At 44.6% G+C, this 144,179-nt stretch overlaps 1 protein-coding gene across 4 annotated transcripts; it reads left to right on the top strand.

The window, feature by feature from the left end:
- Positions 1-33,207: 33,207 nt before the first annotated feature.
- On the top strand, positions 33,208-135,871 carry PNOC (prepronociceptin). Of its 4 annotated transcripts, XM_069975778.1 has the most exons (4): positions 63,312-63,344; positions 71,999-72,142; positions 83,880-84,020; positions 135,022-135,871. In XM_069975778.1, exons 3-4 carry the CDS (start codon positions 83,898-83,900, stop codon positions 135,616-135,618), a joined length of 720 nt encoding a protein of 239 aa, XP_069831879.1. In that variant the 5' UTR covers positions 63,312-63,344; positions 71,999-72,142; positions 83,880-83,897; the 3' UTR covers positions 135,619-135,871. The 4 variants fall into 4 exon arrangements, with proteins under 4 accessions (XP_069831882.1, XP_069831881.1, XP_069831878.1 ...); XM_069975781.1 differs by lacking the exons at positions 63,312-63,344; positions 71,999-72,142 and adding an exon at positions 33,208-33,276; XM_069975780.1 differs by lacking the exons at positions 63,312-63,344; positions 71,999-72,142 and adding an exon at positions 40,888-40,966.
- The last annotated feature ends 8,308 nt before the right edge of the window (positions 135,872-144,179 follow it).

Here is a 144,179-nt window from a genome sequence, read left to right as displayed (position 1 = left end):
TTACCTTTCTTCTATTAACCCCTTAAACAGGTTGTATCGCGAAAATCTTTTCCACCGGCGGAAATGCCTCAGTTTTACATCTGCAAGGGCATAGCATGGAGCTGGAGCCTTGGTGGGGGGTTTCCAGACTGCCTTGGTTAGGGTATTTACACCCAGTGCTAGGGCAAGGAAATGAATCTTTGCCCAATGTAAAAGAAAGCCTATGTACAACTCTATGGTTCCGCCCAGGACACGCCCTGTAAGATGCCTGATCTTGACAAGACTCCAGACTTGGTAGATGCTTGAACCTTCTATCTCCTTGACACCTCCACTTTAAGCTAAACTAACTTAAAAAAAAAATCTATCTATTTTACCTTTTTTCTAAAGGGTATGTCTGAGAATTAAAAAAAAAATTTTTAATCAACTGGTGTCACATAGCTATACAGATTTGCCAATTATTTGTCTGTAAAAACATCAAGTCTTCCAATACTTATCAGCTGCTGTATGTGCTGCAGGAAGTGGTGTATTTTTTTCCAGTTTGACACAGTGCTCTTTAACTGCAACATATGTCTGTTTCAGGAACTGTCCGAGCAGCAGCAAATCTCCATAGAAAACCTCCTCTACTATGGACAGTTTCTGACATGGACAGAGGTGGCAGCAGAGAGCACTGTGTCAGACTGGAAAGAATACACCACTCCCTGCAGGACATACAGCAGCTGATAAACACTAGAAACACTAGGGCTGTAGATACGGGATTGGTGCCTGAGGGGAAAAAGCAATTGGCCAAAGCAATGGTACTGGTGTCCAAGGGCAGCGCAGTGCTAATCCATAGGCTGCCAGGATCATGAAGGCATCGGTGTGGGACGTTCTACACTAATTTTGTGACACTCACCAGAAGTAAATGGGAGTTGTGGAAATAGCGAAGCATAACAACTGCAAATATTCTTTTTTTTGCCTTCCTGCATTTTAAAAGCCATAATTATTTAATTTGCTATCTTATTTATTTTCCCATTAGCAGAAGAGTAGTATTGTTTAAAGACAAAAGAAATGTGTATAAACATATAAACAGGAATAAGGGTTATACAGCGGTCACATCACTGTGACTATCACTACCATGGCTACTAGAAATACATTGTGAGTGGATGACTAATTACCATCTATAATAGAAATCCAACAGATATGATGATATTACTGAGATGTAATGGGAGAATATACAAATAATTGTTACGGAGGACTTACCAACACTTACCAACAGCAATTGGGGGGGGGGGTAATGCAAGTGCCAAGTGCAAGTGCAAATAAAGTAATAAAGGTCCCACCCTACATATGAATCAGTTAAGACGCCCCACACATCAAGGAAACTGTTCTGTTGTGTCCCACAGTATGAGTATATATGACAAAAATCATTAAAAATGCTCTTATAGGCAGGGTCCCCTCTCCTGTAGAGTGTAAGCTCTTATGGGCAGGGTCCTCTCTCCTGTAGAGTGTAAGCTTTTATGGGCAGGTACTTCTCTCATGTAGAGTGTAAGCTCTTATGGGCAGGGTCCTCTCTCCTGTAGAGTGTAAGCTCTTATGGGCGGTGTCCTCTCTCCTGTAGGGTGTAAGCTCTTATGGGTAGTGACCTCTCTCCTGTAGAGTGTAAGCTCTTATGGGCAGGGTCCTCTCTCCTGTAGAGTGTAAGCTGTTATGGGCAGGGTCCTCTCTCCTGTACAGTGTAAGCTCTTATGGGCAGGGTCCTCTCTCCTGTACAGTGTAAGCTCTTATGGGTAGTGACCTCTCTCCTGTAGAGTGTAAGCTCTTATGGGCAGGGTCCTCTCTCCTGTAGAGTGTAAGCTGTTATGGGTAGTGACCTCTCTGCTGTAGAGTGTAAGCTCTTATGGGCAGGGACCGCTCTCCTGTAGAGTGTAAGCTCTCATGGGCAGGGTCCTCTTTTCTGTAGAGTGTAAGCTCTTATGGGCAGGGTTCTCTCTCCTGTAGAGTGTAACCTCTTATAGGCAGGGTTCTCTCTCCTGTAGAGTGTAAGCTCTTATGGGCAGGATCCTCTCTCCTGTAGAGTGTAAGCTCTTATGGGCAGGGTCCTCTCTCCTGTAGAGTGTAAGCTCTTATGGGCAGGGTCCTCTCTCCTGTAGAGTGTAAGCTCTTATGGGCAGAGTCCTCTCTCCTGTAGAGTGTAAGCTTTTATAGGCAGGGACCTGTCTCCTGTAGAGTGTAACCTCTTATAGGCAGGGTTCTCTCTCCTGTAGAGTGTAAGCTCTTATGGGCAGGGTCCTTTCTCCTGTAGAGTGTAAGCTCTTATGGGCAGGGTCCTCTCTCCTGTAGAGTGTAAGCTCTTATGGGCAGAGTCCTCTCTCCTGTAGAGTATAAGCTTTTATAGGCAGGGACCTGTCTCCTGTAGAGTGTAACCTCTTATAGGCAGGGTTCTCTCTCCTGTAGAGTGTAAGCTCTTATGGGCAGGGTCCTCTCTCCCGTAGAGTGTAAGCTCTTTTGGGCAGGGTCATCTCTCCTCCAGAGTGTAAGCTCTTTTGGGCAGGGTCATCTCTCCTGCAGAGTGTAAAATCTTATCGGCATGGTCCTCTCTTCTGTAGGGTGTAAGCTCTTATGGGCAGGGTCCTCTCTCCTGTAGAGTATAAGCTCTTATAGGCAGGGACCTCTCTCCTGTAGTGTAAGCTCTTATGGGCAGGGTCCTTTCTCCTGTAGAGTGTAAGCTCTTATAGGTAGGGACCTCTCTCCTGTAGAGTGTAAGCTCTTTCGGGCAGGGTCCTCTCTCCTGTAGAGTGTAAGCTCTTATGGGCAGTGACCGCTCTCCTGTAGAGTGTAAGCTCTTATGGGCAGGGTCCTCTCTCCTGTAGAGTGTAAGCTCTTATGGGCAGGTACTTCTCTCATGTAGAGTGTAAGCTCTTATGGGCAGGGTCCTCTCTCCTGTAGAGTGTAAGCTCTTATGGGCAGGGTCCTCTCTCCTGTAGAGTGTAAGCTCTTATGGGCAGGGTCCTCTGTCCTGTAGAGTGTAAGCTCTTATGGGCAGGGTCCTCTCTCCTGTAGAGTGTAAGCTCTTATGGGCAGGGTCCTCTCTCCTGTAGAGTGTAAGCTCTTATGGGCAGGGACCTCTTTCCTGTAGAGTGTAAGCTCTTATGGGCAGGGTCCTCTCTCTACAAGTTGGTAAAACACATGAAAAAAAGGTTAACAGGAAACACATACTTTGCAGGTAGAAACATTTTCTCTTTTTATACCACTCTTCTCCTCCTATCCTTCCTCCTTAACACTTACCTATATATTCTTATCTGCATTTTTTGGATTTTTGTGAGGTGCAGCCCATTTTTTCCAACTCAGGTGTTGTGATGTTTTACACATAGTGGGTGCAGCATGAGAGAAGCCCTGCAGACGGGTATGAGGTTGAAATGGTCTCTAGCAATGTTGTAGGAATGAGGTTCCTTTATAGAGATGAAGCTTTTATACCTGTAGAAAGATAGAACAGTTTTTACACCTATATATTCATTACAGGTACTACCAAGTACATTGAGTCGTGTAGAATATAACTTGCACTTGTAAATCTGCAGGACAGATTTCTGCTTCTTGTTACATTTGACCTGTGTCATCGGAGAAGGGAACCTAATGACTGATGCTGATTTCATAGGAGAAAAGCGATAAATACTGGAGAGGGAGCTCTGAGCGGCTGGAGCGCACACAGTGACAGCAAACGTGATCAAATCTGAGCTGTAACATTTCTCCAGAGTAATAAAGAGCCTAATAGGGAGAACAACAATGTTCTATCCCTGGACGGCTGCTCGGATGTTCTCCACAATGTAACACTGAAGACCATGTATTAATAAGATTGAACCGAAAGCCATGCTAAAGAATAGCATGACTCAGAACATGATGTGGTTTTACTGCTACCAACTGAGACATTCATTCAATAGAATTATGGAGAAAAATAAAATCTATGTACCCAGTGAACACAAGAATAACAGCCAATGGTACATCTTCTATACAGTCACCCTATCATTGTCCAGCCCATGAACAGGGATGATCTTGCATTTTTTCTTAGTCGGTTGTAATTGAGCGGATAAACTTTAATATGAGAGTAATACTTTGTTTAAGCATATATTTATTAGAATACTGCCTCTATATACAAGAATATAACTACTATAATACTGCCTCTATATACAAGAATATAACTACTATAATACTGCCCCCTATATACAAGAATATAACTACTATAATACTGCTCCTATATACAAGTATATAACTACTATAATACTGCTCCTATATACAAGAATATAATTACTATAATACTGCCTCCTATATACAAGAATATTACTACTATAATACTGCTCCTATATACAAGAATATAATTACTATAATACTGCCTCCTATATACAAGAATATAACTACTATAATACTGCCTCTATATACAGGAATATAACTACTATAATACGGCCCCTATATACAAGAATATAACTGCTATAATACTGCTCCTATATACAAGAATATAACTACTATAATGCGGTTCAGGGAAGAAACAGAGTGCTGCACCTCACACCTATGGCTGATACTAGTGCCCCTAGGCTAAATAAAAAAGACATCAGAATTTTGTGTATGAATTGATCAAGCCATACTGCCCCATGTACCGTGTGCAGGTATCTGATACACATGGGTCCCTACACTAAGTCCACACCGTGCCAGTCAGTGGCTACCAACCCCGCAGGCGTGCAGTCAGTGAACGGGGGCCATGAGACGGCCCTGCGACCCCCATGCCACAGGACCAGACCCAAAAACCCCACACCAGAACCCGGCCAGCACCGCCGGCGGAGAAGGTCGCCCCCAAACAGCACAAGTCTGGATGAGGTATTGCGCTCACCATAGCTGCTGCAGACAGAATGGGAAAAGACAGGAGGGATTAAAACCATGAGCACTCAGGTGTCTCCTGCTAGTTGCGGTCATGTGGGTGCTCATGGTTTTATCCCTCCTGTCTGTCCCATTCTATCTTTGATAGCTATGGTGAGTGCAATACCTTATCCAGACTTGTGCTGTTTGGGGGCAGCTTCCTCCGCCGGTGGTGCTGGCTGGGTTTTGGTGTGGCATTTTTTGGTCTGGTCCTGTGGCATGGGGGTTGCAGGGCCGTTCCATGGCCTCTCTTCCCTGACTGTGCACGCCTGCGGGGGTGGTGGTCGCTGACTGGCACAGTGTGGACTTAGTGTAGGGACCCATGTGTATCAGATACCTGCACGAGGTACATGGGGCAGTGTGGCTTGATCAATTCCCAGCCGAGAGGTACTAGTATCAGCCATAGGTGTGAGGTGCAGCACTCTTTTTCTTCCCTGAACCATAACTACTATTATACTGCTCCTATGTACAAGAATATAACCACCATAATACTGTCCGTTAGGCACAAGACCTTGCTTTCTCTGAATGGTGGATCTGCTAGTTCAGAGCTCTGGGTGTTTTCTGCTTGTAAAGCTCTAGTTTCAGAGCTCAGTGTTTGTTGTCTATGAAGATGTTCTTCACCCCCTTCTCTTACTGTCTATTTACTACTTGTGCCATTATCTTCAATCTTTTACACTGACATGGCTATACAACCTATAAAGTTGAAACTATAGTGGAGATGTGTGTGCATAAAAAACAATCTTTACTGACCTCAGATGTCTTTAGTTCTCAGGAGAAGGCTGGCAAAAAGCAGGAGGCTAACACAAAATAGCAGGATGAAACTACACAATACGTGTGTTGTCAACAAAACATAAGGAAGCCACATGCGGTTTGCTTGAGTTTTCACTGATGCTGAATAGATAAAACTGTGGGAGATTTTTAATCAAGGGTATTTATAAGTGTCCTATGAGTTCCTGAGCAATCTCTGGACAAGGGTCCCCTACGTGTATTATGTATAGTCTATAATATAAGCATTGTATTTGCATACACAGTGCAGCTCTTGCATGGATGAGGAGAATGTGCTCTGTTTGGTAGGGATGTGAGAAAAGTGTGAATGCAGCTGTAGGGCCCAGTCATCCTCAGGGCCCGTTCCCAGCTGCACCATCTGCGACCATGGCCCCCTTATTCTTCCAGTTTTTATATCAAATGTACTGAAACAAACGAAAATATGATTGCTCAGGTTTACGATTGTCAACATCAAATGAGCAATTTTACGGAGAGGTAAACAAACAATTTTTTTTAAGAAAGCAACATTTAAAATTCTTAATGTCGCCGAGCTTTTCCCGGAAAATTTATCTGTCCGCCTGAGCTAATATCTTCTGGATTTTTGATGGCTGGAAATGAAGCGGATGACAGCAGAAGTAAATGAAGTTTTCCAATAAATTTCAGGTGCCTTGAGAATCTTAGTTGATGTGTTTAGGAGAGAAAATTGCTCAGGGAGAAATGAAAATTGCTTTTTTTTTTTTCTCCACCTTCTCTAAATCTGAATTCCCAGCGTGATGGAATGAGTGAGCCGATCAATGCCGGAGAGTATTCACAGTATTCTAATAAATGAGTTCAGCCGAGTGCGTTGAGGCAAAGCTCCACCTTTGATTACATGGGTTGTGGAGTCTCAGAATGTGAAGTTTACAAAATTTAATAAATATTTACACTAGCTGTTGGCTGTTTTCAGCTGTTTTTTTTTCCAGTTTACTTTGCCTGGAAATCATTAAGAAGCCGCTATTGACGGATCTCCAGGTTTGGCTATGTGCCTTCTTTTCTGAGCATCTAACCGTCTTTTAAATGGCCCAACTAGCACTGAAAGCGCGGATTGTGAGATCTTTACAAGGCTCACTTAATCTGTGATCTCTGGATTATTAATTAACTTCATTCCTGTTTAAACAGGAAGATGTTAGAGCATTTACTCATGATTTTAAGGGAGAACTCCCGCGAATGTTTGTTTTTTTTTCTTTCAGATTTGTAATTTGCTTCTATTTAAAAATCCCAAGTCTTCCAGTACTTATCAGCTTTTGTATGTCCTGCAGGAAGTGGTGTATTCTTACCAGTCTGACTAAGTGATCTCTGCTGCCACCTCTGTCCATGTCAGGAACAGTCCAGAGCAGTATCAAATCCCCATAGAAAACCTCTACTGAGCACTGTGTCAGACAGAAAAGGTGGCAGTAGAGAGCACTGTGTCAAGCTGGAAAGAATACACCATTTCCTGCAGGACATACAGCAGCCGATAAGTAATTAAAGACTTGAGATTTTTAAATAGAAGTAATTTACAAATCTTTATAACTTTATGACTCCGGTTGATTTGAAAAGTAACAAAAATTATTTAATGCCCGCACTAAAGCACTATTAGCTGATTAATAAGAGATTTTCCATTTGTCAGCTGATCGCTGGCTTTCTTAGACAGGCTACTGCCCTTTGACTATATCAATGTGTGATCATTCTGTGTGATTAGTCAGGGTCCGACCCTACTAATCAATACATCCAGGAATAAGCCCTCAATATTCTATCCCTTCTAAAAAAAAAAAAAAAAATTCTAGGGATTCTAAAGTTTTTCCGCAAGATCAAGGGTGCATGAGGGTGTTCTGATTTTTTTGTGTAATGGCAGAGGTTGGGGCAAAGAAGAGTCAAGCTGGAAGACCTCAACAAGTGTGATCCTAAGTTGAGACTCGCCAGATAGATATTGTGACTCGGCCGTGATTACTATGAAACTTACGTAGTGCTGCCTTCTAAGGAATCCCGGCCAGAGTGTATACACATAGTATACACTCCGACCAGGTACCCTAGCTGCGCCGCAAGAAACTGACATTTCCGTTTTCTGTGTTAGCTATTCACTGAATCACACACTCCATTGTGAGCAGCGGGGAATTTGGATGCGGGCGTGCACAGATGCACCCACATCAAAATTCAGCCGCAGTGAAGATCACAGAACAGCCAGTGTCATACAAAGTGGTAACATAGCCTTAAAGTGTAACTGTCTTTTCATTGTGGCGGCAGGATACTATGTCAAAATCCTGCTGCTACAGTGCCTGTGCAGGTAAGTGTCAGAGACAGAGTACACCCAGAAGTGCCGTCAACTGCATTGTGTACAACATCACTTTAGGAAAAACCCTGTCTTTAGCGTGCACAGACGCTATAGCGGCAGGATTTTGACAGTTTATCCTGCCACCACGATGAAATGATCATTACACTTTAACCCCTTTAGGACCGGACTAATTTTCATTTTTGCACTTTTATTTTTTCCTCTTCATGTTTAAAAGGCCATAGTGATTGCCCTCATCTTCTCGCGACGCCTCTCTGAAGCCCCCCACCTGCAGCAGGACGTACAGTTACCTTCTGGTGCGGGAAGGGGTTAAAGGGAATATATCACCTAGACTTCTTTTTACTAGAACATATTATGTTTTTCTAATATTTCTATTTTCTGGTTAATTTTTTCATTTAAGTTTTTTTTTTGTATATTATTATGGTGGCAGCCATCTTGCCTGAGCTGTTTTTAACAGAGTGATGAGCTCCATTGCAGGGCTTATGGACGTAAACACAATTAAACATCTGTTCTTTGTATGGGACACATTTATGAGCACGCTCTGTGGCCTGTGCAGGGAGGGGTAGGCTGTGAGCTTTATCTATTGTGAGCTTTATCTATTGTCTTCTTTACTAGAGTCACCTGTTGCTGTAAAGCTGTACAGATCACTTTTTCAACAGCCTCTTTCTTATCACAGACAGTGATCAGCTTAGTTTTAAGCATAGTGGCCAGAAAATGGCAAGATTTCAGGTTTATTTTATAAAACAGAAAGTAAAATGGAAAATTTGAAAAAATGTCCCCAAAAAAATTCTTTAAAAATATTTCAACATTAAGGCTATGTTCACACTACGTAAAATAACGGCCGTTATTTTTAACGGTCGTTATTTTGAGGCCAAAACAACGGCCGTAGAATTACGAACGTACGGGCTAGTCGTGAAACTACAGCCGTTGTTTAATTTTGATTCCTAGCATGTGTATAAACGGGATGAAACAGGTCATTTATTTTAAATACTGTGCCCAGCCCGAGAAACCACTCAGAAATTTTTTTACATCAAAATCAAGTTTAATTCGGCAGATATAAGTTTTACGTTCGCGGCCGCATTGAAATCCACGGCTGTTGTTGCAGTATTACCCGCCGGAAATAATTGATATGTTCATTTTTCCCGGGGCCGTATAAACAATGGTCGTAATCTGATACGTAGTGTGAATTCAACGGCCGTAGTTAAATTGCATTACAGTCATTATAGGGAACCTCAAAACAACGGCCGTAGTTTTGCGCCGCGGACAACGACCGTTATTTTACGTTATTATAGTGTGAACATAGCCTAAAACTTGATTTAAACAACAGGTGAGTTTTTAATGACAAATTTTCCCTAAGTTGAGTCAAATTGGATATGTTACCGCATTGTTGATTGTTAATTCTGGTAGGACTTTCTTTGCTTCTGCAAAATCCATATCTTCTTCTAAGGTCAAAAGTCGATCTGTCCACCTGTCATGCTACCTGTGTCACGTACAACATGTTATGGGTCCCTATCATAAAGACTACAGCTGACTCATTCATTAATGTAGTGCTTACCATGTCTCTTTTGCTTGGTATACATGGAGATCCTCAGAAGTCATCAGTCACTGCTGAAAGGGTCAGAAGGTCCTCATAACTAGAAGTCTATGCTCATCTGTAATAATAATGATGCAGCAGACCTGGACCCTTTTTATGGTGCCCTTAAACACAAGAACGTAATATAACATCCTCTTGAGCAAGAAATGATCCTTTTGAGCCTTCACGCCCATCTTAACCTAGGTTACATCAAATAGCAAAACATTGGGTCTACCATTTTGTTTTTACAACAAACATAAAACAGGATATAATTGATTGATTCACATTGTCTCTGGAGAGCTTATCCCTCTTCATTAGATGGGCTGCATTCAGATGCCCTTTAAGAAAATATACGACAAGTAATGGATATCATCTGCCGCTCTGTGAGTCTTTTTGTCTCTGCTTACACTATACCATCGTTAAGTAACTGGAGCCATCTCTGGTCAAGTGGGTTGATTATTAGCATTTCCAATTTTCCAAAATACTTTAAAAAATAGTCCCGATGGATGACAAAAAGAAGGACTGGAGGAAGCTGTGTTTAGTTATACATTTTTGCTACACGGAGATGTCCATGAATTGTATGGCTATCTCAGGTTCACCAGGCCACAGGCTATATGGACAAGGGTGGTCCTCATGAAGCAATCCCTTTCATTCTTACATGTCAGCTCTCATGATTGTTCTTAAGGAAAATCTTTGTGACCTACAGTATATGAATTTGGGTCGCTTTCTATAATAAGACATTCTACGTATTTCTTTCTTTCTTTTTTTTTTTTCTTCCACCAAGATCGTGATATTTTTTATTCAAAACCAAATGGATACCTACATGGGAAAAGAATGTCCATCTGAACATACCTCCAGGCCAGCCATTATAAACCAATACGGACATGAATATTTAAATTGTTCTCGAGGACGTAAAATCGCAGTTGCCTTGACGTGGAGAACAGAAACTCCTTTGAGAATAGTGACGACTTTAATGAAAAAGCTAAAAATAAGAGACACATAGGCTTTATGTGGAGTGCTGGAGTTATGAGGAATGACATTGGACCCAGAAGAACAAGATCCGCATCTTAAGACTTTGAATGCTGTTTGTAGATGAGGTTCCATGCCAGTTCTAGCTAAATGTACTGCCAGGGAGGACAATGAACCATATGACATCTACATTACATATCTACTAAAACAGATGTCTTACACTATACGCCAAGAAAAGTTCCACATCCTCCTCTAGGTTCATTACTTCATTACGGCAGAATGGGTTATTTTGCTTATAGGAGGCATCACGTTCTATTCACAAATTATCTCGAACTTCCTTCCTGCTGTTCACTCCTTAGTGTGTTACTGAGGTCAAGCCGTGGTAAACGCCACCATCTTATTTTATGCTTACTGAGTTTGTTCTTCTGAATCCCGGATATTAACATTTTAACCCTGACTTATTTTAATGTAGAGAAGTTTGTAATTTTTTCTGTAATTCCCTTCATAATAAGTTCTGAAGACAAGAAATGATGATTAAAAAAGGTTTTCCGTATGTGCGGTTTCTTGGTACACCTTCATTTCTGTGTTTTGTTGGTACATGAATAACCCAGCTAAATCATACATGTGGCATGTTAGTTTGTACCTAACTAGGACTGCCTAGCTGGTTGAGGGGAGAAGAATAGAGTGAAGTAGAGGAATAATGAGTAGAAAATGAGCATGAGCAGCTTGTGAGAAGTTAGGGCCCTATTACACGGGACGATTATCGTTCGAAAAATTGTTAAGATTGTTCGGATTTGAACAATAATCGTTTAGCGTAATAGCAGACAGAGATTAAACGACCAAAGAGAAATCGTTAGTCGTTTGATAGAATTTGGACCTATTTTTATGATTGATTGTTCGCAAAACGTTCGCATGGAATAAGATGTCGTTCAGTCGTTCGTAGTAGCGGTGAACGCAATAGCGACGACAAGACGACTGATCATAAGTAACGATCATCGTTCTGTTTAATTGGGAGGACGATTTCAGGTTGCTCGCCATAGCTGTCATTTGAGACTGTTTAGCGTTAATTGTTGATCGTGGATAAATCGATTCGTGTAGTAGTAGCCTTAGTTGTCAAAGCCTTTCCTGGGTCCTAACTAACTCCTTACTCATCCTTTACTGTATAGTGCCCCACCACTCCAGCATTGTAAAGGATGTGAGATGGTTGTGCACTTACTGTACTACTACTGTACTGTATATGCACTACAGTACAGGATGGGAGAGGGTGATGCACTGACTGTACTCCTACTGTACTGTATATGCACTCCAGCAGTCTTATAGTATAAGTAAGTGTATTCAAATTACTTACTGACAGCAGCTCCCTGTGTACCTCATAGAGCTAATATCAGACTCCCCTCCCCCAGGCTGTGCTGTCCTGCTCTGTGGTAAGGCCATAAGATGTCCATAGGATGGCTGACATGGAAGAGCATGTGACCATGTCCTGCTGCCAGTGTCCTCCATAGGCATATACAGGCTCAGTGGTGTACACTGGGGGTGGGGCAAGGTCACATGCTTCTCCATGTCAGCCATCTTATGGACATACTCACCACAGAGCAGGGCACCACAGCCTGGAGGAGAGAAGTCTGATTTCAGCACTATGAGATACACAGGGAGCTGCTGTCAGTATATACAGTGAGTACAGTTACTAATACTGTACATTGAACTATTTTACTATACCAACCCCTTTCAGTAGTAAACTTATGGTTGGCAATCCAGCTAATCGTTGTGATGCATGAGAGCAGATAATCTATTAGAGAAAGGAATCCTAGTACTTACTTGTAGTTCACAACTTGAAGTTTATGTAATTGTCAATAATGCTGAACATGTTCCAGCTGTCACCTGAGCCTTTTTCCAATAGCCTATTGGCTGTTGACAGTGGCTGGAGTGAGAGCCGGAATGCGAGCAGCGTTATTGCCAATTCAATAAATTGCAGGTTGTAAACTACAAGTGAGTGGTGAGATTTATTACTCTTACGTATCATTGAAAGAAAGGTCCTGGATGATCCTAAAGTATCTGTAGACATGGACAGATCATATATGTTTGGGATTGTTGACTTATAATGGGGTTTGTTACGCTCCATCATGGTGCCCATTGTTTTCATAGAAAGAATATTACTGTCAAATCTGAGAAACTACAACAGAGGCTAGAAATGGAGCGAGTTAGTGATAAGTGAGTACTAAAATGCTCTTGTGCTCGGTACTCGAGACGAATATTTCCCGATGCTCAGGTGCTCGTTTCGAGTAACGAACCCCATTGAAGTCAATGGGAAACTGGAGCATTTTTGCAGGGAACCCAAGGTTGGCCCAGGACAGGTTGCGTGAAAACCTGTCAACCTCAGAAAATGATGGAAAAACCACGGAAATGGGCAGAAAACAGCAGGGGCAGGGCCGTATTTACCACTAGGCACCCGTGCAGCACCAGGGAGCAGGGGGGAAGGAAACTACTTTTTATTTTTTAAAATGTTTTTAGTCTCCCACCTTCCAGCCAGACTTGCCAGTAAATCGAGTATTTTTTCCAAGGGGGGGGGGGTAAATGGTGGTATTGGTCAGGTCGGGTATGGTGGTGTTACCCAGTCACAGTATGGCGGTACTGTTTCGGTCTGGTATGGCGGTGTTAAATGTGATGCCTGGAGCTATTACCTACCAATCTACCAATCCTGTGGTGAGAATTCCTTCAGACAAAATGCAGACGGCGCTAATCATTAATTCAATATGGAAATTTGTTTATGTTTTAAGCAGTTAAAAACCATGAACCACTCTCCCCCACGCTCCCCAAGATGGGGCGTCTTAAAGTTTAGTGCCTAGGGCAGCAGCAGAAGCTGTTAATACGGCCTTGAGCAGGGGCAGCATGTATGGATGCCTCTGAGGCTGCCTAATCGCACAATGAGCAGCGATGTTCTATGCAGCTGTACTACAAATCACAGCAATACAATGTACAACAGCAGCAGCACCAGCCACAAAAAAAAAAATAAAAGTACTGAGCAGGGGCGTAGCTAAAGGCTGATGGGCCCTGGTGCAAAATTTTAGCTTGGGGCCCCCCCATCTCCCCCCGATCAGGCAAAGTCATATCTAACGTTATATCCAATTACTCTAATGTGCCACCATGTTCTAATGCCGTCACTGCCTCCACCTCATGTACTGCACTACTGCCCCCTATAATTAATGGACTGTACTGTGTCATTGTCTAATCATTGTATTCCAATCTTTGACTCTACAGCTGAAAAACTACAACTCTCATCATGAACTGCCAGTTGGAAACGATGGGGGTTGTAGTGCTGCAACCTGAAGAGCCAAATGCTGCAAAACTACAACTCCCATAATAAACTGTCAGCAGGGCATGATGAAGTTTGAACTTCTGCAACCTGGAGAAGTCACCTGATATCACCTGCAGTCCTATGTAACACCACAGATAACAGTGATATCCCTCTGAGTACAGATAATGTAGTAGTCATCTGCAGTCCTATGTAACACCACAGATAACAGTGATATCTCTGAGTACAGATCATATAGTAGATGTCACCTGCAGTCCTATGTAACACCACAGATAACGCAGTGATATCTCTGAGTACAGATAATGTAGTAGATGTCCCCTGCAGTCCTATGTAACACCACAGATAACACAGTGATATCTCTGAGTACAGATCATGTAGTAGATGTCCCCTGCAGTCCTATGTAACACCACAGATAACACAGTGATAACTCTCTGAGTACAGATAATGTAGATGCAGCACAAGCTGGAGCTCAACGCGGTAAAGATACGGCCATAGGACATAGCTTGGGCAGATGTCTGGAGGAGGGGGGCGCTGGTACTTGCTGTCATCTGATTAGGTAAGAGGCCCAATCAGATGACAGCATGTGCCAGCGGGCGCAGCGGGACAGATTAGCGCAGTGCTTCCCAACCTTTTCCACCTCGGGGCGCCCCTACTAAATGATGTTCTACAAAATAAGAAAACCGTCATACAGTGACTCACCGGTGATGTCTTCTTTGATCTGAGGCGTCACTTTCCCTTTTCCTCTCCATCCGGCTCAGTCCTCCATGATGAGTCCTTCCAGATCGTTTCATCTATTCAGAACCTGCGAGACAAACAATTTAGGCTCCGCACATTTCTAGCAACTTCCTTCCCTTCCTCCCTCTTGTAGGCTCCCATAGTAACTGCACTGTTTGGTGTAATGTGCAGTAAAGTGAGTAGGAATGTGGGATGCCCCCTGTATGTAGGATCCCCTGCTGTGCCCCCATGAGCTAATAATGCCCCCAGAGGTGCCCCCATCAACTAATAATGCCCCCATAGGTGCCCCCATGAGCTAATAATGCCCCCAAAGGTGTCCCCATGAGCTAATAATGCCCCCAGAGGTGGCCCCCATGAGCTAAAAATGCCCCCAGAGGTGCCCCCATGAACTAATAATGCCTCCAGAGGTGCCCCCATGAACTAATAATGCCCCCAGAGTTGCCCCCTATGAACTAATATCGCCCCCAGAGGTGCCCCCATGAACTAATAATGCCCCCAGAGGTGGCCCCATGAGCTAATAATGCCCCCATGAGCTAATAATGCCCCCAGAGGTGCCCCCCATATGCTAATAATGCCCCCAGAGGTGCCCCCATGAACTAATAACGCCCACAGAGTTGCCCCCATGAACTAATAATGCCCCCAGAGGTGCCCCCATACAATAATAATGCCCCCAGAGGTGCCCCCATATACTAATAATGCCCCCAGAGGTGCCCCCATACAATAATGATGCCCCCAGAGGTGCCCCCATGAGCTAATAGTGCCCCCAGAGGTGCCCCCAAGAACTAATAATGCCCCCAGAGGTGCCCCCATACAATAATAATGCCCCCAGTGGTGCCCCCAAGACTTAATAATGCCCTCAGAGGTGCCCCCATATACTAATAATGCCCCCAGAGGTGCCCCTAAAAAACCAAACATCCTACTCACCTAATCGGCGCTGTGTAGCTGCAGGCAGCAGCTCTCCTCCTCCTCTTCGGGCTCCATCTTGTGAGCCGCAGGGACGGGACTTCCGGCAGACGTGATGACGTCACATCCTCACGCCTGCCGGAGAGGTCACGGCCCGGCCTCCCATAGGCTGCTGGTATGAAGTCCCGGCAGCCTATGGAAGAGAATACAGGAGAAGGACGCTGACAGGTCCTTCTCCTGTATTCTGATCGCTTTAATGTTCCGCCCGCTCACTGTGCAGGCGGAACATCAAAGCGATCTGTGCATCCCGAGAAGCTGCGCGGCCGCAGCTTCTCGGGATGCTTAAAGTGACAGTGTCACAAGTGGCAAGGGGGGCCGTGCGGGCCCCCCTAGCGTAGGGGCCCGGTCGCCATGGCGACCCCGGCGACCCCTATAGCTACGCCACTGGTACTGAGGACTTCTTTGGGGTCTGTATGCACCACCTGCTGTCTCCTTTCTGCCAGCAGTCAGATTCCACCTTTCATTTTCCAAAGATTCTATGAGGAATGAAAGGGGGAATCTGATTGGTTGCTAGGGGCAACTGAGCCAGTTTCACTTTACACCATGTTTGATAAATCTCCCCCATGGCGACTAATTCTCTTATATATACTTTAGTAGTAGTAGTAGTAGTAGTAGTGTTCTTTGACTTTTTAGTACTTATAATAATGCTAGAGTGTCAATTGTATTTCCTTGTAGTGACACATAGAAGCAGGTATCAGTCCTTTTGGTACCGATTGAGAGTGTTTTTTCATCTGAGAACACTTACTTCTATCTAACGTGAGAGAATATTGATATTTTCCTAGACTGCACATAGACCCAAAGCAACCAAAAACCATAATTAATAAGCACAGCTGCCAGGAATAAAGACACAGACACCGATATAACTTTTGCTGGGTGGTGATCGGCCACAGCTTTTAATTATTTCTCAAACCAAACCAATAACCGGGCACGTAGTGCCGAACTCTTAGACCGAGGGGTGTAAAGGGGTATGCCGGACGACAGACTCCTGCCGTGCAAGTCCGCCTTACTAACCCAACACGCCTGCTTAGCAGGTAATTTCCGCCAGCTGTGACTTATGTATAATTACAAAAAGAAAGCACAAAAAGAAACAAAACACCATGACAAACCAAGATCAAAAGGGAGGGCGGGTGGGCAAACCGGCTTCAGGTCAGTCCTGTGGAGACTGAGGGCAGGAAGAGGAAGTTCAGGTTCCTAAAGGCAGAGGGAGGGGTTAGAGCAAGGAGGGAATCCGGCCTATTGGCCACAGAGCTCATAGGAAACATACAGGAGCTGTGTCTGAGAGGGGTGTGGGGAGGAGTTACAACCTTACAGGAACTGTTAACCCTTTCCTGGCAGCTGCTGACGATCAGGTCTTAGGAGGAAATAGAGAAGAGTGCATGTGCAGTCAGTATGCACCCTCCATATCCAGTCAGGTGCCTTCCATTCATGCCACATTACCTACTCTTAAGGACTAATTTTAATAATGTGAGTAACCAGTGACAATACTTCAACTATCTGAAAAGAACATTGCAGCCCTATGTCTGAGATCACTTCTGTCCTGCAAGTAAAGAGCTCACGGAAAATAACACACAGTGTATGTGTGTGTGTGTGTGTATATATATATATATATATATATATATATATATATATATATATATATATATATATATATATATATATACACTACCGTTCAAAAGTTTGGGGTCACCCAAACAATTTTGTGTTTTCCATGAAAAGTCACACTTATTCACCACCATACGTTGTGAAATGAATAGAAAATAGAGTCAAGACATTGACAAGGTTAGAAATAATGATTTGTATTTGAAATAACATTGTTTTTACATCACACTTTGCTTTCGTCAAAGAATCCCCCTTTTGCAGCCATTCCAGCATTGCACACCTTTGGCATTCTAGCTATTAATCTGTTGAGGTAAGCTGGAGAAATTGCACCCCATGCTTCTAGAAGCAGCTCCCACAAGTTGGATTGGTTGGATGGGCACTTCTGGCGTACCATACGGTCAAGCTGCTCCCACAACAGCTCAATGGGGTTCAGATCTGGTGACTGCGCTGGCCACTCCATTACCTATGATAGAATACCAGCTGCTGCTTGTGCTGTAAATAGTTCTTGCACAATTTGGAGGTGTGTTTAGGGTCATTGTCCTGTTGTAGGATGAAATTGGCTCCAATCAAGCGCTGTCCACTGGGTATGGCATGGCGGTGCAGAGTGATAGCCTTCCTTATTCAGAATCCCTTTTACCCTGTACAAATCTCCCACCTTACCAGCACCAAAGCAACCCCAGACCATCACATTACCTCCACCATGCTTAACAGATGGCAAACGTTCTTCTTTGTGATCCAAACACCTCAAACTTGGATTCATCCGTCCACAACACTTTTTTCCAGTCTTCCTCTGTCCAATGTCTGTGTTCTTTTGCCCATCTTAATCTTTTTCTTTTATTGGCCAGTCTCAGACATGGCTTTTTCTTTTCCACTCTGCCCTGAAGGCCAAAATCCTGCAGCCGCCTCTTCACTGTAGATGTTGACACTGGTGTTTTGCGGGTTCTATTTAATGAAGATGCCAGTTGGGGACCTGTGAGGCGTCTGTTTCTCAAACTAGAGACTCTAATGTGCTTATCTTCTTGCTTAGTTGTGCAACGCGGCCTCCCACTTCTTTTTCTACTCTGGTTAGAGCCTGTTTGTGCTGTCCTCTGAAGGGAGTAGTACACACCGTTGTAGGAAATCTTCAATTCCTTAGCAATTTCTCGCATGGAATAACCTTCATTTCTAAGAACAAGAATAGACTGTCGAGTTTCAGATGAAAGTTCTCTTTTTCTGGCCATTTTGAGCGTTTAATTGACCCCACAAATGTGATGATCCAGAAACTCAATCTGCTCAAAGGAATGTCAGTTTTGTAGCTTCTGTAACAAGCTAGACTGTGTTCAGATGTGTGAACATGATTGCACAAAGGTTTTCTAATCATCAATTAGCCTTCTGAGCCAATGAGCAAACACATTGTACCATTAGAACACTGGAGTGATAGTTGCTGGAAATGGGCCTCTATACACTGTAGGGATCTTCCCTGGGGATGGTGTGTTTGGACACAGTTCACAGCAGACTTGGCGTTATAAAATAACAGCTTGGCATTTATTTGCAGCATAAACAGTCCAGCAAACAGAAATACAGCAACACCGTGCTTTTAAAAAAAACAAAAAGATCTTGCCCGTCTGGGCGCTTACTAACAGGTTTCTCACCTATCTGCCACTATAACAATTCAAACAATAAAAATTCAAACCATTGTTAACAAACATACGTTCCTTAAAATCGCTCTATTCCCAGGCTTATAACGCTTTTATCCTTTGGTCTATGGGGCTGTATGAGGTGTAATTTTTTGCGCCATGATGTGTTCTTTCTATCTGTACCTTGATTGCGCATATACGACTTTTTGATCACTTTTTATTACATTTTTTCTGGATTTAAATGGCCGTAAATTGCGCAATTTTGCACTTTGGAATTTTTGGGCGCTTACGCCATTTACCGTGCGAGATCAGGAATGTGATAAATTAATAGTTCAAGCGATTACGTGCGCAGCGATAGCAGACATGTTTATTTATTTGTTTATTTAATAATTTATATTTATAAAATGGGAAAAGGGGGGTGATTTTGACTTTTATGAGGGGATTTTTGTATTAATAAAAACACTTTTTTACTTTTATTTTTACATAAACTAGAAGCCCCCCTGGGGCACTTGTATATACACAGCAATGATCTCTCATAGAGATCATTGCTGTGTATATACACAGCAATGATCCATCATATTGGTGATAGATTGCTATGGCCTGCTGCAGGCCATAGCAATCTATTGCCGAGCCGGGATCAGCGTTATTCCGACGCTGAGGCCCGGGCCGGCCAGAAGAACGGATCTCCCCCCCGCGATCGCATTGCGGGGGGGAGATCCGTGCCACTAGACACCAGGGATGTGCAATACAAAGCACTTCAATGCAGCTGTCAAGTTTGACAGCTGCATTGAAGTGCTTAATTAGCCGGCGCGGCAACGGGACCCGCGCCGGCTAATAGAGGCACTGCCCAGATTGCAGCCGGGATCGGTGCCGTTCAGAGCAGGATCCCGGCGGGACTCCGCTCTGAACACCCCCCGCGGCACCATGACGTACCAGGTACGTCATGGGTCGCTAAGGGGTTAAAGTTATCTTCATTGAAAAGTACAGTGCTTTTCCTTCAAAAATAAGGACATTTCAATGTGACCCTAAACTTTGAACAGTAGTTTATATATATATATATATATATATATATATATATATATATATATATATATATACAGTATATCTATCTATATATCTATCTCTATATATATATATATATATATATATATATATATATATATTTTAAAGCTAGAGTAACAATCTAAACGTGATCACAACTGGGTTGGGGCTACACCAGCAATTCTAAACGTAAAAGTTTTTGTTGTTTTTAAATATTTTTATGAAAAGTCATTAATATGATCGCAATTGCATCCGTACATATACTATGCTCATTATTGCATCCATATCTATATACTATGGAAGATGAGTGTTTATACTAAATGACTTGAAAACCATTTACACTGATTTACAAATAATGCGATCAACGACATATGAACAGATTTTCATTTGGAGTTTGATCATTGCCCCAGGTACACCAGAGGATTATGAAGTAAATTCTATTTTTTTGCACAATAATCAACCCGTGTAAAAGACTCTTTAGATAACAACACCTCTTAAAATAAAGGGTTTGTTCAGCAAAGTGATGACCTGTCGTCAGTATAGGGGATAACAAACTGATCGCAAGGGATCTAACAACTTGGTGATCTCAAAGGTGGGTAGCTGTCAGGCTCAGTTTATTAGCCAAACAAGCCAACTCCTAAGGGAGGGGGAAAATTCAATTCGACTGGTGTCCGAAAGTTACATAGATTTTTTTTTTTCTCATTTTCATAGTCAAGAGTCTCGAAACACAGGACCACCTAGACATCCATCTGGGAAGGACCCAGCCAATGGGCGGCTCCCGTAGGGCAACCACCAAAACCACCACACCAAGTGGCCCCACAAGTCAATGCAATGACAAGTGAAAAACCAAGGCCAGGCATCCATCCACAGACAGCTGTCCCAGGGCTCTGCCCCTCCCTAGTGTGGAGCAGGATCCCGGATTCTGGCTTGAGATTAGTGATCGGTTTCCCATATGGCTCTACTAGGCATTGCTCCCACCTAGCCAGAATTCTACTCCACACTGACGAGGGGAAACACCCGAAACAGCCGCACACGGAAGGACACTCAGCCCCGGGTCCCCCCCCCCCCCTCACCACACCAACCCACAGGGCCACCCAAAATGGCGATCCTATGTTGCATAGATTTATAAATTACTTCTATCTCAAGCCTTCCAGTACTAATGAGCTGCTGTATGTCCTGCAGGAAGTGGTGTATTCTTATCAGTCTGACACAGTGCTTTCTGTCCAAAGCAGAACTGTTGACTGGAATTACCAGTGGAGTGTGGTAGGCAATATGAAGCATTGATAGATTTTATTTTAAAGAGGTTATCCGGTGTGTGTGTGTGTGTGTGTATATATTATACTCTACTATGTTATTTTGATACAATATAGAGGTGTTCTGGTCACAGTCCTCATCTCTTGGTCAGGGATGGGAGGCTTGCATGGTCTGTCTCTTTCTGAAGGACCTGTCCTCCATTACACAGACAACCTATTTACACAAAATTGCACTGTGCAATGCTCACTTTTCCCTATAGGGGAAACAGGAGAAGAATTTTTCAGGATCTTGAAATTTGACTCCATATTTTCCTTAGATTACAGCTGATGGAATGATCTTGGTGTTCAAAATCGAACTGAAAGGGGTTGTCAACTTATTTTTTTTTTTTTGTCTTAACACAAAAAAATGGCCGTTCTGTTAATCACCGGCTGAAGTGGTTCCCACCACTGATTGGCTGAGCAGACACTTCCTTGTGTTAAGAACAAGACTAGGAAGCATTGAGAAGTGGGGATGGGGTATGTGAATGGCAGCAGCAGGGGATTGGAAGAATTTTTCCCTAGGAGGTGACCACTTATTTGCTGAATAAAGAGGCTGGGCCACTTCATTGTGTTGGGACTAAGACCAGGAAGTGATGAGCACTGGGGACCGGGCTTCATCAGAACAGTTGGGGATTGGAGAAGATATGTACAAAATTTCCATCCAACATATCCTTGTAGCCCAGTCTGGCCACATTTATAAAAAATTGCCGTAGACAATTTCTTCAGTGAATATGTTGCCCCAGATTAATACTCAAGACCTTAGGGTTCAATGCTATTGTGTTTCCCTGAAAATAACACACCCTCCTAAAATACACCCTAACTAGCCTACCAAGTAGCCTAAAGTAAGGCATCTCCCCAAAAATAAGGCAACCCCACTGTAAATTAGGGCGCCCCCGATAGTAAGGCTGCCTGTTGCCATCCAGGACTTGCCTATTGCCCTCGTGAACTTTACAGCTGACGCCGCAGGTATAGTGGTCCATGGCCCCCATGTCCTACGCACGTCCCGGCGTATGCTCTTGCGTCTTTCAGCAAGGATGTTGGTAAGTATTCCGGTGAGGTCCGGGGGGAGATGAGTAAGACATCTCCCTAAATTAAAACATAGTACCTGTTTTTGAGCAAAAATTAATATAAGGCACTGTTTTATTTTCAGGGAAAATAGGACAGAACCCAAAGAGTCCCAATTATGGTTTTGTCAGTAATGACACAGATGGAAGATCCTTATTTGTCCAATTATGATATAAGAAACTTGTCTCGATTAACATGTACTATGAAGGGATGACGGGATAGTTTTTTAATATCCTTCGTATCACGTTTCTCCTGTAACAATTACTATAATACAATAAGAATAATTAAAAATGGTGCAAAGAAATATGGAGGAATGACGGATAAAGTCCACCTGACACAGTATCATCGACTTATCTAACTCCTAATTAAAGTCTCCTTCGTTACAAGCAAGCCTGGGATTAAAGAGTTAATACTTGATGATGACATTAGCAGCAATTTGATGCTCGTAGATACGGTCGGAGGCTCACGATGATGAGCCTGTTATGAATACTACCGGGATAATTCGCCGTCTTTATCCAGATTTCGTGTGAGCTATAGATCCCCTTCTCTCCATGGGGGCTGAAATCTATCTGCAATTAATTATTATTACAATGTGTCACAGCTTCTTGTTAATGAGAACAAGGACTGTACACGATTCACGGATCAGCTCTCAAGTTTCTTTGTTCATTGTTACATTTCATCAAAGCAAGGAAGTACATAGAGGTAATAGAGCCCAAAGTTATAATGGGGTTCGTCTTTGGTTCTAGGTAACCACCTTCAATTGCTCGTTTAAAATCATTGCGGGATCAATGAAGAGGGGTTTCTTAAGGTGGTCGGGGGGTTGAGCTGCCTAGCAACATTCCCAGCCCCCAAACCAAATTACTAATGCCCATCCCCAGCAAGTGATCTCAAATGGCGTCTCGGTCATGATAGAACAGAAAGTGTCCTTCTGAATCCTCATCATTTATTATACTGTAATATATTTCTTTATTAATATCTATATCTATCTATCTATCTATCTATCTATCTATCTATCTATATATATATTGTAGGGATCTTCCCGGGGGATGGTGTGTTTGGACACAGTTCAGGCAGCAAACTTGGGCTCATAAAACAGCTTTGGGTGTTTATTTGTAGCATAAACAGTCCAGTAACATAAATACAGCAACACTGTGCAGTGAGAATAAACAAAACAAAAAGTCCTGCCCGTCTGGGCGCTTACTAATACAGCAGGTTACCTCTCTGGCACTTCAGTGATCAGTATTGCGGGGTGTGAACAGGCCCCAGCAGCGGCTGTCTTCCCAGCTCTCACCAAACAGCATGCAGGCTGTTCACTCCTGGCTGAGAGAGAGACCTGTACACTGAGCACAGCTTTTGCCTTCTCAGGCTGATTGGGATCAGAGCTCACCTGATCCCAAAACCCACACTGGATCGAGGGGGAGGGAATGGCAAGTCCCACTACCAAAACCTACCTGCCATTCCATGTAAGTCCAGGCCCGGCAATAATAAATAATAGCTCAGCAGCATAACACTGCTGAGCACAGATGCCTCCTGGACTCACCATCTCACACTGTGTATCAACCTGGGTGAGATGTACATCCCCTCGAGCACTTTACCAGTGACATGTCCACATATCCCCCCCCTCTTCTTCAGACCGGAGGGCTGAGCGTATTGTCCCCACAGACAGTGTACCCTTGATAGGGCGTCAGCATTTGCCTGTAATTTCCCTGGCCGGTGTTCCACAGTGAAATTAAAGTTTTGTAGGGACAGAAACCACCTAGTCACCCTTGCATTCTTCTCCTTGTTTATTTTCATCCATGTTAGGGGGGCATGGTCTGTCACTAACTTAAACCTCCTGCCTAGTAGGTAGTACCTCAGGGATTCTAGGGCCCACTTCACTGCCAGACATTCTCGCTCAACTATGGCGTAGTTTTTCTCGGCCGGGGATAGTTTCCTGCTTAAGTACATCACCGGGTGCTCCTCGCCATTCACGACCTGTGAGAGGACGGCACCTAACCCTGTGTTAGAGGCGTCTGTCTGTACCAAAAACTCTCGCCTAAAGTCAGGGGTAACTAGCACAGGCTGTTGGCACAGGGCAGACTTGAGGCTTTGAAAAGCCTTCTCGGCCTCTGGAGTCCATGTCACCATTGCGGACTTCGCACCCTTTGTCAGGTCAGTTAGTGGGGCTGCAACTGAGGCAAAATTTGGCACAAACCTACGGTAATAGCCCGTAATACCCAGGAAAGCTCTGACCTGTTTCTTTGTGAGGGGTTGAGGCCAATTCTGTATTGCCTCGATTTTATTTAGTTGTGGTTTCACTAACCCCCTCCCAATAATGTAGCCCAAGTATTTGGCCTCCTCTAAGGCTAGTGCACACTTCTCTGCATTGATGGTTAAACCCGCATCACTTATGGCATCTAACACCGCCTGGACCTTACAGAGGTGACTTTCCCAATCCGTGCTAAAAATGACCACATCATCGAGGTAGGCAGCGGAGTAATCACGATGTGGTCGCAGAATCAAGTCCATCAACCTCTGAAAAGTGGCAGGGGCTCCATGTAACCCGAATGGCATCACTACATATTGGAAGAGCCCATCAGGGGTGGAGAATGCAGTCTTCTCTCTAGCCTTAGGAGTGAGTGGGATCTGCCAGTAGCCCTTAGTGAGATCGAGGGTAGTTATGTACCTGGCATTACCCATCCTTTCTATCAACTCATCTACCCTGGGCATGGGGTAGGCATCGAACTTGGAGATCTCATTTAACTTTCTAAAATCATTACAGAACCTCCAAGTTCCATTGGGCTTTGGGATTAACACAATCGGGCTGGACCACTCGCTCTGGGACACCTCAATGACTCCTAGGTCAAGCATACGTTTTACCTCGGATGATACCGCCTCCCTCCGGGCTTCTGGTATCCTATAGGGCTTAAGGTTTACTCTGCTTCTAGGCTCAGTTTCAATATGATGACTAATGAGATGCGTACGCCCTGGTAGGTCAGAAAACTTGTCTTTATTTCTCTGCAGGAACTCCTTAGCTTCCTGCTTCTGGGATACTGATAGGGTGTCACCAATCCTGACCGGAGGGATTGGTGGTGACAGATGACCAACAGGCTTTGTCGCCACCAAGGATTCCCTGTCTTTCCAGGGCTTGATCAAGTTTATGTGATAAACTTGGAAAGGCTTCCTTCTACCTGGTTGGTGTACCTTGTAGTTGACCTCACTGATCTTCTCTACAATTTCATAGGGACCCTGCCACTTTGCTAAGAATTTGCTTTCTACCGTGGGAACAAGTATGAGTACCCGGTCACCTGGGCTAAATGTCCTGATTCTTGCAGAACGATTGTAAATTCTGCTTTGGCCCTCTTGCGCCCTCTGGAGGTGTTCCCTTACTAGGGGCATTACAGTGGCTATACGGTCCTGCATTTGTGCTACATGCTCTATAACACTCTTGTATGGGGTGGACTCACTTTCCCATGTCTCTTTCGCTATATCCAATAAACCCCTAGGGTGACGACCATAGACTAATTCGAAGGGAGAGAACCCTGTGGACGCTTGGGGTACTTCCCTAATAGAAAACATCAGATAAGGTAGTAAGTGATCCCAATCACGACCATCCTTTTCCACCACTTTTTTTAACATATGTTTCAGGGTTTTATTAAACCTCTCCACTAACCCGTCTGTCTGTGGGTGATATACAGAGGTACGTAGGTGTGAGATTTTAAACAGTTTGCATAGCTCTTTCATCACCTTTGACACAAATGGTGTACCTTGGTCAGTCAAGATTTCCTTGGGGATCCCCACCCTGGAAAACATATAAAACAATTCCCGTGCAATTGTTTTAGAGGTAGTGTTTCTTAGGGGTACAGCCTCAGGATAGCGGGTCGCGTAGTCCAACACCACTAGAATGTACTGGTGTCCCCTAGCCGACTTTACAATGGGACCCACCAAGTCCATTGCGATCCGGTCAAAAGGTACCTCTATGATGGGGAGTGGGACCAAAGGACTGCGAAAATGCGACACTGGAGCGCTAAGCTGACATGTGGGGCACGACTCACAGTATTTTTTTATGTCAGCATAAATCGCAGGCCAATAAAACCTCTGGAGGACTCTCTCCTGTGTTTTATCTGTCCCCAAGTGTCCCCCAAGGACATGATTATGGGCCATGTCGAGTACCTGACGCCGGTACGACTTAGGCACCAGAAGCTGTTCCACCACCTCATCATTAATTTTAGTGACTCTGTAGTAGAGATCATTAGTCATAGAAAAATGTGGAAATTTTTTCTCAGCTTCTGGTTCCTGAGGTACCCCATTCATAACAGTGACCTGCTCTCTCGCATTTTTGAGAGTGGGGTCCTGTAATTGTGCAGTACCAAAATTATCCCTAGACACCTCTAAGTCTGGAACATTTTGCACAGTGGGAGGAGCCTCTTCCTCACCAGCCAGGACCTGCAAAGGAAAAGCATCATATTCCTCCTGTACATTTTTATCATTTACCGTGGGTAATGCAATAGACTTAGGGGTCTCCTCACTCCTTTCAGGGGATTGTTGTTTTCCCCATAGAGCCCAGAACAAAGGAAAATCACGCCCCAATATAACATTATGCATAAGGTTTTTAACCACACCCACTTCATATTGTACAGCACCTAGTTCAGTCCCGACATTAGCCCGTACTATAGGGTAAACCTTTGTATCGCCATGTATGCATACCACACTCATATGTCTTGCTGGCACAAAGTCCCCAGTCACCAGGCTGGCATGCACCAGGGTGACAAGGCTTCCTGAGTCCAGCAACGCCTTAACAGGAAAGTCATTTACAGTAATGTTGCAGACTTGTGGTTCAGTCTCTAGTCCAGTGACTGCAACAAAAGACGGCTCCGCAAATAGCGACTGACGCCGGCTAGCGTCACACTCCATGGGCTCAGAGGTAAGAGGGCAATGGGCAGACATATGTCCCGTCTCGTGGCATCTCCAGCACTGGATAGGGCCTGGTCTCCTTGGCAGGGAGTCCTTTTTAGGGCCACTTAGCCACCGGGGTCCCCCACCAGTCTTTTGCCCCTGAGACACCTCCTGAGCGCTCTTCCCTCTATCAGCACCCCTCCACACTCCCCCAATAGATGGAAGTCTCTTACCAGATGATGGCACAGATCTGGCACTCCGGGGAGGTGACGGTGCTGCAGGAACATCACGGAGGTAGTCCTCGGTCGCCTGGAACCTCTCCACAAGGCTGACGAGTTCGTCGGCACTCCTAGGGTCGCCTTGTCCCACCCAGCGTTGTAGATCAGCAGGAAGGGCACGGAGGTAGCGATCCATCACGACCCTCTCTAGGATCTGGGCAGGAGTAGAGGTGTCTGGCTCCAACCATTTTCTTGCCAGATGAATCAGGTCGTACATCTGGGACCTCGCTGACTTGTCCAGACTGTAGCTCCAGTTGCGGACCCTCCGGGCACGGACAGCAGCAGTAACTCCTAGTCGGGCGAGTATCTCTGCTCTTAGCCGAGGATAGTCCTTGACCTCTTGCTCACTGAGGTCATAATAGGCCTTTTGAGGTTCGCCTGTTAAATAGGGAGCAATGACCTCTGCCCACTCAGTGGAGGGTAACTTTTCTCGCTCAGCCACCCGCTCAAAGACAGTTAAGTAGGCCTCAACATCGTCATCAGCAGTCATCTTTTGCAGCGCACGCTGCACAGCTCTTCTCACAGACAAAGTCTCTGGCGCGGCTGCTGCCACCAGCTGGGGATTAGCACCTGCAGACGCCTCTTGCTTTGCTATCAGGTGCTCAATAAGTCTCTGTTGTTGAGCCATCGCTTGTTCGTGGCGCAGATTAGCATCTGCCAGAGCCTGTTGTTGCTGCCGATTAGCCTGCTGGTGTGCAGCCAATGCCTGTTCATGGCGCAGGTTAGCAGCCTCCTGATCCTGCTTAGCGGCTGCCTGAGCCTGTTGTTGTGCGACCAACGCCTGTTGCTGTTGCAGACTCACTTGCATTAGCTGCTTCATCATTTCCTCCATGTTGCTTGTCTGTTTTTGGAGTGAAGCAACAGCCTTCACCCAGGACATACGCAGCTGTAGCCAAGTTGATGCACACCGTTGCCCCTAGCAACCGCTTTGCCCGCTCCGCAGCACCAATTGTAGGGATCTTCCCGGGGGATGGTGTGTTTGGACACAGTTCAGGCAGCAAACTTGGGCTCATAAAACAGCTTTGGGTGTTTATTTGTAGCATAAACAGTCCAGTAACATAAATACAGCAACACTGTGCAGTGAGAATAAACAAAACAAAAAGTCCTGCCCGTCTGGGCGCTTACTAATACAGCAGGTTACCTCTCTGGCACTTCAGTGATCAGTATTGCGGGGTGTGAACAGGCCCCAGCAGCGGCTGTCTTCCCAGCTCTCACCAAACAGCATGCAGGCTGTTCACTCCTGGCTGAGAGAGAGACCTGTACACTGAGCACAGCTTTTGCCTTCTCAGGCTGATTGGGATCAGAGCTCACCTGATCCCAAAACCCACACTGGATCGAGGGGGAGGGAATGGCAAGTCCCACTACCAAAACCTACCTGCCATTCCATGTAAGTCCAGGCCCGGCAATAATAAATAATAGCTCAGCAGCATAACACTGCTGAGCACAGATGCCTCCTGGACTCACCATCTCACACTGTGTATCAACCTGGGTGAGATGTACATCCCCTCGAGCACTTTACCAGTGACATGTCCACAATATATACACACACATATATATATATATATATATATATATATATATATATATATGATTCCCATATAAGTTAGGAATAAGCTTGAAATGTCTCTAGAAGATAATAAATCAATCGTGCAGTAAATACCATAAAGACTTGTCTGGCCTTTCATGGATTCTCAATGACTGAACTTCAGAATCTCCTTTGTGACTGGATCTATAGAGTTAACATTGTTGTGGTGCTGAGACATAATGGATGAATAGGTGGTAAATTATTTGACATTGTTTGTGCCCCTTCCCCATCTATTTCAGACTTTCTTTTAATTTCCAGCTCCCTCGTTTAAGTGAGAACCATTTACCTTATATAGCATCACAGAAATTACTATATCCGATGTGTGCGTATTAAGAGCTCGATAAGTAAGCTCGATAAGTAATCTAAATAAACAGTAGATGTGATATAAAGCAAGTTTGCAACATACTGTATATTCATTATTTTTGTTATCATGCTGTAGAACAAAGCTGAACTTACCAGAAATCCAGGTCCAGTCTCCTGAAGACAGATTTTCTGACTTGTGCTAGTTGTAAAAAAACAGACTAAACCCAGAAATTCCGGCCAGTACAGAGAGTCACGGCTCAAAGTGTCCATCAATCACATGACTGCCTTTTCTCTGTAAGCGCTCAGATGGCCTGGGATACACAGGACTTCCTGTTTTCAGATTTTTTTTTTCTAAAAAAACGGAAACAGTCAGAAAACAGGAACAGTTTTCCATGATAACTAAAAAAAAATAATGACTGTAAATTGCAAACTTGCTTTATATCACATCTACTGTTGAATTAGAGTTTGAAAGTTATTATGACAGTGACACTTTAAGTAATGTTAGGACTTCTGTCTATGATTCTGTTCTTGTAGAGGGTGTTGTCCAGGCAGGAGAGTGTTCATGTATATGCTCATGGAGGAGGTAATAAAAACAAAAAATTACCCGACAGTCAGTGGCTTCATTGTTGTCCTGCCTCAGCCACTGATTTGGTGAGGATCCCAGCAATTTCACAACCCTGAAAGAGGGCGCACAGTAGGGAAGTGTGTGCAGTGTACTGTGTTTAAATCACCCCCTCCCCAGACAATTCCTTTAAAGGGGTAGTGCGGCGTTTCAAAATTATTTACTAAATAACACACATTACAAAGTTATACAACTTTGTAATGTATGTTATGTTAGTGAATGTCCCCCTTCCCTGTGTCCACCCCCCACCCACCCCCCCACGCTAGACCCAGAAGTGTGATGCACTATACTCGCCTGATTCGTGTCGACCCCCAACCGCCATCTTGGGACAATGATGTCATCTTTGGGAGGCCAGCCGAACCGCTCCACCCGTCCCTCATGCCGGCCCCCCTCTGCCACGTCATCAGCTGCTCAGCCGCGATTGGCTGAACATTACTGTGCTGAGCAGCTGATGACGCGGCAGAGGGGGGCCGGCATTCACTAACATAACATAGATTACAAAGTTGTATAACTTTGTAATGTGTGTTCTTTAGTGAATAATTTTGAAACGCCGCACTACCCCTTTAAGGGAATACTATCACTAATAATACAGCATAGAGAGTTAGAGCGGGCATGGCCATTCCCACCTGGTCAAAGAAAAATAGAGGGACTGATTGTATCCAGTGTAGGATATAATGAAAATAAGCTACATACATTGATGCTAAGCTTATTAAAGAACACGCCTAATACTGCAGAAACCGAAGAGAGTAAAGGATAAAACAGTACTCACCACTCGCAATTCAAGTATTACATTTTTTTATTCCAAATTGTCATTATGCAGAGACAAACCAGCATAGAGTGGAGGCGGGACAGCTGTTTAGTAGGGAGTGTCCTTTTTCCAATTTTTGGTTTGTACTGTCACACAGATAGTACAAGGCGCAGATTCTCCCCTTCTCCCTGGTGTACGCTTGCCGTATCCCCCATTTGCCTGATGGCATAAATCATGGCAGAAATTTACACCTGCCCAGGAGCAGATGTAGATTTCTGTGCCCACCATACGGCAGACGCAGGTCAGGCCTGATTTACTATGAGAAATCCAGCAGGCCAATTGGGGGCGGGGACTAATTTAAGCCCGGAGTATGAGTATGCCGGTCTTCAGAAATGTCCCTTAAAGAGTCCAATGAACACGCCAAGAGTCAAAACCAAGAGAGCAACAACAATAACTAAATCAGAACCAGAGATGAACCAGAAAACAAGCCGAAGTTAAACTACCAAACCACCACAGTCAACAATGAGACATAGTTGCCCATTTAAATCTCCTGCTGGATGTCACTTTAGAGTGCTGGGCAGTCTGTGAATGACCTGACGCTTAGGTGTTCCTGATAGGCCGCAGCATCGCCCAGCCAGCCTAGAACCCCCCAAGATTGGATGCCTGGCCGCCACTTGTGATGGCCGGGTATCCATGATGAAAGTAAATCTGTGACAATCAGGTGATAAAACTTTGTCTGCGTAGCAGATTTAATAGTAGCCATAGACGATCAGACTGAGCAGCCAAGAGATCATTTCCATGGAATACGAATCATTCGTTATCCTTCAGGGAATTAGCAGATGGGTTGTTGATTAGGTGAGACTGCAGAAGACCATCATGACGTTATGTGATGATAGCAGTACAGGGATTCCTGCCGTTTTACAAGCAATGGGAAGGTAACAACACCACAAAGCTAATGAGAAAAAAAAAGTTAAAATACTTTTATTCACACTACAGTACAGGTATAACACATTTCACATGAATTAATCAGCGCTTCTTCAGATTCCAGTGATCTAATGAAGCCCTGATTAATAGGTGCGATGTGCGTTATTCCCATAGTGTCAAACCTGAAAAAAGAAGAAAAAAAGAAAGCTCCATATATGGTGGAATGGAAGAAATAGTATCCTATAAGGCAAATCCTTCGTTGCCCTATCCAGTGGGGACCTTAAGTAGCTTTACTTTCATTACAGTTAGATTCACTACCCCTACCCCGCCTTACCATATTTTTCCACATACTTACTCTTTGGGCTGCAGCGGTGGCATCCTGTGCTCCAGGCCGCTGCTGCACCCACTCTCCCGTCTCCACTCCTCCTGCTGACGCCAGAGCCCACGTGTCCGGGCCCGACGCTGCCTCCTCTTTTTCCTCCTGGGGCGCCTTACCACTCCTCGCTTTCATATGGTGTCGTTTCTGTCGGCACGCGTATTCCTGGCTCCTAGCGTGTGCATGTGCCGCCTTCCACAGTTTAAGGGACAGTACGTCCCTAATTGGTGCTGCACCCAAAACATTCTCCTATAAACTTCTGCACCTCCCTGACCCCTCTGTTGGAACCTCTGCATGCTTCCATAGTGTGTGGTCCCAGCTCTCCCGTGACTCAGTCCTGCTGTGCCTCAGTCTGCCTGCCTATCTGTCCCCAGCTGCACCTCATCTACCGCTGCTAGCAAGCCAAGCCAGGGGTAGCGGCTTAGGGGTTGCCTGCCACAGCAAGTCCATCAGCCCCTTAGACTCTGCTCCCTGGTGCAGCTAACGCCATTGCTAGCGGTGGTACAGCGGATCCACGACTCCAGTCGTTACATTTACCACTACTCACACAGCGATAGCAAGAAATTGGAAATTCGCACATAGCTACTGTAAACACACAATGGAAGGATTGGTCCAACACCAGGGCAATTATAGTGTTGCTATGAACAAATTGGCAGACTGGACTGTATACAAGTAAATCCTACTGGTTGGTCTATGTATAGTAGTTGGAGGTATGTAGTTTATTAAACTTCACATTACTTAGATAATAATGCATAAAATATGCAAGGGTTTCATCTGGATCGCTTCCGTTTTGTGTTATTAGTAGAGATGAGCGAACCTGGAGCATGCTCGAGTCGATCTGAACCCAAACGTTCGGCATTTGATTAGCGGTGGCTGCTGAACTTGGATAAAGCCCTAAGGCTATGTGGAAATCATGGATATAGTCATTGGCTGTATCCATGTTTTCCAGACAACCTTAGAGCTTTATCCAAGTTCAGCAGGCCCAGCTAATCAAATACCGAACGTTCGGGTTCGATTGACTCGAACCCAAACCCGGTTCGCTCATCTCTAGTTATTAGTTATTACTGGCACTGTATGCATATTACGACATGGCATAGGTACATGTGGTACATGTTTAACGTGTTTTAAGATCAGAACAGCGAAGGTCAGGATGAAAAGATCTGTCTGATCCTGCTCTTGTTTAAAATCTAAATCAACAGTAGATGAGATATAAAGCAAGTTTGCAATTTACATTCATTTTTTTTTTTTAGTTTTCATGGAGAACACGGCACTTCCTGTTTTCTGACTCTTTTTTTTTTCTCAAAAAACAGGAAACAGTAAGAAAACAGGAAGTCCAGTGTATCCTAGGCCATCTGAGTGTTCACAGAGAGAAGGCAGTCATGTGATTGATGGACACATTGAGACGTGACTCTCTGTACTGGCCGGAATTCAAAAAAATCTGCCTTCAGGAGACTGGACCTGGATTTCTGGTAAGTACAGCTTTGTTTTACAGCATGATAACAAGAAACAAATAATGAATGTATATTGCTTTGTATCACATGTACTGTTGATTTAGATTTTGAAAGTTATAACAACAGGTACACTTTAAGGCTATGTTCACACAACGTATGAGACCGGCCGTTCCGTGACCTCTGGCCGGATCATCTCTGGCTGGGTGATCTTTCCGGCCGCTGAGCTCTGAAGCCGCTTGCTTCACTGTGTGAACTGACAGGTCTTTCTGCGGCCGCAATTCACTGAATGTCAGTTATGTCATGTCAGTTATTTGCGGGGCCGCACAGATCCCGGCCGGAGCGTATACGATGTGTGTACACTCCGGCTGGGATCCCATTGCTTAATAGGCTGTGTTCCGCTGCACAAAAACTACGGCCGTTGTTGCCATCGGCAACAATGGCCTTGGTTTTACGTAGTGTGAACATAGTCTAAGTGTCCACCTCTGATTTATAGACTGGAATTCCCTAGTGATCGGTTGAGATGATTGTCATCCCTGACAGATTCGGAGACCATCAGTCTCAGTAATTACATGTGCAGGAACTTTTCCTAGCTATTTACCCTGTGGCTCCCCGAGTGCTTCTTGCACTACATCCAAGTTATCTGCCTTTCTCTGTGAATTCTGCTAGTTTACACAGTGTCTCAGAATGAGCTCTATGATACTTATTTTCCCCGTAAGGGTTTATATCAGGAATATATTATGACTGAAGTGCAAAACATCAAAACTAATTAATACGAGGGAGGTCTTTTCCTGAGAGATCTGCTAACATGAAGTAATATGTAATGAATACAGTATTATGTTTCCTGATCTGTTATACTGAAAAATACTTGTAGGGAGAGGGAAGTCACCTCTGGCAGTCCATGTGCATGGCTCATAGAGGTGGATTGGGGCAGGGCTCCATAATGTTCTGGAAATGGCGATTCCAGTTTCTAGAGTTATACTTAAAGCAAATGTACCATCAGTACATTCGCTTTAAGGGTTGCCCATGGATACAATGGCACTTGCACGGGGAAGCCGTTGCCCCAGTCCCAGCCAAAAAATGGCGCCATTTTATTCCCAGGCATCGACCGGGGGTGAAGCACTGGAGGCGGGTATCCTGCACCCATTGGGAGGAAACCACCGCCCCTCTATGATGCGGTTCCAGCCCACTTCCAGTGCTTGACCCCCTGCAGGTGCCCGGGAATAGAACGGCGCCGTACATAGGAACCGGGCCGTGGTTCAAAAAAGAACCACAGCACCAGCTTCCCCACGCTGGCGCCATTCTATTCATGTGCAAAACTTAAAGCAAATGCACTGATGGTACATTTGCTTTAAAGGGATATTACTATCTGGAAATGATATGCGTGATTATGTCTGATACTATATATGCAGCTCATATCAGCCCCGTCCAGCCTGTTTGTTGTGGTTGGAGGTAGTTGGGAAGGGGCTGTTATACACAGTTTGCAGAAGTTTTATTATTGACTTTAATGGGAGTTATATCATTCGCATAGCACCACTGTTTAATTTAAGATACCTCCTTTAAGAAAAACAACATGATCCCTCCCTGTACAGGTGGCCATAGGCCACTCCTGCTGCGTGAAAAAAGAACACAGGCAGATACATAGTACATAGGTGGTCTGGATTCTGTAATTACTGGGGGAGCTGGAAACTGTGGCTTCTTTGGGACAGGCTGCTGTGACTACTGGGGGTCTGACTACTCTGGCTACTACGGGGTTGGCTGATTTAACTCCTGGGAGAAATTCCGCTGTGACTACTGGAGTCTGGTTGTTGTAACTATTAGATCTCTGGCTGCTGTGACTACTGGGATGGTCTGACTACTGATGGAGCCTCGGACGGCTGTGACTATGTGGAGACTGGGTGCTGTGAACACCGGGGATGTGGGAAGTTGCTGTTTGTTTTTCTTTTAAGTACCTTTTATATTTATATCCATGTGGAGGAGTTTAACCAGCATTAGCATAGTCATAGTCATATAATAGCATTGTACAGGCGGACTGTAAAACACTCAATAAGAGCTCCCATGTGATGAGCGCTAACAATGCTCTACAGTCACAATTACCCATCACAGCCATTTAAACAAGAGGCTGATACTCTAATCCTGATTTATTTCCCTATGTTTAATATCAATTAACCTGAGCTCGATTAGTGTCCCCAATGTCTTCTGCGTCGACTGGCTAAGGTGATATTGTAACCACAGCAAAATCTTTAATTACACTGCAGCCGAAAATGCAAAATGCAGACGTTCCAGGCAAACCTTCTGTTCAATGTTTAAAAGAGTAAAAACAATAGCTATCTATCTATCTATCTATCTATCTATCTATCTATCTATCTATCTATCTATCTATCTCCTATCTATCTATCTATCTATCTATCTATCTCCTATCTATCTATCTATATATTGTTGTGGATGGTACTCAACCCGTACCAGACTGTTGTCTATCTGCTCCAAATTAGGTATGCTTATATATATATGCATATGCGTATGAAGAACCACTTGACGCCATGTCAAGGTAGAACTAGTTTATTATAAGCGTTACAGAAGGTTATATAGCAGAAAGAAGTCAGAACAAAGAGGGCAGTTATATAGATAAGATGGCAGGCTATTATTTGCCATGGACAGGTTCCTTATTTGCATAGTGGGTTGTATTACATAGCTCATGGATTACGTAGTCATACACAGAGTTTCTCCTTTAGGCATTGTCCAGGATATGGGGGCCATCTTTAACAATAGAATGAACAGAATTGTCTTTATTTCCACAACAGTCCCCCCTATGAAGACTATTCTGTCCCTATAAAAGAACCTCACTCATCTGTCCCAATGCACAGATTCCTCTTCACCAGTTACTTGACAAATCATTCCTAGTGAATGACCCCCCAACTAGTGGACTAGTGCATAGGAAATTCAGATGTATTGACCCTCATCTTACTTCACTTATGGGGGTTATCTTTGGAACTATATAGTGTAGATTGTCTCAGAGGTGTGTAGATCTTCTTGTAGTTCAGGTTTCCATAGGTTGCAGTTGCAGGTTCCAGTGCCAACATCTGTGGGCTGAGATCTTTGGTCGATGTAGTAAACCGTCTCCTGGCACGCGGTATGATAAAACATGCTATAAAAACAAGGAAAAATAAAACACACACAACGGCTATCCCAAAGCTCTCTGCCAACCCTTTAATCCAACTAAAGTATGTGTCCCAAGGGTCATCTGTGCATGAATATCCTTTTAGTTCTGTTGACATGTCAGTCAGTCCTTTTAGCGCCGTGGTCATACTACCATCCGGTCCCAATTACCAACAATGTATTTGCAACAAATGTCTCCTATCGTTTTACAGACTCCTTCTTTTTAAATCAGGAGTGTCAAGGGCCAGATGGTTCTAAAAGACCATAATACAGTTGGGACCTAGCTGTTCTACTACACCTTTAAATGCCTCTCGGGTGTAGTTTATAAATTGTTGATGATTGTAATATATGTAGTTTATCCAATCTACATTCTTGTTTACCGTTATGATAGGGGTCAGTGATTTAAATCTGCCTTTTACCAGGTCCTGGCCTTAAAGTCATCGAGCACCCCCCTTGGCGCCCCATGGCATCAATATAAACATCAGTGGGTCAAAAACTGCCAGGGGCACTGTAGTTTAGTGTTTCCAAATATAAACTAATGCACTTGGTGAGAAGGCTTTTTCTATCTTAGTATCATATCAGCAGTTCTGCTCTAGCAAAGACTTCAGCAGAGAAGGGTCTAGGGGCAGTCATCCCTGACAGCCTGAAAATGAGTCACCAATGATGCCAGGCAGTAGGGAAAGCTATGTTGGGCTGTATAGCTAGAGGTATAACCAGTAAGAAGAGGAAGAGGGTGTTAATAATAAGAGACTGAATACAAGAACGAGGGGACATAAGCTGAGGTTAGTTGAGGGAAAAGGTCAGAAACACAAGAAAATAGGTAACTCTACAATGACTGAAAAGAAATATTAATAGGGCAGACTAGATGGACTAAATGGTCTTTTACTGCCCACAATATTCTATATTTATGCCTATTAACAGAAAAACAATGTATAACTCTGTACAGTATACATCAATATACAACTTAGTTACAGCAAAACAAATAAAAGCTTATTATCCAAACTAATATCTGTATGATTCCTGAAAACCATCTTCCAATGAGATGTAAAATCCCAGAGTTTAATTATGAAAAGAAAAAAAAGTAACCCTCATCAGATGCCGCCGATGCTTTACACTATTCTTCTCATCTGCTCCACTTTACCTACTGTCATTATTACTCAGAGATTCCAGTTGTATCTACATAGTGGCAGCATATCCGTCCAATCAGCTGACAGATACCAACATAACCAAACTTTATTGTCTCATCACTCCTGTCCCTAATCCTGACTACAGGTGTAGCAAATCTCCTTGCTTCCACTTTGCCATCATGAGGGTATGGGAAATACACAGTAACTAACTTTAAAAAGTTTCTGAAAAGTAAAAGTTAAGATGTGAGCACATGTTATCTAATGGCGAAAACACAAAGTTGATTGACACATAAACAAAAAAACAAAACAGCACAACAGATAAATGTAACAAAATCTCTACAATGTGACCTACTATGTAACCATTAGATTCACTTATAATACCCAGTCAGTGAATTCACAATCTTCAGTACGGGATTCTCTGAATTTTTACGTCTTTTTAGTCTTTTTTGTCTTTTTTTTTATTTTACTTTATTTTGTACCTAGAAACATCTTTATGATCAGATTGAACAGGTCTAATGACTGGTCACATCTCTTCTTGTAAATAATCATATACTATATTATACTAATAACATACATTACATAACATACAGTTCAATTAATACTGATGTGTTTGGATCTTACTGGATTGTCTCTTGTGTCACTGAGATCATCACATAACATAAAATAACCACCATAGAAATAAAAACAAGGTGTAAACTATACATCACTTAAGGTTTCAAAGCCTTTTCATGACAATCATATATCACATGATCCTTTTTGTCACAGTTAGCGGCATTGCTATGGATCCTTAAACCTGTCTTTTGACTGATAAAGCCGCTCAGACTCCTGGCCTCTTTTCCTGGTATGAGGCCACTAGTATCACCACAGACATTGCCTCTTGGCTTTGTCCTCTCACATAGCTGTGGTTGACATTCAGCTAACCTGTAAGAACGACATCAATACAGACAAGGACATACCTATATAGGCCACCTGTGGCCGGTGGATGAAGTCCACTTACATTCCCTGAAACAGGCAAGATGGTCACAGACTATGCAGACAGGCACCTTTATTGTGTTACCTACAGTAGGTTATGACAGGTGTAGATAATACAGCCGTACACAACCCTCTTTGCTATATTTGTTGTCCCCTGGGCCGCCCAATGTGAGGATACTACACCACATTACACATGGCTTCCTTCTGCTGGTTTTATCAGATAGCTTACAGTGAGATACAAGGCAGGCGGCAAACACAGTTACTTACTGTCCGCTTTCCATCTTTACCCTGTACCTCCTCTCCATCCGCTGGTCTCACAGCTTGCTGCTGATTGTCTCTGGAAAAGACTTAAAAACAAACAGATCCACATCTCCCCCTCCACCTGTACACTATGTACGGTTACCTCAGGAAGAGACCGGAAACTACAGCATCGGCAGCTTCGTCCATCATCCGTCACCCTTTTTTGCCTCATGGTTTGTCTGCGTGAACGTTGCGTCAGCCGCTCTATGGCAGCTCTTCTTCTTCTTCCTCGAACAGTTTTTACACATTGATTTGCCCAGGGATCCAACAAATCTCAAACTCGCCAATTGACCCATTATGGTGGGTGATCAAAAAGTGTACCTGGAGTTCACATAGACATCTGTAAAGTTACCTGTAACCATCTTACATGTCCCAGTGACTGTCCTCACACCTCGGATAGGGTGGTTGCTTTTAGTGGTACGTCATTCTGCATGGAGGTCACTGTATATCCTTGTGTCATCCATCTTTGTAAAATCTGGGATTATCTATAATGATAACTTAAAACTTCATTAATATTTGGGTTTTCAATTACATTTTCATCTTTCAGATTTGAAATTTCAAACACAATAGTAACAAAAACACAATAAACATTTCAATAAACATCTTTAGTCACAAAAATAAAAGATTGTGCAGTGTTTAAACTCATCCGCTTAATTCCCTTCTCTCCCCCCTTTTTAAACTTGGCCTATAGGTATATAATAACATAGCCAAGTATAACACTATGTACCTTTTATATAGGTATAAAATAACAACAGTAGAAAACAGTGGAAAACAGTAATAAAATCACTTCATAATATAAAGGTGTTCTAGGTAGATTCCTCTATAAATTTCCCAGTTACTAATATTGAAAAGTTTCCTGATCAATAATTTTGTTAATTTATTTTGTCTCCTATGGGCGTAGTATATTTTAATAGTTTGCAATAATCATCACAAAATTGTTATCGCCAAAAAGAAAAGTAATATTACATCATATCTCCTGCTACTCTCAGATAGAAATAATACAAAGCATTAGAGACGCGGCTGGTCGTAACAGGGTAATAACTTTCTTTTGTTAAAAAACAATTAGAACACACACTGAAAACATAAATGTTTATAAAAAAATTATTCTTGTATGGGATAAAGAAATACAAATATATATATCTATCTATCTCTGTCTAATTTGTAGTGTAATTTATCCTTGTGTTAAAAATCTCGTAGCGTAATGTAAGTTCTCCAAGTCCTCTCCTACACATTCCACTGACGGAAAACTCCTTGTTACATATTACTTGCTCACAGCTTTCCTCACAGTAGTGTCTTTTATCAGCAAGCTGCACAGAGCACCTCATCAAGGCCATACATTGGAGGGAGAAATGAATCTTTGAAGACGCGTAGACTTGTGCCCCAACCTTCATGTGGGTGGAGCTGGGGAGACGTGAAAAATCCGATCAGGGTTAATTACAGAATATAGGGGTGTGGTGTACTGTGCCAGCCCCCATGGGGGGAACTGCTTCTGGAGACACCTTTTTTTTCCTCTGGGGGGGAACAGGGTGATGGAATGTGATCCACAATTGTAACAAATATGATGGGAGTTAGGATTTTTTCGCACAAGACCAGTAATCGACGCCATTTTAGAGCGGTGGCCCCCCACCTGCTAGTATTGTCTGATACACATATATAATATAGTTATGAAAACGTTTCTGTTCCACCACTCTGATGGAAGTCTCTCGCTAAATCTGCATCAGTAAGCTATTTCCTCTTATCTTTACAAGGTTTTTTTATTTTTTTTATTTATTTATTTTTTTCGCTTCCACCTTATTTTCATGGTTTCTTTCTAATTCACAACATTTTTTTTTTTCTCTCTGACACCAGTTGGGAGGCTGTGTACTCCCCCAGTCCAAGTGATATGCGCTTTCCCATGTTAGACACACAAAACAAAACAACCTGAGAGAGTTACGAATCACCTTTTTCCGTCCAGTCTACACAAAGAGTCCACACAACAGGAGCAAACTTTACCGCTTGCTCTAATGGCGGAGACAGACCCACCGGTTCCCGTCTGCCTCCAGAACGTGTCCCCTCCTCCATACCCTGAGACGCCTACACCGACATACTCAGTAAGAGGTTCAGATCCACGTCTGTCAACTCCCAAGTACCCTGAGACGTCTACACCAACATAATCAGTAAGAGGTTAAGACTACCGTCTGTTAGTGAACACTCTACACAGACCAATTCTCCGCTGCCCTGACTCCAACTCTCTCAGACACATAACATAACCACAGATAGACAAGAGGTTTTACCATATTCTTGACCACAGGCTTTTGTAGTGACCAACTGCCAGCCGACAGACCACATCCAAACAGACAGCGGGCTAGGAATATTTCGGGCAAGATTACAGAATTTTCTTACCGTACTCAATGGAGGCGCGCTCTCCCATTCCCCGGCCGCCGTCTGGAAAGGTGTGGTGGTTATTTTCGGCTGACCAAGGTCAGTTTCGCCCGTGGTCCCACCTGGGTCGCCAAATTGTTGTGGATGGTACTCAACCCGTACCAGACTGTTGTCTATCTGCTCCAAATTAGGTATGCTTATATGTATATGCATATGCGTATGAAGAACCACTTGACGCCATGTCAAGGTAGAACTAGTTTATTATAAGCGTTACAGAAGGTTATATAGCAGAAAGAAGTCAGAACAAAGAGGGCAGTTATATAGATAAGATGGCAGGCTATTATTTGCCATGGACAGGTTCCTTATTTGCATAGTGGGTTGTATTACATAGCTCATGGATTACGTAGTCATACACAGAGTTTCTCCTTTAGGCATTGTCCAGGATATGGGGGCCATCTTTAACAATAGAATGAACAGAATTGTCTTTATTTCCACAACAATATATATATATATATATATATATATATATATATATATATATAAAATCGTTTGTCCGATGTCCTTGCAGCCCTGGTTTAAACTGTATACATACCTATCCAGGCTGCAGGGCTCCTCTTTCTCGGTGCTTCTCCCTGGGTCCCGCGCGCTCCAGCTTCACAGTGGCCTGTCTATTACAAGTAGCTGTGCGCGGTCAGCGCCCGACGATTATAGGTCAGAACCTATATCAACGATCAGCCGATGACTACGATCATCGGCTGATCGTTGTCTTTATTACACGGAGCGATAATTGGCCGGATAGGGCCGATTCTGCCGATTATCGTTCCGTGTAATAGTACCCTTAGTCTACAAAACTGGGCATTCAGGACCCAACTAAACTCTGTTTAAAATCCCACAGGAGATGGGGGGAGTGCAAGCCAAAAAGAGGTAGCTGCACCCTGACAAATAACACAATAAAAATTAACACCAATAACACTGTTCACACTATGTAGGTTCACACTGCTGTGCTCAATAAACAGGCAAAACAGAAAAGTGCAACAGCATCCTGTAAGTGCCAGGTACCATGTATATTCCCCCCATATAGAGCAGTTTTTTTATAGTGTGTGTGACGGGGGGAGTATACACAAGAATACTTGGTACTTGTAGATTGCTGTTGCACTTTTCTGTTTTGTCTTTAAGGGATTTTATCAAATTGAAAATGCAGTCGTGTCTGCGGGACAGCATTTAAAGCAAAGTTAGTTGAGCAGATTGATATAGATTTGTGAGAAAAGGTTCAACAGAACTAAATAAACTAGTAATTTATTCACTTGTCAAGGATGAGCAGAACATGGCTGCTTTCTTCAAGAAAAAGCACCACTCTTGCCTTCGGTTTGTTTCTGGTATTGTAGCTCAGTTTGACTGAAGTTAATGGTGATAATTTGTAATAACTCATGCAACCTGAGGACAGCTCAGTGGGCACTTCTACTCAGAGATCTCTCATAGCGATTGGTGGCCACTGAGTATCACCTTCCACTGGATTCCTAAATGTCAAACAAACAAAGGTTTAACTGAATAAATTACAAGTTCTACCCCTGCAGTGTCCCAGAACATGCAGACTACTACTCCTATTATGGCCATTTCTCTTGCTGTGTCCATGCCTGTTCTGGTAAGTGCTTGCACTGCAACTGCTGCTGGTTTTCCCCTAGTATTCTCTGGTAATGTGCATTCTCATGTGTATTCTCATGTATTCCTGTGTATTATTGCATTGTACAGTGGTATGCAAGGCTGTTGATCACGTGACCTGTAACCATGGTTCCTCCAATGGCCGACTAGCTCTGGCCAGGAGCAACCATGTGACCTGCCACTTCCTCCTAACAAGTTAGTCTTCCCCCTGCTTCCAAGCAAGGAGGATGTGTGTCGTCCCTCTCCTGCCTCAGAGGAGTTGGACTTCTTCTCTGCAGCTCCCACTTCACCACTAGAAGTGTGGATCAGGTGCTCTGCTATATTCAAGTCTTCGGCTGTATCTGCCTGCTCAAGTGTCCGGAGTCTTCTCTCTCATCTGGGTGTCATTCCGTTATCTCTCCTCATCGCTGCAAGGATTCACAGCAAGTATTATTCTCAAGCTAATCCACCCAGCAATGCTATTTCTCTCATACTCCTACTCCCATCATCCGGCACGTGTTCTCCCAGCTTATGCAGCACCACTCCTGCTTTATTTGTCAAAGCCTGCTATAGACCCGGTTGCATCCGGACAGAACTGTTGCTACTAGTTACCTCATCTATAATAAAGCCGCTGTTACTGAACCCTGGCATTGGTGTCCACTAACTGGTGCCCTGACTAGGTGCAGCGAAGAATCGCATGCCCATCATCACCCGCAGATTCCACAGACCGGCCCTACAGCTGTGCTGCCCTCAGGCCTATACCGTGACAAGTATAACCCCTGCAGCTGCCCTGGTCATTGCCCGCTCATAACACCAGCACTGCGGACGTGGCCCCCAGGGGCCAGGGCATCGCACCCCCCCCCCCCCCACACACACACACACAGTATTGTAATGTTAGTGGTTGGCACCAGCTGGTATACACTCTCTGCCAGCACTCTCCCCCATGATCTAAAGACCGTCTTACATGCCCATCCCACACTGTAAGCAAGCACTGATCTTCTAGATAGACACTCGCTTTCCGAGTCTGTTTAAAAAAAGTCTTTTTAAAAACTCTTGTGGTCGGGGCAACATGAACGTCAGTATCAATGTCCATGGAGGCCTTAACATTCATCAGCTGGCGGCAATTTGCATATGAAAATGTACGCTACTGGGACAAAAGTATAGGCAATAGAGATGAACGTTGCTGGAGAATGCTGGATTCCGATCGTTTGCCATTTGGATACCGGTTGCTGAAGAAATTGGATGCAGCCATTGGGAATCCTTGAAATTACTTCTTTAGTCACCAGTATTCAAATGCCGAACAATTAAGACTCCACGATCCAGTTGCTCCAGTCGCATTCATCCTAATAGGGACAGGTGTAGGGATGGTCCGAACCCGCCGAGGTTCAGTTTGGCTGAACCCGAACGCTCGGCATCGGATTCCCACTGTCTGCCCGCTCCATGCAGTGGGCGTATACAGAGGGAGGACCGCCTGGAAAACTGGGATACAGCCTATGGCTATGGCTGTATCCCAGTTTTCCAGGCGTTCCTCCCACTGGATCCGCCCGCTGCATGGAGCGGGCAGACAGCGGTAATCATTGCGGATGGTTCGGGTTCGTACGAACCCCGCCCGAACCAGGTTCGGACCATCCCTAGACAGGTGCTTTTAGGACATCCTTTTCTATATCCCTAGGCATTAATATGGAGTTGCTCCCTGTTTGCATGTTTGCAGGATCTTCTGGGAAGACTACAAAATTTTGGAGGTGTCTGTGGAAATTTTCACCCATTCATTTATAAGGGCCCTTGCGCACAACGGAAATTATGGCTCACAGTCTCCATGGATGGGGTCGAGGTCAGGGCTTGGGTTCCTCCACACCAGACTCCACCTTGCAGTGTGCATTGGGAGGGTAGCCATGCAAGAACAGAAAAGTCAGGAACCATAAACCAATTCCACAAAGATGGAAGTGACAATTATTCATTGTCTTGATATACTGAAGAATGAAAGATTTTCTTTCATTGGAACTAAAAGACCTCGGTCGACCCCTGAAGAGCCCCCCATAGCATTATCCTCCTTCACCAAGCTCTACAGCTGGCAGAATACAGTCAGGCAGGTAAAATTTTTTCTGGCATTCACCAAACCAAGACTTTTCCATCAGACAGAACAAGTGTCCTCTGAGTCCATTGGTGATGATTTTACTCCACTCCATCTAACACTTGGCCATAAAGCTCCAAAAGTCACCATATGAAGTTAGATTATAAAATTATGTACATAATAGCAGGTATTAAACGTAAAAATTTGGTGGGCTCAAATATATATTTTTTCTATGGGACCCCAAGTTGAAATCTCATCCAATAAGCCATGATGCATTTTAGCAAAGTTTCCCCTGTACCCTGCGTCACGTAGCCGATGCACATAGGAACACCGCCGCCTCAGTCCTACCTGTGAAACCATAGATTAGAATAGAAGAAAAAGTACATTTTAATAGATCACTTGACAAACACACAAAAACAAACAATTTGCATAATGAGCCATTAAAATGAAAGCTTGGCTCCAAACTGTAACCTAATTAGCATATGAAATAATTACGACTGCCAATAAATGGAGGCATAAAAGCAGAAAATTAAGTGCAGCGCCTGAAAGGATCAATGCAAGTCAGTGCAAGTTCTTTACTGAAAGACATGTTCATGTCTCTAATAAACAGGTGCATTGCTTTCAGTGCATAAAAATTGTGGGGGAAATGTAAAACTTCTTGTCAGATTCTGAAAATGACAGCCATTCAGTATTGTATCAGTAATAATAGTAACAACATAACACCCACATATGTCACAGCGGGGGTGGAACTATCATATGTGCAACCTGTGCAGTTCCACACAAACCCAGTATTTAAGAGGGTCCATTCCCACCTTTATAGCTTTCCATTATATACAAGATTGCTTCAAATTATAACTTTTATACTCAATAACTACTAGTGCTCGTATGGCTTACATTGACTACATTCTACAGTACAGACGGCCATGCCCATAAGAGCTTACACTCTACAGGAGAGAGGTCCCTGCCCATAAGAGCTTACACTCTACAGGAGAGAGGACCCTGCCCATAAGAGCTTACACTCTACAGGATAGAGGACCCTGCCCATAAGAGCTTACACTCTACAGGAGAGAGGACGCTGCCCATAAGAGCTTACACTCTACAGGAGAGAGGACCCTGCCCATAAGAGCTTACACTCTACAGGAGAGAGAACCCTGCCCATAAGAGCTTACACTCTACAGGAGAAAGGACCCTGCCCATAAGAGCTTACACTCTACAGGAGAAAGCACCCTGCCCATAAGAGATTACACTCTAGAGGAGAAAGGACCCTGCCTATAAGAGCTTGAATTCTACAGGAGAGAGGACCCTGCCTATAAGAGCTTACACTCTACAGGAGAGAGGACCCTGCCCATAAGAGCTTACACTCTACAGGAGAGAGGACCCTGCCCATAAGAGCTTACACTCTACAGGAGAGAGAACCCTGCCCATAAGAGCTTACACTCTACAGGAGAAAGGACCCTGCCCATAAGAGCTTACACTCTACAGGAGAAAGGACCCTGCCCATAAGAGATTACACTCTAGAGGAGAAAGGACCCTGCCTATAAGAGCTTACACTCTACAGGAGAGAGGACCCTGCCCATAAGAGCTTACACTCTACAGGAGAGAGGACGCTGCCCATAAGAGCTTACACTCTACAGGAGAGAGGACCCTGCCCATAAGAGCTTACACTCTACAGGAGAGAGAACCCTGCCCATAAGAGCTTACACTCTACAGGAGAAAGGACCCTGCCCATAAGAGCTTACACTCTACAGGAGAAAGGACCCTGCCCATAAGAGCTTGAATTCTACAGGAGAGAGGACCCTGCCTATAAGAGCTTACACTCTACAGGAGGGAGGACCCTGCCCATAAGAACTTACACTCTACTGGAGAGGGGACCATGCCCATAAGAGCTTACACTCTTCAGGAGAGAGTACCCTGCCTATAAGAGCTTACACTCTACAGGAGAGAGGACCCTGCCCATAAGAGCTTACACTCTTCAGGAGAGATTACCCTGCCCATAAGAGCTTACACTCTACAGGAGTGGAGACCCTGCAGAATAAGACCTTACACTTTACAGGGGAAAGAACCCTGCCCATAAGAGCTTACACTCTACAGGAGAGGGGACCCTGCCCATAACAGCTTACACTCTACAGGAGGGAGGTCACTGCCCATAAGAACCTACACTCTACAGGAGAGAGGTCACTGCCCATAAGAGCTTACACTCTACAGGAGAGAGGTCACTGCCCATAAGAGGTTACACTCTACAGGAGAGAGGACCCTGCCCATAAGAGCTTACACTCTACAGGAGAGAGGTCACTGCCCATAAGAGGTTACACTCTACAGGAGAGAGGACCCTGCCCATAAGAACCTACACTCTACAGGAGAGAGGACCCTGCCCATAAGAGCTTACACTCTACAGGAGAGAGGTCACTGCCCATAAGAGCTTACACTCTACAGGAGAGAGGTCACTGCCCATAAGAGATTACACTCTAGAGGAGAAAGGACCCTGCCCATAAGAGGTTACACTCTACAGGAGAGAGGACCCTGCCCATAACAGCTTACACTCTACAGGAGAGAGGACCCTGCCCATAAGAGCTTACACTCTACAGGAGAGGGGACCCTGCCCATGAGAGCTTACACTCTAGAGAATGACTATCTAGCAGCTGACGTGCATAATTGAGGCTAGGAATGCAAACTCCTTTTCTTCCGTGTCTGGGATATAGATTGATAAGCTGTCAATACTTTACTCCTGAAAGACGTCTCTCTAAGAATCATCTCAAATCTCCTTCCCTGCAGCATGCTTCTGCCATTTACAATGTGAATACCTTCTATCTCGGTATCCATGGGATCATTGACTACCCGTCTGTTCAGACAGCAGCTAATTATAAGTGAGCATTGCTACCAATGGCGGCAACTACAGACACAACAATCCGCACTAGAGACGAAGAAGCAAAAACACATCTGTTATATTAATATGTCATATTTTATTATACTACAGTCATTAAAGTATACACAAATCAGCTATACTATTAAGAACGCTAGCCTAGTATTGTATCAGACCTCCTACTGATCTATTGCGGACTGTATTCTATAACATTAAGATGTGTCCCTTCCTAGACCCCATATCCCTGTGATGTCTCCTGTAGTATCAGCAGATCCTGTAAGGTGTGAGGTGCGGACCCCATATTCCTGTGATGTCCCCTGTGGTATCAGCAGCAGATTCTGTAAGGTGTGAGGTGCGGACCCCATATCCCTGTGATGTCCCCTGTGGTATCAACATCCTGTAAGGTGTGAGGTGCGGACCCCATATCCCTGTGATTTCCCCTGTGGTATCAGCAGCAGATCCTGTAAGGTGTGAGGTGCGGACCCCATATCCCTGTGTAGTCTCCTGTGGTATCAGCAGATCCTGTAAGGTGTGAGGTGCGGACCCCATATCCCTGTTATGTCCCCTGTGGTATCAGCAGCAGATCCTGTAAGGTGTGAGGTGCGGACCCCATATCCCTGTGATGTCCCCTGCGGTATCAGCAGCAGATCCTGTAAGGTGTGAGGTGCGGACCCCATATCCCTGTGATGTCACCTGTGGTATCAGCAGCATCCTGTAAGGTGTGAGGTGCGGACCCCATATCCCTGTGATGTCCCCTGTGGTATCAACATCCTGTAAGGTGTGAGGTGCGGACCCCATATCCCTGTGATATCCCCTGTGATATCAGCATCCTGTAAGGTGTGAGGACCCCGTATCCCTGTGATATCCCCTTCGGTATCAGCAGCAGATCCTGTATGGTGGGAGGACCCCATATCCCTGTGATGTCTCCTGTGGTATCAGTATCCTGTAAGGTGTGAGGACCCCATATCCCTGTGATGTCTCCTGTGGTATCAGCAGCAGATCCTGTAAGGTGCGGACCCCATATCCCTGTGATATCCCCTGTGGTATCAGCATCCTGTAAGGTGTGAGGACCCCATATTCCTGTGATGTCTCCTGTGGTATCAGCATCCTGTAAGGTGTGAGGTGCGGACCCCATATCCCTGTGATGTCCCCTGTGGTATCAGCATCCTGTAAGGTGTGAGGACCCCATATCCCTGTGATGTCTCCTGTGGTATCAGCATCCTGTAAGGTGTGAGGACCCCATATCCCTGTGATGTCTCCTGTGGTATCAGCATCCTGTAAGGTGTGAGGACCCCATATCCCTGTGATGTCCCCTGTGATATCAGCAGCAGATCCTGTAAGGTGTGAGGACCCCATATCCCTGTGATGTCTCCTGTGGTATCAGCAGCAGATCCTGTAAGGTGTGAGGTGCGGACCCCATATCCCTGTGATGTCTCCTGTGGTATCAGCTGCAGGTCCTGTAAGGTGTGAGGACCCCATATCCCTGTGATGTCTCCTATGGTATCAGCATCCTGTAAGGTGTGAGGACCCCATATCCCTGTGATGTCACCTGTGGTATCAGCATCCTGTAAGGTGTGAGGACCCCATATCCCTGTGATGTCTCCTGTGGTATCAGCATCCTGTAAGGTGTGAGGACCCCATATTCCTGTGATGTCTCCTGTGGTATCAGCAGCAGATCCTGTAAGGTGTGAGGTGCAGACAGTAGCGGATTATAATAGGTCCGTTTCGGGCGGCAGCCCAGGGCCCTGAGCTCTTGGGGGGCACATGGCCACCCAAACAGACTTATACTTTCAGTGGTGTATTATCTCCAGGCTCCAGTTCTGCCATGATTTGCATAAAAATTGCTGCTTTTTACCACAATTTTTCACAAATCAGGGCAAAGCTGCAGCCAGGAGACAATGCAGTAACATAAGAGAACTTACTGAAGGACCTTATCATGTAACAATGATGTCACCACAGGTCCTTTACAGGCTGCATTATGGAGGAAAAAGACTAAAGCTAGTGCCGCCATAGTTACAGTGGGTTGGGGGGCCCAAGCTTGGTAAACAGCCCGGGGCCCATGGTAAAGTTAATCCGCCGCTGGGTGTAGACCCCATATCCCTGTGGTGTCTCCTGGGATACCAGCAGCAGATCCTGTAAGGTTTGAGGACCCCATATCCCTGTGATGTCTCATGTGGTATCAGCAGCAGATCCTGTAAGATGTGAGGACCCCATATCCCTGTGATGTCTCCTGTGGTATCAGCATCCTGTAAGGTGTGAGGACCCCATATTCCTGTGATGTCTCCTGTGGTATCAGCATCCTGTAAGGTGTGAGGACCCCATATCCCTGTGATGTCTCCTGTGGTATCAGCAGATCCTGTAAGGTGTGAGGACCCCATATCCCTGTGATGTCTCCTGTGGTATCAGCATCCTGTAAGGTGTGAGGACCCCATATTCCTGTGATGTCTCCTGTGGTATCAGCAGATCCTGTAAGGTGTGAGGACCCCATATCCCTGTGATGTCTCCTGTGGTATCAGCAGCAGATCCTGTAAGGTGTGAGGACCCCATATCCCTGTGATGTCTCCTGTGGTATCAGCAGATCCTGTAAGGTGTGAGGACCCCATATCCCTGTGATGTCTCCTGTGGTATCAGCATCCTGTAAGGTGTGAGGACCCCATATCCCTGTGATGTCTCCTGTGGTATCAGCAGCAGATCCTGTACGGTGCGGACCCCATATCCCTGTGATGTCTCCTGTGGTATCAGCAGCAGATCCTGTAAGGTGTGAGGACCCCATATCCCTGTGATGTCCCCTGTGGTATCAGCAGCAGATCCTGTAAGGTGTGAGGACCCCATATCCCTGTGATGTCTCCTGTGGTATCAGCATCCTGTAAGGTGTGAGGACCCCATATCCCTGTGATGTCTCCTGTGGTATCAGCATCCTGTAAGGTGTGAGGACCCCATATCCCTGTGATGTCTCCTGTGGTATCAGCATCCTGTAAGGTGTGTGGACCCCATATCCCTGTGATGTCTCCTGTGGTATCAGCATCCTGTAACGTGTGAGGTGCGGACCCCATATCCCTGTGATATCCCCTGTGGTATCAGCAACAGATCCGTGGAAATGTCCCAAGGTTGCGGTGTAAGTGCTGTGCAGGTGGTAGCAAGTAAATCACAGACTGAGGTGTTAACGTTGACTTGGTTTACTCTTTGTAAATGTGCAGCAGGTAATACAACGAATCTTGAAAATACACTTAAAGGACAACTCCGGCGAAAAAATTTTTTGGCTTATTTAACACACATTACAAAGTTATATAACTTTATAATGTGGTTAAATACCCGGTCTGGCCCCCTTCCCCCACTTTCCGACCCCCGACCCCCCACCCCGGAAGTTAAAGAATGTATACATTACCTATTACGGTCGTCACGGTCCTCTTCTCTGGTGTCGGGTGACGTCAGAGCTGGGGGGCGGTCCGAATCTTCTTCCTATTCGGCGTCTTCATTGAGAGTGAATGGGGGAGAAAAGGCTGCTGGTGCACATGCGCACCAGCAGCCTTTTCATTGGCTGGAGCGCATCACATGGCTTCCAGCGTGCTCAGCCCTGATTGGCTGAGCTTGCTGGAAGCCATGTGATGCGCTCCAGCCAATGAAAAGGCTGCCGGTGCGCAAGCGCACTGGCAGCCTTTTCTCTCTCTTGGACCCGGAAGCAAGAGACATCGCTGGACGGCGGAGGCAGGTGACGGGGAGGCGGACGGCGGGCGAATGGAGTGGCGATCGTCACCGGAGGGATGGTGAGTATGGTGTCTGTGTGTGTCTGTGTTTTTTTTTTTTGGGGGGGGGGTCCCGTCGGAGTGGTCCTTTAATACAGTTCCAATAAATACACGTACATAGAACCACCAAATCTGTGGGATAAGTGCTGAGTAGGATGTAGTAGAGTTGATAAGGTTGTACTAAGGCAGTAGAGAGGAGAGTGCCGTAAGAGTCTTAACCCAATTAGTAATGTGCTCTGCCGGGAGGTTGGAGTGCATAGAAGAATACTTATAGAAGAAAAAGAAGAATTTGTGCCTGTGTTTTGACCTTTCACACCACCTGATGCCCACTAGCTTTGGCTGAACCGTACTGATGGGTGACAGGGGCCCCAGACCCTGTTACCTGGGATGAGCGGAATGGTTAGGATTTCCCGCGCTGCAAGATAGAGTTCATCGACTTTTAGTAACTTTGCTCCACCCAGATTAGTTCATAGCTCTTTGGCTCATTTGCGGATATTGTCCTGCACTGTAGTGACTCCTAGTCCTCGGCGTGGGTTGAGCTGATCTGTAGGCTAGACCTCTCTTGAAGGGCTTAACTGCTTAGCAGCAGATCCTGTAAGGTGTGAGGTGTGGACCCCATATCCCTGTGATGTCTCCTGTGGTATAAGCAGCAGATCCTGTAAGGTGTGAGGTGCGGACCCCATATCCCTGTGATGTCCCCTGTGGTATCACCAGCAGATCCTGTAAGGTGTGAGGACCCCATATCCCTGTGATGTACCCTGTGGTATCAGTAGCAGAACCTGTAAGGGGTGAGGTGCGGACCCCATATCCCTGTGATGACCGGATAAGAAAAACGTGTTTTCTATTAAATGTACATTAAGGCTATGTTCACACTACGTAAAAGTACGGCCGTTGTTGCCATCGGCAACAATGGCCATACTTTCTACGGGTGAACATTACTTATTATTCTATGGGATCCCGGCCGGAGCGTACACACATCATATACACTCCGACCGGGATCCTGCAAGGGGCCACAAATAACTGATTCTGCGGCCACAATTCAATGAAACCCTGTAAATTCACACAGTAAAGCGAGTGGCTCCGGCCGTTCACTTCACTGTGTGCTACAGTATGTGAGATTCTGATGCGGGCGCACGCTGATGCGCCCACATCAGAACCCTGCGGCCAAAAGATCATCCGGCCAGTACTTAAGTATCCGTATCTTTGCGGTTCTGACACACTGGTAGCTGATAGAAATCCAGGAAGGGGAAAAAAAATGGCCCCTGTGCCAATTCACATTGTCTCCTGCTCCTTCTGCTCTCCAACCTTAGGAGACAAATCTTCCATGCCTTTGTCTCACATTGTGTGTGTTTGCTGAGCACAGGCTGATGATGCAGACACGGGGCAGGGCATGATCTCACATGAGGCTTGGCTGGATCCCCCAATTCCCTGAGTGATCAAGCATCATTGAATTACCAGAAGCAGGCGCAGCACAAATTTTACTGATTGTGATGGGTGGGGGACTGTGATGATCAGCTGAGGGAAAGCATTGCATTCTGGGAACTGCTCAACCAGGAAGGACAGAAACACAATACAGAACACCCCCTCCCCCCCCCCCCCCCAAAAAAATGGATTTTTGATAGTTTTAAAACTGGGATAGACAGGTAAGTAATGCTATAGGCTTCTCCGGAGGTTTATTTTTTTTAACCTCTACCTTGAGGTCCCCTTTAAGAAACTTTGCAATTGGGTTTATTATCTGCATTCAAAAAGACTTTCCCCCAGCCCCCCCCCCCCTCTTCCCTCTTTTCCATTCATTGGTCATTATCAGGAAATTATGTGATGTAAAAAATAAGGGCTCATGTGGGTTTCTAGGTGGAAAAATGCAAGTCCTATGGCCTTTTAAACACAAGAAGGAAAAAACGAAAACGCAAAAACGAAAATTGGCTCCGTCCTTAAGGGGTTAAAAACAAAAAACAATGTGAGGTAAAAATAGAAGAACCTAAAACCATACATTTAATTAGTATGGGAACACATTGTGACTCGCCTGTGTTAAATCACAAATGAAAATCACCTGTTATAAACTGTCGGTGTCCATGTGACATAGATTAGCCATTAAATGATGACTTAAAGGGGTATTCCCCCCCCCCACGCTCGGAGTCGGCATCACGTGTCCTCCGTCCTCCGTCTCTTCAATGGGCTGGTTTCTAACCCGGCTCACTAAAATGAGGGAGGACACTGAGACAGTGACAGCTGCTGATCACTGTCTCCCTCCGACACTGTTTGGCCCCCAACACTAAACCCCGTCTCACCCGCGTCTCTCCCGGCCTCCCCCCTCCCCTCCCTGGTGAAGTCCACTGTGCGGCCGGATTCCCCCCCCCCCTGGTCCAGTGCACAGTGGGCTGGTTTCTAACCCGGCTCACTAAAATGAGGGAGGACACTGAGACAGTGACAGCTGCTGATCACTGTCTCCCTCCGACACTGTTTGGCCCCCAACACTAAACCCCTTCTCACCCGCGTCTCTCCCGGCCACCCCCCCCCCCCCCCGTGAATTCCACTGTGCGTCCGGATTCCCCCCCACGGCGCTCTGCCACGTCCAGTGCACATTGTGGCCTGCCTGTCCCCTCTCACCCGTGGCCCAGTGCGGCCGGATCCCTCCCCCCTCCTCACCGACGGCGCTCCGCACCACCCATTCCCCCCCCCCCCGTGAAGTCTGCAGTGCGGCCGGCTATCCCGCCCCCGTTCAAACCCCAGCACAGTCCACGGTGCGGCCTGCCATCCTGCCCCCGTTCTCACCCCAGCACAGTGCACCCCCCTTGTCCAGCGCACAGTGCGCCCCCCCTGTCCAGCGCACAGTGCGCCCCCCCCGTCCAGCGCACAGTGCGGCCCCCTCTACTACCTCAACTCTGCTATTCCGCTGCCTCAACTCAACTCTGCTACCTCAACTCTGCTATTCCGCTGCCTCAACTCTGCTACTCCGCTGCCTCAACTCTGCTACTCTGCTACCTCAACTCTGCTACTCTGCTGCCTCACCTCTTCTATTCCGCTGCCTCAACTCTGCTACCTCAACTCTGCTATTCCGCTGCCTCAACTCTCCTATTCCGCTGTCTCAACTCTGCTACTCCGCTGCCTCAACTCTGCTTCTCCGCTGCCTTAACTCTGCTACTCCGCTGCCTTACCTCTGCTATTCCGCTGCCTCAACTCTGCTTTTCCACTGCCTCAACTCTGCTACCTCAACTCTGCTATTCCACTTCCTCAACTCTGCTATTTTGCTGCCTCACCTCAACTCTGCTACCTCAACTCTGCCACTCCGTGTCACAGCCGCGGCGGCGTCCCGCGTTCCGGGCCGCCGCCGCGACCGCTTCCTGCCCCATGCAGCAGCCGGTGTCCATAGTCGGGGACCCGGCGCTGCTATCACCTCGGCCCCGGGGGGCGCCTCACCTCTCCACGCTCCTGTCTCCCGCTGTGCCGGCCGGCGCGCGCGTCCCCGCCTCCTCGGGCGCGCGCGCGCCGGCTGTCTCAGATTTAAAGGGGCAGTGCGCTCCTAATTGGTAGTTGCACCTAATCACTCCCCTATAAATCCCAGCTTGCCCTGTCCCCTGGGTTGGAGCCTCTACATGCTTCCCATAGCGTTTGGCCCAGCTCCCTGTTGTTCCTGTGTCCTGTCCGTTACCTGGTCCCAAGTCCCTGTTCCTGAGTCCTGTCCGTTACCTGGTCCCAAGTCCCTGTTCCTGGTTCCTGTTCCCCTGTCACTCCACCTGTTCCCGTGTCCAGCCTGTCACGTGCTCTCTCATCTGCAGACTATTGCCTGTGCCATCTCCTGCCACGCCTCGCCTGCCGACACCAGCAACCAAGCCAGGGGTAGCGACCTGGGGGTCGCCTGCAGCAGCAAGTCCATCCCGCCTTGCGGCGGGCTCTGGTGAAAACCAGCGGCCCCTTAGACTCCGCCCCCTGGTGAGGTTTGTGCCATCGCTGGTGCCGGTCCAGTGGATCCACTACTCCAGGCGTTACAGTAGGCTCCAACCATGGATCCCGGCGAGGTGCCCGATCTCCGTGACGTTGCCAGAGTGGTCACTCAGCAGGCGCAACAAATCCAGAAACAGTCACAGCAGATCCAGCAACTCACTGCCGCCTTACAGCAGCAGACTACTGCCCAGCGCACACCACCTCCTGACGCTTCTTCTTCACTCCGACTGGCCCTCCCAAGCAAGTACTCTGGGGACTCTAAGTTGTGCAGAGGATTCTTGACTCAGTGCACCATGCACATTGAACTTTTGAGTAGTCAGTTTTCCACCGAGCGCTCTAAAGTGGCTTTCATCATCAGCCTATTAGAAGGTAGAGCCCTGGCCTGGGCCACGCCACTGTGGGACCGTGATGATCCAGTTGCTGCCAATCTCCGGGCCTTCCTATTCGAGTTTCGCTCCGTCTTTGAGGAACCTGCCCGTGCTTCTTCAGCCGAGACTGCTCTCCTCAACCTCTCTCAAGGCAGCTCCTCTGTTGGTGACTACGCCATCCAGTTCCGCACCCTGGCAGCCGAATTGGACTGGAACGAGGCCGCCCTATTGGCCACCTTCAAGAAGGGCCTGTCTAGTCGAGTGAGAGACGTGCTCGCTGCCCGAGACCTGCCTACCTCCCTGAACGAACTCATTCTACTGGCCACCCGAGTTGATACTCGTTTTTCGGAGAGGGAGGAGGAGGTTCGGCATGAACATTTACTAACCCGTTCCCGTCGCCATCCCCAGCTGGCGCCGGTTTTCCAGAATCCTGACCTTTCGATGTCCCAACCCTCTCCTGAGATTCCTATGCAGGTGGAACGGGCTCACCTGACGCCTGATGAAAGAATCCGGCGCCTGGAGCTGAATCTCTGTCTCTATTGCGGTGGTTCCGATCACTTCCGGCTGGGATGTCCCCTACGTCCCCAAACATCCGGAAAATGCTCGCACCTAGGTCCGGTGGGACAGGTGTCCCTAGGTGTGAATGCCACCATTCCAAGTCTGTCTATGCCAGTTTCCATCCGGACTCTCTCAGGACGAAATCATCAGACTACTGCCTTCCTCGATTCTGGGTCAGCAGGCAGTTTTATTGCGGCAACATTGGTCCAAAGATGGCGGCTACCCGTGACCCGACTAGCCAGGCCCCTGACTATCTCCTCGGTCACAGGCGAAATTCTTACCGACCGTGTGTACTACCAGACCGCACCTTTAGTCCTCCAGGTGGGTCCTTTACATCAAGAAGAGATATCCTTCTACGTCCTGCCCCATTCTTCCCCCGCGGTCCTCCTGGGACTCCCGTGGCTGCAAGAACATGCCCCTCAACTGGACTGGAGAACCGGGGAGATTCTCAGTTGGGGTCAGGACTGTTCCAACCAGTGTCTCAGGTCACCTCAGACCAAGTGTACTATGTCGTTTCCTGTCCCAGCCAAGCCTCTATCCGACCTACCGGCAGAAGACCAAGACTCGGCGGATGCCTTCTCTGCCGAGGTGTACCCTCTCTCCGTACCCATGACTAAGGTCGGGTCCTCTCACCACCGGGAGAACTTACAGAAGGTCCTCGTCCACAGACCCACAGTCCCTTGCCATGTTTTCCCGCCCGATCGCCTAGCACCAGTCGTCACCTCTTCGCTTCGGAGAGTACCCCCCGGAAAGACTCATGTTCACCCTGCGCTTCGAAGAGGTATTTTGAAGTGGGGTCATTCCTCGTTGGAGGCCGGGCACCCTGGAGTTCGTAAGACCGGCCAACGGATCTCTCGCCACTACTGGTGGCCCAGTCTGTTTCAAGATGTCAAAGACTTTGTGGCTTCCTGTGCCATCTGCAGGCAAGAAAGAGGGGGAGGCCAAAGGGGGGGGGGCTACTGTCACAGCCGCGGCGGCGTCCCGCGTTCCGGGCCGCCGCCGCGACCGCTTCCTGCCCCATGCAGCAGCCGGTGTCCATAGTCGGGGACCCGGCGCTGCTATCACCTCGGCCCCGGGGGGCGCCTCACCTCTCCACGCTCCTGTCTCCCGCTGTGCCGGCCGGCGCGCGCGGCCCCGCCCCCTAGGGCGCGCGCGCGCCGGCTGTCTCAGATTTAAAGGGGCAGTGCGCTCCTAATTGGTAGTTGCACCTAATCACTCCCCTATAAATCCCAGCTTGCCCTGTCCCCTGGGTTGGAGCCTCTACATGCTTCCCATAGCGTTTGGCCCAGCTCCCTGTTGTTCCTGTGTCCTGTCCGTTACCTGGTCCCAAGTCCCTGTTCCTGAGTCCTGTCCGTTACCTGGTCCCAAGTCCCTGTTCCTGGTTCCTGTTCCCCTGTCACTCCACCTGTTCCCGTGTCCAGCCTGTCACGTGCTCTCTCATCTGCAGACTATTGCCTGTGCCATCTCCTGCCACGCCTCGCCTGCCGACACCAGCAACCAAGCCAGGGGTAGCGACCTGGGGGTCGCCTGCCGCAGCAAGTCCATCCCGCCTTGCGGCGGGCTCTGGTGAAAACCAGCGGCCCCTTAGACTCCGCCCCCTGGTGAGGTTTGTGCCATCGCTGGTGCCGGTCCAGTGGATCCACTACTCCAGGCGTTACACTCCGCTGTCTCAACTCCTCTACTCCGCTGCCTCAACTCTGCTACTACGCTGCCTCAATTCTGCTACCTCAACTCTGTTATTCTGCTGCCTCAACTCTGTTATTCTGCTGCCTCAACTCTGCTATTCCGCTGCCTCACCTCTGCTATTCCGCTGCCTCAACTCTGCTATATCTGTGGATATCAGCTCTGCTACATCATGGACCAATCAGGCATAAGCATTGCATGATGAGAGATGTAGTTTTCTGGCCGGCGCCATGTTGGATATAGTTTGTCTTTTCAAAAAACGTGTAACTATGGAACAGAAGCAGCTAGAAAGACGGGAGATGGCTGCCTCAACTCTGCTACCTCAACTCTGCTTTTCCGCTTCCTCAACTCTGCTATTTTGCTGCCTCACCTCAACTCTGCTACCTCAACTCTGCCACTCCGCTGTCTCAACTCCGCTACACCGCTGCCTCAACTCTGCTACTACGCTGCCTCAATTCTGCTACCTCAACTCTGTTATTCTGCTGCCTCAACTCTGCTATTCCGCTGCCTCACCTCTGCTATTCCGCTGCCTCAACTCTGCTATATCTGTGGATATCAGCTCTGCTACATCATGGACCAATCAGGCATAAGCATTGCATGATGAGAGATGTAGTTTTCTGGCCGGCGCCATGTTGGATATAGTTTGTCTTTTCAAAAAACGTGTAACTATGGAACAGAAACAGCTAGAAAGACGGGAGATGGCTCAAAATACTCAGGGGGACTTGGTGAGTAAGACCAGCTAGGTTTGGGAGCATTTTTCTTTTATAGCTCTTGGGAGGGAATAAAAAAGTCACATGTTGGGGTCTGTTCCTGTACCACAACGGTGAAGAGAAACGATCTCTTTGTGGACATCAGAACTGCTATAATTGGCAAACACAATCTGGGGTCATGGTTTCAACAAGTACCATATGCCGCACACTAAACCAAGCAGAGCTTTATGGGCGAAGGCCAAGGAAGAAACCATTACTGAAGAAAAGTTATAAAAAAGAACTGATCTTTGTCAAAGAGTACCCTGACAAACCGTAATCCTTCTGGGTGAAACTGAAAGCTTTTTGGCAATGCAACAGTTTGTTAACAGACGGAGTAATGAAGGACACCCTATCAACTATTAGGCATAGATCAACTGTTAGGGAGGATCCATAATGCTGGGGTGTTGCTTTGCTGTGTCTGGTACTGGAGGCCTTGACTGCATCACAGGAATCATGAAATCAGAGAATTATCAATTTTAGAGTCGAAGATCATGGGTCCTCCAACAAGACAATGACAAAGTGCAAAGTGCACATCCAAAAGTACACAGGAATGGTTGAAAACGAAATTTTTTTCTTCTTGTATTTCATTGGACACTGTATAAAACACTTTGAGGATATAACATTAGTACATTTGCTTGTGAAGATATTGTCTATGGGGGAAAAAAAAAAAGCAATGCCAATAATGGGGAGCAGCACTGTACATACGCATATGCCATCCTGGAGGAGCTGGACTATGTGTAACGTCAATGTACTAATGGTACCACCTCATTCCACCAGTAGTGACTAGGACGCTAGCAGTTCATGAAACTAGAGAAGAATCGGACATGATAAGGACAGAGTGCTTGTCTTTTTGGGGGTTCTCTTGCAGATGCCTCTCCAGTACACCTGTTGCTGCACCAAAGCAGCTGATGGATTCCCAATTACTTATACTTCCTAGCCAGACAGATTGAAAGTGATGAAGTTTAATGGACTCGGTGTTATACTGTGAGGCTTAAGTGTTCCCTTCATTTTTATTGGCAGTGTATTTTATCTATCGTGTAGAAATGTGATTAATAGTATGGAAAATTTCCAGGACAAATGCAATAACAATTTACTTGTCACTTACCTGGAGCCGCTTGTCATTCTTTTACTTAGAGATGTTTCTGAAAAATGTTCTTACGAAATCGATAAAAATGATTGATATCAAAAAGACAACTGCACCTAAAACACTTAAAGGGGATGTATCTATAAGACTTTGCTGGCGTAGTGGCAGGGCTATGCAGGAAGGTCATGTGGTAGCCAAATGGCCAGGAGAGAGAGAGAGAGGTGGTGTAGCCACTGCAAAGTGGAGTCCTACACTTGGGGACACAGGAAAGAGAGGCGTAAGAACCCACCAGCTGACTGTGGAGCAGGGACCAAAATCCTGCTGCCGATAGCAATGGTCTGCTGGCCATAGGAAATAGGAGCAATGGTCTGCTGGCCATAGGAAATAGGAGCATCAGCAGCAGACCGCTGCTATCTCCTATGGGCTCCCCGGTCGTGTAATAGGGGCGATAGCGAGAGGGGAAAGAGAAGCAAGCAAGCACTGACCTGACAGGTCGGTGCTCCTATGCTCCTCCAAAATGGGCCTTGTAGTAGGACCCTTAGAGTCCTAGGAGTTACCCAGTGAGTAGAGGTTGCTGGGACTTTTTATTTTGAGGTTAGGGAGTTAGTGTAAGTGCCTCTATTACACTGGCCGATTATCGTGCGAAAAATCATTATATCGTTCGAATTTAAACGATAATCGTTCTGTGTAATTGCAGGCAACGATCGAAAAATCGTTCGTATGTCGTTGATTGTGGATTTATATCTGAACCTAAAATCATTGTTAATTGTTCGCTGTAATTTCACATTCGTTTGCTGTAGTTCCGCATTTTTTTTTTTGTACTAATCGTTCAGTGTAATTGCACACTGTTCATTGTTTTGATGGGATCAGATGGACTAAATGATCATAGTAACGATTGTAACTAACGACTATCGTTCTGTGTAATATGGTGAACGATTTAAGGCTAATGATCTCGTTTGAGATCGTTTATTGTCAGTCGCTAATTGTTAAAAAGCGCTTTGTGTAATAGGGATAAACTTCACTGACACCGCCCGTTCTGTGACCCGGCCATGTCACAGAACGGCCGGTGTCAGTGAAGTTTATCCCGGCCAGTACTGTAGTACCGGACGGATAAACTTAATTTCTATTGAAATGGGATGCTGGCGCATCCTTGTCATACAGTGTGTGAACGTGGCCTACCAGTAGCAATACCTTTGCTAATGGGGGGTTATCTACCTACTGGGAGAGACCAACCTGCCTACTGTAGAGACATACCTATCAGGGGCCCTACTTACTGGAAGAAACTACCTACCTTATGGGAGGAGTTATCTGTCACCTACCTACTGGGGGCACCTGCATGCCGCCTGGGGGACTTACCTTTGGGACCCTATCCATCTAATGCGGGAACACACCAATCTACGGAAGAAGACTACCTACCTACTTAATGAGGGGCTGTACAGGCATAATTTTTTTTATATATGGCTCAGGGTGGGATATGTAATAACAATTTTACATCAATAGTGAGTTACTGTTATATTTGGCCAGCTAGGCCTGTATTATAGCCCGATTCTTTACTACTAGAAATAAAATGCTTACCACTGCGGATCTAATGCTGTAGGATATGTTGCACTTCCCAATATGTATTTTCTGGAGCCTTCAGTATTAAGACCCACAGGGTTGTCTATAATGGCAGAAAGTGGGTTAGCTTGACTTTGTTATCCGCATTTACCCTTCTACCTGCCTTGTGGGACTTTCTAGTATTGGCTATGATTTGGCTTTTACCCCATACTTTTGCTAAGTTACTAGTATTGATCCTTGGCTGTCTTGACCTGCTCCTTTGTATTACCACCACCTCCCTGCCTGACAACCCTAGCAATGCATGTTAAAGGTGGTATGAGCGTTTAATAGTCATTGCAGAATTTAACAGTCGACCAGAAGACTTAATTTTCTTTCACAACTGTAGCACAGATGCTTGATGGTTACAAACACCTGGAGGAGCACAATATGCTTAATGGTTGCATATCCCACTTGGTCACTCAAAACTCTTAAAAGTTGTAAAGTTTTATTCTTTTGTTCCTCTTTGAATGATTTGGAGGACTGCGAGATGCACAACAAGTCCACATAGAGTTAGAGGCTTTTTACACCAGCAAGGAGCATTGCTAGAAAAACTCCTTCAAGCGATAGTCGCCCCATGTAAAAGTGTCAGCGATCAGCCAAGAAGCGTTAGAACCTCTAAAAGGACCTTTATGTTGCACCCAAAGTGACTGCTGACTTTACGGGCAGATTCCCGTCATGGGTAATGCTTCCTTCTGCAAGCTGACACACAAAACTATTATTTCTGCTGCCCAACTACTCTGATAGAGCACAAACTACTGTGCGGCCCACCGTACCACTGAACCCAATACACGCATAACATACACAGAACTTTTGTTTATCCCCTCACGCACCTGTTCTCAAATGGTGACTACTTCGGGAACTGCCACCTATGGATTAGGCCAAGAAAGTCTATGTCTTCCTATTGGTGTAGAACAGATGTTTTCTGTGGACCAGTTGAAATACTAATGATTAGAGATGAGCGAACCTGGAGCATGCTCGAGTCCATCCGAACCCGAACTTTCGGCATTTGATTAGCGGTGGCTGCTGAAGTTGGATAAAGCCCTAAGGCTATGTGGAAGTCATGGATATAGTCATTGGCTGTATCCATGTTTTCCAGACAACCTTAGAGCTTTATCCAAGTTCAGCAGCCACCGCTAATCAAATACCGAACGTTCAGGTTCGGATCGACTCGAACCCGAACCCGGTTTGCTCACCTCTACTAAAGATTCCAGTAACTGGTGAATTTATGGAAAATAGCACAAAATATACTAAACCATGGAGATGACCATATTTTAGATGCACGTCTTCCCTACCTCTATTAATCTTTCACCAAAACTATAACTAGAACTCGCGGTTCTCTCAGGCCCAGTTCCTTATCCGTCTATAGTATCACATGTCTATAACGTCTAAGTCTTCACTCATCAAGGTTCCTCTTCTCCAATCCTATATCCCTTCTTGCCAATCCATCCTTTTTAGTGTCTTGTCTGTTCGTCCGGGTAATAGTGCATGGAGAATGGAGGCATATTCCCCCTCATGGGAAAGAAGACTAGTTCATTTCCTAATGCACAGAATGACATCTCTGATTGCTAAGACAATCCATGTGGTGCCATGGACAAAGGCGGGCGCTGCGCCACTCTGTAGTGAGGGGATGGCTGACCATGCCAGAGATGTCCTGTAAGGAGTCGCAGTGACGTTGTTTCTTACTCAAAGATAGGGAAGAGGTAGGTGGAATAGTGTTGGTGTTCCTCTGCAAGACAGGCAGGAAGCATGAGGGGGTGGATACGCACACTAGCAATGTGAGTGCCTGAGAGGTGGGGGAGCCTATGTGTATAAATATACCACAGTGAACGGTGAAGCAGTCACATATCAATAGAGGTCCGGAGACTGGAATCACTCACAGAGGTAAGACTGACTTCAATCTATAAGCATGTTGGTGTCTTAGGTCTTGTCTTATAACAGGTTGCATGATGAATATATACTGTATATATATTTATATATATATATATATATATATATATATGGTCTCTTACTATTACTCCAGATCCTGCCTGTTTGCATCTAGGCAATGAGATGTCTTGCTTATATGTGTCTGGTGAATTTCTTGGTTGAAACTCTTAAAAACTTTTTGATATTTTTGCAATTTTTTAAAAAATTAATTCCTACTCGTGACCGATTGCTTCGCTATAAGTTTTTGCTATGCCGGAGAGATACCTTTCGTGCATTGTCTGCAGGGTTGTTATATGGGGTCATGAGGAGGTTTTTACTGCAATGACAAGAACAGTAAGATCAAAGGCTTAGGATGTCAATGTTTCCTATGTGCCGTGTAGAATTCTGCTAAAATAAGTGAACAAAGGGAAAAAAATGAGAATCCAGGAGGACAGGTAAAAAGCGCCGGGCTCTATCGGTGGTGATCCCCTGTCTGTGCACACACAGATAACACCTTGATTCCTTTCATCCATTGAGGGCAGATTACAGAGGTTTGCAGATTAATGCTCAGCACCGCTCTGCCACTCCAAACTCCTGGTGACAGGAGGCGATAAAGTGGCTGCAGAGAAAGGACAAGCACGTGGCTGCCAGAAACAGTCTCTTGTCATGCTAATTCTTCTATGCAAAGGATAGATATGAGATTGTGCGGCTGCCGGGAGGAAAGAGCTGTCGCCTGCAGGGAGGAGGGTGGTGGTCTGCAACTGGAGCAGCAGCACATGCAGCCAAAGCCGGGGCTTTGTGCAGCAAACTTCACAGTGATCTATGGAGCAACCACTACACATGTAGGATATGGACAGAAAACACCACAACAACTAGACTGATGGCAGAGAAGAGCTGATTATTATATGTATATAGGAAATCTTAAAAATTCCTTCCTTTTATTAAATTTAAAAAATAACCTTATTTTATATATGCATTATTATTGATACTAGTCTAAATTGTTATTATTTTTTTTATTATTATTCAATTTATAACATATTATTTACTTTATATTATTATTTATTCTATTTTTGTAATTTTTCCTTTTTAATGCATTATTTTACATTTCAAATAATCATTATCAGTCCTAATATTAATTACTTTATATCTTCCATGACTTAATATCGTACATTTTTTTTACCTTTTAAAGTATTATTTTCCTAATTAGATTGTTTTCTATTTCTATAGAATTATAATAAAATTATCGAATTTATTAATTGATTTATTTATTTATTTATAATTTTATGTAATAGATTTTTTTTTATTTCTGTTGAGATATATATATATATAGTATTTTATTATGTTTTTACTCATGATTATTAGCATTAATTATTTAATTTTTATTATTGTATCTGTCGTTTATTCATGACGTTTAATTTTCTTATATCTGTAATTTTATTATTGTGTAATATTATCATTAGCAATAATCTTATATTAATTATTATTATATTATTATTTTTATTATTATTTTGCTTTTAATTCTCGTAGTATAATAGTACTGTAAATATATTTTTTTATTTATGTTCTATTGTTTTATTATTTTATTTTTATTTGATCACCGGTCATCATATGAGCAGTGTCTCCACATCGCCTTATGTCTGTTTCTCAACGACTTGATCATGATTTACATGATTTGCAATCCTTCTTGTTCCCTTTGAACATAATGCAAGTATTGCCAAAAAGCCCCACCCCCGCATTAATACCATCATACATGTCAACATCAAGTCCCTCAATATTCCCCATGAAACATGCTTCCTATGGTGGGAAGTATCTTGTAGTTGCTCCACATGTGGAAATGTGGTAGGAACCATTGCTAGAATTATTGACATGATGATAGTGGGATTACTAGGATCCTATCTATGGGAAACTTTATTGTCTTAAAGTGTCTTGTCTAGAACCTTCTTTATTGTCTTGGATGCAAGATAACTGTGGATATGGGAAGGTGCAGATGAACCAACTCCTCTGTAGGTCCAAAATTTTACAAGACATGAGGTATCATCCCTGCCTCCATGGTGGTCCTCACTACATTTATGGAGGTGATACAAGAAGCAAGGATGTAGTAAAGATGAAGAGATGACTTGGATGTAGTGGTTATCAGTCACCTAGACAGGGATGATGATGGTGTTATATCTGCATGGGGTGATCAGGGTAGGTTTAGCAAACATCTACCTTGTGTATCTGTCCAGCTTTAAGGAGGCCTAGTTAGTAACATTTCCCTAGTACTTTGGTCCTCGCTGTATCAACCCTGCTGGGCTTATTTCCATCACCAGGAGGTCTTCAAAGAAGTCTCCTGCTTTGGACAATTACTCTTAGTAGTTTTCCTACCAATAAGCTGGTCAATGAGATCTCTAGTGGTTAGCTGTACTCTGGGGAAGAATCTAGCAGCAATTATTCCAGTTCTCTATAGCACCCCCACAGGAAAAAAGGATGTATTACACAGGTCTAATGGAAAGAGTTGACTGTGTAATGCATAGATATACTGGGTCCTCCACAGATGGAGATCTCACTGCTTTAGCTAACAGGCATGGATCCTGAATAGGGGAGCCCCTCCAAGAATCTCCTAACTGTGTGTAAAGAGGATTTATAAAAGAGAAACACTAACAAAGAAGTGTTTCATATCTATCTATCTATCTATCTATCAATCAATCTGCTATCTATATATTCATCTATCTATCTATCTATCTATCTACACAAAAGACTTCGCGGCACCTCCATTAGGTGAAAAAACTGTGATTTATTGTTTCAAAAAAACTTTAGCCAGGCAGCACTGGCTAAAGTTTTTTTGAAACAATAAATCACAGTTTTTTCACCTAACGGAGGTGCCGCGAAGTCTTTTGTGTATGAAGAAGGGGACGTGGTTCCAGTCTCCATTGCTGGCACTCCAAAAACGATTTTCTGTGAGTGCACTCCACTCTGTTGTTTATCTATCTATCTATCTCCTATCTATATATTCATCTATCTATCTATTTCCTATCTATCTATCTATCTATCTATCTATCTATCTGTCTGTCTGTCAATCTGCTATCTATATATTCATCTATCTATCTTCTATCTATCATCTATCTATCTATCTATCTATCTATCTAAGCGCTGCAGAATCTGTTGGTGCTATACAAGTAAATATAATTATCATTATCTATCATCTATCTATCGTGCAAATAGTCCGCAGCACTCCACGTTCAGTGAACTTGGAGTGCTGCAGACTGTTTGCACTATATATTTAATCCGTGGCTGGGTCATCTGCTGGCACCAATTTATTATTGGAAGTAGTGCTGCTTCACTATTCTTTGCATCTATCTATCTATCTATCTATCTCCTATCTATCTATTATCTATCTATCTCTCTATCTATCTATTTATATATCTAGGTACTCTGCACAAAGAAGTTTATTGTGAACAGTGATAAGGTTTTATTTATGAAGGCAATCAAACACAATGAAGTGCAACGTTTCGGTTTTCAGACCTTCATCAGACACTGATTGCTGGTGAAGCAGCAGTGAGGTACTTCACCAGCAATCAGTGTCTGATGAAGGTCTGAAAACCGAAATGTTGCACTCAATTGTGTTTGATTGCCTTCATAAATAAAACCTTATCACTGTTCACAATAAACTTTTTGTTCCAGGTTCCCTTTGTACTTCTTATGAGATGAACTCTGACACAGCTTAATGGGCTAAGTTTTTGGGCATTCATAATCTATCTATCTATCTATCTATCTCCTATTATCTATCTATCTATCTATCTATCTATCTATTTATCCATCTATCTCCTATCTATCTATCTAATACACACTTGCTTCCCATGTACCTGCTTTGCAGCTCAAATCCCAGCAGGTGAACTAGGTGTAGTGTCTGTCAGAACACAGAGAACAGAAAAGCCTCCATATGACTGAATGACCCTTATATCTATTGCCTCTTCCCTGGCTTAACACAAAGTGGGGTCCTAGGCGCTAGATGCCACATTTCAGATCCCACAATGCTGCAGGTAGGCCATCACTGATCTAGACAGCAATGGCTACTGATAACAGGCTATATAGATTATGTTCAGGATCTCTAATAATATAGAACTGTGATCTTTAATCTGTGGTGTTTTATACAATTTCCATCACACCCAGATGTCAGAAAGTTGTAGTTAGTAATAGTTGGAGAGTCACAGGTACAAGTTTAAAATTTAAATAAAAGCAAAGAATGGAAGGAGAGAGCAGGGCCTGTGCATGTCTATGAAGTTTGGGTGACTCTGTGACAAGATCCCAGATCCAAAGCTTCCCCCCCCAAACATCAGTCGTCTTTAGCTGATCTCCCTGAGATCAGTGATCGTTTTGCTGTGGTGGTCTATCAGACATTGCTCCTGGCTAGCCAGAATCCTGCTTCACACTGATGAGGGGCAACAACCTGAAACAGCTGTCTGCTGATGGATACTTGGTGGCTTTGGCATTTCCCTTGTCATAATCTTAGACTTGTAATAGAGTTGGATATTGACTGAAAGGACCACTTTATATGGTGGTATTGTTGGTCTCCTTACAGGAGCCCTCCCTGGAGGGATATCTGGCTAGTCCCATATTCAAGACTCCTAATTGAGGCACCATGGACTCTTTTGCAAACATCTGTTTTGGGGAACATGTGCAAAGTAAATTGATCTTGGCTGATTGGTAGATGGGGGATCAACATTCAGATACAATAGCTGCCCATACACATATGATGTCATCTGTTGACAGCTATACACATGCAAACTTGGCTTGGCTGAATGTGTATGCATTCTAAATGAGAAAAGGCAAGGAAGCCACTGGCAGGTTCCGCTGAACCCTCCAGACTCCTTCATTAACTCCAGTAACTTATTTCCCTCAGTCCCAATTCTTCTCCAATATTTGTTGTTGGGAGTGTCAGGAGGCACCCATATCCTTTCGATTGTTGGCTGGTGCTGTCAAAATCTGAAGGTTTGGATGACTATAAAGGATTATTTTGGTAACAGAAAAAAAAAGAAAAAAAAAAAAAAGAGGTACAATGTACTAATATAGTGTTCTTCTATTTTGCATGTTTTTGCTTGAAATACCCCTGACAGAAAGTTAGTTCTTTTTCAGTTTGGTGTTGTCTCAGCAGCTCCCTGTCATCTTCCTCTCTTCTAAAACAATATATCATACTGTGTGGTCTCAGATGGTTTGGCTGGATTATGACTCTAAGCAAAAGCCTCACCCTCTCATTGATGTCACCACCCATGACCAGCCCCTACAACTACATCACCATGCACCTGTCACACACACATACGTATCTATCTTTATTGGAACATTTAATGAAGAAGGTGTTTAGAGAATGTTTCTTTGTGCTAAATGATGCTACAGGCAGAGGAGCAGACAGGGAATGAATGCAGCAGGTGTAGGCCAAGAGTCTGCTGTGTACTGAAATTTTCTACAGTAGTTCTGGGAGGGGAACTAGTAGGAGTGCTGTATAAGGAGGCACGCAGGGTGGGAGGGCTGTCAGGGAGTGCTTAGGAAAAACAATGCATTCTGGGGATTGTGGTGCTAAACAACTGCTCCACCAGTATGTATTGAGAGAACATTGTAGGGGAGAAAATTACAGATCCACAAAACAAATGAATTTTTGATAATTTTAGAACTGAGACAGACGAGAGCAATTTTTATTTATGTATTTTTTTTTTTACCTGAGGTTGGAGTCCCCATTTATTAAAATGGTTATTACAAGATTCAGATAAAAAAAATTCCAAAGGCTATACTGTCAATAGCCGAACAACCACCAATGCTGATCCCCCATAAACTTAGATTTGCCAATTGTTCATGTGTTCTCAGCAGCAGCTTATTTCTCTGAGAACAAAAAGATTACTAATCATATTAGTCAGTTGACCGATTGTCAAGTTGCTTGGTTTTTCCATCTTTCACTATGGCTAAGTATTCCGTTGACAACCAGCCAAGTGGGTGTGCTGTCTATCAGGTATATTTTGTAATCTAGGGTATAACATTTTTGTAATACAGGAAGGATGTAATGATGCTGATTTTTTTTCTATCCCCTTTGGACAAGATTCAGGATAGACAATCTCTAATCATATTTTAAAAGTCGGACATTAACATTGGGAAATGTTAGGTTCCATCGAACACGAACCTTCTCGAACCTTCAGCATTTGATTCCTGATGCCTTCCTGTTCCGTGGGGAAGGTGGAGCAAGCCTGAGTACTGCCTGGAAAACAGGGATACAGTCTATTACCTAGGCTGTATCCCTGTTTTCCAGGCGGTACTCGGGCTTGCTCCACCTTCGCCACGGAATGGGAAGGCATCGGGAATCAAATGCTGAAGGTTCGAGTTCGATCGAACCTAACATATACCGATGTTCGATCATCTCTACTGAAGAGCAAGTCCTTTATGATTCGCTTCTGGTCTGCCTTCACACCAGGGAATAGATTATTTTCTTTGGTAAAACCACAGTAAGGGTCCTATTACATGGGCCGTCTACAGCCCAATCATTTTAGTAAACGAGCGCTGATCTGCAAGACCTATTGGACCTATTAGAACTATGTCCCAATAATCTGGAGGAAAGGGCTGCATGGACATCGTTAGCGCAAACACCTGACACCTTACCTCTCCCCGCTCTTGGGGAGCAGAGAGAGGAAAGGTATTAGGCTTTTGGGGAATCGTCAGCTGTCGGCCAAGCATCGCTACAAACCTAAATCAACGATCAGCCAATGATCGTTGTCATCGGCTGATTGTTGTCTGTAACATGGAGTGATCGTCCCGATTCAGACGATAATCATTCAATGTAATAGGGCCCTTAGACAATCCATTTCATGGCAGCCATTCAGAAGAGTGATGTTCCATTGTGGTTTAAATAGTGGAATTTTCTTATAGGTCATATGGAAATGCTTTGTCTTTAAAGGGTTGTTCAGCAGCTTACTTTTCCTTTTAACAATGGACAGGTTAGACAGAAAAGATATAAAATGTGTAGTCACCTCTACTCATTCTGACAGTTCCCGATCGTGCTGATCGACGCTTTGCTTAGCCAATCAGTGTTCGCAGCAGAGACCCATCAGTTGGTTATTGGCTAAGCAGGAACCTCCTTCTGTTGAAATAGAAATCGGGGAAGTGCTGAGTACCTAAACCAGACACTTATGAAATGGGGGCAGGTGAGTACAGCGTTCTTTTTAATCTTCCTACTAATAATAAAGTGCTGGACAACGCCTTTTAAAGGTCTTGACCCACTAACAGAATCTGTCACCCACCCTCAGATCACTGGGGTCAAACGGCCCCTTGAGAATAGAGCATTACTTGTCTGACTTAACTCTTTATTTCCCCAACCCCATTCACTGCTCTTTGACTGATGAAGATAATGATCCACTATCACTATCGGCCAATATACAGTCAATCTTATAGCGATTATAAATGCATACTAACATTCTATTCATAATGGGCTCTAAGGGACCACCATCCCTGCTTAGTAGGGGTCCATGCAGACAGATCCCCCCGATCCTATTCTCCGCATAGGTGAGGAATGCCGTTAATATGCAGGAACATGGAGAAATGTGAGCTACATAACAAAAGACAAGCGAAATGAACCAGAATTTGCGAAGACCCATAACACCCTCCTGAACGTGTCTTCCTCCAGCTTTTCTCTGTGCACAACACCGAGTTAGTCCCATAATTGGGAAATTAATCTCTGCCACCATAGACGTCGCCTTCCTCTCCCTTTTGGTGACCCCTGTTGCCCCCATCTTGCCGAGCCTCGGCTGATTTGCGTTATGACGTCCAGAGCTAATGTCCTGAGACATTTACATTATTCTCCCTGTGATTAACATTCACTCCCCTCTACGTGAGTCCTCCCGAGATAATGGCCGACATGAAGAGTCAGCCATGAGGAGCATCCTGGGACCGGTAAACTCCATCGGTCACCGCGCAGCTAAGAGAATTACAGACGTGACATCTTTCATCCAGTTGCAAATTATTTAAGTTTTTTTTTTTTTTCACAATTACAAGATGAAGTTAAACGAAACCTTTTTCTCTGAATCCATCACGATCTCATGTGTGCGACTACATTATCCCGAGAAGGAGACTCGGCTGGATCTGCCAACAAAAGCGTCCAGTTCTTTCATACGCCGCAGCGGCAGATAGGAAAGGTTATAGATGTCTGCCCAGCGGTAGATAATGAAATAATAGTAGAAAGAGAATGGAGCCGCCACCTCCATTCATTTCTCAGTTTCTGAACATTTCCTTCGAAGTAATACTAAGGGCAGCTGAGAAGTCCAGGCTCCATGCTTCATGAACATCGCCTTTGTAATGTGTCGTTCTTTACCTTCTTTCCATTTAATTTTTTTTTTCCAGTTTGTTATGCCTTGTAGTAAAAGGAAATCTTATGTTGAAACCTGGAAACTGTCAGGAAGCTGCTGTTATGTGTTGTTCAGTTATCTAGGTACTGGTGATGGTATCCTATGCTTACACTCAGTTTGGAAGGACTGATTAACTAACTTAAAGGGGGTGTTCACCAAAAAAATGTTTTCTTTCAAATCAACTAGTGCCAGAAAGTGACAGAAATTTGTAATTTACTTCTATTAAAAATTCTCAAGTCGTCCAGTACTTATCAGCTGCTGTATGTTTTGCAGGAAGTGTTGTATTCTCTGACACAGTGCTCTCTGCTGCCACCTCTGTCCATGTCAGGAAGCAAATCCCCATAGAAAACCTCTCCTGCTCTCCAGACTGGAAAGAATACACCCTTCCTGCAGGACATACAGCAGCTGATAATAGAGGTAAATTACAAATGTCTGGCACTTTCTGGCAACATTTTTTGGTGAACAACCCCTTTAAAGGAGTTTTCTAGACAAAATAGACTGACATCTGGCACCGAACCGATCAGCTGTTCTGTATCTGCTCTACGCAGTAAACTAATACAGTTATTTCCTGCACTTTTGACAATGGGTGTTGGTAACCCGCTGATCAGTCTATTTTGGCTACAAAACCCCTTTAACTCAACGAGGATATCCCGAATATTGCCTGACAGATGTAAGGGATTGGGAGGATCAGGCAAGTCAGATTTCAATACCTGAATAGTACTAACCACTGGGGAAATCAAGAACATATTAAATGCCTATGCCCATATATGTTACCACAATGATGCCATCACCAAGTACAGACCCTCAATATATTTCCATCTGGTGTTATTGTTATTTTAACTGAAGTTTCTATTGGTTTGTCTCAGTTTGAAAAACTTTTTAGTTAGATGGAGTCACAAACCACATAGCTCCACAAATGAGAATGGCTTTATTACTTAGAAAGAGTTGGGGGAGATAATCAAAACTGCCTTACATGACTTCAGAGCTGAACTCTGATTATTATTCTGCTGGTGAGGTCACTGTGTACATACATTACATTACTTATCCTGTACTGATCCTGAGTTACATCCTGTAATTCTTTTTATTAGAAAAATATAAAAATTAACAAACAAGGCATATCTGGCCATAACTTAAACATAACAGTAAATTACATAAATAACAAATAATAATGATAAACCATTATAATAGTATAAAGCAAAAATGAAATCTTTAACCTTTTGCCACCAAGCCAGCCCAGCATTCCTACTTACCTACCTACAAAAAAAAAAAAAAAAAAAAAAAGAAATTAAATAAAAAATAAATTAAATAAATAAATAAATAAAAATGTTTTCAATCCAGGCAAAATAAGCCATAAAACTTAAACTACAAAGCCATCCTCGGCTGTAATCATAACTAAAGAGAAGCCACCCTGGCTAAAAAAAACTAAAACAAACAAAAAATAAAAAAACTCCCAAACCTGGGTTATAGTAAATAAACAAAACCTAAACACAGACATCCTTAATACAACCACCTTTAGACCAACACACGACCACCTGATACTACAAACAATAACTATACATGAACTGAAAATGAAAGCCATCCAGGCGTAACCAAAAGAAAGCATATAATATATCAGTATAAAAATAAAATACTAACTAACTGGTTATTCCAGTACAACACTCGAGCCCGGATGCCCTGAAAAACTAAAAAAGGTACCTAAACACCAGTAACAGCGAAACAAAACACACAACAATTCTATCTATTACCCATGTGCCCCTCCACCTTCCCCTAGACCCCAGTGTGAGCTCAGTTCATGGAGTCAAAGTTCAGTCCATTTTTGGTGTCAGCTCCATTCAGCCCTCACCTTCCCACAGACCCCGCCCCCCATATCCCCCCTCCCAACCTATTCTGTATCCCCTCATATATACAATGACTATAATGTCCATAAAGTTCATATGGCTTATTCAGCCATAACCCTGCCAACACTTATAACATATATTAACATAAACATAGCACACCATAATAACATAACACAATATTATACAATATTATAATAAGGCCCAAGTTCGGTAGCCTGTAAGCCCTTTATACCTACTGCTGACCAGAAAAACAAAACAAAAATCTAAAGTGGCATGCACCAGCCCTCCACCAGGATCGGAGGATGCCAGACCGGGCACAAGAAATTTATAAACTATCCCTTACTATCTTACCCTACTCTCCCCCTATCTCTAACCCTAAGTTTAAACTGACCCTACGCGCTTTCCCTACTGCTGTCCCTACCTGCTCTGTCCCTAACCAGAATTATGGTCCCTCACCCAGTGGGCTCAGTACCTAGGGCACAGCAAAAGAAAACCCTCTCCACAGGAGAGAAGCCCTACTTGTACCCAGCCTGCCATACTCCAAAGACCTGATCTTCCCAAAGTCACCAGTGATATTCCTACAGACCTCCACCTCGGAGAGGACTCTACGCTGTGTAGATACTAGACACCGTGCGTTCCATGTGTGGTACCTAACCACTAAGCTGACTAAGAATAACGTGCATCGATCTCGGCCACCCAGGTTCCTGAATGCCTCATAAGCCCACTCCGGATAGGTGAAGCTGACTAACTGACTCCAACCTATGGAGGCGCCCACCCTGGTGTTAACCCCTATATTGAAGGGACAATGAAGCAGGAAATGATCCATGCTTTCCAGCGTATTACCACACTCCTCACGGGGACACCCCCGATCATCGGAGCTCCTGCACTTCAAATTGTCCCTTACATATAGCTTCCCCTGGAAGCAGTGCCAGGCCAAATCCCAAAACTTCTGAGGGATCCGTTTCGAGTTTAAAAGACTAAGCCCAACCTCTAGATCCTGGCCTGGGCAGTCCCTGAGCGCCAAGGGCTTCTGGAAATGGGTCAACAGAACCCTTTGGTCAAGGAATTTCCTCGACTGAGTCCTGATCTCCCACATTCCCAGACCCCATCGGCGTATCATCTTCAGAGTCGGGGTAGCGTAAGCCGGAAGATACCCATGGGGTGTATGAAGGTCCTTCACTCGCCCTCCTGTCTCCCATTCCTGGAAGAAAGGGCGAAACCATTCCCTGCAGGAGAGTACCCACGGAGGAGCCCTCTCTTTCAAAGGTTTGCAATGTTGGCTTTTAAGAAGGTGTTCACTAAGAACACCACAGGGTTCACCATAGACAAACCCCCAAGTCTCCTCGTGCGGTACGTAACCTCTCTTGACCAGGTTCAGCCTATTCCCCCATAACAGCTGGAAGAACAGGCTGTAGATCCTAGTATAGGAAGCCTCTGGCAAGATACATACACTGCCCAGGTAGATGAACAAAGGGAGCAGGTACGATTTGATCAGGTGTACCCTTTCCCTTAAGGTTAAGGACCAACCCTTCCACTGGTCCACCTTCTGAGCGGCATTCTGGAGCCTACCATCCCAGTTTTTAGTGGGGTAATCACCCTGGCCGAATGTAATGCCTAGGATTTTTGCCGAGTCTTGGGGCCCTGGAAGGGTGCCCGGGAGATCAATCTTGGGATCTCCCCCTCCCAGCCAGAGACTTTTACACTTATCCGGGTTGATGCTGCACCCAGATGCCTCTGAGTAGCGGTCCACCTCCGACATCACCATATTGACCTCCTCTCTCGAGGACACGAAGAGAGTGACATCATCAGCGTATGCTACCACTCTCAGGGTGGCTTCTGGCTCCTCCAGGCTCATCCCGACCACTGCCAATGATCCACAACCAACCCTCCTAAGGAAAGGGTCGATCGCGAACACATAAAACAGTGGGCTCAAAGGACAGCCCTGGCGAACACCAGACCCAACCTCAAAAGAGCGGCCAGACCAACCGTTCACCAGCGGGAAACTCTCTGCCCCTGCATACAAGATCTTAAGCCAATTGACAAAAGTATCTGGTAGGCCATATCTCAGAAGGACGGACCAGAGGTACTCATGGTTCACCCGATCAAATGCTTTGGCCTGATCCAGGGACAGCAAGTACCCCTTCCAAAGACCCGCACTACTCCGCTCCACTGCCTCCCTGACACTAAGGACAGCACTTAAGGTGCTTCGGCCTGGAACAGAGCAGTGCTGAGCCTCCGAAAGGAGCCGGGGTGCAAACTTCACCAGCCGATTAAACAGTATCTTTGCCAGAATCTTCCTGTCCACATTGAGAAGAGCTATGGGCCTCCAATTCTCAATACGGCTCGAATCTTTACCCTTTGACAAAAGAATCAGGGCTGACCTCCTCATTGACCTCGGCAGAGTGCCCGAGGAAAGACACTCATTGAAGACCTCGGTCAAGAGGGGAACCAAGAGGTCCCTGAAGGTCTTATACCACTCAGATGTTAAGCCATCTGGACCTGGCGACTTTTTCAGGGCAAGCCCTTCAATCGCCAGTCTAACTTCCTCTTCCCTGATCTCTTCTGCCAAAACATCAAGAGAGGGGTCTACCCCTGGCTCAGGAATGGTTTCAGCCAGGAAACCCGACATCACGTCTCGATCTAGATCCTTCCTCCCCAAGAGGTGTGAGTAAAAGGATCTGACAACCTCCAGGATCCCTGATCTGGACCGGTTCAGAGATCCCGTACTATCAACCAGTCCAGTCACGATCTTACTATTCACTGACATCTTACAGTTTCTGTAGGGGTCGGGCGAGCGGTACCTCCTGAAATCCCTCTCAAAAACTAAAGATGCGTGCCTATCATACTGACACCTCATGAGCAAGGCTTTCACTCTGGAGATCTCCTCTCTACTACCTCCAGTCGAGACGAAATGCTCAAGTTTCCTCCTCAGGCCCTGATACACACGATACCTATTCAGGGACCTGAGGCTCGAGAGCTGGCGGAAGAACCTCGCAACCCGCTTCTTGAATATCTCCCACCACTCTGACTTACTACTACATAGGCCCAGTAGAGGTACCTGACTCTGAAAAAAATCCTCAAAGGACTGTCTTACCTCTGCTTCTTCCAGGAGGGACAAATTCAGCCTCCAGTAGCCTCTACCCATCCAGGGGGTCTCTGAAACATTCACGGAAAACAAAATTAAATAGTGATCGGAGAACTCCACCTCAACCACGGACACTGCGAAAGAGACAGCTTCCTCCTTTAAATAAAACCTGTCTAATCTAGACCTGCAGCTACCTCGATGATAGGTGAAACCCGCGTGGCCCGAGGGGGTCCGGATGTGGGCATCCTCTAGGCGAGCATCCCTAACTATGCTGATCAGGGCCATGCTATCATAAGCCAGCTTGTCTTTGGCGCCTCTCCTGTCCTGAGACCTCGTGATAGTGTTGAAGTCTCCACCAAAGAGCACCTGCCGACTCGTAAAAAGAAAGGGCTTAATCCTCATAAAAAGGCTTTTACGGTCCCACTTAGTTTGTGGGGCATAGATGTTAATGAGCCGGAGCTCTTGCCCGTTCATGAGGACATCCAAGATCAGGCACCTCCCCATTTCCAACTCGATAACCCGTCTGCATTCTACAGGAGCGGTAAAAAGGACCGCCACCCCACTATACGGCTCAGCCGCAAGAGACCAGTGTGAAGGTCCATGCCTCCAATCTCTCTTGGCTTTTATTAGAGAGGCTAGATCTGTCAACCTGGTCTCCTGCAAAAACAAAATGTCAGCGTTAATACGACCGAGAAAATCAAAGGCTGCAAATCTAGCCGTATAAGACTTAATGCTGGCACAGTTAATGGATGCCAGCGTCAATAGGGTGAGTGCCGCCATCATGGGTAATCAAGTTGGACGGCCTTAAACCCCTACTTACTTGTTTTCTTTCCTTTTTTCTTTCCAGCCCCTTCAACATCAGAGGAAGACCCCTTAGATGGTTCCTTAGACCGTTTTAGAGAGGTGGACATATCCATCTCTTGATCTTCACTTCCCCCACCTGAGGCCACCTGACCCCCTGAGGAAACTACCTCTGGGGGAGCAGGCTCGGCACCTCCTGGAGGTTCCTCTGCCCTAGACACCAGTCCCTCAACCTCTCCCTCTAAAAATGGAGAGGTTCCTTCACTGAGGGACTGATATCTGTTAGATAGACCGATCAGAGGGGGGTCAGTCAGAGCTTCCTTTGACATCTGGCCTTTAATAATTTTTTGGGAAGATGAAGAAGTCGCCTTAGATTTTTTAGGCATCTTCTTAACATTCTTCCTTCTTCTGCGCTTAGGTTTTTCCTCTTGCCATCTCCCTCCATCCTCATCCAGACTTTCATACTGGGAAGAACCTGAGGAGATGGCTATAGCCTCGCTTTCCTCTTTGCGCAGTCTCCCCATCTCTTCATCTAGTTCAGCGTCCCCCAAAGCCTCAGCCTGACCATCTGAGCCAACGCCAGGAGCAGGACCCTGGACTACCCCGACATCTTGGAACTTCCAAGGTCCCTGCTCCTTCTGCGCCTTTCCTCTAGCCTAAGCTGAGTGGGGCTCTTACGCTTTTCCTTGTCAGTTCTCTTCCTTGGCTCTGGTGCTCCCTCTCCTCTGCTGGTCCCCTCCCCCGCTGAGGCAACCTCAGGGCTCTCCCCAGCTCGGGTGGCTGCAGCATAAGAGAAAAAATGGGGACACCTACTAAATGGGTGACCAAGGTCACCACACAGGTGGCACCTAATCCGGCCACAGGATGCAGCCAGATGACCCTCCGCACCACACAGAGCGCACATCAGCTTAGAGCAGTTTGCGCTGAAGTGGGTGGGATCACCGCACCTGTGGCACAGCTTCGGTTGCCCCTGGTAAAAGACCTGGATTCTGTCGCGACCAAGGAAAGCGGCTGATGGTATGTGCGCAACAGTATTGCCTGAACGTTTTAGACGGACTGAGAACGTCCAGGCCCCAGACCAGATGCCATGCTGATCTAAGTTCTTCCGGGGAACGTCCGTCACTTCCCCGTACCTGCCCAACCAAGTCATGATGTCATAACAAGAAAGTGATATGTTACGTGTCAAAACGGTCACTTTCTTTACCATGCTCTGGTGAGATATCGCTTTAACAACGAAATCTCGCCATCCGGGCTCGTCCTTCACCAGCTCATAATTAGACCAGAAACGTTCAAGCCCCTCTGGTCTTACAAAGCTGATGTCGAACTCAGAGGAGCCGTAGGGGTGGATCAAGGCAAAGATGTCACTGGCCTTGAACCTCATCTGGAAGAGAAGCTCCACCACCTTCCCTCTCTGTGGGCACGCATCACTGCCTCTCCATACCAGACGGGCCACGTTCCTACGGCCCACCTCCTGCCCGGGTGTTGGAAGCGCCCAGACCACTTCCCCATTATACTCTCGGAAGGCTCCAAGTCCATGTCTTTCTATGTAGAAGGACAAGTCGACCTCCCTCCCCTCTACCTGGAGCGTTCTATCTCCTTTCCTAAGTGCCTCCAGAAGGCGTTGTTGCAAGTGACCCTCCCCAGGGGGTGGAAGTAAAGATCTCCCTGGACCTCCGGCTGCCGCAACAGTAGCGTAACTACTAACGGCAGCCGGAGGGGCAGCCGGACCCGGCCCTGACTGATTAATAACAGCATTACGAGAATATACCCCAGCAAAATCTGCCCTGAGAATTGCCACTTCTCCAGTGGCACCTGAAGGGTTAACTTCACCACCCCTAGCATTCAAACCACTCACATCCCATCAATAACACCACTCCCTCCCCCAGTCTGCACAACATTCATACTACTACTACTCCCCCCATCCGTCACCTCCATACACTCAGTAGCTGGGCTGGCTTTATGGATCAGTGTGGCAGGTTTTAGCACTGTTTTTCGTGCCTCAGTCCCAACAGTCTCTTTAGCTGCGGATGCCATGACAGGTGACGCACATGGCCCCGCATCAGTACAAACTCTCCCACTGGAACCCAGTATAGGCTCCAATGTTCTTGACCTGGGGGAGTTGCTTACTGCGTTCCCAGAAGATGCGCCTTCCCACTGCGACCCCGCAGAGCCAACAGCAGGAGACACGGCAACCGGAAACGCTGTCACTCCAGGTGGATATGACATACTGGAACTTTCCACACCAGTCCCTGATGCCCGGGCACCCCCCACAGAGGAGCGTCCTGCAGCACCCGAGACTCCCAAGTGGCCCTGAACCTTCCTGTCCGGCCCTTCTTTACCTTTACTATGGCCGCCCCCACTACTGACACAAGCAGGAGCGGGTTTCTCCGCCATCTTGCCATCTATCTCTCCTCCTTGCTGGCCCCATTCCACATCAGAAATGGGGACTGGCAGTGTAGAGGAGTCACCAGCCACCCGGACTGACTTCTCAGCCGCCCCGGACTGCTGGAATGGAGTGAATACAAGACTCACACTCTCTTGCTTTTTTGCTGCTTTTCTTTTTACAGGAAAATCATCACCGAGCTCTTCTCCAAATGTGAAGGCCTCCATCCTCAGGGGGGACTCCTGCCTGATTATGGCCTGTAGTAGTCCTCCATCTGAAAGACCATCATCATCATCCTCATCAGTGTCTGGCAGAGCCACCTGCGCTGCCATAATGCTGTAGCTCTCTTGCATGCTTTGGGGGTTACTTTGGGTGACATCAGAGGGGTCTTCATTCACCACACAGTCCTCCTCCTTACACTCCACCAAGTCCTCAGCTTTCACAGCCTCCTCAGCCTTTATTTCTTCCTCCTCACCACTACTACTCTCCCCATCTCCTGCAGCATCACCCCCATCATCCGCTCTGCTGCTAGGATATTTCATAGTGCCAAAACGATCCTCATTGTGTAATTTCTCCCTGAACAGGTCGCTCCCTTCCAGGATGGCCGCCCTCCTCTCCTCTATCCCCTTTACCTGGGCACTCAGGGACTTTATCCTGGGAGAGAACTCGGGCTTCTTCCTCTTGGGAGCTGTATTAGCCTGGTACTTCAGAAAGCGCAGATCTTCTCTTGCTGCCTTCAGTGCCTTCCCAAGCTGTTCGTACTCCACAAACTTAGCGGTGATGCGGGAGCAGTATGTGCTGGCAGACTCCTTGGGGCCTCGCTCACCCCACATCTCCACCGGCTGACTCCTGGACACTGCTGGAGTTTTCTTAGCTGCAGCTTTCTTTCCTCCATCACTAGAAGCCATTGCCTGGGGGCTAGGGGCCACATTGCTGCGGACCCTTCCAGATCTCCTCAGTCCACAGGCTGGAGCGCTGGCCGGTAGCTTCTCCTCTCCACCCCCCGCCGGCCTGGTTCGGGATATGGAGGCCCGGGATTCCCGGGGATCCATGCTTAAAGCCTCCCCCAGGAGCCTGCCACACTCCTGGGAAAGGCAGGTGGAAAATCAGCCTCTCTCTCTGGAGCTCAGGAGCACAGACAGACACACCTAGACACACTGAGAGTGACCACACCCGCCTATCCTCCAGTCTACTCCAGAGCTGCACTCACTATTCTGCTGGTGGGGTCACTGTGTACATTACATTACTTATCCTGTACTGATCCTGAGTTACATCCTGTATTATACTCCAGAGCTGCACTCACTATTCTGCTGGTGGGTTCATTGTGTACATACATTATATTACTTATCCTGTACTGATCCTGAGTTACATCTTGTATTATACTCCAGAGCTGCACTCACTATTCTGCTGGTGGGGTCACTGTGTACATACATTACATTACTTCCCCTGTACTGATCCTGAGTTACATCCTGTATTATACCCCAGAGCTGCACTCACTATTCTGCTGGTGGGGGTCACTGTGTACATACATTACATTACTTATCCTGTACTGATCCTGAGTTACATCCTGTATTATACTCCAGAGCTGCACTCACTATTGAGCTGTATTTTGTGATACAGGCTGTAACATACACAACATATTGGTGAGAAATGCTTGGGATCAGGGAGGTCAAGTTTCCTGGCTGTGGTTAATATCCCACATCAGGGCTTCATAGCAGTTTCCATGCTGTAATACAGAGAACACAGCGTGGCCTCCATTTATCACAGGCCGGCCTGATGTCGTACAGCAGAGATTCTCAGAGTGACAGCTTCATTTCAGTCTATGCAAATTAACTTTAATGACCTCATTTAGAATTCATAGAAGCAATATGTCTCTTCTGTATATGTTATTTCTATGGAAATTAGCCACTTGTTTCAATCACTTATGTCCCCTTGAAGGCAAAATGTTGTGTTTAGTGGTCGATCTCCAGACCTGTACAGTCATTGCTGCAGCTCTCTAACAATCCTCCATCTGCACATTCCGAACCTGCGTTGGCTTTGTGAAAATAAAATAATTTTAAAAAGCAAATCTGTGATAAAGGCAATAAAGATTTTACTGCAATGTCTATCACGTCTACCGCAGAAGGCAGAGAATGTTATAGTGGGGTGAATAGGTTACTGATACTGATTCATTCATATAACATCCCCAGTATTTAGGCCTCTTTATTGTATTATATTTAAAGGGGTCATTGTAAGATTGAAAGTTTGCCCTACTCACAAAATAGGGGGTTATAAATTGATCTGTTGGGATGTGACCACTGGGACTTCAACTAATCTTGAGAATGGAGGTTCTGGGTTCCCGAATAAATGTGTAGTACCCCCGTGTACCTAAGTGTGGAGGTACAGGCTGGCTGGGAGTAGTAGTAGTGCTCAGTAAAGGAATGAGACGTCTCGACATTACGATTCTATGAAACAGTTTTTAGCATAGATGAGTGAATATTTTGCCACTGCCCCCTTAAATTGACTGTACCACCAGGCCCAGGCTAAAGCACTGGAGGCGGGCCGACCCACCCCCAGTGGGAAGAAACCCCAGCCCCTCCATGACGTGACTCCATTAGAATCAATGGAACCCTATCATAGAGGGGCTAGGGTTTCCTCCCACTAAGGGTGGGTCGGCCCGTCTGTAGTGCAGCCTGGGCCTGGTGGTACAGTCACTTTAAAGGTTGCTTTATCATCCATCTAATGAAGAGAAAGATTTTTGGTGTGCTGCTAGCACACCACATTCCAGTGACTTGCTTGTGGTGGCTTGACTGATACTGGGTTGGTTCAGAGGCACTAAAGAGGTAAAAACTTTTGGTTGAGCTTGAAGATGCACAGACTTTTCTAGCTTGGGCCAGACTGGTCTACCTCCTCTGGGACAGTAGGATTCTGTTAAACAGTTTTTAGCATAGATGAGTTAATGTTTGGTCACTGTCACAGGGCAGTGATTGCTTGTAGCAGATTGCTTGGTAATGGGTTGATTCCGATGCACTAAAGAGGAAAAAATTCCCTTTTTTGGGCTTGATCTTCTTCTCGAGGTACTCTAGGAACACTGCAGATATCGTATAAGAAATAAAGCTGGGAGATGCGCACACTTATCTGGCTTGCGGTAGAATCATCCCTTTTGGGAAACTAGGATTCTGTGAAATGATCTTTAGCATAGATGAGTGAATATTTAGTCACTGTTTCTTTGCTTTTCCATTAGTTTACTAAAAAAAAAAGGTTTTTGGTGTGCAACTGGCATATTTGTTACAGTGTGGACTGTTTACAGGGCATTAACTTGCTTGTTGCGTGACTGGTACTGGGCTGGTTCTGAGGCACTGAAGAGGTAAAAACTTCTCTTCATTGAGCTTGATCTTCTTGCATGTACTACTGTAATACTATAGACTTGAAACAAAGAGTAGAGCTGTGAGATGCACACGCTTTCCTGGCTAGGGACACACACTGACTAGGTTTAACTGTTCTGGGTTAAGGGGTGGACTAAAGTCTACTTTTATGGGAACCCATGTGGGCAAAGCATGTGACCAATGCATCACTTCTCTGTTACACAGAATATGCAAATGTTAACTCATTGTTTATGTAATGGATGCAACATAATATACAAAACTCTTTAGCAAGTAGACTTGCAAGACCCAATACAGGTTAGAAAAAGGAATATTAACAACCACACGACAATTTGATAATAGATGGTAGCTGTTATAGTGGTACTGGGACACTGCAATTGGAGCTATAGAGCCTATGCATGGTCATGTTCTATTCACTCTCTATAGAATTTCCAAACTTTGCAGAGTTTGACACTTGGCAATGTTCAAAAGTTTCATAGAGAGTAAATAGAGCAGCATTAAGAAACGTTATCAATGGTGAAGACATCCACTACAAAGATGGAACAGGTTAAAAGTAATAGGGTCATTAATTTATCCATTGTTTCCACTCCTGTATTTAGCTATATTACTAATACATTGAGTGTAGATCATGTGTAGCATGTAGACAGTTATATAGACAATGACTAAACATGGCTTCCTCTTGCAGCTCCTCCTTACCAACACAATGAAGGCTCTCCTTTGGAGTATAATGTTGCTGTCGTTACTTTCACACGTTCTTTGCGACTGCCAGAATGACTGCATTACTTGCAACAAACACTTATACCAACACGACAACTTCAACACTCTGGTGAGTAGTTTGCATGGATGTCAATCATTTGTATATAGAATTTCCATTGTTATACAAATCTGATTAATAAATCTGCCGTAAAAAGTGTCCTGTCCATTCCAAACCTTTGGTTTTGTTCAGGCTGAAGATCTGCATAGATTGGTTGCTGGAGATGCTCAAAAGCTAAATGGTCACTTGTCCTAGAGACATGTCAAAAGTTTGGATTGGTTGGGATCTGGGTGTTTACATCGCCAGAGATTGCTAGAATGAGCCTTGGAGTTGGGTGGGGTTTGCATCAACAATAAGAGAATGGCATGTCATGTGATGGCATTGGTTCTGTGTATACTTCTGTGTGAGAGTACTTTTCAGAATTCAATGATTACTACATTGGTGTCATCTAAATCATGAGCTGTAAATGAAGGATCCTATTAACCTGTCCCTGATGAATCCCCGCCTAAATCTATTACTCAGCATTTTTTCACGAAGTCACATGGACTTCAAGACTAGCGGAACTCTACAATAGAGACATCAGTCAATGCCAATCCGTAGCTTCTCTCTAGCTTGACGTCCGCCTTTTCCAATCAGGCAGTCGTTTCCAGTTTGTTATAGACAAAACTAATTATGTATGAAAGAGAGAACTTGAAGGGGCAAGATCTCCCGGTAATAATAACTGACAGCCAACATCACCGCCCGCTGGCTGTATGTTAGAACAATGAGACAGCGGGTAGAAACTGAAAACCTGAGATTGACATAGAAAGGAATTCATCTACTGGTTACAGGATAGAAATGTTATGAGATGATAAACCGCTTATCTAAATCATTAACGTATTAAACAGACAGCTCGAAACATGACATTTCACTACAAACATCCATAAGATGTTGCCGGAATCCATGGATGAAAATGACGTCCTTAGAACTTCCCCCATGTTGTTGGTGGACAGTAGAGATAAGCGAAACTTTGGGTTGAACCCCAATGGACAGATAGTATGCATGTTTTCCAGGATTCCCTAAGGCAACAACCAACTTCTTCAGCCATGGCTAATCAACACTCGGGTGCGGATGAACTAAAGAGTACTCGAGGTTCGCTCATCTCTAGTGACCAGCTCCGTCTATCGAATTCCACTTGTAATCGAGAGGAACCGTCAAACATCATAGTGGAACAAGCTGAGAAGAAATCTTCAGGGGACTAGACCCAAACCCAGGGTTGTGGGCGGATATCATTGTCTCTCAATTTTCACTTTTAATAGAGCAATACAGTCAAGCCTTATAGTGGAACAAACCAAGAGCAAAGTTTATGGTGGAACAAATTAAAGGGTGTTGGAGAACCCCATTGTCTATTGAATTCCACTAGTAATGGAGCAAAACAATCAAATCTAATGGTGAAATAAACTTTGGGGGACTACACCCTAACCTAGGGTTGTTAGTAGACACCATTGTCTATCGAATTACCCTTCTAATGGAGCAGAACAGTCAAAGCTTATGGTTGAATAAACCGAGAGCACAGCTTCAGGGGGCTAGGCCCAAATGTCCAAGGACAATTATAGAATCCAAATGAAGGTGCAGTATTCTATCCATAAATTGTAGGTACTCGTTGAAGGGATTCTTGTGGTCAATGGAAGAAGCATCAGTTAGAATAAAGAGTTAACAAAGATGTTGAGGTGCAAATCCCTATCTGTAGGTCTTCATTGCCAAATATGAATATTGGACTTCAGCTCCCATCCATATGATGACATAAGACACTGACACAGCTGGAGAACATAAGGGCATAACTACAGGGCATTTCTATTGCCATGGGGTCCAGTTGTTCACGGGTTCACCTCTATTCTCCACTTGGCTCTTTCTGTCAATCCCATAGAATAGAGCAGCTGTATGGCAGGATGATTTTAGCTTCTAGATGGAAACAAAAATATTCCTATTCACCGAGAGGAAGCTAAAAACTAAAACCATCCTGTCCACCATGTTTAAGACTGTCGTTACAAGTAGATGGAATACAGAACCTGATAAAAAGGTGTCGTGCTCCATTATACCGGATATATTATTGTAGTCTTCTACCCTAGAAGCATTGCTGCTTGGGGAGAATACTTTACTTTAATATGGAGCACCATATGGCAACATATGGAAAGCCTTTGGCTCCATACTACACCTGTATAGGTTCCGAGCACACAGCTGTACCATATCAATGAGGATTGATAGTCACATGGATTGATTATATGAAATATTATGTACTGTACCAAAAGCGCACTGAGCACCTTACGAGGTCTGTATGAGGTAAGTTCTTGATAAGTTCTGTACATATTTAGCGAGGGATAAGTATGACTTTATGATTTTCTTATATTTATATTGAATTTACTACTGTATAATTTTTTTAGTATCAAACATATCAATGTTTATTAAAAGTACAAAGACACATAGCACAAAGCCAATGGGCCTACAATCGGCCTTCAACATGAAAGGAAGAAAACAAACAACAATACAATAATCGAGTGCAGATAAGTGCAAAAAAGAAAAAAAAAATAGAAATAAAGTACAGACAAGAAAGTCAAGTATCAGTCGTCCCATCATATGGAAATATAATATGAAATGTCCTTCACATGAGCTGAAGTAATCCAGGGTGTCCAAGTCTTCTCGAAAGTTTCCACAGTGTCCCCCCTTATTGACGCAATTTTTTCAGAAAGCATAATATCATTTACACAATCTTTAATCTTGTCTAGAGAAAGATGAGTTTTTTTTCCAGCAAGAGGCAATATAGATCCTAGCTGCTAGCAAAATAAATTGTGCCAATTTAAACAGGCGATAGGGAAGCCTAGATGGCTTAACTCCAAATAGGCACGGTTGAGGTGTGCTAGGGAAAGGCCTGTCAATTACGTCCACCACCAGCTGAATCACCAGTGTCCACAATCTCTGGACTACAGGGCAAGACCACCAAATGTGGTGCATGTCTCCTATCTCCTGACAGCCTCGAAAACAGAATGGAGACACCTCTGGGTATACGGCATGCAACCTAGCAGGAACATAGTAAGTCCTATGTAATATCTTAAGGGCAGTCTCTGCGAGGGATACCTGCCAACTCCCTTTACTAAGCAGTTCACTACTATTTTTCCATTGCAATGGTGACAAAGTTATATGTAAGTCAGTCTCCCATTGGGTCATGTAGGGGAGTTTTTTGTCAGCAGGCAACAAACTCAATAATGAGTAAAGCATAGATAGCATGCCAGACATACCAGGGGTGTATAATGCCAGGCGCTCAAAATCCGTAGGCGAGATATCCACTCCTAATGCTTTGAGTGAACCAAAAAATGAATAAATCTGCTGCAAACGAAACCTCTCAGATGGGGGTGGACTAAACTGGCGATCACATTCCTCCATAGTATATATACGCTTTCTACATAGAAAATCTTGCAAACAGAGCAAATTATTCACTTTCCACCAAGCAAATTGGGATTGCAAAAGACCAGGTGGAAAATGAGGATTACCTAAGAGAGGGGTCAAGGGGGAAACCACCGATTGGAGCTTATTCTTAAATCTGACCCGCCTCCACAGTGCAAGGGAATACAACACTAACTGTGCAGATGCATGTAAACGTGGTAAAGTAGGTGCACAGGACCACATCAGGGCTTGTACTGAGTAAGGCAGGACCAAGTCAGACTCCAGTTGGACCCAGCTAGGAGCAGTACCCTTGATATTGACCAGGAGCAGTTGGGCCAATCGGGCTGCGGTATAGTAGTGGCGTAAATGAGGAACAGACAAGCCTCCAGAACGCTTATGAATAAACATCACAGATCTAGCAATCCTTGGAGGCTTACCGTTCCAAATAAAGCGTAAAAGGTCACGCTGCAGACTAACTAAATCTGAATTTACTACGGGTATTGGTAAACATCTAAAGTAATATAAGACACGCGGGAGCACCACCATCCTGACCGCATTTATTCTACCTAGCCAAGAAAGATGAGGAACATTCCATTTTTTAAGATCAGCACGTATGGAAGAAAAAAGGGAGGGATAATTAGAGGAATAAAGGGCAGAAAGAGAAGGAGAAAGTTTGATACCCAAGTAAGACAGCGTGCGAGAGTGGGGAGAAAACCCAAAATTGGAGTTAATCAGCTGCTGTTGTGGGGAGGGGATATTACAGTATAAAGTCTCTGACTTAGACTGATTGATCCTAAGAGCAGAGAGTTTAGCAAAGTCCGCCAGAGTAGCAAAAAGATTTGGTAGGGAAGTTAGAGGAGAAGTTAAAGTAAGGAGTGAGTCGTCGGCGAAAAGATGTAACTTATAAGAACGTCCTGCAATGTCTACACCCCTAATGTCTGGATGCAAGCGAATGGAAGTCGCCAGGGGCTCCATAGCAAGTGCAAAGAGCGCAGGAGAAAGTGGACACCCTTGACGGGTTCCTCGAGCAATGCGAATAACTTGAGCAGAGGAGGAGGGGAGTTTCAGATGGGCAGAAGGGGAGGAGTACAGAAGATGAAGTATACTCATAAAGGGACCCCCAAAGCCCATACAGAGCATGACTTCAAAAAGATAGGCCCAGGACACACTATCAAATGCCTTTTCTATATCAAGGCCCAACAACATCAAGGGCCGTGAGTGTGCATTAGACCACTGTATTAGGTCCAAGACTTTGCGAACGTTGTCCGGGGTCTGCCTTCCTGGGATAAAGCCTACTTGATCTAAGTGAATCAATGAAGGAAGAAGGAGATTGAGACGGGCAGAGAGAATAGAAGTGAGAAGCTTAGCATCCAAATTTATGAGGGATATGGGGCGGTCATTTGCAGTTAAGGTAGGGTCTTTGTTGGGCTTTGGGATTACTGTGATCAGTGCATCAAGGAATTCAGGGGGGATTGAGGAGCGGTCAGACAGCGAATTATAAAAAGAGAGAAGAGGGTTAAGGAGGAGAGATAGGAACTTCTTAAAGTACAGTGCTGAAAAACCGTCAGGACCTGGGGCTTCCCCCAGCTTCAGACGGCCAATAGCTGCAGAAAGCTCCTCAGCGGATATAGGACTACTCAAAGCATCACAAGCTTCCTGTGAAATAGTGGGGAGAGGAAGAGCGCGCAGGAAGTCCTGTATCTTGGACGGGGAAGGAGGAGAAGATTCAGAATAAAGGGAAGAATAGAAGGAATGAAACATTTTATAAATGCGGTCAGGATGGGAGGTATAAAGTCCCGGACGTACCTGCAGTCTATGAATCTGGTTCAGCTTTTGTTTTTGCGCCAACATGCGGGCCAGGAGTCTATCTGGCTTGTTAGCCCACTTATAGTATGTAGCTTGGGTCCAACGGAGTGCCTTCTCAGTCCTGTGGGAAAGTAAAGCATTGAGTTTCAGTTTAGTATCAGATATAGCTTTATACAAGAAAATGTTAGGGTTACGCTGATGAGCCATCTGCAGTCTAATAAGCTTATTTTCCAGGGCAATCTGAGCTTTGTTACGGTCCTTTTTAACCCCCGTGGCAACTGCAATCAGCCGCCCTCTCATATAGGCCTTATGGGCCAACCAAACCCAGCAAGGGTGTTGGTCTGAAAAAAAGACTGAAGGTCTTCCTGTAATTGCTGTTTAATGCGGGGATTAGTAAGCAGAGATTCGTTTAGGCGCCATCTAAATGGCGTAGACAACTTCCCCGTAAGATCAAACTCCGCCAACACCACGTCATGGTCCGACCAGGCAGAAAGGACATGTCTAGCATACAGTAAATGCGGTAGGGTGGTGGAATTAGTCAGGATCCAATCTATTCTGGTATAGTGATGATGGTTAGGGGAATAGTACGAGTACCCCCGTGCTGTGCCATTAAATTCCCTCCAAACATCCGCAATACCCAGATTCTGGAAGGATGACGTGAGGAGACGTTGTTGGGTACCAGTACGTCTCAGGGGAGCTGTATTAGATCTGTCCAGTTTACCATTATAAACCATATTAAAGTCACCCCCCCAAAGTAACATGTCGTATTGGAGAGTGGAGAGGGTAGTGCATAAAGAAGTAAAAAAGGTCAGGGGGTCGTCCGTCGGGGCGTAGGAATTAACTATACAAATATTTCTATCATACACACTCCCTTGTAGAACAAGAAACCTACCCTCAGGGTCCACAGTAGTAGTATGAATTTTTATGGGGAAAGAGTTATGAAATAATAACAAGACTCCCCGGGATTTGGAGTGATAAGTGGCAATATAGTAAGTCGAGTACTGCGGGTGGAAATATCTAGGGTGTGAGGTAGGAGTAAAGTGGCATTCCTGCAGCGCAATGATGTCGGGCTTGTGTTTAATGTAGTCCCTGAACGCCTTTTTTCCTCTTTACAGGGGAATTAAACCCCATGACATTATGAGACAGTACTCTACACATAACAGACAGCACAAAGAGATGCTAAGTGGAACAGGGAGAACGGGTAGACAAAGAGCATTAAGGCAAGGCTCCAAGGAGCAAGATATATCAGCAGATGGAGGGAAGAACAGACGACAGATACATGTAAAACATAAAATGGGCTGCACCGAATAACAAAACAGATATAAAGGCAAAACATAAACTGGTGAACAAAAGCAAAAACTGCTGGGAAAGCATTCAGCGTAACAAGACGCCAACCGCTTTCAGGCATACCAACAGGTATGGTAGGCAACATGAGTAACTATCCGCGACCGGCCGCAACCGACCACTACTGGCAGTCAGGGAACCATTCAATCCAAACGATCATTTCAGTCTGATGCATGGTCAACATCTCCCCGGGCAGGTCTGCGACGGGCAGGAGACTTGGGTAGATTTCAGGAGCGCATCGGGCGCGGGGCCCGCTGTGGTTTAGGAGGGAGGCCTCCATCTTCACATACTATGTCTTCCTTTTTCAAGGCCTCACGGGCCTCCAGTGTGGACTGAACCAGGTAGGAATGGTTGTTGACGGTAAAGCTCAAAGAAAATGGGAAGCCCTATCGATATTTCACGCCTTGTTTCACAAGCGCCATAGAAATAGGGCGGAAGGAGCAGTGGCGTTCCAGGGTGGACGGAGCTAAGTCCGTGTACAGGTGGACAGAGGGCGGCATCCCAGGCAGGGGATCCAAGTTGCGCGCCGCAGCCATGATGGCGTCTCTCATTTCTGGGTAGTGAAGGCGCAGTATAATGTCTCTAGGAATATCAGCATTGCGAGGCTTAGTAAGCGCTCTATGTATCCTGTCAAAACGGAGCATCTCCTCTAGGGCAGTAAGGAGTAAGGCCTTAAAGAGGGTAGTGACTGTGGATTTCAGGTCCACGTAGGATTCAGCCATACCTCTTATCCGTATGTTAGCACGGCGGGACCGGTTTTCAAGGTCCTCAAGCTTCAGCTCCATTATGTCCAGACGTTCAGCATGTTCCACCACATCTTGGCGGTCAGAGTCCAATGTGTTTGTAATCTCATCCATCTTTTGCTCCACGTCCGCCACCCTCTGTCCCAGCTCCTGTACTTGGGCTGTAAAGTCAGTTAACACCTTATGCAGTTCCTGCCGGAATAATGCCTTGATAGATTTAAAGAAGGCAGGAGTGTCCTGTGGATCCGGGAGCTGTGCTGCGTCGCTCTCTCCCTCAGGAGTCTGTGAGGTGGGCAAGATGGCGCCCGCGTCTTCCTGTAAGGCCTGCATGGAGCGGAAGATGTCCGGAATAGACTGGGAAAAACGATTGGTAAGCTTCTCTTTTGTCCTCCGAACGCTTCTAGGCAGGGTTCCCCTCCGGCCTGTCATAGTCAGGTGCTAGTTTGCCAAAGATTGGCGCTGAATTATGCCGGTGTTAGCGCGGGTAGAGCGGAGCTCACATGGGACACGTCTTCCTCAGTGAGCCGGGCGCATGCGCCCCGTCCTGTATAATTTTTTTTTATGAATTCCTGTGCACAAGTACCATATCAGTTCCCTTTGAGTCCTGTATGAGTTTAGCTTAAGTTTCTCGTAATTTCTTTGAATTGTAAGTTCTGAATGAAATCCTTATTGGGTGCACGTAAGTTCTATATAGGCTTCATGTTTCAAGTTCTGTATGAGTTCAGCATGCGTTCTATATGAGCTCTGTGTACGTTCTATAGATGATCTGTATGCATTTATTATATGTTATGTAGTTCTTTTTGAGTTTTCTATGAATTCAGTATTTGTTCTATATAAGTTCTATATAAGTTCTGGATACAGTCTATATGAGTTTTGTATAAATTCTGTATCAGTTTAGCTTTAGTTCCTTATGAATTTCTATAGACTTTCTATAGTTCCAATATGAGTCCTCTATAATTTGTTCTGTATGGCCTCTATGAGGCATCTGAGAGGGAGCATTGCAGAGGGAAACATCTGAGATGGCTGGGTATAGTAGTTACACAGCACATCACTGGTATGAATTGTGCGGGCCTTAGATGTCAAGTGTGCAGATAAGCCAGGCACAGAGATGGGTGAAATACAATGCAGTTCTTTGCTTGGCCACTTTGGCAAGAAAATCTTAAGTGTTGTGGAGGGACAATATTCTAAACAATGGCTGAACCAGAGGATCAGCCCTAAAGTGTACCTGTCATGATATGTAAAAAAGCTGCTGTTATCTCCCTATATCGCACAGGGCGCTGAGGATGAAGGGAAGTTTCTTACCTACAACCTTAGTGCTGTTTTTTTAGGATATTAGCAGTTTATTATCTATCATTCTCAGGATATAAGCAGTTTAGTACCTATCATTTGCGGGATATTAGCAGTTTATTCTCTATGCACTGATCCGTCTTGGCCAGTCTCCCTTCTATTGAATATCAGCAGATTGGGTCGGTCAGGGTGGATCAGTGCACTAGGGGTGGTAGTCCTGCCCTCCATGCACTAAAACACCTAATTAGCATAGGTAATAAACTGCTACTATCCCAAGATCTGCGCCATGTTTCTTACCTTCATCCTCAGCGGCCCATGCACTATAGGGACATATCATCAGGTTAAATCCTTCTAACCTGCCAATAGTTTCTCTTTAAAGGGGTTAGCCAGCGCTATAGAAACTTGGCCACTTTCTTCCAGAGACAGCACCACTCTTGTCTCCAGTTTGGGAGCAGGTTTTGTAACTCAGTTCCACTAAAGTGAATGGAGCTTAATTACAAACCAAACCTGAACTGGAGACAAGAGTGGTGCTGTCTCTGGAAGAATCTGGTCATGTTTTTGTAGCACTGGATAACCCCTTTAAGGAAAACAAAGTGGTGCATTAGTCCACTGATTCTCCTATAAAAAGTGCACACTGTTTGGTTCCCAACAGATTCCAGAAACAAAAATACTGATTGAGCTGCAGTGCCCACTATGGGGTGCAGGACCTTTAGTAAATTTGTCGTTTGGGAGCCAAAAGGTCCCTAGGCCCAGCTTGAAGCCCGGAAAGGACCTTTCAGGACTTCAGGCTGGGCCTAGGGACGTTGTGGCTCCCAAACTACAGATTTACTAAAGGACCTGTACCCCATAGTGGGCACTGCAGCTCAATCAGTATTGTTGTTTCTGGAATCTGTTGGGACCTAGTGGACCTACATAGGACCTAGTGTAGTATGGGGCTCCCCACAGGCTATTGTCTCTATCTCCTTATCTCTTCTCCTTTTGAGCCCTCTTAATAGAACTAGAAAAGCAGTCACTGGGATGTAGAATCATTACATTGCAGGTGTTGATGTGCCCCAAGCTATCCCAGCGTCTGAGGATTACCCCTGGGAGAAGATTAGGTACTCCTCACCCTTCTTCACTGTTCTTCACTTTCTTTACTGGATACTGCTCTATCCAATAGAACAGAAGCCTTTTCTATTCAGTACAGCTTATTTAGTGGTGCATATGTCCTATGTCCTGGTGTATAAAGTGCCTGAGCTGGAATGAAGAGTCCCTGTGACAATCTCGGAAGTGTCTGGCATCTGCTATTTGCCATGTTGAGCAAACATTGTATAACCGCACTCATCTGTTCTAGATTTTCCTTTACTCCAAATCCTCTTTTACAATTTAAATGTGTGACAGGAAATTAAATGGATTGAATGGAGGTTTTACTTAAGAAATACATTGTCGCGTTTTGATTGCTTTTCATTAATGGTTTAAACAAAGCTCTTCATGGTGACACCATGATAACAGGAAGTCCTATGTCACACTGACTGTCCGTAGTGGTGTATGGATACGGTGTGTCCTGTCACTATACTGATTCCTAGGAAAAATTAGTAACGCCTTAGCACACAGGTTGGGCCCCAATGCAAACTCTGTAACAGGACCCCCACTCACATTACTGATTATAATCCTAGGGTCAGATTAGGGCCTTTGCAGGCACCAAGACCCCTAAGCCACCTTATAGCTACACCCCTGAGGCACCAGGACCCCTGCATCCCTTATAGCTACACCCCTGAGGAACAAGGACCCCTGCACCCCTTATATCTACACCCCTAAGGCACCAGGACCCCTGCACCCTATATAGCTACACCCCTGAGGCACCAGGACCCCTGCACCCCTTATTTTTACACCCCTAAGGCACCAGGACCCCTGCACCCCTTATAGCTACACCCCTGAGGCACCAGGACCCCTGCATCCCTTATAGCTACACCCCTGAGGAACAAGGACCCCTGCACCCCTTATATATAATCTACACCCCTAAGGCACCAGGACCCCTGCACCCTATATAGCTACAACCCTGAGGCACCAGGACCCCTGCACCCCTTATTTTTACACCACTAAGGCACCAGGACCCCTGCACCCCTTATAGCTACACCCCTGAGGCACCAGGACCCCTGCACCCCTTATATCTACACCCCTGAGGCACCAGGACCCCTGCACCCCTTATATCTACACCCCTAAGGCACCAGGACCCCTGCACCCCTTATAGCTACACCCCTGAGGCACCAGGACCCCTGCACCCCTTATATCTACACCCCAAAGGCACCAGAACCCCTGCACCCCTTATAGCTACACCCCTGAGGCACCAGGACCCCTGCACCCCTTATAGCTACACCCCTAAGGCACCAGGACCCCTGCACCCCTTATAGCTACACCCCTGAGGCACCAGGACCCCTGCACCCCTTATATCTACACCCCTAAGGCACCAGGACCCCTGCACCCCTTATAGCTACACCCCTGAGGCACCAGGACCCCTGCACCCCTTATATCTACACCCCAAAGGCACCAGAACCCCTGCACCCCTTATAGCTACACCCCTGAGGCACCAGGACCCCTGCACCCCTTATAGCTACACCCCTGAGGCACCAGGACCCCTGCACCCCTTATAACTGCACCCCTAAGGCACCAGGACCCCTGCACCCCTTATAGCTACACCCCTGAGGCACCAGGACCCCTGCACCACTTATAGCTACACCACTGAGGCATCAGGACCCCTGCACCCCTTATAGCTACACCCCTGAGGCACCAGAACCCCTGCACCCCTTATAGCTACACCCCTGACTCACCAGGACCCCTGCACCCCTTATAGCTACACCCCTAAGGCACCAGGACCCCTGCACCCCTTATAGCTGCACCCCTGAGGCACCAGGACCCCTGCACCCCTTATAGCTACATCCCTGAAGCACCAGGACCCCTGCACCCCTTATAGCTACACCCCTGAGGCACCAGGATCCCTGCACCCCTTATAGCTACATCCCTAAGGCACCAGGACCCCTGCACCCCTTATAGCTACACCCCTAAGGCACCAGGACCCCTGCACCCCTTATAGCTACACCCCTGACTCACCACGACCCCTGCACCCCTTATAGCTACACCCCTAAGGCACCAGGACCCCTGCACCCCTTATAGCTACATCCCTAAGGCACCAGGACCCCTGCACCCCTTAGAGCTACACCCCTAAGGCATCAGGACCCCTGCACCCCTTATAGCTACACCCCTGACTCACCACGACCCCTGCACCCCTTATAGCTACACCCCTAAGGCACCAGGACCCCTGCAACCCTTATAGCTACACCCCTAAGGCACCAGGACCCCTGCACCCCTTATAGCTACACCCCTGAGGCACCAGGACCCCTGCACCCCTTATAGCTACACCCCTGAGGCACCAGGACCCCTGCACCCCTTATAGCTACACCCCTGAGGTACCAGGACCCCTGCACCCCTTATAGCTACACCCCTGAGGCACCAGGACCCCTGCACCCCTTATAGCTACACCCCTGAGGCACCAGGACCCCTGCACCCCTTATAGCTACACCCCTGAGGCACCAGGACCCCTGCACCCCTTATAGCTACACCCCTGAGGTACCAGGACCCCTGCACCCCTTATAGCTACACCCCTGAGGTACCAGGACCCCTGCACCCCTTATAGCTACACCCCTGAGGTACCAGGACCCCTGCACCCCTTATAGCTACACCCCTAAGGCACCAGGACCCCTGCACCCCTTATAGCTACACCCCTGAGGCGCTGTAAGTAACAATGCTGTCTGATTTAGCTGTGGAACATTGCGATATTTATTTACAGAATGCTGGTGATGTCATAGAATGAGAAGGCAGAGTTATATAAGAATATCAGAGAAAGCTAATGATGTCATAGAGTGAGGGGGCAGGAATGTTTGTTGGGTGCTGGTGATGTCATATAGAGTCAGGGGCCAGGGTTATATAAGAATATCAAGAGAAGATTGATGATGTTAAAGGGGAACTCTGATAACATCACTTTTTTGTGAGATTCTGGTGGCACGGTCCTTTCTTCAAAACACCACCTGGTTCCCACGTTTGCCACTGCTCCCTTCTTGTGCACTGGTCCATCTCTATGCACGGGAGGCAGGCCCAGCGCCCCCCAATGTGACAATACCCCTCCCCTCTGTGACACGGCCCTGTTGATCCTATTGGAGCCGCATCACAGGGGAGGAGATATGTGTTTAGACCAGTGTTTAGACAAGAAGAGATGGAGGAGTCTTATTTAAGGTTATCTGGTAGACTTTCTGTGGAAGCGAGTTCTGATGATGTCATAGAATGACAGGAAGAGGTATAAAGTGGGTGCTGGTGACGTCATAGAGGGAGGGGACAAGGATATCTAAAAAAGGGAATTGTGATGTCACTGGCTTAGAGGACAAAGCATTCTGGGGAAGGTTTATGATGTCACAGAGTGAGAGGGCAGAGATATTTGGGGAGGGGCAGTGATTTCAGAGAATGAGGGATAGGGTTAGTTGTGGTGATGTCACTGAAGGAACAGGATTATCTGTGGAAGAAGGGAACAAGTACAATACAAAATAAATGAATACATGGCCTCTGAGAGTGAGTTTCCATTCACTGACAGCAACCACAGGACTTCTGTAGTCACAGCGCCCCAGTCATGTCCATGTGTAGCCTAATAAATCACATGACCAAATCATAAGAAAGAATAAGAGAGCGAGCAGATTCTAATAATAAATAATTGCACATTAAGTAACTGAGTTCATTATTTGGCTGTGGCGGAGGTTTATATTGTGCCATAAAAGATAAGCGGGGAGAGGATTGCCATCGGGCTGATCCCGGACTAACAATGAATCTGTGTAAATCTCCCTTTTATTAAAAGCCAAATACTCAGGGCCGTGTAATCAGTTCCGTGTCCTGCCGCTTATTATACATGTGATAATCGCACCGCATAGTATATCGGGCTGTCCTGGATATGTTCATGGGGAAATCATGGAATTATTATGTTTTCTGAGAAACTTTAATTAAAAGGACGGATGATGGATGGAAAAGATTGTAAAATCACGGCTGCGCCACCCCTCTTCCCTGGCTGTGTACGGTATTGCAGCTCAGCCATAAATTTATTACCACAAAATGTTCCACACAATCATTGGATGACAATAGGATTCCTTGTTGGAGACAGTATAGGGACCCCCATGGACGTCCGGTCCCCATGCCTGATCACTATTTATTGAAACAATTGTCTGTAATACCCAACAATGCCCAAAGTTTCTGCTTTTAGAAGGTACTAACATTGTCTTGATCTTATCATTTTGACAAGTTATGTCCTATCCACAGAATATGGAAAACTAAGAGATTACAGGCGGGTCTGCCCACTGGGGCGGCCCGCGACCACCCCAAAATTTGAGCGCAGGCCTTGCATGTGTGCCACCATTTAATTCATTCTTTACAGGGCAGCATTAGTCTATATCTGGTGCATCCATTGAGAATGAATGGAGCAGTGGCATGCATGTGCACCCCAACACTCCCTCTAGCAGGAATTTTTGGAGTCCCCATTTTTGAGATTGCAGGGTGCTCGCTAGTTAAGCCCTAACCAGTGGATACTGCATAATCTATCAAGATTATGGGATTACCGCTTTAATGATAAAATAATCCCAATGTGGTTCCTTGTTGAGATCCTTAAAGGGGTTATCCAGCGCTACAAAAACATGGCCACTTTCTTTCATAGACACCACCACTCTTGTCTCCTGCTTGGGCGGGGTTTTGCTGCTAAGTTCCATTGAAGCGAATGGAGTTTAAAGGGGTTATCTAGCACTACAAAAACATGGCCACTTTTACCCCTCTCTTGTCTCCAGATTGGGTGGGGTTTCAAACTTAGTTCTATTGAAGTAAATGGACCTTAATTGCAAACCACACCTAAACTGGAGACAAGAGAGGGGGAAAAGTGGCCATGTTTTTGCAGCGCTGGACAACCCCTTTAATTGCAAACCACACCTGAACTGGAGACAAGAGTTGTGTTGTCTCTGAAAGAAAGTCGCCATGTTTTTGTAGCACTGGATAACCCTTTAACAATAAGCTGCAGTCTTTGGAGAATTCTTGCAATCAAAGTCTTTAGTTTCCCTACAGCACCACCACAGGAGACATTGAGAATTACACTGTGGCCCTTCAAATGAATGGCTTGTCTGTGTGATATGTAGTTACTTCACTTGTTAAAGAAGTCCGGCAAAATCTTTTATTAAAGTATTGTATTGCTCCCCAAAAGTTATATAATTCACCAATATACACTTATTATGGGAAATGCTTATAAAGTGCTTTTTTCCCCGCACTTACTACTGCATGATGGCTTCACTTCCTGGATATAATGGTGATGTCACAACCCGACTCCCAGAGCTGTTTGGGCTGTGGCTGCTGGAGAGGATGATGGCAGAGGGATGCTCAGTGTCCCTCCAGTGCCTGTGTCCCTCAGTGTCCCCCTGACATCATCCTCTCCAGCAGCCACAGCCCGCACAACTCTGGGAGTCGGGTCGTGACATCACCATGTTATCCAGGAAGTGACATCACCATTTTATCCAGGAAGTGAAGCACTTTATAAGCATTTCCCATAATAAGTGTATATTGGTGATTTGTATAACTTTTGGGGAGCAATACAATACTTTAATAAAAAATGTCACCGGACTTCTCCTTTAATAGGTTTTTAAGTTAATTGATAGTTGGTAATGTTGAAAGGAAAGTACTGCGTGGATCCAGAATAAGGCAAAAAAAAAAAAAACTCTTATAAGGCTGATGAAAACTACCCCCTACCAAGTGTAAATAATCCTTTCCCATTCCAGATTTGGAATAAATCCCTGGATCAACCAGAAAGCTAGTGACCATAACTTGTATATATTATACAGTATATAGAAAGGCATTCAAGCTTATGTTGAACTTGTTCAAGGAATCCATCATCACACCATGTGGCAAACGGCCCCATAGCGTCACTGCTCCTACAACAAAGAATCCTCATCTGTGATGATGGTAATATAGAAGCCCCTATTACACGGGACGATGTGGAGAGGATCATTAACAGGCTGATCAGCCACATTGTGCGTGTCGGCTGATCGTTGTCTTCTATTACGTGAAACAATTATCGTCCATAACGGTCAGTATCGCTTTGTTAGTAGGGCCTAGAGGATGCCCTCTTGTTTACTTTCTCAGTTATACAGATCTTTGTACTGTCCGTTCATTATCTGTAGATTGTGATCAGATTGTGGATTCTTCTGTGTGATGTCCCACAAATGAGGGTTCATATGTTCAGAGATAGGGCAACAAAGTGAGGCTACATTAACAAATTATGAAGTTTTGGAACATTTACCCATCAGTAAAAAAAAATATGAATTCGCAAAAATTATCGACGCTCTCATAGATTCTATGGGAGAATCTGTGGCTTAATTATGGTCCGTAGGAGAGCTTGTCAGTCATTTTTGTGGATTGCGAATCTGTAAATATATCGAGATTGTGAACAGCCTAGTTGAAATAAATCAGCCCCTAAATGTGTCTGTAATTGCAGATCCACAATTACAGACAAAACTACAGAACCTGTGAATGTAGCCCAATGGCCCTATTCCACGGGACGATTATCGTTTGCATAATCGTTAACGATAAAGGATCCAAACGACCACTATTGCGAAAGACCTGAAATCGTTTAACTATTTACATGGAACGATAATCGTTACTTATGATCGTTCTTGCGGTCGTCTCGTCGTCGCTATTGCATTCGTCACTACTGCGAATGACCGAACGACGTCTTATTCAATGCGAACTATCTGCGAACGAGCAACGATTAAAAATAGATCCAGGTCTTATTAAACGATCAACGATTTCTCGTTCGGTCATTAATCGTTAACTGTTTTTCAACCGAACGATTATCGTCTTTTACAAGGGCTGATTATTGGCTGCTGGAACGCTCACCACCAATATCAGCCCGGGCCAGCTACCAGCTAACGAACGAAAAAACCTTACTTTGTAAGGTGATCGCACCCTTTTGTGTGGACATTTATATCTTTACTATTCAGGCGAACCTGTTTTCAATGTAAACAGGAATGTGAGACCGACTATCATGAAGTTAATAGGTTGCATATACGATCCAGCAACCATTCATCCGGCCTGACCCACAATTGGCTTGTAAAGGCTCTACAAACAGGCGCCAATATCACTGATCAGCAAAAAGGCCCTAAGGATACCAGAGATTTCACATTGACAGCCTAACCTATATGTACACCACCATTGTTTTAGCATGAAAACCCCTCTAAGCATATTCCTCTATTGGGTCCAATGCTATGTAATGATCTCCGAAGTGCTTTGTAGCCCGGTATTGATGTCTATGACTCACTCACAGTCCTTTTTCGGGATAAGACTCTAAAGCTGGGCCCGGAATTACAATATATCCATATATCACCTGTTATCAGTTTATTAAAGCCATTTCCGACCTGTCCCAGGAGGTAGTGCTTACACTATGAAGAGAATTACTTAAGACCCTGCTGGAACAGATAAGCCTTGTATGCCTGACAGCCAGCGTCACCGCCATGAGATCTTCCCGATAAAACCTGATTGGGAGTAAATGGGTTTTATCCCTCCTTATTTGCAGAGTTTAAGTAGAAAATCCTACAGAAGTGAGTGTGTGGTGTCTGCGGAATCAATGTGGAAGAAGGAAATGAGGATCAGCATCTGCATATGGCGATAAAACAATAAGTGACAATTTCCATGGGGCTTTTCAGGATCCCTTCTAGAACAGATGTAAAACGCTGGGCGTCAAAAGATTAGTCCTAATGAGCGTTAGTGAATGATCTTATAGCATGGTTCTGGATTCATATTCCTTCTCCTACTGTGTGATTTTTTTCTTACGAGGAGTGACGGGACAAGCCCCAGTCCAGTTCTTATTTCCACCAACAATAATCTGTCCAAGGACCCCCACTTGTACTGAATTTAAAGGGGTATTCCATGATAAAACTAACTTGTCCCCTATCCACAGGAGATCGCAAGGGGTCCCCCTCCCCCCCCCCCCCCCCGGCAATCTCCATATCATCCTGCTGCACTTTTGTTTGGAATAGAGCCTCTGGTATGGAACATGACCACGGCTCTATTGATTCTCCACGCCAGAAAGAGCCGAGTGCTGTACTTGACTCTCTCTACGGTGGCTCTATAGAAAATGAATTGCTGATATGGAGATCGCCGGGGGTACGAAGGTTTGACTCCCTGCAATCTGTACTTTTTATCTTGGAATACCCCTCTAAAGCGAATGTGTACCAGCTGCCCCCCTCCCCAAACCACCAGTACCATTTTCTAGCCTTCACCACGCCATGTCTGGTCCCAGGGTCTGCCTTTCTCCTGGGGCCAGTTTTATGCCTAAAAACTAATTTTATTCTGCTGATGTGGTGAGGCAGGGCCTAAAGAATCCGTGCCCTAGGCCTGCAGCACCTCTCTCCCCGTCTCTCTTCTTTTTCATCATGCCCATGGCCTGGATGGAGGCAGGGAGAGAGGCGCTGCAGGCCTAGGGCACGGATTCTCTATGCCCCGCCTTATTGACACCTAAGAGAACTTGAGGGGCCCCCAATGCCATTCCATAGATTCACAGAACTATGCTACAATCAATTTTTGTAAATGTAGGCTCCATCCCAAACCAGGCCAGAAAAGCCACCCTGCTTGTAACAACATTACTAAGTTCTCTGAGTGCTCAGAGGTGGGGATGTAATATAAGGACTGAGAAACCATATGTACACCCTGTAGAGTATCACATTGGCTCGGGGGTACGGGGGGCCATTTCTGCCTCATAAGCAGCTTCTTTTCAGGAGTTGATTACTTTGCACAACCTTTGTACAATGACCTTTTCCCCCCAATAATAATCTGTTGAGGGTCCCAGAACTGATGGTATTGAAGTCAATGTAGCTAACCTCTTTGTAGTGTCTTTCTTATCTAGCTGGTGTCCCGATTGATGCCTTATATACCAGCAATGGTTAACATGCAGAATTGTAGGCACCCCCAATGGCATTTCAAATGTTTACAGAACCATTAAAGGACATGGGGAGATCTCATGTGTCTGTTGTGTAGGGTCAGGTTGGTTGGGAGGTCCCAGCTGGGACGCTGGCAAGACCCTTGTCTGACTTTTTAAAGGGGTTATCCAGCTACAAAAACATGGCCACTTTTCCCCCGGTCTTGTCTCCAGATTAGATGGGGTTTGAAACGCTGTTCCATCGAAGTAAATGGAGCTTAATTGCAAACCGCACCTGAACTGGATACAAGAGAGGGGGGAAAGTGGCCATGTTTTTGTAGCACTGGATATCCCCTTTAATGTTTTTAGGGTTGGGTAGTTTTTAGGGCTTGCCCCCCTATCTTTACTGCTCCCGTACCTTTTGAACTCTTTATATTAGCATTGTCTTTAATAAATTATTGCTTTGATGTGCTACCTGTTATGTACATATGCTTTTTTCTTTTTTCCGAGCATTGGTTTAGCACTCAGATATAGATTAGTGGTGCCCGCTGACTTGTTTTGGTGTTACAGCCTTATCCATGTTTTCCAGGACTCCCTAGGGCAGTATCCAATGTTTCCAGATGCCGGGAATGAAATGCTGAGAGTTCGGGTTCAGAGAAGTTTCCTCAAGTTTTCTCAATACTTTTATTAGAATGTTCCCCATTAGGCTATTCACTGGATAAACTGCTGCTGGAATGCACTGTGACCAGCTGTAGTCTATGGAAGAATCAGGCCATAGGGTTTCTTACAGCGCCTCCACAGGTGAAATGAGGAATTACACAATATCCATTCACAGTGGGATCAGTTTTGATGCCCATTTCTGGGAGGAAAAAATTATGGACAGACTCTTATAGGTTATCAGGTAACATCTGTACCAGCCAGAATGTAAGTCATTGGCCCACATTCAGATGCCGATAAAGGGTTTTGTTCTGTTTTATATCTGAGATCTGCAGCTGTTTTGCCACCGGAGGTTTTGGGCTGATAAATGTTCCCATTACACACCAGCTGTGCCGCTAATTTGCCTGAAAACGGTAATAATTCAGTTTGATTGTTTGCATATATCATGTTAATGTCTGTATTATACAGTAACCATTTATTAATTGATTTTACATCACTGGGAAGAGAAGGAAACAGGCGCAGTATTGTGTAATCATATGTCCTCCAAACAAGCCTCCATTATACCATTATATATGCACAGTGTGTATGATATCATTCATATTCCAGCTAAATATATTAGGATTATATACCAGAGGTACCCAGGTTATACCAGAATGCTCTATATTACTATATACAGGAGATGTATAATTTATACCAGCTGTACATACATAAATATATGCAGAAGATACCTAGGTTATACCAGCTGTACATATATAATTATATACAGGAGATATCCAGGTTATACCAGCTGTACATATATAATTATATACCGGAGATCCCCAGGTTATACCAGCTGTACATAAATAATTATATACAGGAGATACCCAGGTTATACCAGCTGTACATATATAATTATATACAGAAGATATCCAGGTTATACCAGCTGTACATATATAATTATGTACAGGAGATCCCCAGGTTATACCAGCTGTACATATATAGTTATATACAGGAGATACCCAGGTTATACCAGCTATACATATATAATTATATACAGGAGATACCCAGATTATACCAGCTGTACATACATAATTATATACAGGAGATACCCAGGTTATACCAGCTCTACATATATAATTATATACAGGAAATACCCAGGTTATCCCAGTTGTACATATATAATTCTATACAGCACATACCCAGGTTATACCAGCTGTACATATATAATTATATACAGGAGATACCCAGGTTATACCAGCTGTACATATATAATTATATACATGAGATACCCAGGTTATACCAGCTGTACATATATAATTATATACAGGAGATACCTGGGTTATACCAGCGGTACATATATAATTATATACAGGAGATACCCAGGTTATACCAGCGGTACATATATAATTATATACAGGAGATACCCAGGTTATACCAGCTGTACATATATAGTTATATACAGGAGATACCCAGGTTATACCAGCTGTACATATATAATTATATACAGGAGATACCTGGGTTATACCAGCTGTACATATATAATTATATGCAGGAGATACCTGGGTTATACCAGCGGTACATATATAATTATATACAGGAGATACCCAGGTTATACCAGCTGTACATATATAATTACTGTATATACAGGAGATACCCAGATTATTCCAGCGGTACATATATAATTATATACAGGAGATACCTGGGTTATACCAGCTGTACATATATAATTATATACAGGAGATACCCAGGTTACACCAGCTGTACATATATAATTATATACAGGACATACCCAGGTTATACCAGCTGTACATATATAATTATATACAGGAGATAGCCAGGTTATACCAGCTGTACATATATAATTACTGTATATACAGGAGATACCCAGATTATTCCAGCTGTACATATATAATTATATACAGGAGATACCTGGGTTATACCAGCATGGTCTGTATTACTATATGTGTTTCTTTCTGTGTATAACCCTCATCCTCCTCAGTGTTGTTTGTTCCATATCACTGGTAGGATGTAATTAGGTGGATTGTGGTTTTTGCGTCTTTGTCGCCGTCCACCTACAGGCAGAACATTCACTGTTGAGGTAAATGATAATTGAATCAGACGTAACCTTTAAAGGGCAGATCTGTTCCCCATCTGAGCACCAACAGTTCTTAATAAATATGGCGCTTCTCATAAGGATTATGCTGAGCACCCGGCACATGATGGGATGAAGCAGATATTCATATGTGCTAATAAGAAAGTTTAGAACTTTGTCATACTTGCATTTGTGGCCCCTTGGTATAGCGGTGTGCTCCTTAATATATAGGTGTGGACCCTTCCGTATAATAGTATGACTATGCAAAGAAGGGGTCCGTGGAGCCTCGGTTACGAGTCTCAAAACACGGGAATAGCCAGATATCCCTCTCTCCAGAAAAGGAAGCCTGTTGCCAAGGGGTGCCTCCTAGTGGGGAGAGCACCAAACCACCCTGATACGTAGTCCCTCAGGTCCTCACTCTGTTGCGAGCTTTGGGACCTAAATAGGGAAACACCAGGGTGGCCCCTGTAAGTCAAAGTCTAACTCTGTAAGACAAGGGTTACCAAGGCTAGGCATCCATCCACAGACTGCAGTTTTGGGGCATTTGCCCCTCGTCAGTGTGGAGTAGGATTCTGGCTACCGGGGGCAATAGTATGATAATAATAGTATGACCCCTTGCTATAGCGGTGTGGCCCCTTGATATAGTGGTGTGGCCCCTTGATATAGGAGTGTGACGCTTTGCTATAGTGGTGTGGCCCTTTGGTATTGCAGTGTGGGCTCTTGGTATAGTGGTATGTTCCCTTGGTATACTGGTGTGACCCCTTGGTATACTGGGTGGTCCCTTGGTATATCAGTGTGGCCCCTTGGTATAGCAGTGTGGACCCTTGGTATAGTAGTGTGGACCCTTGGTTTATCAATGTTACCCCTTGGTATATCAGTGTGACCCCATGGTATAGTAGTGTGGACCCTTGGTATAGTGGTGTAGCCCCTTGGTGTATTGGTGTGACCCCTTGGTATAGTATTTTGGACCCTTGGTATAGTAGTGTGGACCTTTGGTATATCAATGTTACCCCTTGGTATATCAGTGTGACCCCATGGTATAGTAGTGTGGACCCTTGGTATAGTGGTGTGGCCCCTTGGTGTATTGGTGTGACCCCTTGATATAGTATTGTGGACTCTTGGTATAGTAGTGTGGACCCTTGGTATATCAATGTGACCCCTTGGTATAGTGGTGTAGCCCATTGGTGTGACCCCTTGGTATAGTAGTGTGGACCATTGGTATATCAGTGTGGCCCCTTGGTATAGCAGTCAGATATTTAAAAGTAGCTTGGCTTAAGGCCCTATTCCACGGAACGATTATCGTCCGTATTCGGCCGATATCGGCCGCTACGGACGATAATCGTCCCGTGGAATTGAGTGCAACGATCAGCCGACATCGTTCATGTCGGCTGATCGTTGCAGTCTCTTGTTTTTCAACATGTTGAAAAACAAGCGACTGATATAGCAGCGATCTGTGGCCGTAGCTCCGTTGAATAGGAGCGTCGGCAGCAGACGCTGCTATATCCTATGGGTTGCCCGGACGATCAGCGATCACCCGGGCAGCCCCCCCCCACAGCTCCCCGCCACCCCCTCCTGCACTCACCCGCTCGCTGCAGCCGAGATGAATAGCGGCGGCAGCGAGCGGGGAACGAGGAGCAAACGAGCGCTGAGAGCGCTCGTTTGCTCCTCTAAATGACCAGTGTAATAGGCCCTTTACTGAGAGAACCTCTTAAGGGCCTATTACACGGGTCGTTTAGAGGAGCAAACGAGCACTCTCAGCGCTCGTTTGCTCCTCGTTCCCCGCTCGCTGCTATTCAACGTGGCTGCAGCGAGCGGGTGAGTGCGGGAGGGGGCCGCGGGGAGCTGCGGGGGGGGGGGGGGGCTGCCCACCCGGGTGATCACTGATCGTCCAGGCAGCCCATAGGATATAGCAGCGTCTGCTGCCGACGCTCCTATTTAACGGAGCGACGGCAGCAGATTGTTGCTATATCAGTCGCTTGTTTTTCAACATGTTAAAAAACAAGCGACTGCAACGATCAGCCGACATGAACAATGTCGGCTGATCGTTGCACTCTATTCCACGGGATGATTATCGTCCGTAGCGGCCGATATCGCCCGAATACGGACGATAATCGTTCCGTGGAATAGGGCCTTTAGATATCTCCATCCTCACAGAGGATGAGCTGAAGCCTCTGATTCTAATGGCCCTATTCCACGGAACGATTATCGTTCATAAACTCGCTCAAACGACCGCTCGTTAACGATCAATAAACGACTATTTTTTGCGAACGATTACACATTCAATCTAGTGGTAATGTGAACGATAACGATTATTTTGCGGTCGTTACATGATCGTTAAAACGTTCGCTAATTGTTAATTTGAATACAACACACCTACTTTTTAGACACATTTTACGAACGATTTAACGATTTCTAATTCAACAAAACGATTAGCGAATTATCGTTGGAAGACAAACGATTTTTTTTCGACATGTTGAAAAACTTTTGAGAACGATTCAACGACCATTTTGCTCGAGTCATTCGATCGTTTTCATCAATTCAACGGAACGATTATCGTTAACGAGCGGTCGTTTGAGCGAGTTTATGAACGATAATCGTTCCGTGGAATAGGGCCTTAATGGGACCAGTCGATCATCTGTGAGGATGGAGATATCCAGACTCTGTTCTCATAACAGATGTGGGGGGCTGTTGCATTTGAACAGGCCCGATGGTCATATGAGGCCACCACTAGAGGAGTCACAGAATGTTCATACAACTTCTCCCATGCCATAACCAGGGCACATTGATCAAGGGCCCACATGCAAAGAATTAGCATATATGGTGGCTAATAGATCAGTGGCAACAGGGAAGAACCTATGCTAGGTTGGTCACTTTCCAATGTAAATAGGTGGTGAGAACATGTGCAGAGATGTCATCAGAGGCAAAGCAGAGAAAATCGACTTCCTATCCTGAGTGGACAGTCATGTGCTGGTGTCAGGCAGCTGCTGAAAGGAGTCTAATTTTTATCCTTCCTATAAGGCAATGCTCTGAGTTATAGTTTTGCAGCAGGTTGGAGATCATGTACCCCTACTGTTCAAGGACACATCTCTACTACAAGATGGGGGACGTCTAATGCGGTAAAAGCGGTTGTTTAGCCAAATTTATCAATTCGTCCAAATTTTCTAAGAAATTAGCATGGGAAATTATGCACATGTACAATCACTTCTGACATCGCCTGTTATTTGTGGCCGCTGAAGACTAACAATTTCCTTGCATTAAATCCCATTTTGAAAGCAGATCTTCCATTTGTGAGTGAAGCCCGCTGGCCTTGCTGTGACATGCGGCTTTCTGCAGCTGCCTGGCGTTACTTTGTTATACAGCAATTATCTTGTTTGTGTGACTTGGAGCCTCTTCCCTGAGCTCCGGTGGCCGCCCCGTACGTCTGGAGACGGGGGCTGTAGGGGAATGTTTCTAGTTCCTTCTCTTTCATATTATGACTCTTGGGAGAAACAGAGGACACCGAGGCGTAACCCGCCTGCTCCTTAACTACAGCTGGTAATGGAGGGCACTCACCCGGAACAGTGACCACCTGCCAGACCTGCTCTGTAGGTCATCACTCATGTGGGTACCTGATGTTTCACATCTAGTAAGAGGGGCTCTATGTTGATTCATGTATACCTTGTATTGATGACTGAATTTAACCCCTTAAAGATGGTAGCGATTTTGAATCATCCAGGTCAGAACACTCTAAAACTGTTAGTGTTCGGCCTCACACTCACACACATGGCAAAGTTGCTATATTATGGAGAGGGATAACATAAATCTCTTAAACCCCACAATAAAATATATAATGGGCCCTTATATTTATTATGTGCGTAATCATACCAGTATTCTAGAGATAGAATAAATAAATTTTGCCATTGTTTTTGTATTTTATCTTTTTTTTTATGCCTTATCATAAATCACCTTAATATACCATAGTAACTTTATTCTTTAGAATTTTTTTTTTACTTACTTATTTATAATCTTTAGTTGATTTTGTTATGTTTTATTAGTTTTTTTTATATGATTTTGTAACACAATCACAACTTTAATTTCGATTATAATGCATGTATATTTTTATGTGTGTAGGTATATTATATGCAGGATTAATAAAAGGATTGTGGCGATGAAATGGTTAATGCTTTTTACAGCTTAAGGCTATGTTCACACTGCGTATGATTCCGTCCGTAGTTCGTACGCCGCCGTACATGTGCGGCTGAAACTACCGGCGTGGGAAAAATAGACATGCGTCCGTATGCGTACGAGCCGCGAACATACGCCCGCAGTAGAGTTACGCTTCCCTAGCTTGTTTCGAAGCGATCTGAAGCAGGTCATTTACTTGGAAATCTTCGCCCAGCCCAATAAAACACACAGAAACTTTTGGATGGAAAAATCAAGTTCAATTTGGCTGAAATAAGTACTTCGTACGGGACCGCATGGAAATCCACGGCCGTGAGTTTCAACATTTCCGTCCTCAAACAATGGCCTTGTTCATTTTTCACGGCGCCGTATACGATCCGGCTGTAAGCTCATACGTAGTGTGCATTGTGCGGGCGTATATCGTATACTTTCAAGCGAACGCATCAACCTCAAATCTACGTGCGTATATTCGCGGTTCGCACTACGGACGGATTCATACGCAGTGTGAACATAGCCTTAGGCTATGTTCACACTACGTAAAAGTATGGCCGTTGTTGCCATCGGCGCGGTGGAACAATGCCTTACTTTCAATGGGATCTCGGCCAGAGCGTATACACATCGTATGCGCTTCGGCCGGGATCTCGTACGGGGCCGCAAATAACTGACATGACGCAATGAGACGCATTAGTAAATTAGAAGGGAATTAATAAAATACAAATTACAGCATGTTAGTAAATGAAGCCCATAGACCATACTAAGGCTATGTGCACATGGCGTAAGAGACGCACCCGCTAATCAGTGTCAGTTCACACAATGGAGCGTGCGGCCAGAGCCATTGTAAGCAACAGTGAATTGGGATGTGGGCGCACACGGATGCGCCCGCATCCCAATTAATCAGAAATGAAGATCATCTGGCCAGTACTGCAGTAAAGGGTAACAGAAGTGTTATATGTAGTATGAACCAGTCCATAAAGGGGATGCGGTTGCAGAAACCTGGGATACACATTGGTTTTGGATTTGCAGAGGATTTACCTCTGGAATCTATGTAAAATCCAGTCCAGGTGAACAAGAACAGGTTATTCCCATCTCAAAAAGTCACAACTAGGGGCTTGCTTAAAAAAAAAAAAATTGACTTTTCTTGAAAGTATTGCACAAAAATTTGAGGCTTTTTACCAGCCTGACCACTGCTTTTAGAGCAGATCAGTTGTTGGTAACCTAGACAATGAGCTGTTAACAAGAGGTATATCATGAGAAGGAGTTAAGTTTGTTAAATGAATATATTTGCGCAAATATTTTACTTGAGGAACACTACAAGTATACGGCTATGTTCAGACTATGTATAAGTACGGTCGTTGCCATCGGCAACAACGGCCGTACTTTATGCGCCTGTGAACACTGCCATTGATCTATGGGATCCCGGCCAGAGCGTATACACATCGTATACGCTCCGGCCAGGATCCCGTGCGGTGCCGCAAATAACTGACATGTCAGTTTTCTGCGGCCGGAATTCTATGAATTGAAACCCTGTCAGTTCACACAATAAAGCGAGCGGCTCCGGCCGCTTGCTTCATTGTGTGCTGTAGGAGGTTCTGATGCGGGCGCGCGCTAATGCGCCCGCATCAGAACCCTGCGTCCGGCCGGGTCACGAAACGGCCGGTCTATTACATAGTGTGAACATAGCCTTAGTTAGTACTAGAGATGAGCGAACCTGGAGCATGCTCGAGTCGATCCGAACCCGAACTTGCGACATTTGATTAGCGGTGGCTGCTGAAGTTGGATAAAGCCCTAAGGCTATGTGGAAAACATGGATATAGTCACTGGCTGTATCCATGTTTTCCAGACAACCTTAGAGCTTTATCCAAGTTCAGCAGCCACCGCTAATCAAATGCAGAACGCTCGGGTTCGGATCGACTCGAACCCGAACCCGGTTCGCTCATCTCTAGTTAGTCCAAGTATAAGTATATGTTAGCTGAGATGGTAATACACCTTTAGGGTGCCTTCACACATACCGACTCGCAGCAAAAAACTCGCTGCAAGTTTCTGCAAGACCCAATCAGTGGCTGCGGCTGGGCAACACACTGATTGGCTGGGCGGAAGAGCAAGACGCCGGGACCCCGTGCAGCCAGAGCCGGGTAATGTATGGAGACAGCGGTGCTGGTGCGGGAGCCGAAGGGGTTAAGGGGGCGGCTGCATTACATACACGCAGCGGTCTTTCAGACCACTGCTTGTATGTAGTGATAGGGGCCTTCCAGGACCTCGGCTCGTAGCAGAAACTCGCAGCGAGTTTTTTGCTGCGAGTCGGTATGTGTGAAGGCACCCTTAGGCTATGTTCACACGGGGCAAAAGACCCCGGCCGGGTAACGGAACGGCTGGTCTCTGCCCGGATCATCCCGGCCAGTACTTAAGTACCGGCCGGATGATCTTTATGGGCGTAGTGTTCTGATGCGGGCGCATCAGCACGCGCCCGCATCAGAACTTTCCATAGGACACAATGAAGCATGCGGCCGGAGATGCTCGCTTTATTGTGTGAACTGACAGGGTTTCCTGCGGCGCAATTCATTGAATTGCGGGTGCAGAAAACTGACATGTCAGTTATTTGCAGCGCCGCACGGGATCCCAGCCAGAGCATGTACGATGTGTATACCCTCCGGCCGGGATGCCATAGTGGATAAGGCTATGTTCACAGGCGCATAAAGTATAGCCGTTGTGTGAACATAGCCTTAAAGTGACACTGTCACCTCCTTTGTGCATTCTGACATCTCTACACAGGTGTAAAGGGTAAATTTAGCGGTTTTCATACCTTATTTTATATCATACGTCATGGTGCTTGTTCAAGTAAAAAGTCATCTTTTATCAACTGCAGATTTTGTTAAGTGGGCGGGGCCTCACAACATTGGCGCCACTTAGCCCCGCCCACAACACCACAGTTGGCCCCGCCACCTTGCCAGCCATTGGAACAGGCTGGCCGAAAGGTCTAGACCCCACCCCCTTTACGCCGGCCAACCAATGGGCGCCCACTTAATACAATCTGCAGTTGATAAAAGGACACTTTTTACTTGAACAAGCACCATGACGTATGATATGAAATAAGGTATGAAAAACACTAAATTTACCCTTTACACCTGTGTAGAGAAGTCAGAATGCACAAAGGGGGTGACAGTGTCACTTTAAGCAAGATTTCACAATGCTGCAATTATTTTTTAGTCTTTTTATTGTCACATTCCTTATAATGTTCAGATAACCCCTTAAATCTGGCATCATATAATCCAACACTACAACAGTCATGGTGGCCAAAGTCAATACCTTCATTCTAAGCAAATTTGAATTTAAAGGGGAATGTGCCATCAGAAGATGACCTATTGTTTAAACTGAGTTTTTTAATCAAGGACTTGTCAGGCATATACATTTACAGAAATAGGGGGGGGGGGGGGGGGGGAGACTACAAAAAAACTACAAAAATGTTTTAAAATAAATAATAAATCACATAATTTACTAAGTACTATTCTAGAAAGTTCTGTAAGTGCCAATATTCAGGGTGAAGGAGTAAAGTGTATAGCGGAGGATGTAATTACAATAAATGACATGATAAGGTGGTATTCGCTTCATAGAGCACCATTCCTCTAAAATAACATAATGGAGTGAAAATTACTGAATGATCTTAAGTATACAGGTGGCAATTACAGGGAGGGGAAGCCATCTGACCAAGTGAGTTTGGAATAGCAGAGTGGAATATGTTCAGGAATGTCAATGTGTGAAGAAGAGAAAGTCTTCTCCCCATGTCAATAAGAAACCTGTCATACTGTCAGGTTATGTCAAGTATAATAGTGTCACGTTCTGCCTATAAAATAGTACCATGTAGTAATGGATAACCGTACCATACAGTAGCTATATAACAGTGTCTGAATCAGCACTGTGGCCCCTTTAGTCTGAGGATCAGTAGGGCCCCTATGCTTTGCCTAAATGATATATAGAGGTGTCCGAAGTAGCACTGTGGCCTCTTCATTCTTAGAATCAGAGGAGCACTTCACACAATACTACCATAAAGTGGTGAATAACAGTACCAAATATTGGCTCTGCTCAAGTAAAATACATGTTGAATTATCCCCCCTGCTGGAGACTTACAATTCCTTCCATACTTTACATTATTATCTTTTCAGTCTCCTTTCTCCAGTTCTGGGCCTGCTGCTTTCTGCTGAAGACACAGAAAACTGTGTGTCAGCTGTTCACTCCATCTCCACTCTAATCCCCCCACCTTCTCCTCCCTTCTGAGATGACAGGTGAAAACAGCTCCCTGGATGTCTGTCTGTCTCTGCACACTGTAGTTGCTGGTTACCTCACTCTGAATAACCCTCCCGGCATTACACAGTGCAGAGACAGATGGCCAAAGAGCTGTATACACGAAACGATTGGAAGGGATTAGGGAGGAGGCGAAGTTGGAGAGAACAGCTCACACAGCTGTTTATTGTTAATCTCCAGGAGGGTGTGGGGGGGATGATTAAACATATATTTTAACTGAGCAGAATACCCCTTTAGGTACCTGCTTAGTAAACAGAACAGTCTGTGACTCATAGGGAACACACACCGCTTAGCTGTGCCAAACATTTGCATGTATGGGGAGGGTGGGAGAGATAATTGTCGACCGAACAATTGTTTGGCTGACAGTTCTTAAAGATGTTCAAGCTCCTAAAATTGTCACCGTAGTTATAACTTTGAAAATCTAAACCAGCAGGGGATGTGATATAAAGCAGGATTGCATTTTACATTAATTTTTATTTTTTTAGGATTCTTTATAACAAAGCTATACTTACTTGTATCCAGGTCGATTCTCCTGAAGACAGCTTTTTAGTCTTGTGCTGGTTATAAAAAAAATAGACCAAATGCAGGAAGTCACAGTCACAGCCTCTTGTGTTTAGTCTCTTTTTTTCAACCAGCACAAGAGTAAAAAGCTTCAGGAGACTGGACCTGGATACAAGTAAGTATAGCTTTGTTATAAAGTATGAGAACTAAAAAAAAAATAATGAATGTAAATTGCAAAAATGCTTTATATCATATCCCCTGCTTTTTTAAATTTAGAAAATTATAACGACAGGTACGTTTTTTGAGAAAGTGAGGATCCGGCAGTGAGGAGTGGTGAGTGATATGGGCCCTTGGTGTATGACGAGCTGCCATTCTCTGAAGGACAACAATAGACGTTTTTGTGTTTTACCGACAGCTGATCCTTGGAGGCATCAGACATTACCAGCAATGGCTCCTGCTTTACAATTGCATTGTGGTCCTGGGTATATCTGGCTCTGCTATAATATGTATGCCATGCAGGTAGACGGCTCCTCTCATTTAATGTATTGTTGACCTTCTGCTTCATCAATATCTTGGGGTCGAGGGCCATAAAAGGTCCATTCTATTATCAACTGTTAAATCCTTGTAACGTAGAAGAATGATTCTTGAGTCTAACACGGAATTTTGGTTAAGACATGCCGAGGCGTCCTTCATGTACAAGAATCAATGTCCAAGAAGAAATCATTACTGACTCCTGTCACGACTCATTGACCCATCCACCATTACTGTGCCACTCATCATCTGAGGCATTAAGGCATTGTATCTCTGCCCCTGTATTTGTTATACACTCTATGAGGTTGAATGGCATAGACATAGAAGTTGTATAGGCAGTGATGCTACCAGTAGTTATAGGGAGTGGTAAGGAACCGCCTTTGATTACCATATAGTCAATGACTATACACGTAGTAATTGCATTATCCAGCGTATATGCTTTATATCTCCATTACTTTTATATTGTAAGCTATAAAAATAGACTATTATAAAAGACCCATGGTTTGTGATGGTGGAGGTGCTTGTGTTGGGGGGCCCAATTTTTTCATTGGGCCCAATAAGCTTTAAATTACATATCTGGGGGAAAAAAACTATATTTATAGCAATCCAGGTTGTAATAAGATCTATCAACAGTAGCTGACTGTTACTAGTGAAGGTGCCCATACACTTTATACTTAAGTCAGCCGAATCCAACGCGACTGATTTGGCTGAGTCTCTAAGGTCCTCTTGAGTGTCCACCGACTGATGAGATCAGTATAGAGAAGATTTGGGTGTGCTCATGTTTTACCAACTAACCCTACTGTTATGGAAGAGATAAAGCCCCTATTACATTGGGCAATCAGCTGGAGGTCAGCGCTCGCTTGCTCCTTATTCGCTGCTTGCTGCCGGCGCTATTACACGCGGCGACAGTGAGCGGGTAAGTGCAGGGGGGCAACGGGAAGCGGTGGGGGGGCTGCCTGAACGATCTTTAGATTGTCCATGGAGCCCATCGGAGATAGCAAAGGTATGCTGCTGCTGCTGCTGCTGTTACACGGTGCACGTTGATAGACTGATCGTTGCCGTTTCAGCCTGTTGAAAGACAACGATCAGCTGACATTTTGTATGTCGGCTAATCGTTTTCTTCTATTATACAAAGCAATTATTAGCCGATATCGCATGAATGCGGCCGATAATCGCTTTGTGTAATAGGACTTTAAGCTGCTGCCAGAGCACACTTACCCCTTTCCGTCGAAAATTCGGTCAAATGGCAATTCAATTGGCATTTTTCAGGCATGTTATAGTTTTACGCCAAAAAGAATAGTCATTTGTGACACACTTATCCTGTTGGGTCATATACTGTTGAATTCTAAAATGCACTAGATGTAAGTTATTTTTGCTGCAAGGTACTGGTGTGGAGTAAACCTTGGCAGCATGGTGGCTCATGGTGGTTATTGCTGTTGTTTTGCAGCGCTGGGGTTCAGAGTTTATATCCTCAGACACTACAAAAATGTATTGTGAGGTTAATTTAGAATATAGATTGTGAGCCCCATTGCCGACAAGGACAAACGTGATTAATGCCAAGCTCTGTACAGCACTGGTGCTGTATAAATAATGGAATTATTATTAAAGGAGTTATTATTTTTATTACCACCAATGGGATGGTAAAAGAGTCTGAGTGCGCCTTAAGATTGAGGATGGGTCTACGGAGGCCAGGAAAACACTGCAGGACCATGATGAATAATGATTAAAAGCCATATAAACTGTATGGAAATGATGATAACTTCCCAAGCCAGAGACTCACGAAACAGAGAGAATGCTAATCACACGGTGGCCTCCAGCTACAAAAACATGAAATACAAACTCATCCATTAAAATGTTCCTATAAGAAGCGAACAAGTAACCCTGGCAGACTTACACCTGCTCTACAATAATATCTGCTGCTGATCTGGAGCCACAGTACGAGTAGAACTAAGCAAAAGTGAACAGAGATTGCTGAGAGGTCTAAAGGGTCTTTTACACGGGCTGATTATCGTGCAAAAAATCGTTAAATCGTTCATATTTAAGCAATAATCTTCTTGTGTAAATGCGGCAACAATCAAACGACAAACAAAAATTTGTTTTTATGTCGTTGATTGCATCAAGTCTTTCGGAGTAAACACTCATTCACAGTATATAGAAACGAACGCAATTACAATCATTTACAGTATACATACGAACACAAATACGGTCATTATTATGATTGCATTAACAACTTTTTGTAGAGATTTATCTTCTTGTCTAGACGCCTATCGTTTAAAAGAGAAAATTAGTGCTTGTCATTCGCTAAATGAGCACTTACGTGATTTATCTGTACGTTTAAAAGGGGGCCTAGGTCTATGTCTAACACTGAATGCAGTTTTGAGAGGGCCACATGATCAAAATGAGAGCTGCATCTATAGAAAGTGCCTCATCTAATAGCGCAACTGTAAGCCCTGTACTAAACCCAGCCCACTGTCCCTGCCTACTAGAACAATCTGTCCTAGATGGTGGCCCCCAACTGGGTGATTTTCTCTATTGTGCTAGATGCAGGGTCCATCAGGGGTATGGAACAGTCAGTAGATCTTCAGGTCAGCAGATGTCCATGTGTATGGAAAGGTCGGGAGAGATAGCTTTGGCCCGAATAAAGGTTCAGCCAACGGCAATTGAAAGTGTATGGACACCTTATCAAAGTGGCAGCAACAGGACCTATCAGTGCGTAAGGCCAGTCCCCATTTCCAAAAGGCTGAGGATACATTTGAGCTGAGGGCATAGCCACTATGGTATCAGGCACAACAGGGGCTACCACTCCAGTTATGAGACCCCAGAGGAGAAAGACAATGGGAAGCAAAGACCAAGAAAGGAAAAAGACACAAAAATTATCATTATACTATAAAAAAAATAAAAAAAAATAAACTATACTCGCCATCTCAGCTCCCCTGTTTCCTCCATATCACAGCTCTAGTCCCTGCTGTGCAGCACTTTGAGGTTTGGGGTTGGCATGTGGTGTTGGTAGTTCAGCAAGTCAGAGGCAGCAGCAGATCCCCACCTCAGCCACTGATTGGCTGGGCAGTCAATACCACGTGCCAACCCCAAACCAGGAAGTCCTGTACAAGGGGGATTGGAGCTCTGTGATAAAGGTGGCAGGACAGCAATGATGATGAGTATAGTTTGTTTTTTTTGTAATTTCCAGAATAAGTTTTTGATTAGATCAGATTGGAAGTGGATATCAGGCTACCTTTTATGTCTTCTGTTTACAAGCAACTCCAGATGCGTTGTTTACTGGATAGTGATGAATTCTGATGGACTCTGTAAACTGGAAAAAAACGATGTTGTATGTTCACCTACTGTACTGTACAACGATACAGAATACGACGCGCAGGACGTTTCTGGTGTTGGGGCATTAGCATGCAGGATGGGTCCTGTAGTCTGTTGTGCATTTATTGTGGTACAAATCAAAATTTTTATGCTGATCCACGGCTCATAAATTAATAAGCACTTTCCATTTGTTTTATAATCGCACATAATCATTTGCATAGTCTTTTGGGAAATGAGACAGATAATGCTAATTGCTTCCTATTCTCCATCTGCGTCTATAATGAACATGGGCTGGATCGTTAATACACCTGTGCAAAGCTCAAACAGCAGTAAATGTTCCTGGGTCATTCCTAATGATGAGGAGGGTGGGGAGGAAGGACGGAGAGGTGGTGCCAGCCTAATGCATATACAAATGTAAGCCCCGGCCGTTAGACACAGCGCTGTAGGATTAAAAGTTGTTTTTAGGACAATAACTGCATCACCTGCCGAACGGACCCCAGGACAGATCTTGGATTAAAAGCAGCTATCTGAAGGTACAAGTGGTTTGGGGGGGACAGATTGTGGGTACAGAGTCGCTTTAAGCCTTTTGTTCCATTACTACTGACATAGGGACCTTCTTATACTTTGCCTGGGGCTGAGGTCCTATAGTAAATTTGGTGAAGGGGCCCAATAGTAAGGACAGCAAACTAAACTGTGAGCAGCAATCCAAGTAGAGAAAATCATGCCACATATCAGATCTTCTCAATGAAGAATCCAATAGAGGAAACAGCAATCTATTCTGCAGTCTCTGGGCCCTGTCTTAACAGTCATGGCTCCAGTTTATGACCAACATTATGGTAATTTATGCCATGTATAACACAACAACTATACAAAATGTTTCCCTAAGTATCTGACTACAGAGCTTATGGTAAGCACACATAGTATATGAAGCAAGATGTCCTCAGGCCACCAATTCCATGACCATTGTCCATCATAGCCAGCTCCACAAGCCTAGTGGTATTTGTCATCTAAATAGATGGTTTAAGCTAAAGAGGTCTTCTTTGGGGACCAACTATAATAAGACTGAATTTAAGCTGAAAGTATATCCAGGAAATGTCTTCCCGACTTCTGTCCAAGATCCTTTACATAACAATGAGAGCCTCATTTAACACTACGCTAAATTACACCAGGGAATCGATGTTCAATGTAAAAGAAAAATCTCATTGATCTTCCCTTCAAAGACCTTAATTAACCTCTGGAAAAAAACATTTTCCAAGCTCTCCATTGTTCTATTCCATCATCCTCGATCATGTGACCCTCTACACTGTCTGGAGCTTTGATCGCTCAGCAGCTGGTAGTGATGATTTAAGTGACACTGTCACCCCCTTTGTGCATTATGACATTGGCCCCGCCCCGATGAGGTGGGACAGGGGGCGGGGCTAAGTGGCGCTAATGCCGCAAGGCCCCACCCACTCGCAAAAAGGAGGTGACAATGTCACTTTAAGGGCCCTATTGCACCAATCATCGGCTGTTTGATAATCAGTTTGTGTAATAGCTCATGTTAAAAGACCATGATCAGCCGAAATGCATGATGTTGCTGATCATGGTCTTTCAACATGTTAAAATCACGGTAGCGACAGCCTGCTGCACATTGCTGTGTTTAATACGAGCGGCAGAACGCGCTGACCGCAGTGGGTCATCTGGACACTCTCTGCAGGTGTTTTTTTTTGTAGCACTGATGTTGCCTTACAGCACTGGGGTCCTGGGTTCAAATCCCACGTAGGACAACATCTACAACGAGTTTGTATATTCTCCCTGTTTTTTGTTTGGATACCTCCCACACTTCAAAACATACCAAGAGGTCAATTTAGTGTAAACCCTCATGGGGACAAGATCGAATTTGAGTGATAACAAAGATATGTACAGTGCCGCAGCATTATTAGAGGTCCCACCCAAATCTACCAACTGAATAAATAAAGCCACCTTAACATCTGCCATGCCTCCACAATAATACTTCCTATTCTAGCAGGAAGTGGCTTTCAGGCGGCCAATCAGAAGCCACGTGCACTGACGGTAGCTCACTGAGAACAGGAAGTTGCAAATCACTTCCTGTCAAAAAAATAAAGTGAAAAGTTCCAACAGGACCCTACTAGGCAAGACATAGGACACAGGTGCAGCATGTGGGTGGGCTCATCACAGCATCAGTGGAGTTCAAGAAGAGAACTTCCAGTGATAAAGAATTTCTATAGTTTACAGAATGTTTTAAAGCATGACATGGGGCCGAAACTTTGCCTGTATGTACAATACAATACTATGCCTGAGGAAGGTCCTGGTTAGGACCGAAACGTTGTAACTCATTTTGGTCTCATGTTTTGTAACCACTTACTTACCCTGGCTGGAGTAAAGACTAGTTTTGTCTACTTACACTGTAAATAAACGACTTCACTTGCATCCGAAACTGGTGTGCCGTGGTTTATCTATTCATGATTATCGGTTGAAGAACCAATCGCTACAAGAGAGCCCATCCTAGTGGTAGAGGTGTGCAGTCCTGTTTCCTATCCTAGACTTTGATGTTCTGTCTGGGGTGACACGAGACCTGGCGGCAATATATATGGAGAAAAGGTTTTTCCATAAATGCTCAGGTATTACTAATGTATGGCTATTTCTCCTTACCTCCCCATACACATGAATGTTTGTGATGCTCTGGCGGCAGCTTATGTCACCCAGAACAATAGGGTTGGGTGGTAAAAAATCCAACATGCTTGATCCTTTAAATACTTCAGACAGGTGGCTGAATTCTCCAACTTTAATGTAAGGTATATAGGTCCCTTTAAACTTGTTCAGTTATAAACCAGTCTCAGGACCCCAAACCCATTTATAATATTTGTGCCAGCTACATATGTTACAATACACCTCATGGGACTAGGTCAGTCGGTAAAGTTTGCAGCCCAGGGCAGTCAATGACTTCTTTTTAATGCCCGTCTGGTCTAAATCTTTAATAACAGCAGAATTAACCCCCTGAGCGCCGACGCTATGGTTGTGTAAAGCGCATATAGATATTCCGTAAGCCTGTCCTTTTCTGTCTCAGGTTCTATTTTCTCCTCGATTAATCTAAATCTGTGGTCTAGGCGAAGAATTGGCTGCTTATTGTTGCAGAAGATTAGCTGCAAGGCTCCTTCAATAGACATGAAGAAATTGGTTGTAATAATAACCTGAGATTGTACATTCAAATCAATGGAAATCAGCCCATTTGTGATTTGGTGTAATTGGCCGTTTAACATTCAATGGGTTCACTCGACAAGAGTTGTATTCAGGGGGCCGATAATAAGGCTTACTTTTTTTTATATATATCTCTAAGTTAACGTGTTCTGACTATCATTCGCTATATGAGAATTTATTGTGTAGACCTTCAATTAGGAAGATCTTGCAGAATTTCTATCTTTAGCTAGACTACAGATACGCGTTACAAAGAGATGGTGTTCTGTAACTTCCCTATACTCGAAAAGGGTAGAAGTAAAGGAAAAGGAAGAAGCAACAATGAGTATCTCCCCCTGGAGGACCTACCCTGTCCATAGATTATATGGACAACCCAGCAAACCCTTGGGTAGTATGCAATACTTAATTTGCCCTGAGGCAGCCCCGCAGAGGGCATCTGCTGAAGGTCCACAGCCATACACCCACTGATCAGCTTAGTTTTGGAGGACCCTTCTAACAAAATAGGATAAGATTGAAGCTACAACCTTTGGCGTAGATTTTGGATTCCTCACATTTAGAAGGTATAACTCAGCCTTTGTTCTTGATCTACTCATGTTTTTCTTTTTTAACCTCACCATTTTTTTATATGTTCACCATATTTAACACACAGCTGACTGGGAACAACAAACATCTCCTGCCGCACTCCATGTATATAATACTTATTATAGATACCATTGACAGCTCTCTTGTTAGGGCCATGCTCTTTTTCTATCACACCCTTACCGATCCATGTGGGCTTGGCAGCTCAGCCTGGGCCATACCCAGTGTGTACCTGCAGCTCTGGTGCCCCCTGGTGTCTAATGCAACACTATGCATCTAAAGAACCCGGGCAAAGGCTTACAACCTTCCCAGTCATATGTGTATAGTACAGAGCATTACACCACGGCCTGTGCCTTCTTTGCTCGTAAACTTTTATCTGTTTCGCTGTAAATCATATCTCAAAAAAGAATAATGATACGACAAGCGCAACATCTAAAATGCCTTGTTCCCATGGACACCCACACTTTAACAAACACCCCCTTACAGTCTAAAAGCCTTTCAGATGCAGCATCTGTCTATAGATCAGAATGGAAAACAGGTAGGAAGAGAGGAGGGGGTTTACATGGAGAACGTTCCATCTTCATTTATGTAGATAGTATTTATCCATTGTTATAGAATTTAATTATATTTTATTAGTTTGCTCATTTTATTACTTTGTCAGCTGGTATGTCCAAGTAATAACCAGGTCAGGTGAAAACTTTTTATTATGGTAAAGAGGTTTTCCAAGACTGTAATATAGATGGTACTCCTGCTCCATGCACCTCTGGCAATGAGCAGATTGGACGTAATATGGTGCTCCAGGGTAGGGGGTAACTTTAAGTCTTGAGATAACCCCTTTAAAGAGACTCTGTCAGCAGGTATATGCTTTCCTATTTAAGGGTAGCATAAACTAGTGACAGAGAAGCTGAACAGAATGATGTATCACTTACATTGTTCTGTGCAATTCGGATATATCCTCCTAAATAACATGGACAAAATGTAGTCCTCTCCATGTGTGCGTGTGATCAGTGTTCCTGGATATTCATGAGCTCCAGGGAACTCTGCCCACCAGCTGCTGATTGCAGTTATCTTTCCATGCTGTGTATAGGCCGTCAACTGTGAATCAGCAGCTGGATGGCGGGGGGAGGGGTGTGGCAAGAATCCTATTTTCCTGCATATTAGGAGAACGGCTGAACAGAATGATGTAAGTAAGTGGCTAATTATATTATCAGCTCTGCAGCTTACCAGGAGACAATGCTCTTTCTAATGCAACAATTCAGTCAGTATAATGCCATTGTGTGGTAACAGAGGTTTTGGTGGTGTGTGATAGGAGAGCTGACCATACAATGCGAGACCCCCCCCCCAGATTTTCTGTCACTGAGTTCTTCTTTAAAGGGGAACTATCAGCAGGTTAGACAAATCTAACCTGCTGATAGCCCCTAATAGGGCCCGGGACACTGAGAAGGAAGATTTGTGTCTTACCTTCCTCGGTCCTGTGCTGTTAGTCAGGGTACCTTCCGCTCTAAAGCGCTGTTACGAGCATTGCCGTGTCATCGGCCTTTTACTTCTTATGATAATCAATAGAGCGGATGGGCCAGTGAAGTGGAAGTGCTTCAGAGCCAAGGTTACGCCAACTAACAGTATGCAACTGGCGCCGAGGAGGAAGGTAAGACACATATCTTTCTCCTCAGTACCCCAGGCGCTATAAGGGGCTATCTGAAGGTTCGCTTCATCTAACCTGTTCATATTTGCCTTTTAAGTTAGCCCAGTGGTTCATGTCGCTCTCTTCCCCTACAACAATGGAGAGAAAAGGGGAGCAAGTAATAGACTACAGGATCCTGAGATGGTGGGGTGAGATGCTTTGAACCATCAACAACTAAAGATTCCCATACACCTTTAGTAATTAATGGCCGGTTTTCCATCATGCCCGACGCCTATAATCACCGACATCACCCTAGATTGATGGCTGATTAAAGTCTAAGGTGTATGAAGAGTTAGGGACCTTTAGGTGTGTATATACATAACATGCTATATATAGGTCTGACTGGGCCCCCTTATATAGTAACAAGTAACATTTTATTCCCGGGACGTTTTTGGTCTTCTTACATCTTATTATGTCCTTGTCAGTTCTATTTGGAGAATGTTAATGTTTTTGTATTAAACTTCGTCAGCGAAATTGCAATCCTGATTATAAGCCGCTCTTAGCAATGTAATAATCCTCCATTGATTTGCATGTAATTGACATAACTCGTGGTGTACACAGCCAGTCATCGGAATCATTGCTTTGTATTAGACAATTAGCTCTGATGCTTTATCAGACATTTCCTTATGTTTCATTCTAGAACCAGTATTAAAAAAATAGTTGTTTTTTTAAGAAATGCGCCCTCACATATTCTCAGGTTCTGTGCGGTATTGCAGCTCATCTCTACTGAAGTCAATTTGACTTCCAAAGCTTTCCTACTTTTGCTATGTACACCACTTTAAGAAGTTAAGTAGTGTAGGGCCAGTTGGGAGTTGTAGTTCTCCAGATAGAATTAATGATATGGTATCTAGAAGGCAGTGCTTGGTTTTTCTCTTGGCTTTCTCTTTGCAGCAAATACCGTATACTGTCTCTTTAATGCAGAGATTAACAGTAGTTTACACAGGCTTTAGAGAATCTGTCAGCACCAGGGCCCTACCTCAGGCGCTGACAGTGTGCTATAGCTGGAAGTTCCCTAGTGAGGATGGTACATTTTGGTAATTGTCCGTGCAGTGGATTATGCAGAATTTCACGTCTTCTCAGACCCAACATTCCAAAACACCACTGAATCTGGGATCGCACTCTTTGCTGGTAGAGGTGGGTGGTGGGGGAAATGTACGAGGTACCATCACGACAGCCTATGGTGAACTGCTCAGTGCGAGGGTCAGTCGGCAGCCGCTACAGGTGCGGGCTAAATGGAGTGCTGATGTGGGGGAGGTGGACGATGCACAGTGGGACGAATTCCTTTCCTTGACTCCGACCCTATCGTTGGGTGAGGCCCAGCGGATGCCCCAATTGTTCCTACTCCATAGGGTATATAGAACACCTTATATGCTCCATAAAATAGGTTATAGACCAAACTCTGATTGTCCTAGGTGTGGAGAACTGGATACGCACATATTGCATATGTTTTGGAGCTGTAGGGAGCTAGAGGGATATTGGAAGGGTATACTTGGTCTAATAAAAGATGTCTTTGGCATTCCGCTGGGCCACACGCCTAAACAATGTGTAATGGGTCTTCTCGATGAACTGCATTTAGAGGATCCCACTGCCCTAGGTATTCAGCGTGTTTTGTTCCAAGCCAGGAAAATTATAGCCTCCAAGTGGACCCACTCAGACTCACCTACCTTAAAGGAATTTAAGAACAGAATGAATACAGTGATAAGATTGGAGCGAGGGGTGTATATTAAGAGGAAATGCATGCGCAAATTTGAGGCAATATGGGGGAAATGGATTGACACACCAGGGTTACCCTCGCAACTCTTGCTGCGGATCTGTAGGAACCCACTTCAGATGTTTTTTAACGCTATGTAAAACTGAGATATTCAGGACACTTATGTGGGTATATTTAGATATGTGTAGTGGGACGCTCTATTTTTCTAGCTGGCTCAACTGGGCTATTCTTGTGTGCGGTACTGTGGACATGTACAAGTAGTTCTAATAGATGTTTGATTTAGTATGTGTAAAAGTGTTTTGATGTTACTTATCTGTTCAAGCACAATGTTCGCCGGGAGGCAGTATACACAACTTTGTAAATTGACTCGCCAATCATTACTAATATGTACAGTTCTAACAGACTTCCTGCTCTTCCTGTACTTGCGCTTTGTTGTTTTTGTGTCCTGTTTGATTGTATTTTCAAAACAGAAATGCAAAGTTTTTTGTGACTTTAATAAAAAAATGATCTGATTCAAAAAAAAGAATTTCACGTCTTCTACTGTAATAAAGAGTCAATGAGGAGTTGTGGCTCAGCGTTTATACTGCGCTCTGGCACACCTTACCACTCCTTCCTCCTCCCTCTTCTTCATTAATAATTAATGCTGCCACTCCTCCTGCTCACTCAGTTGCCAGCCAGTGTCTGCAATCATATATAGTTGAATCTCCCAGCCTGTAAGAGCTGTGTGAGACCAGCACCAGTTTGTTTTCTTTGGTTTAATTCCCCTGATAAAAATAAAATATAGTTATTACTTTTTTATTTTTTCTCATCATTTTCTCATCATTGTATAAAAGCGCAAAGAATTCCCAGTGAGGGCCAAATTATTTTAGTTTCTTTTAATACAATGAATTAGTAGTGCTGGTTTGGGTAAGTAGAGAAGAGAGTTCAGAAGAGTAGAGAGGAGTTTGTCAGAAGAGCCCCAACCCAATTTAGTAGTGTGCTCTGCTGGAACTTGTGAAGAGAGATACTTGAAGAACAAATATTTGAAAGTAGAATACTTATGCATGTGTTTCGACCTTTGTCGCTATAGACCACCTTCTGCCCTGCAGTGTCGGGCTACCCATCCTACATGGGTGACACAAGCCCCAGTCTTGGTAACCTGAGTTGAGCAAATTTCCAAGCATGTCCCGGTGTCACCTGCTCTGTGAGATAGAGTACGTAGGCCTTGACTATGGCTGCTTTGCTCTATCCAGATCAGTTCCTCAGTCTAGGATATGGTCCTGCACAGTATAGAAATGTTCACGGTGTGGGTTGAGGTGTTCTCTGACTTGTCTTCCTTTTAAGTGTTTAGCATTGCATCTTGACTATAAGTGTAGCTTTAGGAAAGAAAGTCTCTGAGTTCTCCATACGTGTGTCCTAACACCACAGCTGGTTTGTCCCAGCTGGCTAAGTTCAGCAGGGATGACTGATCTGTGTGTCTTGCTCCGCTGAAAATCAGAAAAGAACTAACTAAAAAGGACCTACACTCCCCATGTGACTACTTCCTACAGGGTTTGTGTAAAAGCTCCTGTGGTGGAGAAGCGAGTGCACAGAATAAAAGAGAGTAGAGATAGGTAGAAAGATAAGATCATCTCTCATTGGTGCACAGAATCACAAGATACAACAATAACTTAATTTACTACAGCTGTGCAACATAAATAAATATATACAGTGACATTGTGGTAAAACCTGAGAATGCACCTTCATTACCACTTTACTCCACGGTACAGGACTTTTGTGACAGGTGCCCAATCTAGAAACACCTGTGGTGGGACACCCCACATGTCAAAGTTTTTTATCGGTCAGGGTCTGAGTGTTCAGACCTAGACCGATCAGAAGAAGGAGCGGGGAGTAGACTGCGCTGCCCCGCGACCCTCACCCCGCTCTGTGTCAGTATAAAGAGATGTGCCCAATAGACTTGCATTGCGCAGCTCTTTCCTCATGTGACACAGAGCTGGAAGAAGAATGTACTGAGTTAGACTTCTCCCATCTCATTCTCCTGATCAGTCGAGGTCTGATCTCTCTCTGACATGTAAAAGTTCGTTTTCATGACAGTACCTCTTTTAACAAATCTACACACTGTGCAGAAGGCATACACATTGTTCCTCTTGCTCACAGTACACTCACTGGGCCAGCCAGCGAGCACCCAACCAATCCGAAGTGTTGGCACATATCTCCAGATGGCACATTAACTGGGCTGAGCTACAGGCATACAATGTATGTCTCTCTAGTCAGTAAGTACAGAAACAGTGTGGGTTCACACTGAGGAAATCGCATTGAGAAGTTCTGGCGGATTCTGTCGCTTGTCCCTGCTCACAATGGCGCCCATTTCCGTCTGTCCCATAGACTCAATTCTATCGGACGGTGAATTCCGTGTCAGTTCTATAGGATGTGTCAGTTCTTTCGGCGGATGGCGGAATTCGCTCGACCATAGAATTGAGTCTAAGGGACGGCTGGAAAGGCACGCCGCTGTGAGCAGGGACAATGGACGGAATCCGCAAGAACTTCTCTGCATGGATTCCTCAGTGTGAACCCACCCACACTGGGAGTCCCTGCTTTTAGCCCAAGTACTCTAGTACCCCTCTTTTCCTGCACCCCCTAGCTATACCTCTGAGTCCTTAGTGGCTTTTATATTGGGGTGTATGTACAAATCAAAAAAGATTCAAAAATTTGCAGAGAACCCCCATAATCACCAGCATGTCCGAATGTCTTTAACCATAGGGGTTAACCCTAATTTGTTATATATTCTTTTTATTTAACAAGTGTTTTTGTTTTTTGTTTTTTTTTCAATTTATTTCATCCCATTAAAGTTCCACTTTTCGTCGATGTTGAAGTGTTGATGGACGATAATGAATGAAATGAAAAATGGGAAATGTTAAAATGACACATTTCAGTGGAGTGTTATTTCTGCACTTGTTCCGCATTAAGTATATACTGGAGCCCGACGCTCGACATTTTGTTGACGTATTAAAGAAATCATAAGGCTTTTAAAGTACCTTTTATTGCAAAGTGGAAACCATAAGCGAATAGACTGTAAAAACGCGTCGCTCTACCGGTTTAGAGGATCCTACGTGGTACAAGACAACAACCCACCGTGTGGGTGTTTCCTTTGGTCTAACCCTGAAGCAGAGCTCATGACTAATGTTGAGAAGAGTTGCTGAACTGTACAGGTTCGGCAACGTTCTCGCAACCCAAACGCTTGGCATTTGACTCCCGGCATCTGGGGAAGTTCAATGCTGCTTACAGAGTCCAGGAAAACATGGATACAGCCATAAGCCATAGGCTGTATTTATGTTTTTCTGGCAGCCCTAGGACGGTATCGAACATCCCTGATGATACCGTCTTCCCCAGACACGGGAGTCAAAAGATAAGCAAAACAAGAGTTGAGTCACTGGAAAGGTTGCTCCAGCCATAGATTCCCAATTATACAATTGGTCTACTGATCTCTCATGCACCCTTCTAACCCTAAATACATTGAGGCTTTCTCATACTAAGCAACTAAGTGGCCTTCTTTGTTGGCCCAATAGGTTCAATGGTCAATGTGTTATGAGAAGGTTGGGAAAGATTCACTGCATTCAGAGCCAAAACATTGCATGTTTGACCAGGAAGGACTCGTATGTTCCTTAGATCCCATGGTGGTATCATGTTATAGGTAGAAAACATCATGGCAAATGTCAGAAATCACAGGATGGGACATGATAGCCATCAAATCTTAGAGCAACCCTCAAAATAAATTCAGATGCCAGAATTAAAGTGCAACTATGATTCTTTGCGGTCGGTGGGATATGCTGTCAAAATCCTGCCACTGTGCTCCCTGTCCATGCACACGAGGGCAAACAGAATTCTCGCCAGAGACGGAATTCTTTCGGCAGTTTCATTGCATATAATGCAGTCAGAGGCACTGCCAGAAGAATTCCTTCTCTGGTGAGTGCCTGGACAGGGAGCACAGTGGCAGTACTTTGTTATCAAGTAGGCACTATATAGTGGTATTAATACAGTACTTTGTTATACAATAATTTAGGTATTGTGCGGTGGTATTATTAGGGTATTTTGTAATGGTATAATTTAGGCTCTATGTGGTGGTATTATTACAGTACTTTGTTACTTTATCATGTAGGTACTATATAGTGGTATTATTACAGTATTTTGTTATAGTATAATTTAGGTACTGTGTGGTGATATTACATTGTTTTGTACTGATATTATTTAGGTACTATGTTTTGGTATTATTACAGTAGTTTCTGATGTATTATTACAGTACTTGGTTATAGTATCATTTAGGTACTATGTAGTGGTATTATTACAGTACTTTGTTATAGTATCATTTGGTACTATGTAGTGGTATTATTACAGTACTTTGTTATAGTATAATTCAGGTACTGTGTGGTGGTATTATTAAAGTATGCAGTGGTATTATTTGGTGCTTAGGGACAGTATTATTATAATACTTTGTAAGAGCTTGCACTTAATGATGATTAGTTTGGCCCTCTAGCATGTCATTTTTTCTATTTTTTGTGCCTGATTATAGGGCACCCATCTTGCCTGAGATGCTGTTAACATTAGGTCAGAGATTTGTCTTTCAGCAGCCACATGGACCATAGGACTTTGTAGGCTAGAGGTCATTTATTGACTTCTATTGGCGAGTGTTGTGGACATGCTCTGTGACCCATGCAGAGGTCATTGTGTGGAGGGAGGAGCTGTTATTATCACCTGTTGACCTCTATGGGAGAGAGTTGTGGACCTGTGTAGACATCATTCTGTGAGTGTGCGGAGAGGGGGGAGCTGTGATTATTGCCTATTGAACTTTATGGGGGAGTTGTAAGCATGCTCTGTGATGTGTGCAGAGGTTATGCAAAATTTGAAAACCATTGACAAAAAAACAAAACATGTCTAACAATAAAATATAATTTCACACAACAGGTCATTCTCTGACTGTACAGTCCCTTTAAGAGCCCTAATGCCCAATAGACAAGAAAATAAGAGAAGCATTGTGGAGGGTTTCTGTCGCTGCCCTTATTTTCTGTAAGATGATAGAATTTGCCCTCCAGTACATAATGCATCGCCTTCCCTACCCTGACCTCACATTAGAGACTGATGAGGGGACGCTACAGAACAGTCCCTGTAAATACCACTACCCTGACACCCTGTAATAGAAAGCAGCAGCTGCGGTGCTGACATTACACCGGCCCGTTCATTTGTTCTCATTACGGCCATAATTACACCGCTGATATTTTTCATTTTTCCGAATCATTAAGCAGGTTAAGTATCCGGCACACCGGGCCACTCTTCATTGACCCGGCACAGTGATTGATGCTAAAGCTTTCAATACATTCTTTTTTAGTGACTCTTTTTTATTTCTTACATTACTTACACTAGACCTGTGCTTCACAAGCTGGGGGAAAGGCCCTAGGGCCCCAATACACATTAGAGAAGCGTTGTTGGATCAGTCGACTATTTCGTCTGTATGGGAGGAACAGATGATGTTAGTAGGAAGACATGGGCATTCTGAGGACTAACACCAAATCCTTTTGTTCTTTCTGGAGAAGTGTCTGGCAGTGGCTTATTCCCCTCTCCCCTTTAAAAACACGTGTATGCTCAGCCAAGCAGAGCGGGTATGTGTGTGAGGCTGTCAAGAGGAACAGCTGTCAGGGAGGGAGTTGTGGAAGTTGTACAATTGTCTTCCTTCTCCTGCCCGGCACTGATCTGTGTGATTGGGGCAGAGTAGGAAGCTGGATGCGGTGTGTCCATTGTATCCAGCTAACTATTACAAAAAAACTCTCTCAAAACATAGCTTAGTAGGTTCTGGACATCTGCAGGATCTTTAATAATGTCACAGGTTTGTGGTTTGTCACATGCCTGGGAGGAAGCAGGAAGAATTTGACTAAAGAATACATAATGAAGATGTTCAGAGACTGTTTCTTTTATTCAATTCAAATTAGGTGTCTGTGTGTGGCAGAGCTGCGGTGTATTCTTTTCAATCTGACACAGTGCTCTCTGCTGCCACCTCTGTCCATGTCAGGAACTGTTCAGAGCAGGAGACGTTTTCTATTGGAATTTATTACTGCTCTAGACAATTCCTGACATAGACAAAGGTGGCAGCAGAGAGCACTGTGTAAGACTGGAAAGAATACACCACTCCCCACAGGACATACAGCAGATGATAAGCACTGGAACACTTGATATTTTTACATAGAAGAAATTTACAGATCAGTATAACTTTCTGAAACTATTTGCCTTGGAAAAATATGTTTAGTTCACCCGAGTACCCCTTTAAGCATGTTGGGTTTCAACGGTCTGATCATTATTTTTTCTGGGAGATAAGCCACCATTAGAGGTGTCCTCTTCTTTCAGAACACATGAACAGTCAGCCAAGCCTAAGGTTCATGTGTGTGGCTAAGCTACCTTGAGGCTGGAATCACACATGGCCGCTTTTGTGCCAAAGTCAGAAGTGGATTCAAATGGAATAAAAAATATAAAGGGAGGACTTGCCTTTCTCTTCTCTGTTGGATCCACTTCTGGTTTTGGCACAAAAACTGCCATGTGTGATTCCAGCCTAAAACATTGTGTGTACCACAGCGCACAGGCAACCTAATGTCACAACCTACCCCTAGGCTAATAGTAAAAACTAATAAATAATAGAAAGTCTTGTTCTAAAGATTAATTTTTTTTATATATTTTAGATTTTTAAAAAATTATATATATATATATATTTTTTCATTTTAGTGGCCGTATTTTCTTTGCTTTTCCCTTTATCTATGACAATGGCAGCAGCTGGATATTAGATCACTATTACCAGAGATCAATACACGCTGCGCTTCAGTGGAGACTGCTGTAAAGTCAGGAGAAAATGAGGCATTCCCTCTCTGATCTTCATTAACCCCTTAAAGGGAATGTGTCATCTAGATTTTCTTTTACGGCTTGGAGCCAGAGACAAAAACTCGTTTTGTGTTGGTTTTTTTTAATAATACATTTGTTTGTTGTGGTCTTTTAGATGTCATTGTATATTATTATAGGGGCAGCCATCCTGTCTTAGCTGTTTTAACAGCATTTAGTCATATCCTTTATATCAGGCCTGATGGATATTGCCAACAATGGACAGAAGCTCTCCCATTGATATGTATAGGTAAAGGTTACTGGGCATGCTTTGTGACCTGTGCAGGAGTGATTATACAGGACAGAGGAGTCTGAGCTACAGTATATACCGGTGTCACCTTTCACTGTAGTTCTGTACATATCACTTTTCAGCAGCAGCCTCCTACTTCTTATCATCTCAGACAGAACAGAAATTATCCAATGCCATGCCAATGCCAATTATGTATATTATTTGCTGTTAAGATGATTTTTTTATATGATAAATTAGAAAAGGTGTTTCTTTATTATTATGTTATCTTTATAAAAACTGAGGTCCTTAGTTGCCCTGGCTGTTTCGGGTTATTGTCATGCTGGAAGACCCAGCCTCCACCCATCTTGGTCTTACTGAGGCGAGAAGGTTGTTGGCCAAAATGTTACAATAAATGGCCCCATTCATCTTCCCTTCAATATGGTGCAGTCATCCTGTCCCCTTTGCAGAAAAGCACCCCCAAAGTATGATGTTTCCACCACCCATGCTTCATGTGCTCTTTAGGGGTTGTACTCATCCCTCTTCTTTCTCCAAACACAACGAGTGAAGTTCTATTTTGGTCTCATCTGACCACATCACCTTTTCCCATGCCTCCTCTGGATCATCCAGAGTCATTGTTGATCTTCTAACGGGCCTGGAGTGAGCAGGAGGACCTTGTGTGCCCTGCAGGATTATAATCCAAGTTCAGGGCAGATTCCTGACCTTTTTCAGAATCATCCTTACCCCAGTAGGCAAGAACTTGCATGGAACCCTATACCGAGCAAGATTGACAGTCGTCTTGTGTTTCTTCCATTTTCTAATAATTGTACCAACAATTTTTGCCTTCTCATCAAGATGCTTGCCTATTATTTTGTAGCCCAACCCAGCCTTGCGCAGGTCTACAAGTTTAGCCCTGGTGTCCTTAGCTCTTTGGTCTTGGCCATGGTACAGAGGTTGCAGTGTGATTCATTGAGTATGTGGAAAGGTGTTTTTTATACATGTTACATGGTCAAACAGGTACAATTAATCCAGGTAATAAGTGCAGAGTAGGAGGAGCTTCTTAAAGTAAAACTAACGGGTCTGTGAGAGCCTGTGCTGGTTGGTTGGTGGTCAAACCCTTATTTCATGTAATAAAGTGCAGAATAATATTTTTTTTTTATAAATCATACAATGTGATTATCTTATCATAAATGACAGACCTCTCCAATCTTGTAGGAGGAAAAACTTGCAAAATCAGCAGTGTATCAAATACTTATTTTCTCCACTGTGTGTGTGTATATATTTATTTAACCTCATTGAGATGGGGTGTTCTTCTCTGAGTAGATGGTCATAATGGAGGAACTGAAAATTGGTCAAAGAATATAGGGGTGATCTTCTCAAGGAGGTTTCGCTGTATACATAATGCTGTACAGCTGGGGTGTTTTTGAGGTAATTATTACTTTTATTGCAATACCGCATCTTACCACTAGGAGTAATATATGTAATTTTCATTGACCACAGTGAAACAGCGCCCTCTAGTCCTAATCAAGTGACCCAATTCAGTCAAAACTCTGAATTGTGAAATGCAATAACTTTAGAATAAAGTATCCTCCAGAAAGAAAAATGCCATCATTCCAGTCACCAAGAAGAGTTCTAGCCTGTATTTATTTTTGGAGAGCGGGCTCTACAGGTCCTTTAATTAGCGCCTGCGCCTATAGGCAAGTATGACGCACGTGAAGTCTGACTTAGGACATACGTAAAGCACCGGTGCCTGAGTAAAGGGCAAATAAAATACTAAGTGACAGGACTAGCCCAGCAGAGCACCTATGCTAGAGCAAGCAGATGGCGCTGTGTGCCTCTAGCCATGCTTTGCGCCTATAACACAGCATGTGAGTGGCGGATTTAATTAACCTCACACTGCGTAGATTAACCCCTTCATTGGGGACAGGTTATTTTTCTACAGTCGTGTTCTGTCAAATAATTTTTTTTTTACTTTTTACCATTTTAGATTGCATTCACTACTTTTTAGTTTTATGTCTACACAGCTATAGGAGTCTGTTTTTTTGTGACTGCAAACTAAGATTTTTTATTATAATTTTATTTTAATCATCTTTAACATTCCTTTTTTCAGTTAGGTGACTTTTACTTTTAATTATTAATTATTATTATTATTATTATTATTGTACATACTGTGGACCTACCCTGTGAACACCCCCCTGATATGCCCTTGAGCAGGTACAGAAATCACTCAATCAGTTTAGTTGTATGTAGTAATTGTAACTAGTCACAACATTGGACAATGCAGAAGATATAATATGCTGGTTCAGGATATATAGACTAAGGGCCATATTAGATGGCTCGATGGGCGGTTAGCGAGCGCTGATGTATTAGATCGTCACTCGCTTTCAGAGCCTATTACACCGCTCGATTATCATGCGGCACGGGCTGCCCAGACATTAACGATTCTGATGGTGCCCAATTCACATAGAGGGAGTCGGGCTCTTATATCAGATGCAGCCAATACACAGGTCTCTGGATGTCGCCCATAGGAGAGGACATCTATTTTTATTATACTGTTTCCACTGACCAGTCTACCTCAAGCTTGAAGAAGTCCACAATATGCTTCCATACATTCGTTGCAGAATCTCAGATACAATACCAATGTGAAATATACCATATTGCCATGTTCCATAGATCCTTCTAACATGTACCTTTTTGCATTCATAGGTTTGCATTGTGGAGTGTGAAGGAAAGATCTACTCAAGCTCCATGTGGGGTGCATGCAAAACAGTTCTTGTAAAGTCATCGATACAGCTCAGCATGGACAGTTTCGAAGAAGACTTTAAACCCTTCAACCTAGAAGACAGCCCGTTCACTAGCAACTTCAAGCGACTGAGCGATCTGACAAAAGTGATTGATTTAAGTAAAATTAAGGATGAGAAAAGATTGTCGAAAATCAATAAGCTGATCCACGAGCAAGGAGAAGAAGACGACACCAGCATTGACGGTGGAGAAACCGCTCTGGGGATGAGCACTGGCCCTGATGAATTCGGGGACTTGCAGGATCCTACAAATGCCATAGCTAAGAGATTTGGTGGCTTTGTAAAAGGGAAATACAGCTACAGGAAATTCATGGGTCCCTCGAAAGATCTTCAGAAGCGTTACGGAGGCTTTATTGGTGTTCGAAAGTCAGCCCGGAAATGGAACAATCAGAAGAGGTTTAGCGAGTTTCTACGACAATACTTGGGGATGTCCACACGTTCTGCAGAGTATGACAGCTTCACCAATGATATGAATGAACTGAATGAGCAAAATGAAATCTAAGACTATTGTTCATTGATGCACATAGTTATTTGATTTAGAACTGAGAAGGCAGAAAGTCAACCTCACATCAGAGTATACTTTAGGAATTTCTCAAAAAAAAAAAAATGTCAATGATGTTTTGGCTCATGGCTACTGGATGATGTTCTGCTCATATCCTGGAGAGCTCCACCAACTTCATTCACTGTCTAATATTTCTTTTCCGCTCATTGAATACAATATTTGTGTAAATATATTGCATGCAAATTGGGTCTCACTTGGCACCGAGGTCAAATTCTTTCATTAATTAAACATTTACTTTTGCCACGACTGCACATTCCTGCTAGAATTGTAGGGTAGGCCCATGGACCTGTTGTGGATCCCTTAAGGTTTGCTGGCGTCCTCCTAGACATGCGCAAAAAGAGTGTCTATGAGTAAAATATTGGTATTACTGGTCAGTTCCATTCACTTTGACCAAACACCACTTATGGACAGACATTGCACTCTTTTGGAAGAAAGTGGCCTTGTTCTTCTTCTCCTGGATATAGCTTCTAGGTTCACATCTGCATTGATTTCTTCCATTCGTCTGCTCCATCATTGGAGCACAAGAATGAAAAAAAGAGTTGGCAGACCTACCGCACACCAAAGACCAAAGGCACCCAGTGAGCCGCATTGACTTCAATGGATTCCTTCTGGTTTCCTACATGATATCTGACAAAATTGTGCTGCTTGCTGTGCTATTTTGTCTGGTATTTTTAAAGGACCCAATGAGTCTAGTCTAATCCCCATACTAGCACTAAAAACCTTGCAACAAGATAATTCCTTATTTCATCCACCAGTTGACCTACTAGTTGAAAGCTGAAGGTTGACCATACGCAGTAAGTGGTTCAATATGGGAAAATCTCCTTCTGAAATTTGTCTCATTGACCATAGATGGTGGGATGTCTCATTGCGTATGGTAATTTAGGACAACCTGGGGGACTGTAGTAGGATAGGGGAATCTACCACTATTACCCAATATAGGGCACCTTATAGGGAAGACTCTGTGTTGCTAAACCCCTGAAAATTTACCTCTCCATTTTAAAAAGCAACAAAACCCAATGGGTTAGACTTACTACTGAAAATGGCTCACTTGTATTTTAGACATTTGGTGTATATAAGAAAGGGGTATGGCTATTTCAAAGGGGGTGGGGTTTAAGTACTATGAGACGACAATATGATAACTTGGCTCATGTAATAATGTTATGGCACAGTGAAAGCTATGGAGTGGAAAAGACACAAATGATATTTTCCGCAATTGATGTTTGGGGGGCCCCTAGCTATGTTGGAAATAAACATATTAACTTCATGAGCATTATATCCCTCTTACCAGAAACTTCAAAAGAAAAACTTTACTTCAAACAAAAATGATTTTCAAAGTAGAAGATCTCTACAGGGGATAATAATCTCTATTGGAAGTCGGATGAAAATAAGAAAGTAATAGTTTTTCCAATTTCACGCCCTTTGGTTCAGGAGTATGAAAAATGGCATCTCTGGAGAAAAAATGGCTTACACATATAAAAAATAATAATAAAGCTTTTCTTCTAGATACTGTATTTGAAAAGTTTAGAACTAGCCAATGGAACCTGTAGGAAAAACAAAAATGTCAAGCTCCTCTACATGACAATTGACCCAGTGTGCTGCCATATGGTGCCTCCATACCATGACATATAATGAATATTGACAAAATCTCCATATTCCTCCAGAGGAACATGGAGGAGCAGTTCAACATGGGTGTTTGTATGAGGCCTGGTAAGCATAGCCATGGTCTGAGGCAATGGACTTCTAAGGTCACCATGTAGATGATCTTTGATCAACCTGGTTTCTAACCCCTAAAATTAAATAATATACTTCCAACCAGCACCTAAAAGGTCTCATTGATATAACAACATGGTCTTCTGGATTGGTCTAGATGGCTTCATACATCTACAGTTGTTTGTCTATTCCCCATAGACATAGCTATAAAAGATGCTGAAGCAGAAGTCACATCTGGGCCCTGGTACCTGTGGGGGCCAATATGTCTCTTTTTATGTGATAGAGGCCCTCTTAGGCATGGGGGCCTGGAGTAATGGATCAAAGGTGACTATTGAGAAAATGTCAAAAAAAGTATGGGTTTTGCTTCAAAAAAGCAAATTAAAGTGGATCCATCAGCCCAGTGGGCCTTTAAAATAACTGGCTAGTCTATTGATGTATTGATTAATGGATTACCAAAACAACAGCTTTTCCTATTGGGTATCATATTGCCTACTCTCCATGATCATTTCCATGTAGTCCATGAATTCTGAATAATAAAACAATCTCAGCTCCACACCCATAGTGAAGTCTCATTGGAGTCTGCGATAGTCACTCCATATACATACATAGAAAATAGATTGCATTTGTACCAGGATTTTTATCCAGGAAGGTTTTCCAACTACCTGACCTGGCCTCCACCATCACCAATGATAGAAATATGTCACCAAAATACAAAGATAGGACATGCAAAATAGAGACCCAACTGTGTGTCAAAAATGGGCACCAGGATTTCCAATTACTCAACCGGATCTTGATGTGTGAACATTTTCTTAGTGGAAAAGTCCAATTGTGACTGACACTAGAGATAAGCGAACCTCAAGTATGCTGAGGTTGATCCGAACCTGAACTATCGGCATTTGATTACCGGTGGCAGAAAAAATTGCATGCTTCCCTAGGGAGTCCCGGAAAACAAGGATACAGCCTATGGCCGTATCCATGTTTTTCAGGCAGCCATGGTGCCGCATCTAATTTCTTCAGCCATTGGTATTCAAATGCCAAGCATTTAGGTTCACATGAACCCAAGTGTGTTTGAGGTTCACTCATCTGTATTTGATCCCCAAAAATCTGATGCTAGCATCAGTGTCATTCTATAGGGCACCGAGCTCAATTCCAACTCTACAACTCTTCAGATGGTAAAACATACAAACATAAAAAGAAGCTATCAAATATTCCATCTTAATCAAATAGTAAGATGCCCCATACACATTACGACCTTTGACAACAACCAATTAGAAAAAGTAATATGAAAAGGATTTGAATAACAGGATTGGTTCAATTGATCAGGTGGGACAGGAGCTGGCAGACCCCTTATAGGTGGGGGTGTCACATCAGATCTTTAGTAGAGATGAACACTACTCGCGCATGCTCAAGTTCAATCGTTCAGCATTTTATTACTGTTGGTTGATGTTTTCCAACACTCTCTAGGACGGCATCCAACTTCTCCAGCCACCAGTAATCAAATGATAAACGACTGGATTAGAGCATGCGCGAGTAGTGTGCATCTCTAATCTTTGCGGCATAGCAGGCATCGGAGCTGATAATATCCCTTTAACTCCTATTCTTACTATGTTGTAACCTGGTGTCGATCCCCCCCAAAAAAAAACAAAGCAAAAAAGTTCACACTGGTTGTTTTTTCTGCATTGTCCAGATGTTACCCGAATGTGTGTATGAAATGAAATCCAGGCTTTTCCTCTCAGAACATCCCCATATTGTTTCCAGCAATGGAATTCTGCTTGAGTTCAAAAAGAACCAAAAGGGACTGAGCTACTGAGCATGTGTGACCACCAGCACTGGACACACACGAGGTGGACATTCTGAGAAACAATAAAAAAAAAAAACACCAAGTATCTAACAGTGATATCTAAGCATGGGAGCATTTTTAATCATTCCAACATTCTCTTTTGTGATCTGAGTAAATTGATCATTTGTGTGACGGCCACTTCCCATTGGTTAATAGAATTCTCCCTGTGTATGGTCCATATGGCCTTCCATACATCAAATTATTGATCTGTGAGGGTAAACTTTACATTGTGCTATTGTAAATGCACTAAACTTAATATGATGACACACATAGGAAGGATCTTGTCTTCGTTCTCTGTTGAAATATAGTTTTCTAAAAATCTGGACATGTCTTGATGAGGTCATCAAAACGGAAGTGGTGGTTTGGGGGGCGGGGGGGGCAAGGGTACAGATTCACTTAAATGATTAAAATCAGCACACTACATGTACTGCCAGGGCTCAAGGACAGTTCTAGCTTGATCAGAGGACCTGGGTAATAGGAGGTAAATTGCTGCTCAACTACCCTATTTCAAAGGCTGTGAAAAGGCAACAGTCAGTATCTGTCAGTATACCTTACCAAAAACAGCATTATTAATCAGATTTTTGAAAAATAAACTTAAGTGGAGAATGTTTTATATTGAGTTACCTCATAAATACATATTCTTATTGATCCTGTTCTGATCCTGAGTTACATCCTGTATTATACCTCAGAGCTGCACTCACTATTCTGCTGGTGGGGTCACTGTGTACATACATTACATTACTTATCCTGTACTAATCCTGAGTTACATCCTGTATTATACACCAGAGCTGCACTCACTATTCTGCTGGTGGTGTCACTGTGTACATACATTACATTACTTATCCTGTACTAATCCTGAGTTACATCCTGTATTATACCCCAGAGCTGCACTCACTATTCTGCTGGTGAGGTCACTGTGTACATTACATTACTTATCCTGTACTGATCCTGAGTTACATCCTGTATTATACCCCAGAGCTGCACTCACTATTCTGCTGGTGGGGTCACTGTGTAAATACATTACATAACGTATCCTTCCAAACACATACCATAAAGTTTATCTGATCTTCTCTTCTGTACAAAAATACAGGGATTGTGGGACACTTCTGGAATAAAAAAAACCAGGATGTGACTCAGGATCAGTACAGGATAAGTAATGTAATGTATGTACACAGTGACCCCACCAGCAGAATAGTGAGTGCAGCTCTGAAGTATAACACAGGATGTAATTCAGGATCCATATAATAATGTACTGATATCATTCCTTTAAATATAGTAATACAGTAAAGTTACCTGTTCTGGCAAACCCCGCTGCTATGTGGATAGATGGTTGAACTGAAGCCAGTAGTAGCTCTACATCCATTGGTTATCAGCTTACTTTGCAGTATCTATTCAGTAAATTCTTAAATGGATATTCCAGGCCCTGGTTGTCTTTCTGCACAGCGCAGTGCTTATTAATGTTCCGCTAGCCTAGCCTGCCATGTATTGTTTTAGCTGTCACACTGCAGCCATATTAGAGGGTGATTAGACAAGCCATCCAGCCTACCCACAGAAGAAGACGCATGTCCAATGTTAATCTAGGAAGATCCGCAACAGACCTGACTCCTGGGTTCCTTGTCCTGTCACTGCCGTAACTGTTTGTAAAAAGAAAATGTTATTTTTAATTGTTTCATACAAATATTTCTCCAATAAACTTGTACATAGCAAATGATTAATAAATTAGTTTACTATTTCTCTTGTAAGTGTTGTCAGCAAACTAGGGGGACTTCATCCTGGCCATGAAATGAGGTGGGGGGCCTTTAAGATGTCTGAGTCATTTTGGTACAGAAGGGGTCTGGACTTCACAGACATTAAAGGGGTAGTGCGGCGGTAAACAATTATTCACAGAATAACACACATTACAAAGTTATACAACCTTCCCCGTGTCCCACCACCCCCACCCGTGTACCCGGAAGTGTGGTGCGCTATACATACCTATCACGTGCCGTCTCGTCTCCGATCTTTAGTCTGCGATGTCGTCTTTCGGACGGCCCGGCCGAATCCCTCCGAGCGTCCTGATTGCCGGCCGCCTTCTTCAGCGTCATCAGATGCTCAGCCGCTATTGGCTGAGCACAGTTTGGCTCAGCCAATCGCGGCTGAGCAGCTGATGACGCGGCAGAGGGCAGCCGGCACTCAGGACGCTCGGAGGGATCCGGCCGAAGACGACACCGCTGACTGAAGATCGGAGACTAGTCGGCACGTGACAGGTATGTATAGCGCACCACACTTCCGGGTACACGGGTGGGGGTGGTGGGACACGGGGAAGGGGGCCATTCACAGACATAACATACATTACAAAGTTGTATAACTTTGTAATGTGTGTTATTCTGTGAGTAATTGTTTACCGCCGCACTACCCCTTTAAACTCATGAGCCCTATGGAAACACACAATAGGGGCATTGTATAATAAATGAGGGCTTAAAGGGAATTTTACACCTGATTTTTTTTTTAAATGTTCAGAGTCAGATACTGAAACATGTTCTCTTTTGTAATGCTTCTATTTTGTGATTTTTGTTATTTGGGGGCAACCATTATTGGGGGCAACCGTTATTATGGGGACAACCATCTTACCTGAGCTACTTTTAGAGTTATGCTTTACATAGAAACAAGAAGATTGTTTGCACAGGATACGTCCACAGACCTTGCCCCTCAAGTCATATATATAGTTCACCCTAGACTCTGCTCTTATAGAACCTCCTAACCACCTATATACAAGCTCCCCATCCATGTGCCCAATTTCTTTCTTTAAATACCCCTTTCTGTAGTCCATACGGTATCAGTTCCCTTAAAAGTACCCCTAATAATGCCCCATAGAATAGTTGCCCTCACACAGTAGTTACCCCATTATTTCCCCAACACAGTAGGTAATCAGATCCCACAATAGTGCCTCATATAGTAGTAACCCCCCCCAATAGTGCCCGATATAGTAATGTGCTCCATATGGTAGTCAGCTTCCCCAACTCCCCAATATTGCAGTCAGCCCCCATCAATAGTGCCCGATATACTAGCCCTGTGGCCTAGAAGTGAGTTGTAATAGAAGGCCTTGTCATGTCCTGGCACAGTCAGCATGGTGACATCATCACACTCGCTGCCTGTGCCAGGTGCATCCTGCAAAAGATTATAATATGGATGATCCAGGTGGCCATCCAGAGCCACCCATATTATAATTAGCTGCGCTGTCCTATTGGCGGACAATTTCTAGGAATTAATGGTACTGCAGGCAAGAGTTTGACATGCCTGACCTAGACAGATAGAGCAGGCGGCCAGGGAGTGGATTGTGGTGCTGCAGCATCCTCGCCTTGGCTATATCTCCTGATCACAGCGGGTGTCAACAGTAAGACCTGATGGGATCAATAACTTTTTATATGTCTGATATGTCGAAAGTTATTATTCGTGACAGGTACTCTTTAACCAGAGTAGTTAGACATTCTAGATTCTCATTACATATAATAAAATATATTATCAATATACACATACAATCACTAACATGAAAGCCAGTCAGGACTGTCTTCACCAAGAGGCCCACTAGGACAACGGTAAATGCCAGGGGGTCCTAAAGCAGAATTATCCAACCCTGGACAAGAAGAGGGTTGTAGAAGCTTGACGTTATGCTTGCAATATGGACTGGTAATAATGACTGAATGAATGAGAGAGGCTTATAAAGAGGTAGAAATTAGGAGACACACTTGAGCAACACTAAGCTTCTCTCCTTAGCTTGCTCTTCTTGCAGACATTTCTGCAACACTTGACTTGATTTGGGAGACAGGTTCAGGCTTTGAGGAGGACATGTCTCCTCTGCAGATGAGTAAGATTAAGAAAAGGCTGAACTCAGAGGCAACATCAAGAGGCTGGAAACGGTCCGGGAACTATTTCCCTATTGCATGTCTGTCCCTGTTTCACAGGATACTGAGAAAAGTGTAGCTTAATAGCTGGCTAATCTGACTAGCAGGAGCAGGGTTAGCAGACATGTGCACTGGCCACATCCAGGCTCTACTCTGGTTTTCGGTCCATTACTTTCCAGATTAACATGGGTTGCACTAGGGACTACTCTCATTGGTTGAGAGAATAATGTGACCAAAGCATCTTACTTCCACTGTCACATCTAGCTTGCACTGATAATACACCTGAGAGTATGCTATTACGCCATGTGCAGCAATTTGACACATAAAGTAGCAGTACGTACAAAGAGTATACAATACCCAAAGTCCTAAGCAAGGTCTTCCTCAGCCACACAACAACCTAACACGTAAAAGTACCTGGGATACAGGTACTGGGACACTGCACATCTGTCCCCTAGTTCTGCATAGAAGCTGTACACACAAAACAAGGGGAAGATTATCATTTTAAAGTTGTTTTGCACATAGGACAGTCAGGGGTATTAGATTCTTCACAGGTGAAAGCCATGAGCGGTGACATAACCTGAAAGAAGGTTCAGATGAATAGATGAGCTGCCAGTAATAATTTATGAAGCCCAGAAATCTCTGAAGAGTGTCGGCCCACCGCCAATTCTGAACCACAGAAACCTGATCTGGATCCTTCCCAAGATCCCCTGGAAGAAGTAATATAGCCCAAGGAAAGACGTTCTTGTTTCTCTAATAGGTTAAACTAAGTGGCACAAAGTAATGGATATGGGAAGCCGGGGAGCTACGTCTGCAGTAGACCTTTAATAATATGACGTGCAGATCGAGTGGTGGTAGCGCTGCATCAGGGGCTACGTACATATGTCTAAATTTAAAGTGAATGTACCACTGGGTACATCTCTTTTGCTTTTCACATGAACAGAATGGGGGTGGGGATGTTAGTGCAGTGGTTCCCTTTTCAAACCGCCACCTCGTTTCCGCACACAACGCTGGTTTATTACTGAGCACCGGGGGCACTAAAGCACTGGGGGACCACCAGCCCCCAGTGTAAA

This window comes from Dendropsophus ebraccatus, chromosome 6, assembly GCF_027789765.1.
Source record: "Dendropsophus ebraccatus isolate aDenEbr1 chromosome 6, aDenEbr1.pat, whole genome shotgun sequence".
Lineage (NCBI taxonomy): Eukaryota > Metazoa > Chordata > Amphibia > Anura > Hylidae > Dendropsophus > Dendropsophus ebraccatus.
The sequence above is the reverse complement of the archived record's forward strand: the minus strand, read 5'-3'. Positions and strand labels throughout refer to the sequence as shown.

Excerpts from the sequence above, each read along its gene's own strand:
- PNOC (XM_069975781.1), top strand. The coding sequence starts at position 83,898 with ATGAAGGCTCTCCTTTGGAGTATAATGTTGCTGTCGTTACTTTCACAC. Across the intron at positions 84,021-135,021 it reads ACGACAACTTCAACACTCTG|GTTTGCATTGTGGAGTGTGA; the intron begins GTGAGTAGTTTG and ends TTGCATTCATAG.